The sequence below is a fragment of the Catharus ustulatus genome, chromosome 3 (assembly GCF_009819885.2).
Source record: "Catharus ustulatus isolate bCatUst1 chromosome 3, bCatUst1.pri.v2, whole genome shotgun sequence".
Taxonomy (NCBI): Eukaryota; Metazoa; Chordata; class Aves; order Passeriformes; family Turdidae; genus Catharus; species Catharus ustulatus.
In genome coordinates this window covers 84,521,071-84,665,249 of record NC_046223.1, presented here as the reverse complement: position 1 = coordinate 84,665,249, position 144,179 = coordinate 84,521,071, and the positions used below count along the sequence as shown (strand labels likewise).

Sequence of the window (144,179 nt, the reverse complement as noted above, 5' to 3'; positions counted from 1 at the left end):
GTAAAGAAATGTAATGTTTAAACCACCCAGCATGGAAAAAACCCCAAAAACCTGGCTTACCAAAACACAAATTTGTAGTTATGCATCTGGTGGTGGGGAAGGGTGGAGGCCTTTACATGCCAAAGGCTTGGAGGTCTGGCAGATGAAGACCTTCAAGCTGTTGTTTTTAACGCCCAGTTTTTGCTAAGACATGCTAAGAGCCCAGATGGTAGGAATGCATAAACATCATGCTTGGTAGAAAAAACTTAGTACTTTTTTCCCTGTATAAGAGCAAGCAAGAGAGTAGAGTGTGAAGTAACAAAAACCTAAAGTATTAGTATCTTCTTACTAAGGCTGAGCTCCTTTCAGTCCTGCTGTCTAGTGTTCCCTGATGATGACTGAAGAGTCCTGACAATTCATTCAGCTCTTGAGCTGCTACAAAAGTTCACATGTACAGTAAGTAGTATGAATTACCATTTTTTGATCAGTTTCTATGAGAAAAATTTAATTACATAGCCTATCTGGGAAAAACACTCTGAAGGAGAAAACTGTGCTGGATGTCTTGTTCTAAATCAATGCCCAGGTGCCAGGTTGCTCAGGGAAGTGATAGAGTCACCATTGAAAAGCATGTAAATGTGGCACTCGAGGACATGGATTAATGGTGGACTTGGCAGTGCTGGGTTAATGGCTGGACTCAATGATCTGAAAGGTCTTTTCCAACCTAATCAATTCTATGACTCTAAGCCCTCACATTCTGTGTTTGAAATTATCATTTGTGAAATGCAAGAGAGAACACTGTCTTTGAGCTCCAACAGCTGACCTCTGAAGTTCCTCTCAAATCTCACAGAAACATAAGGAAACACAGGATTTCTGTCCCCAGGACTGGCCCATGCCACCTGCTCCCCTGGGGCTACAGCAGCCCAGGAGCACCAGCAGCCTGCAGCCACGCCTCGCTCAAAACACACCAGTGCAAGTAAAGTTCAAGGTAACCTTATGGATCAGGGTCATATTACTTTCCAGCACCTGCCCAAGTGTATATAACCAACAATGCCTCCCTGTGTGGCAGAATTGCCCTCACCTGCTGCTGACGCACAGCTCCAGACATGCTGCTTCCCGCCACAGGGAACTCTGCCTCCATGGCCACCAAGATCCCAGCAGAGAAATTTGGGAAATGTCAGTGTGAGACACACCATTCTAAAAGCATCCTGCAACAGATCCTTAACAAAGAGAATGGAAGTGAGACCAAGTGGCACCAGCAGCATGGCAGTCCCCACTGCTCCACAAGAAGCAGAGGCTGCCCTTGTTTGGACAGGAAAAGAGTTGTCCTGAGAACACCAGAAGCCACATGCAGAAGAGCTTCTGAAGTGTTGTTGAAGACTTCAACTTTTATTAGAAACTTACCTTCTTTTTATCAAATGCCTTGGGAGGATCAGTTTGTCCTCATACAACAAAACTGGGTCCCTCTTTTTGTCCTGGGCATGGCACAAGAAGGGGTGGATTTTGACCTGAAAGAGATTCCAGCTACCAGTTTATTGAAAAAAATCCTCCTCAATCAGTCTTCAACAGCTATGCGTGAACTGGGCAGCTCATCAGCAGGAGCATCTTTAGCAGAAGTTGAGAAGATGAGGAATTTATTGTGGAAGTTCTGGGACCTGGACATAAGTGCAAAAGAATATGCCTATCTTAAAGGAATTATTCTTTTTAATTCTGGTAAGTCCTCCTAGAAATTACACAAATGATTATGTACCTAGAAAGATATTTAACATTTTTATATACTTATAGACAAATGTTTAGTTTTACTCTTTTCTATGAATATAGTTAAATGTTCTCAAAAAGCTGATTTAACCATTAACCATTTTCCTGCCTGATGTGGTTTATTTTGGTTCCTTGGATATGAGTAGCACATCACCCACTGTAAGCCAAAACCACCTCTATTAGACAAATTTTAGGTCATAAGGAATTAAGTGTGTAACTTCAAACTGACTTCCAGTTCAAAGGTAGTACAGCAGCCTCACCCTCACGTCACAGCAAGGAGAGATGGTACATGAGTATGTGATGTGAGCTTTAGAAGAATTTTAACAAAGGCTTCCTCAGTAACAAGAACACTGGAGAAGATAACCATTTGATTTTCATCAGTGAGGCAAAAGGATGCTGTGTTGAGGTTACATAGCTTTTATGTATTTATATTATTTATTTATATAATTTAGTATCTCTGCATACAAAGCCTGGGACAGCAGCCACAGAGCAAACTAAGACTACTGATTGCATCCTCTCACTTCTGATGCCAAGTTCAGGCTCCTTAGGAAGGAAGGTTGCCTTGGTCAGCACCATGGAGTGCATGAGTCATTAAAAGCTGAGCTCTCAGCACACTGAAGTAAATGGAAAGACTTATTGTCTCCAGCCTGCTCTGGCTCAGATCCCCAGCTCCTTCCACAGCAATCACTGCTGTTGGCTGCACTGTCTGCAGTGTGCTGTACTTGGGACTGCACCAAAAGGATACTTGAATGCTTCAGTTATTCCATTATACTTCTCATGGTGGATGGTTTATAGGCTGCTCAAGGGCTGTGTGACTTTACATTTGTTTCCAATGGGATTCAAATTCTGATTCTTGAGGTGTAATGTCATCCAGATGCTTGGTACTGCCTTGAGTGTCTATGCCACAGCATCAGACTAGAAGAGGTCGTTTCAGTGCAAGCTTTTTTCACAGCAAAATCAGGCTAAAAGAAACCATTGGTTATATCTAGGGGGATGATAAGAAGAGAAAGGCCTCATCTGCAGCAGCTCACACAGTTTAACTAGCTGGCATTTTTATTGTCTCTGTGGATAAAATGCAATTTTCCTTAAGGAGAAAGTAGCAGAAGTAGGGTTATGTTCTGGATTTGTGCCTTCTAAGGCCTGCTGCTTCCCCAGGGTGCTGTATGAGAGAGACAGCAGCCCTTGATGCTGTCTGCAGACACATTCCACAGTTTCAGGAATGACACTCAGGTGTCAGGTGGGATGACCCTATTCTCTGGAATATTTCTCCATGAGCTGCAGAAGGCAGCCTGGAGAACACCAGTTAAGCTTAGATTCAGTTAAGCCTCCATATGAAACAGTCATCATCTAACTCTGGGCTGAAACAGGTACTCAGGGTTTATACACAGCCCAAACCACCCTTTGCTGCGAACAAATCTGTACAGCTGTTGCTTCACAAGTACTACTTTTAATAGTTTTTCAATACTTTCCACCAACCTCAGACAATGTTTTCTACATATTTGCAACACATTTTCAAACTTTTCTGATGTTGATGTTGGGCAAAATGCTACCATTTCTGCAGGCCTCAGTTCTAAAAGAATTTCAGGAAGCCACCAGAAGTGACAATGGTAAACTAACTCTCTTTTGGATTATGGAGTACCTCATCACTGCCCTTAATGTTTTACTTCTGTTGGGACCACCAAAACTAGCTGAAGCAATGGGGAAGGGCCAGGTGCAGAGCAGCCCAGAGCTGGGTCATGAGCTGGAGTTCAACAGGACTTCCAGGCATGCAGCGGTAGCAGCCACCGCTTGGATAAGAAGCATCACAACTATGCAAAGCTTTGCTTGTACCCTGAGTGATCTCTTGTGGCACAGACATGGTGCTTACCATCATGAGAAAAATCCCTTTGGCAAGAAGGTGACAGGCAGCACGATGGAGTGTAGCATGGTTTGGGTTGGAAGGGACCCACTGCCATTAGGAGGGACACCTTCCACTAGACCAGGTCCCTCCAAGCCCCATCCAGCCTGGCCTTCTGGCCAGCTTCTGGGACTTTGGCATTCACAACATCTCTGGGCAAGCTGTTCCAACACCTCATCACTTTCACAGTAAAGGATTTCTGCCTACACATCTGACTTAAGCCTACCTACCTTCTTTCAGTTCAAGGCCATTTCAGCTTCTCCTATCACTACTGGCTCCTGTATAAAGTCCCTTCCAGCTTTCTTGTAAGGCCCCTTTAGGTACTGGAAGGCAGCTCTAAGGCCTTTCCAAGGCTTTTTCTTCTCCAGGCTGAACAGCCCAAACTCTGTCAGCCTGTATTCATAGGAGAAGTGCTCCAGCCCTCTGATCATCTTCAGGGCCCTCTTCTGGAGTCATTCCAGCAGGTCCATGTCCTTCTTGTGCTGAGGGCCCCAGAGCTGTAAATAACAGCAGAATCTGTGCAGCACCTCTGTGTGGGAGGCTCTGGCTGGGTCACTGATTGACCACATCTGGACCTTCAAGAACCTGCAAAGAAGAAACTGTGCACCAGCCCCTGAGGGGATACCAGCTCCTTGCACCAACAGAATCCAGACTCTCCAGAATGTATTGGCATTCCCACTTTTCCCAGAGGGAGCTTTGGCTGAGTGACTTTGGAGATGTCTCAGTATCTGTGGGTGAAAGGTCCAACTACAAGGCCTTCCCTGCTTGGAGCCAGGCAATAAGTCAAAGGAAGGAGCAGACAGGACTGTTCTGCCACACAGGAACAGCACAGAGTGACGTGAAGACATTTTTGTGTTTTTAACAGTTGTCTGAAGAGCAATTGGGACTGCAGAGTGAAGAGACGGGAACAGTGAAAAGCAGTGCTGTTATTATGTCAGTGCCATACAAATGCATACTTATGTACACATATATATTAAAAGACTCCAACAAGGGCTTCTGTTAAAAAAAAGATACTCTTAAGAGGTTTGCAATTCAGCTGGAAACATGTGTTTCACTGAATATTATTACAACAGATCTCAGAACTAGAAGTGTCTGATTATATGTAAATTAAAACCAGTGTTTGGTTACATAGAAAAAAATACCAAATGGGGAAATTAAGCATATTTGAAGAGATATAAACTATTGCAACTCACAAAATCCTAAAAATTTCCTTTCCATGAAAAATATAACATTTGGAATCATTGTCACAGCTTGCAGCTGCTGGTAATCCTGGAGGAGATGATGATTTTTCCAAACTCTTAATTTCTGGCTAGGCTGGTTGCAGCTTTGGCTGAGGCTTCTTCTCCTCTGGCAGTGATGTCCAGGAAGAAGAGAGTTGCTGAGGGCTCACAACAGTAATCCAGTTACAGACTGAAGGAAACCCAACCAGGTTGGTTTTGCATTGGTACAGGGTGCTAGGCAAGACTGCTGAACTTCCCACACTGAAGTGAATGATCCAGTGTGAAACATGTCTGGTGTGAGCTGTTCAGATTCTATTCCATGGAGGTATGGAGTCAGTCACTTAAAAGATGCCAAATAGTGTGTTCTACCCTCTGTCCAGACTCCAACAATTCTAGGAGAGAAAAGATATCCTTAGAGAGTGAGGACAAGGGGCAATAAGTTGCTGAGAGGTACATGACAAGGCAATCCCCCCAGAGGAAAAGGATGAACACAGGGTGTCCTTAGCACCGAGTTCTGGCAGCCACAAACACCCTCAGTGAACCAGCAGGTCACATGCTACTGCAGGTATGTGAGTATGTGATTGAGGCTCAAGACCATGACTCCACAGGGCAAAGATCTCTCCTTCTTCAGGCACTCCTCTTGCTGACGCACTCCTCTTGCTCTTTTTGTACTGTAAATGAAAATACCTAGATAGTATGGTGACCCACAGTGCCCCAGTTTAGTCTGTAAGTAGTAAGCAGAGGCAACAATGGGATGCAGATGGGGCTGGCTATACTGGAAGCGTATGTCTTCAGGCTGCGAGACTGCTCGCTGCTCCAAACTATCATCTCCATCTCCTGGAGTTACCTAGGTAGGGTAGATTAGAGCTGGAATATTTCAATCTGCCCAGACTACTATCTCAGCATCATTTGGTGGATAGACAACACTACAAAACTTCTCCCTCTGTACTGAGTCAAAATTACCTGCTGTTACCATTTCTAAACTAAATTTTAATGTAATGGGCTAGATACCAATGTGCTTACAATGCTGCCCAATGGTCATTCAAATTATTGAGCTACACATACCTTCTTTTTCCAAATAGTATGTTTACAAAGTGTTTATTTTTTTCTATAGAGAAAGTAGTGCTATAAGCCAGAAATCCAGATACATGTCAATACTAAGGGCACAGAACAGAAGTGTTTACTCAGAATTTGTTATTTTACTTTTTATTTTGACAGAATGTCATGTCCTGAAATGTCTCCCTTATGTACAATCACTGCAGCAGGAAGCTCAGAAAGCCCTGATGGAATTTATCTCAACAATGTTCCATGGAAACCTCGGCAGGTTTGCTTTGATTCTTCAGCTAATCACGTCTCTTCGAGACATCGATGCAGATGCTATTGAAGAGCTCTTCTTCAGGCCTGTGCTAGGAGAGGCCACCGTAAATGCACTACTTATAGAAACCCTATGTATCAGGCCAGTCTGGCGTTGAAAACAAATGATATCTGAGTGATAAAATATTTCATTTTGAAGAGATGAGGGAATATTATGAGCTCAATAAACACATTTCAAACAAATAATTGATGGATATTTGTAAGCCATGTATACTTCAACGATGAAGTAATTTTGTAACATTTTAGAATTAAAAGCAGAGGAAATTAAGCATTTCATGATACTGTGTGCTTTCAAAAACCCTTAGTCTAAGTATTCAAACATTGTCTAGGGGCACCAGCATAGTTTCCAGTTGTGCTAGGTTCAACTCTATTACTTCTAGTGAGCATTTTTACAGCTGTTTATACTTTATGCTTTTGGCTTTAAGGAACAGGGGCAATGGTAAATTTTATTCAGTTGAAGATAGATACATAAAAGGCTGGTCAATGGTAAAATCAGTATAAATCCTTCCTTTTCCTTGTCAGTCCCTGATCCCAATCCTTTTTCTGTTTCACCGAGAACTCTAGTCCTTGGCTGTAATTGCTGGATGGAGTTCCCCCTTACTAACTGCTTTCTTATAGGTCCCTTTCTAAGTCTTGCAGCAAGCTGTGGGCATTGAATCCCTCTCCCATTATTTACAAAGTTCTTTCCTAACTAAGGAACTAGACAACATGAGTCAAAAATTTGTTGACTGGACAAAGCTGTTGTTCAGGGTTGTTTCCAAAATGGGAATAACAAAGCTTGACAGTTACTGTGTCGTGCCATAGGCGGCAGAACTAATGTATCCCAGTTTCCTACAGATTTAAGACCTTTTCCCTTTTAGCCCTGCCTGTACCTTTCTATAATTACCCTCACTTCCTTCCAAATAGATGTCAGATATTCCTTGGACAGCAGAAATGCTAAAACAGGGTTTCCTACAGATGTGTACAATCTGTTCCTACATCTCTCACTGCAAGAGTTCCATGTCTCCACCTCCAAACGCACTATGGCATTCCCCAAAAATGTCTCTGTCTCCCACTCGTCTGGCTGGAGAAGAGGCAGCACGTGTTGGGGTGGGTGCCAAGTGATGTGTGTGCTGACTGCCCATCTGTCAGGATGAAAAAAACATAGAGCTTATACTTTAGCTGCAACAGGGGAAGCTATTTGTATCCATTTCCTGTCCCACTCCTCTCTCAATGGTTTCCATGAAACTTAAGGGAATTAATTGCTGAATTTTTTCAGTAGTGGACCCAGCTTAGATTTGCTTGGCAAGGGGGCTCAAATTCACCAAATGGGGGCTGACAGACAAGCAGACATCACAACAAAGAGTATGACAGCTTAGGGTTCCTTAGAATGTCAAGCTAAAGTCAAAGGAAAGAGAACTTGTAAATATATATATATAAAAAAATGCACATCAACAGACATGGATGTTAAAAGGACTTCTAGAAGTCAAACAACCAAGGAAAAAAGAAAAATAATAGTAAGAGTTTAGTACCTACCAGTTTTGACAAAAGAACACACATTTTTCTCCCACTTTGCTGATCGAGGAGTAAATTGCAAAAATAAAGGGGAAGAAACAAACCCAAACAAGACAAACCAGCTAAGCCCCTGGGTAGTAGTGATCACAGAAGTAACAGCCTCTACAGTAAACACAACTCACCTTCCTATGTCCCTAAGCTAACTAAACCTTTCAGAATTGCAGATTTTTGGATGGATATTTTCCATGGAAAGCCCTCAGAGTAGAAGTTTTCAGTAGCTTTTCTTTTGTTAAAATGGTTCCATAGTACTGCCACAGATCTGCTGGTGCAGGATAACAGGGTATTCCATGGTTAGTTGTTTGTGATGCTGAATGAAAACATTAGTTCCATTTGCTTTTTGTCTGTTCTTCTTCTTAAGATTTAAGCAAGGAGAGTATATATCCAAAACTGGCATGTGTACATTTGGAATCTACAATATCATTTGGTAGCAGACATACACCTCCCAAGTCTTGTAAGCTTCTACCTCTACTACAGATGCTCCACTTGCACCCACACAGTGCAGCACAGGCTGGGATGAAAGGAGCAGGGCTCAGCTGGCCTTGCACATGCAGCAATGGAAAAGGGAAGAAGGGCTATGCTTTCATCTCAGTGCTCCCACTGCTGGTTTGAAGAGCGTAGAAGGGGGAAGGAATACCCTCAGCTCAGTGGGAAGAATGAGGAATTTTAGAGAAAGGTAAAATGTACAGAAAATATGTATAATGAAAAACAGTCACGGGGGCTTAGAGAGAAGAGCAAAAAGGCCAAACCAAAAAAAGGAGAAGCAAGGGACAAAAGCAGCTTATTATTAGAGTTCATTTCTATGTAGAATCCAGCTTACCCTCATAAGTCAAAGGCCTGCTTAATGACTCACCAACAACCTGAACCCAGGACGTGGTTTATGGTTCTGTAGTCCGAATTTCAGGCTAATGACAGCACACCATCAGTTTCTGCTCACAACATTATTATCAAAATCTGGTCAAGGTCTTTGACTTTATCTACATGATATCCAACAGCTTCAACTCAGCTTTCCTTGAACTGGAGGGCATGATGCCAACAAGTTCCTGTGGCTTGGCTCCCCTGGAAGACAATGCTGTACTTGCTGGTGATTCTTTTAGACTGGTGTGAGGTTATGTAACCATGTCTGAAAAGAGTGCCTAGTGCTCCACAGAGAAAATTGTGGTCAACTTCTTGTGTTTTCAAGATTATTTCACCTTCGACCATGAGAGCAAATACTAGGCTTGAAATGGAATTCCCACAAGATCTGATACTCATGGATCTCACCTCACTGTGCTTAGAATACAAGATTCTTCAAACGATCAATAGATCTTATCTTGGTATCCTGTTCAAAGGGGCTGAGATACCACTGTCTTGCTGAGGACAGAGTAAGAACCTGTATTTACTGTACTGAAGTGTTACATGAAGTCAGAGGCTGTGCAAGTACAAGAAACTGGCAGGAACAGGAGAGGTGAGGGATTGTGAGCAGGAGTTAGAAGGAAAAACAGGAGCTCTCCCTTTAAAGTGGAAAGACACAGCACTAGACAGCTTTTAGAAGTCAATGGAAATAATGCATTGGGATGAAGAAGCAGAGATGAACAGAAGGTGAGAGGATGAAAACAGAAAATCCCCACTTCAGGGAAAAAACAAAAAGAGAGAGAAAGAGGGAGAGACAGGGAGAGAAAAGCAACGGAGACAGGTTTGTCACCACTTTCTTTAGCTCCTGGGATTGAAAACAGAAGCTGCAAAATCCACCAAGGATGTGTATCCATCCCCCTCTAGCGCCCAGGAGATGCCAGTATTGCCATCACCTGGAGCGTGAGCTTAGCTGCTGGAAGCGTGCCTAATAAAGCACCTACCGCTGCTGATGACCCAGGCAGAGCTTTCACTCAGGGACACCTCTTCTCTCCCATTCTGACTTGCTCAAAATAGTGTATGACAATATTTTAAAATTGTTAGAATAAACCTACATTTGCAAAATCAAGAACGAAAAAGTAAATTCAAATTGCCTGTGAAACCTTACTCCAGCCTCCTTTTGACTGTGATCATAAACTCTTTTAATGACCTGATTACAAACTCCTGTGGTTCCCCCTCAGGACTCCCTGCCTTACTTGGGGCAAAGAATGGCCTGTGTGTGCTGTGGGAATTTGTTACGACTGTGCAATGGAGGAGGCTCAGCAGCTTTTGTTGCGGCACTATCATTGCAGAACCTGAACTAAAATAGATCTGCAGTGCCAGAAACAATGCTCTTACAGTGAAATTGGTTGAATGACACCTTACAGAGTGTGGGCCAGCCACGTAAATTGAAGTGGCATTATTCCAGAGTGGTATTGTCCCAGAAAAGGGTTACTACTAACAGTAGCAGTAGCAGTAGTAGCAGTAAAAGGTTATAGTTTTTCACAGTGGCAAACACAAGACCTGGGAAAGGGTGATTTGCAGAAGTCAAAAGGCTCTCACAGTGCAATCCAGGTCACAACAGGCTGTGTCTCACTTGCAGAATGATGTATAGCACTGTAAGCACTGAAAAATCAGTCTGTGCACACCTGAAGTGCAGGAAGGTCTCACTGACTCTAATCTAGGTGTGTTCATTCCTCCTTTGTACAAAGAATAATAAAAATGCCTTCCTATTTTAACACATCTTTGAAGATTTTTATCAGTGTTTGTAAAGAGCTAACAAATACTGTATTTGAGAACATGAGGGAATCCCACTGAAAATTAATAAATTCAGTGTTCTATGCTAAATTCAGCAGCACACAGTAAAATAATGGAGAAACCTACACACTACAGGGAAAGGATAAATAGAGAAGATACTGAAGATCAAGCTTTAGTAAGCACCAAGTAAGGCAGTGATCCAGTAGCAAAATTAACATGACGTTTCCAGTGGTGAGATCCATCTTGCAAGAGAGTCACTTACACTCTCTCTGGAGCATGGAGAGGGGCATGCTCTGAGGGAGATGTGCCTCCCTTCTCTTAGACACCTGCCTTAGTTTTGGATGAAGCACACCATGAATTGCTTTACTTCTGCCTATTGGTGCAGCTAAGGAGCCCACCTGACCATCTGAGATTCACTGCCTAACTTTCACATGGTAAAAATGAGATTAATCCTACCTCTATGGCATATACAGGAGTGGTCTGGATCCAGTTTGCACCTGCAATATTAACTTTTAACTTTAATGTCTTCTTATTAATGTCAGAGGCATGCTTGGATTTGCAGTCTTGACCTTTAAACAGTGGTTTTGAATTATGATTTCAGCTAAGCATGTATTTCTAATAACAAGAACCTGATACAGGTTTGGAAACGAAGATAATTCTGTAATTTTATTCACCTGTCCATAAATGGCTAAGAAGCTGCACATAGGACATCACATTTACAATTTATCTATAATATCTATATTTTCAATATTTTCAATATTAATATTTCTATGGAGGTTTTTTTTTGTTTGGCTGGGTTTTTTGTTTTTCCTGTGGAATGCCTTTCTTATCTCTTTTGTAGAAACAAAGGCATTTCATGCAAAACCTAAAATTGCACTTTTGCTAGAAAGGACTTACAAGTCATAATCTCAGACATAATTTTATTTGCAGACAGGGCACTATTGCAGGGTATGGGTATGTGAAATGTGCAGTTCTTTACTTCATATTAATAGAGGCAAACAACGAAATATTTGCCCCTTTTCTATCACAGGTCTGCTGATAAAAGCAGCCTGGCTCAGGGGAAAAAATTGAGACAAGTTTCTACAATAGCTGCATAGTCTAAAAAAGCATCAATTCCTTTAATGACAAAAAGAAGGGTCTCATTGAAGCCAGTGTTATTATTTGTGCAGAAATCCTCAATATTTCCCAGTAGGCTAGGAGAGAGGAGGGTGAGTCAGTAGTTTGGTTTTGCTTGGGCTTGTTATCAGCTGTTGTCCTTAAGAGGTTGTGATTTTGAAAGTACAAGTTGTCATTCTTCCTGTGTTCTCTCTCTCTCTCTTTCTCTGCCTGGGGGGGTAGCAGAAATGTTGCAAGATGAAGCACTCCACATCTCACCTAAGATAAAAACATCATCAAAGGAAGACATGGCCACAGCTATCTGCAAGGAATCTCAGGAGCCAAGAATGCAAAGCTTCAAGTAGCGTGGGAATGGTCCCATTTCAGTCACAGCGGAAAGAGTGCAACCCACGCACACTCATAACCACAGATTTTTACTAGGAGGGAAAAATGGAAATCTAGTGTGAAAAATAAAGGTCTTGTTTGTGCAGATGACCACACAGTGAAGGATCCAATAATCTTTCCTTACCAGATTTTATTAGCAATAAAAAGTAATCTGTCATACACCAGTAATAGGCAAATATTTGCTTCCAAATATATAGTATCAGTGTGTGCCTTGTAACATAACTTGATGCAGCAGATGGCTGTGACCACTGCAGCATGAGCAGGGAGTTGCACATTTGTTGAGGGCCAATGCAGCTCCTGGGAGCAAGACAAGGAAGGGATACTCTAACCAGGAGGAACAGGGCACCATCTTCACTGCGCAGCATTGTCTAGGAACTAAACACAACTGGGAGGGCAACCAAAGATGTAAGAACAAGTTGTCATTCCTGGTGACATGGTACACACTGGAGGTGTATTAGACTAGGCTGCTACAAAACACCACATTGTCAGATAGAAGTGACCACAAAGATGTTGCACGTGGCTCCTGACCATGCTGTGGCACCCTGGACTGGTAGATGTTGCTAGTATACTTCTGGGATCTTGAGTCCCTTCAGCCCTGCTATATCACCCTGTACAGTCCCTGCATCCCTAATTGATGTAGGTTTCACACTCCAAGGCACCAAACATGTGAGCTCTGCACAGCCTTCTGAGGGTGTAGGGATAGGTGTGGACTCCCTCGCCCACACTCCAAGTTAGGCGAAAGCAAGCCAGTTCAGATCTGAAAGTCATGCATTTGCACAGATTTAACAACTTGGATACAGCCCTGGGCCTCTCCATCTACACAGATTCCAGAAGTGGGTGGCATCCAGTTGGCTTGGAAAGTGAGTGAGGCAAATGTGTGTCTGTCTGCACCTGTCCTGGTCAATACATATGAGTCAACAGCACCATTATTAGGAAAATAAGATTAGGGTAGGGACTAGGAAGGTCCTCCTACAACATCCAATCTGGTCTCACTCATCATGGATATCAATTGTGTATGTGATTGCATCCCCAAACTTATCAAGCTCCACCTGAAGATAATCTAGGATGTGTTTGCATATCCTGTTCCTAATAGGACAGCACATAATGGGACAGAGACTCCTGATCTGATGGTTAGAAACTTTCTAATTCCAGAAGTTTCAAATTTTAGTTCTAGATTACTAACATTTTATTATATGTACATTCTTTCTACTATCAGTATAAATTCAAATTGTTTTTTTCACTCGAAGTGTTGGATATCCAAGATGTTTGTAGACAGCAGTGGTGTCCCCTATCCATCTGCCTCTGGCAGCTCCACCTGTCATCCCTACTCTGATACATCTGGTCCACATCTCACTCACTTGTTTTTGACTGATGAGCTAACATTATGCTCACTTGAACTCCTTGATGAATCTCTTTGATACAGAGGTGAATCTCAGATTTGCTTCCATATGTTCTCTCCTTCACCTGGAGGTCATTTTGTTTCCTGTTCTATCACACAAGGCTTCATTGCTCTGTCTGAGACTCCACCTCTTAACTATCTCAACCATATCTCCCTCGCCTCTGTTGCAACTGCCTTTCCTAATTTTCTCTTTTGCCATTCCATCATCTGCCTGACTTTTCATATCCCTTTCCATTACTGTAATTTAATTTCTCAATTTTTTCTTCTCTATCAGTTAGTCTTTTTTTGTTTCAATTTTGCAACTGCATCTTCTTCCTCTCTTGACCTTCAGGTTAGTTTCCTAGATCCCTTAAAGAAAGGATGAAAATTCTCAGATCTCCTCCTACAAATTGCTATGCAAGCCACCCTTGTTGTTGTTTGTTTTGGGTGAGCAGTGCATTGCTTGCAAGAGTAATTTTTCCTTTGGTCTTGCCTGTAACAGTCTTTCACAAGAAGCTGAATGTGTGCAGTCGTAGGCAGTAGCTTTGACAATACATATGAAACTACCAGCAGGTCTTGTACCACCTTCTGGCACATTAGAAGGAAAACAACCTTAGGCATTCTTCTACTTCAATGTAAATCATTCCAGTATCTTCAGATCTGAGCAAAACCACTCCTGTTTTCTATCTCATCCTACCTGCTATCATCTTTTCGGCATGCTAAGGAAATTGTACTAGGAAAGCATATTTCTTTCCTTCCACTAATCTCATTTCTGGGTGATGTGAGAAGCCTATCAGAAAGACAGAGAAAGATGTTAGATAGCATAAGTGTTCACAAAGTCACCATATGCCTAGGAAATACACTTTTTTATGCTGACCTCCAAAATATTTTGACTTTCCTTGCTAACTTGCTTCTACCGTCCTGCCTGAGATCCCTCTTTCAAAGGAAACTTTCCATTCATTAATCTGAGTTAGTTTGGACCAAGGGTTTTGCAGTCTGAAATATGTTTTAGTTTACTGAGGGCTCCTCAAAAGAAAGCACTGGAAAATACAGATCTACAGTTTATTATATAGGCAGTTTAAGAAAAACAAAACCAAACTGTTTGGTGCTTTCTATAAAAATGAGACGATGCAGAACATCAATAGTTTGGCAGGTTTTTTTTTTTTGTTTTTTTGAGGAAGGGTAGGGGGGTTGAGGCACATGATTTTTCAAGTTCTTATTTTTTATTATATCCACCTCAGAAAGTAGATGGAAGATGCAAAGTCCTGCAAAGGGGGCTGAACTTTGCCCTCTTGGACACAGCTTAGGAGAAATCAAAAAGGTGGTTGTGCCCACTCTTGTAAAACAACTGTAAATTCTAAGGTGAGTCCAAGAAGACTGCTTATTTAGGTCCTTACATTCTGAAAATATGACAGTATCTCAGAAAATATTTATCCTCTTCTTGAGCAGGCTTTCACTTCTGATTGTACAACAATGAAAGGACCAAAGGTACAAAAGGAAATATTCAAGATTTGGCTCAGTTGAGTAAGCAACTCTTGACATTTCACATAAAACTGTAAAGAACAGCATAAGGAAAACAGGTTGAAAACATACAAATAATGTTTCCAAGTTTCAGGCATATGGTAACCCACATTTGAACTATGCAGACTGGAAAGACTTTTCCTTTGTGGAGATCCAAATACTGCGCATTACTTATCTGTGGTTTTAAAAACATAAGGCACAATAAGTGATCGGCTTGGTGGTTATGATTGTTCCTCCCTTTCCCACAAAGATAAGTAAGCCATCATTGTGCCAGCATTAACCTATGTCTTGTTAGGCTCTGTGCTAGTGAAAGTACAGCAGCAGCATCAGGATGTGCAAACACAGATCAGTTCATGTGCAATCCACCCCAGGGCTCACAGTGTGCTGCAGATTCCAGGGGCAAATTGCAATGTGCACACAGCTTGCACTGCATATTGCAATGCATGGAACCCACCTGTTCCCAGCAGCCTGTCTGCAGGAGAGCCCGCGCAGCCCCACTGAACACAATTCCCTCTGAGAAGCAAACACACTTGCTTAGTGACTCCTGTTTTTCATCAGTCTCTCAAAGACAAAAATTTTTGATTATTGAACAACTTACACTGCACCAGAAAAAATATTGCTTGTTTGATTTCACACAGGGTGCAAGCTCAATGTCCTAACCCACTGCAGCTCCTCTCCCATGATCTGCAGGGCAATGGTGTGTCCTTCTTGGGAGGCCAGTGATCTACACAGTTAGAAGGCAGAAGCAGGGTAGGGTGATCTACAGATTGACTCCTAGACTGATCCATTGGGACTACCAATACTGCTGTCAGATAGCATGTTGAATTAGATTCAATCCTGCTTGGCAGCTTTCTGAAATCTGTAGCTATTATTTGTGAAGGAAAGAAATTGCTGTTGAAGATGACCCACCTTTTACAATTACAGCCATGGTGGCCATGGGACTGTGATGTGCACAGGCATTGTGCACTTACATTTGAAAGGAATCTGATTTTCTGCAATCCAAGTTAATAGAATCTGTTGCTTAATTCATCTTGTGGTACCATCATTATTATTGGGTTTGGCATTTTCAACTATTGAAGATTCCTGTTTCAGATAGAGTTTCCCACAAGATTGCCTATGTCTGAACTGTGTGGATATGACACAATAACTAAAACTCAGAGGCTAAGATTAAAAATATTGAATTCCAACTCAAGCAGACATATAGACTTCACAAATAGTGAGGTTACAGCTTGTGTAGTTACTGTCAGTGCTCTCAGGCAATGCTGGGGCTGAACAGGAAGAACAAAGGACTTCCAGAGGCAATTGCCTGACACAAAAGAGACACAATGTTAGGAGTTCTCGGAATTGCTACCACACATTTTTCTGTGAATAATGGATTTCCGTCTCTTTACTGTCACTCATTTTACTGTCACTGCCACGTTAAAAACTGCATTGAGCTGAATTTCTCTGCGTTTCAGACAAACCAATAACAAATCAACAAAATATTTCTCTTGTGCTTCTCTTCCTTTCAGGTGTTAGCTTATCAAATAGGAATAGCAAACTGCAGCTATATAGTATCTTCTGGAATTGTTATTTATTTGGCAGTAGATTATTACATAAATATATGGAAAAATCTGCTTTGGGTCTTTCCAGTTAAGCCCGTGTGACAATATCTGCGGCACAGTCCCTACCAACAGCACTTGATGAATTTGAGGGAACAAGAAAAAATCTTTTAGGGGTTACTCTTGCCAGGGATTTAATTCCACATCTCTGGGAAATGCTGAGCATAGATTTCCTTATCTCCTACAGAGTCACTAGTAGTGCAATTAACTTCCCATACATCAATCATTGAGTGAGTTATCAAGCAGACAAGTCTTGCCCTGTGATTCCTGACACCTACCCTCTCACTAGTGATATCCACTGCAATTCTAAAATCAGCAGCCAGCGAGATTTAGAGACACAGAAGTTGCTAGCAGCATAAATTCCCTATCTCTTTACTTGAAGCCATTGTCTGTCAGCCTGGGTGTCTAAGCCTCTTCAGTTCAATCCTTTTGTACCTATGCTATGTAAAACGTCCCTATTTATAGCCAGAACTAGACAAAAGCATAGCCCTTACAACCAAGGGTCTCAAAAGAATAATAAATTTTCTTGCCTTCCACCAATGCTTACTGAATTAGACTGGCCTAGGGGCTACTTCCAGCAGTCAGATTTAGCCTGACCAGAAGCAGAGGAAAGAAGCAGATACACAACAATGCTGATGTTTAATTTTTAAGGAACTACCAGTGGGGTGAGTATGCCTTGTTGTTTTGTTTTTTTTTTCTTATTTCACAAAAGGATTGCACAAAAACGAAATCTGAAGCAGTTTTGATGAAAGCAGTGAGCTCTGTTGGTAAGTCATTCAACAATTAGCTAAACAAAGCTCTTGACAGTTCACAGTAGGAAATCTGATTCAAAAAGGGTGGAGAGAACAATCTGATAGATATGTATTTCAACATACGAATTTCATCAAGCAAATCTTTACTGCTCCCTGCCATCTAATGGTATACATGAAAAATTACAAACCAGTAAGACAATTCTCAATTTATGCTATTTTTAATAGACTTTGATATATTTATTTAAATACAGAGAAAGATGAAAGTTAGGGATTTTTCACCACAGAATTTTCAGGTACTCTGTGATGATGGAAATCTTTAGTCAAAAGCAAATATAAAAAGATACATTCTATATTGAAATTAAAAAATATATTTTTTTGCCGGGATGAAGAAAATTGATTGGGTAAAGGAAAAGAGAAGTAATAATAAATACTACAACCAGTTACTTTATTTAAAGACAGCTCCAAGTGGGTGACTGCAGTCGTGCAGACAGCAGTGCCACATTGAAAGCAGCACTAGAAACGATGTGAACCAATTCCTGAAACCTAGTCTAGAAAAAAATACCTAGAACATTCTGTAAGTGCATAGATAGTCAAACTAAAAGGAAGAGGTATGTAGAAGGAAAAAATCCCTTGCAGTTTGGAATAAATTTAGGCAATCTGACAGCATATTATGGGATTTGGCTATTAGAAAATTAGTAGCACAGGTATCCTTAAAGTATGATCTAATTTTGGGTAGCTTTGGTTATTCTTACTCTGAATACAGTTCTCTGCAATCTTGTCATGCTTGACAGCAGTCAAACATGGGTTTGGATACTGCACTGACTTATGCAATACTGCTTCTCTGGCTAGTGATCCTAGTTCGACAAATGGCCAGGTGATGCACAGAAATGGATGTCTCCACATGTAAAACTGTGGCATATTTTACAAACATATGGCCACAGTAGGACTTGTTCACTGGCTGGTAGAGTACATCGGTATGTTTAGTTTTAGTAATTATATTTACATTCTGGGGAGAGATTTATTACCTTTGTAACTGGTCACAGCTCCCACTCTGATCAGCAGCTAAAGGCCAGTCTGTGGCAAGGCGAACATTACCTCAAACACTTATTTAAACCTCTTGAACGTGTTGCTTGGTACATGGTTATCTCAGAGCAGCACCTTCCAACAGCAGACAGAACACTGTAGAAACCCATTGGGAACTCATGGGATCCAAATGTGACTTCTTTAAATCACACCACCATTACTTAAAGCCATCTCTGAATATTTGTTTTTTCAACACTGCTTATAATGTCAGATATATACATACAACCATACATATATATATTCATATATGTTTATATTAATATATACATACACATACATATATCTATATATACATACATACAAATACATTCAATATACCTGAAGAGTCCATCACTCCATTTGTTGTTTTTGGCATAATTTCTTGACCAGTCAAATAGCAATTCTCACTTATTACAGAACAACAACAGGCATTTTAGAACTGCAAGGTATCAATAAGATTATTTCGGTATAACTTCACCTAGTAGTTTTGTTATCAAGACAGTATTTTTTATCTGAGCTACAGTACATCTTCTATACAGAAATCTAGTTATATGAAGAGTGGAAGTGATGAGAATCCAGCATATTGTCAGGCAAATTGTTCCTACATTTAACTATCCCCAGGATAAAAACGTGATCCCCATTCCTTTTGGATTTCATTATGACTTTTTTTGGCATTAGAATTATGAGCTGTCAACTATTAGAAATCATTTCCCTGTACAGGTATTTCTAGATTAAATCAGTATAAAATAGAGTTAAATATGCTGTGTGATTTCAAAGCAATTAAAACTGATTGAATTAAACAGAGGAGTGGGATTCTCATCCTGTAATTATGAAACATTGAAATGTCATATAAAGAAATCTGTCTCTATGGACAGACACCTCAGTTTCTACCCTTGATTCACTTAATGTTATGAATTACTCATGTAATTTAAAATAGGACTATCTTCAACTTAAGTATGTAGTGTTTAAAAATCTAAAAAGCACTTGGTGTTGAAATCCACAGTTACTATTCTAGACTGAGTGGGAAGCACTGTCTTACCACAGAGGTGGGTTATATGGCAGAAGTAACTGGATGATTTCTGACCTTACATGAAAATGAGTGCAAAACTACACCATTGAAGCTTCTTAGCTTTTTTTTTCCTGCTCTCTTCCAGACTACAACTTGTCTGGTTCCAGATAGATTGCCCTGACCTGCTTTTTATCAAAGTGAAAAATAATAATTTCTCTGATAAAATGTAAAAGGATTTCTGGTATTTACGCTACCTAAGATGAAACCATTTATTTCTAAGTCCTGTTAATCCAAACCATTACTGCTCTGATCTTGTTCAGTTTGTCTTGCTCATTCTTAGAGGTAAGACAACCCTTTCTGTTCCCACATTTGATCTGTACAGGACTGATAATAAAACCAGTCAGGTCAAATGCTACAACTTCTTCTTTCCATGTATTCAAGAAAGAAACGACTGCCACTAAATAGCAAAACCCCCCATTTGTCTGAGAGAGGAAGGATGGAAGAAAACAGCTCCACAGTATCATTACAGGAAAAAGAAGGACAAAGCAGACAATAATTAGGGTAGAAGGAAGACAGAAGACAGCAAACAAAGCATGAAAACAGCTGTAGTGCCAAGACTGAGGATTAGCGTGACAAGAGTGCTTACTAGCAGCTCCTACAAGAGGGGGTGAAACAGCTAATCAACAGTTGGGGTGGAAACATGCAACAAAATTCCTTCCATGAACCACAGAGCAGGTAGGAAAACTTCCAGCAATACTATAACATGTCAGACAGAAGTAAGAAGAAAACAACTATGCTCGAAGAAATGCAACAGAAATTGCCTGGATGCTTCATCATCTACAGAAATGTAATATAAATAAAGTAACATCTACCAGGAAAATGTGACAAGTTTAAGGTTCAGCTGCAAACTATGCAAAAATTTTGAGAGATTTTGAAATAGAATAGTAGACTTGGAGCCATATGTCTATGTCTAAATCCAATACTGGAGTTTGCTCACAATTAGATCCATGTCAATCAGAGGCAACAATGTGGACTTCAAAGGAGTTACATCTGATTGATGCTGGCATAAATATGGGCATAATCTGGTCTGTGTCAGTAGTCTGCAATCATCATCAGATCCTCATTAATTGCTTTGTATGATTATTCATGAATAATAGTAATCCCTGCCAGAGTTTTTAAATGGTCGTCAACAATACTAAGGATGTGCAAAATGACTAATACACACAGATGGGGAATGCAGCTGATCCCAGCTCTTACTGTCTGATGTACAGACTTAATAGAAGTGGCCCTAAGTGACTGAACAACTTCCAAAAGAGAAAAATGCCTACAAAATGTAATTGAAGTTGCTGGAATATCATAACATATACCAGCAACAACATGGATATAATTATTACCCCATCAGAGCTGGAAAGACATAAAGGCTGGGACTAAACTCCACTAAAATATTGTTCAGCCAATGTACATTTGGCTAAACCTCTTTGATCGTCCCTTTTTTTTTTTTTTTTTTTAATACCAGTGCAAGTATCCAAGGCCATGTGGACAAACCATCTTTTGTTCTCAAAGACAACAATAATTTAGGTGTTAGCATATCTCCAGACACTTTTTTCTCTTTTGCTTAGGTCTGACTATCAGGTGAACATCTTACTGAAGATATTTCTTCTTTCCACCCTTCCATCATAAATGCTACAAATTCCTCTGTAAGATACTGGCCACATGACCATTCTTTTTAAGTTCCAGGCAGCACCAGGTGTAGGAGACAAGAGTCACTGAACTAAGGAAGGAGTATCCTTTATCCGCCTATGCTGAAAACAAGTGTTTCCCAAAAGGTCATCACCAGAGTTTATAAGTAACATAGCATGGCATATGCTGACTGTACATAACAGGAATACATCTTACGGTTTGTAGTATGAGTTTAGCAATTCACAGATCCAACAACTGACATAATAGTAATAGATGACAGACTCACATGTAAAGTAATTCCATTCTATACTATTGGTCTCCATTTTTAAGTTCTGCAGATTTTACCACAATGATGTGAAATATAGCTAAATTCCTCGGACTCAGATACATTGCTTTCTAAGGAAACAATTATTTGAATAGTAAACTTAGATATTTGTAATATCTTCCACTATTAGCAATAAACATTACTTGATTATGCATCACTTGATGGTTATGATGTTTTCCAGGTAATAAACTTTTTCAAATACCCATGTGTTGCCTTCAGTTGAAGTTGGAAGCAATCTCAACATTGGAAATTTATACTTCTTGCTCATTACAAAGATTTTTCTTTTCTATCATTTGTTAAAATTCTAACCTCCTTTAGAAACTTAAATAGTGCCTTGTTTCCCTGTGATATACTGGGATATGTTCAAACTTGTTTGATCCCATGATCAATCACTCAAAATTTGAGGACTTTTTTCAGCAGTCTCTAAGGATAAAGGGTATGTTAAAGAGCAAGTCTCCCTAGTTAGCAGGAGGATTAAACCTTTTATTTCACACAAATCTTAATGATTAAGAAATTCTAAATCAACATGAAAAGAATTTTTTTATGAAATACATAATGAAACAATATTCTTGAATGAAATTGAACTGTAGTCATTACAGAGACATTCAGTAATGGTTTGGAACTCAGATAGAAAATCTAATCATAACAGTTTTACATATTTTATGTTAGACATGAAATCTCATATTCCTGTATTTAAACTAGGTCCTTTATTTCAATAAAATAATACAACAAAGGTATGAGCAAGGTGTTTGGAAGAAAAGACCTTGGAAAAAAATAATTTTAAATAAGACAGACTGAGAGCCAGGAATGAGCAGTTGAGAGAGGTTTTGAGAGACAGAGTGGAACAGGTAACATCTGCAGGTCTATGCCCTTCTGGGACAGCTGCTGGGGCAGAACTTGAGGATTTCAGGTATTTGTGAAGAGAGTCTAGAAAAAAGAGAGTTTAAAAGGGCACGTAGCGACAGGACAAGGGGGAATAGATTCAAGCTGGAGAGTACAGGTTTAGATTGCTTATTAGATAAAGAATTCTTTTCTGCAAGAACGGTGAGGCACTGGAACAGGTGGCCCAGATAAGCTGTGGATGCCCCATCCCTGGAAGAGTTCAGTGCCAGGCTGGACGGGGTTCTGAGCAACCCTGCCGAGTGAAAGGCATCTCTGCCGCTAGCAAGGCTGTAGGAACTAATTCATCTCTAAAGTCCCTGGGGGTGGTGACACAACCCCTGCAAGGGAAGAAAAGAGTAGAGTTAAAGGGGAGAGGTGAAGCCTTTGGTTTCAGCTGCTACCCTGACAGCACTGAGCCAGCAGCGAGACCCCCGTGGCTGTGCCTAGGACTGCGGCCATGGCTGTGAGCATGGCTTGTGGCCATGCCTGTGGCTATCCTTATGATTGTACCCTGGCTGTCCCTGCGGCGGCGAGTGCACATGGCGCATCGCCCTCACGGAGCCCCCACGGAGCCCTCACGGAGCCCATACAACTGTCGCGTGCCTCGCGCACGCGCAGCAAGACCCCCTCCCTCCCACTCCTCCACCCACCGCGGAGCCGCCTCTGATTGGCCCGTGCCACGGCAGCGCTGGCCAATGGGAGGCCGGCTCGGGACCCCGCCTCTTTAGAACCTGCTGGCGGCGGAGGGCCCGGCATCGCGGCGATGGCGGCGGGGCGGGCGCTGCGTGCGGCGCTCCCCGCCGGGCTCTGGGGCCGCCTGGCCCCGCTGCCGGGCGCTCCGCGCCGGGCCGCCGCACACTTCGCTTTCCAGCCGGACCCGGCGCCCACCGAGTACGGTGAGAGCTCGGCTGGGCCCGGGTCCACCCCGCGGGCCGGCCTCAACCTCGCTCTGCCGCCGGTTCCGCCCTGTCCCCCCGCCTGCTTGGGGGTGGCCGCCGACAACCCTGTCCGGGATGGGAGGGAGGCAGGCAGAACCCGCCGGGGGCCCGGTGGGGCGCTGCGAGTCGGGCCCCGGGCGGTGGAGCCATCCGCACGGCCGCGTGACCCCGCTGTGTCCTCGGCACTTCCAGCCGCAGGGTTTCCGCAGGAATGCTGGGCTGTGGGTGGGAAGGCCCCTGTGGGCCGCTGGCAGGGCCGGGAGTGCCGCAGGCCCTCCCAGCGGTGGGATGGTGAAGGGTTTTGGGCTGTCGGAGCCAGAGCTGCGGTAGATGGGCCCATGCTGTGCTCAGACCTCCAAGGCCATTCTCGGCCTCTGTCCTGTAGCAAAAGCTTCTAGCAGTAACTTACTGACATGACATCTACCCTGGTGTTTGTATTGCACGCTTAGGTCATGAGTGTGAGAATAAACCTATGATGAATAAAGACTGCTGTCTGCTGAAAGGTTCGAGGTCATCCTCGTGGTCACATGGTTGAGAGTAAACACAGATAACTTGGAAATGAACAGTGCATGGTTTGACTTTCATTTCTGACATGCATCCCTGCAAAGCCTGCCAGCTGTGGAACAGCTGTTTCTATCACATGAACCTCACTGTCTTTTAGGAAACTTGTTATTGGTTGGATACTTTGGTGCTGCGTCTTGATCATGACCAACAGAAACAGTTTTCTCTACGTTTCTGTTAGTGATAAAGGTATACAGGTGTCCAAGGTCCCACATGGTGAAGCTTGTGTATGGCAGGTCCCTGCTTGAGATCTTGTGAAGAAGCTCTGGAGTGACATGCCAGTTATTTCCATTAATTAGTAGGAAACTAATTCCCTGTGAGTTAAAATACACTTTGAAATTCTGTGGAAAGTAATGGAAGTGAAATGAAATTAATGGCAATACTGATCCCGTTATTGATCTAAAAGGCACAATTATTTCCCCTTTTCCTCTGTGGGGCTGATACAAAGGCCTGTGCTATAAGCAAGAGAAGCAGGTTAGAAGTGTTTTGGTGACAGTAGCTGAAGTAATAGCCATTTATTTGTATCAAATAGTGGAAGGATGATACCTTGTAGAAAAGATAACCTAAGTACTAATATGAATGACTAGGGAAAGAAACAGCTGCTGTTCCCCAGCTTCTCTTGAATTTGTAAATTTTGTTCTTTAGGGCTTTTGTATAACTTGTGCAGTTGCCATAATTTTTTTTCCCCCATTTTCCTCTCCTTAAAGGGCAATGTAAAGTATACCAAGTGAAGTTACCAAGCAAAGGAATGTGTAGGAATGCAACTGCTCAGGGGTGGCATGTCACTAGTCTTTAACAAGAAACACTAAGATTAATTAATGATTTAGAAGAAAGGAAAGTTGAACATTTGTTGACAGGTACTGTAACTACTGGAAAAAGAATGTACTTCTCCTTTCTGAATTCTAACACCTGTTACGTTTGTGTGGGATCTTCTTCTAATAATTTATTTAATTTTACACACTGTGTGTATTGGTAGGTTGCATTCTCCTGGTTGGTGGCTTCTAGTCATGACTTAAGAGATTTTGCCAGTTAAAAAGCTACCAAATGTCAGCCAAACAATTTCTTACTTGGTTTCTTTTAAGAATTATTTTATTTGCATGGAGAATCTGAATTGGTCACAGTAGTGAGGGCTAGGCAATTATTTTGGTCCATCTTTGCTTTCAGGCCTCCTTGTGTTTCCCTGCAGTGCTGGAATGAAGAAGGGCACTCTGGTAGCCTTGGTTTAAATTAAACTGCTTGCTTTACTTCAATACCAAATTTCTTTCTTTGAAGTATGGGTTTGAGGCTTCAGACACTTACTAACTGCAGTGCAGAGAGCAGGCCAGAAAATTTCAGATACTAATAGATGTCTTTAAATGGGAAAGGTTAGTGCTTAAGAAAATGTGATTAAAGAATGATAAAGTAAGCTTCAGTGAATTTTAGCCAGGGGATCCCAGTCCTCAAAACCATAACATGTTGATTTGTTCCTTTGAAAAGGAAGGCATTTTTCCCAGTGTTTAAACATTGCAAAGCTGCATTAGCTCTAGGCAAGAGCACAGTTTTTTGAAAAAACCTGGAAGTAGAATTATAATCCTTGTGGAGGCCACATATGCAATGCTCCATCCCATCTATCCCATAATTTTATTCAGCAAATGTATCTGGGGTATTCCTAATAGGAGTCTTATTTTTGATGGTTAAGTTTTTAGATATGTTTGCACCAGTGTTTTCTAATGTACTTTGTGTTTTGAAACAAATTAAATGGCAGAATGATCACTTTCACACAGGTCAAACTCAGAAGATGAATCTCTTCCAATCCATAACAAGTGCCTTGGACAATGCTTTAGCCAAAGACCCAACTGCAGGTACCTTATACTTGTTACTGCGTTTTGCTTTATATAAATTATGTTTTGGATGCCTATCTGTGTACAATATTTAGTGTATTTCTCACGGCCTTTAAACTTTTCTAGTAAGTTATTCCTACGCTTTGATCTCAAATCTGAAAAATGTGTTACATTAACAGATTACTAGTGGAATATATGGTCTAAGATGCAGTTGTATCTTCTGTGTTATCTCTGTGTATGTCACTTGAACGTGAGGACAGAAGATACATTATTTAAAGTGATTAAAGTATTACTGATGAAAACTGTCCTCAAGGGCAGCTTGAGTTCCACTAGTAGGAGTTTCAAAAATGTAAACATTACTTTTACATTTCTTAAACTTTCTGTTCCCAAAAACTGGTATTTTTTTAGAGACCATATATTCTTCACTCTGTACATTCTGCTTTCTTCCCTGCCTTCCAAAATTAATTTGTAGCTTTTCTGATTTCTGTTCATTGCTGTGCATAGACAGTGTAAGATTTGCTAGCCTTTTGTGGTCTGGATAACCCATTACTTGGAGATGCTACTTCATTATGTCAGGATTTAAAAGGCTTATCCTAAAGTATTGCACAAAACTATTGGCTCCACTTTCAATTCTTATACATAACAGGAGATCTTTTGCTTCTGTTGTCCTAACAAAGGCATGCATGATGATGACCAGATATCTGAAAGATATGCTTCATGCCATGAACACAGATGCAAAGGCTGCATTAAGTTGTGTAATTCTGGGCTTTCTTTTTAGTATGTTAGTAGCCTTTTTGGACACTGCTTGAGTCACTGCTCACCCTAAAGTCTGACTAGTTGTCTAATCTGTTGGGACAAATTCCACGTTGTCGGTGCAGTAATATGCCTGTAGACATTCCCTTTCAATCTCAACTCTTTTATATGCACCTCGATTAGATTAAACTTAGACAACTGAAGTAAATTAGGACCAAAAACAGATTTTATGACCATTTCTGTAGAATACAAAAGCAAGTAGAATGTTAGTCCAGCAGGAACCTAGACTCATGTGTAGACTCATATATGATCCTGAGCCTTTAGAGAACCAGTTGCTCTAAGTTTCAGTCTTGCTTCTCAGCTTTGCAGGGCTTAGTCTTTGTGAGTTCTCAGAATCCCTGCACTTACTGAATTAATTAGGATTTTTTGCAATAGAAAACATGTCCTTCATATGTTTTTAGTTGTATGGGAATTGAGCAATTGTTGTTTAAGTGTGGAAATCCTCATACTTGTGTAGATGAGAATTAGAATCTCTCCAGGAAAATACATTTCAGTGGCTGAAATGAATGAGTAAATCTATTCAAATTTGTGGATACCAGATTAAACAGGAATATTTTTTGTAGATGCCAGCTGGCTCAAAAGTAAGGAGCCATATGGTAACAGAAAGTACTTACAAAGATTTTAAGTACATAAAATCCCACCCAAATTATTGTTAAAAATTAGAGAAGTGATCTTAGGGACTTAGTTCTATCATAGATTCCATGAGTGCATTCATTTTGCATCTTTATAGAAGTTATTTTTCTTTAAGTGGTACCATCGATGTGATTAGCACAAGTATGGTAATCCCTTTTAGTGATTCCAATCAGAAATTTATTTTATTTAATTAAGAAAAGTATTTGAAAGGCAAGAAGGTTAACTTACTATTTTGTGTCCTTTAGAATACAGAGAATATTGAAGAATTGAGGAATAATCAGAACTGACCCTGGTTCATGCAAGCAGCTATTGGTGACATTGCTGCACATCTTACATGCTTAAAAAATTGAAATGGGCAATACTTGTTTCTGTGAAACAGGTAACAAAACTGTTTCAAGAAAAACTAGACATAACTATTCCCTAAATTCAAAGAAAAAAACCCAAACAGATCAGTTGATATGAAGGAACGTTTTAAAGGGAAATACTTTTAGTGATAAAACTTTATTGACTACAAGGATAGTAGTGTTAAATACTGAGAACTGTCCTAGTTATTAAATAGTCACCTCTTCTGTAGAGAAGTTCCTTTGAAGTCGCTCTTCAGGGGTCTGGCAGGTGTGCTTGGAGAAGGCTTGACATTTCATGTTGGATTGATATTTTCAAAAGAAATTTCAATTTGATGGTTTTCAAAACACTATATTTATTGAAATCTGTGGCTGAAGAATACAAATGGTTACCAGTTGATGCAGAAGGCTTAATTTCAATAACCCTTTAGAGGCTGAATGTAATTACTTTTTGGAATTTTACTAATTTAGTTTTAGACACTGTTATTATAGAATATTTTAAAAATAGCTAATGAAAACCTAACAGAATCAGTTTCATGAATTCTGTTTTGAGACAGCTGTGTTGGTGTTCTGATTCCTCATTAACTTTGGTTCTTCATTTATTATAGTCAGGTTGTGCATGAGAAATGCTTAGATTTAAATAAATCTTGAAATGAAATGAAATGTTAGGAGTTACTATTGTTTGTGTCTCTTATAAAAGTTTTTGAAACATGATAGTTTAAAAGTAAGATACATTGTAGTAATGTTAGCCTCCCCTACTGTTCTTATTTTCAGTTGTATTTGGTGAAGACGTGGCCTTTGGTGGAGTCTTCAGATGTACAGTTGGCTTGCGAGACAAGTATGGTAAGTTAATTTATAAATCTAACAGCAGTTTCGTATTAACAGCTCTGCTCTTTTTTTACCCATTTTACTGTGAGAAGTACTGTTACTGGAATGCTAAAAACCATAAAATCAATGCTTCATGTATGACTGGCTAATTAGTGTATAGCATTTTCAGGTCTTGGAAGTTGGTTGTGGAGACAGTAACATGATACAGCTTTTAATTTGGCAATTACTACTCCCCTGCTGCAATCACTACTCCCCCACTGGGCTATTACAGACAAGAAGAGGTTATAACATATTAAGTTTCTGCATCTTACTTTCTTCAAGGCACAGAGATGATTTGGACCTTTTGCAACAAGTGATTAAATTTATTTAATGATAATAAAAATATGTTACAGCTCTCTTGGAGAACAAAGATCCACCTTTCTTTGAGTAAAGCAAAAACGGGAGAGGACAAACACTAAGTTTCAGAAACACAAGCATATTTTGTTGTCTTGCTTCTCTGCTTCAATTATTGTGTGGATGTTCTCTTCCCCTCTGATTTACACATTAATGTTCAGATAATTTAGATAGAATTTCTGTGGTCATGATCATTAGTGCTGCTTGTTGAGACTGAGTTACAGTTCTGTAACTGGTGTGATATGTTGACTGTGTATACTAGACTCCATATGAAAACCAGGCCTCTGAGACAGCAACCAGTTGCTGGAAACATAGGCAACAGAAGATGTTGTTTGGGAAGTAAGTAACTGGAGCAGATGGTTGCATAAGCAATCTTCTGGGGTTCTAGTGAATATCTCCAGTTTAAAAGACAGAGGGACAAACTTTATATGGTTAGGGTGATGCTTTGAGGGTCATTGGATTTTTTTTTTTAAATATAAGGCAGTCATATAATACTGGAATGAAGGAAAGAGATTATTTAATCTTTGTAATAGCGTTTTATTGGTAGTGTATTCCAACATGCCAGTTTCCAAGATTCTGAGACAGCCCTGATTGCCCTGAACAGAGCACAGGGGGTCTGATGAGGGAGTGCAAAGTACTTGTTACACTGTGCCAATTAGGACAATAACCAGCAGTCACAGTACATGAGCAGCCTAGCTAGAGTCAGGTTTATTTCATGGGTACAATAACAAAGATTTTAAATGAGATTTTTCAGGAAGCTATGATGGGACTTTGAGAATGTTTGGAAAGAATTCCATTAAAGCTTGAGAGGGAACGAGAATTGGGGAAGTACTTATATGAACATTGAACAAGGGCTAATGAAACTATTATTGCCATTTGCTCAGAAAGCGTACTGACCTCTTCAGGGTGAATAAGACGATAGATTTTCTGAGGAAAAACTAAGAAGTGCTCTTGTTTCAGGTCATCATAAAGTAAAATGGGTAAGTATGTAAAGTGCTGGTGGGATCAGGTTAACAAGGTAGGAAGCGGTCTCTTCACATTCATTCAGACCATTGCAAAGATCATACTTGCTAGAGAAAAAGTGTGTCAGCTAGAAGAGAAGGAAAAAATTGGAGGGCTTTTTGCTGTTTTCCTACATTAATAAAAAGTTTGTTTTACAGACTCTAGTGTTTAGGTCTAGGTGAAAAATGAACTGAAAATGTTGATAGTGATTGAGAGAGAAGGAGATGGAGAAGGCCTGACTTGATGTGGTGGTTTGACCCTGGCTGGAGGCTAGTACCCTTTAAAGCTGCTCTATCGCTCCCCTCAAGTGGACACGGGAGAGAAAATGTAACTAGAGGCTCATGAGTTGATATAGGGATATAGAGAGATCACAAACTGATTTCTGCCATGGGCAGAACAGACTTGACTTGCAGAAATCGGTTGAATTTATTACTAATCAAAATCTGAGTAGGATAATGAGAAGTAAAAAACATCTTAAGAACATAATGTTCCTTCTACCCTTCCCTCCGTTCTGGGCTTAACTTCACTTTGATTCTCTGCCTCCTCCTCCCTCCCCAGTGGCACAGGGAGACAGAGGATTGGAGTTATGGCCAGTTTATCACTCTTTGTCTCTGCCATTGCTTCTTCCTCATGGAGAGGAGTGCTTTCCCTGCTGTAACGTGGAGTCCCTTCCATGAGAGACAGTTCTCCAGAAACTTCTCCAGTATGACTCCTTCACCTGGGCTACAGTTCTTCATGAATTGCTTCAGTGTGCACGCTTTCGATGAGGTGCAGTTTTTCAGGAACAGGCTGCTCCAACATGGCTCCCACATGGGGTCACAAACTCTTCCAGCAAAGCTACTCCAGTATGAGCTCCTCTCTCCACAGGGCCACAGGTCCTGCTGTGAGCCTGATCCAGTTGGGCTTCCCATGGGATTGCCACCTTTTATTTTTTTGGACATCCACCTGCTCTGGTGTGCTTCTTTGAGGGGGTGCAAGGTGGATCTCTGCTCCCCCATGGACCTCCATGGGCTGCAGGGGCACAGCCACCTCGCCATGGGCTGCAACAATCTGTGCCATAACTTTTTTTTTGTTTCCTTCTTAAATATATTATCACAGAGGTGTTACTGACCTAGCTAGTGGGCTCATCCTTGGCCAGAGGTGGGTCTGTCCTGAAGCTGACTGACATTGAATCTATTGGACATAGGGGAGGTTCCTGGCACTTTCTCACAGAAACTGCCTCTGTAGCTCCTTCTCCTTCTATCAAAACCTGGCCATGCAAACCCAATATACAGGAGAAATAAAAATTCTTTATGATGCTGCTGAGGTGCCCATAAGTAAATGAAAGACAATATCTGAAATACAAGTTTGAACAGAAAGAGAGTCTGAAGATAGGTCCTGAATTTAGGACTCATTTACAGAATGGAAATTCAGTTTTGTAAGGCAGATAAGAGGACATGTGTAACTCAGCTTCTTTCTTCACAGATAGTGAAATTCAGTAGAAAGCAGGCAGTGGCTGAAGAGGAAATGGCCAAGATGACCTGGAGGATGTACTGAAAATACAGTTACAATGCTGAGGAAAGACTGAAAGTGCAAAAATTGAAAGAATACAGTGTTTAAGGGGTGTGTCTGCCTATTAGTGCAGTCTCAGAGATTAAATAAATTCTAAATGGAATGGTTGTTTTATGAAAAGGCTAGGCTCTGTGGAAAATAAGGAGGAATTCCAGATGGAAGTGACAACCAACCAACCTGATTAATCTTGTAAGGAGGATTACATACACTCACTGACACTTTCCCTATCCTCTTCCTGAATTTACCGTCAAATTATAATAGGTGATGCAAGTAATATAATATGAGGTTGTTTGTATATGTTGATATAAAATAGGAAGGAACGAATGTTTTTATTTCTCCTGTCCTGGAAGAGAGGTTGGTTTTTGCTTTATTTGTTTAGTTTATTTTTCCTTGTAGATCATTAAAATCACTAGGTGGCAGTCTTTGTCTGTAAGTTGTTATTTTGATACAAATTGATAGTTAATTTTAAAGCGCTTTTATAAGGGTCAAGGTCTAAATATAATTTAATATTATAGTAGGAAGAATTTAATATATTAATACTCAGTACTAGTATTATAGAGATGTTGGTTGTTGTCCAGAATGTTACTGAAGGCTCTCTGGAGAGACAGAAAAAAAATTGCTTTTAGAATAAATTGGTCATTAAATATAAAAGCTGCCTTTTTTTTTTTTTTTTTAACCCAGTGCAGTGTTATGTTGTATAAACACAGCCAGAGATCTGTACTAGTATGTGAAGAAAAACTCATTGACTTTTTAAGAAAATAAATACAACCTTTCAATCAGATGAATTTTAAACATGCTACCAGGAATTTTATTAAAAAATACTTAATTAAGGAATTGTATGTAAATAAGGCAGTGTGTGGAAGGTTAATTTCCATTATAGTATGACTAAAGATAGTGTGTTTGTTCCAATACATCTTATATCAAGGTCTGAAATACATTATTCTGGTTTTCTGGCATTGAATTTAATTTTTAAAAATCTGTTGCTGTATAATTTTGAAAATGAGTCGACTTTCTGAAATATTTATGCAGACTGCTTCTTCCAGATAATGGAAATAATTTGAGCAGTTTTTTTTCTTTTTTCCCTCTCTCTGGTCTGGTACACTGGAAGGCATTATCTCCTTCCCCATCACCCTCTGTCAGGTTTTTTATTGTCACCGTTTTGCAGAAGTTACATCCTGTTACCTCTAGAGTATCTTTATCGAAATAAGGACTGTTCCACAGTCCTTCTCTCTGGAGGTTTTTCCTGTCCTTAGAACAGTGTGATGTAAACTGCCTACTGTATTTTTATAGACTAGGTAATGTGTGCAAACATTTTTTAATTTTAATTTATTTTGAAGGGAAGTACATTATTATTCCAATCCTTCAGAGAAAATGCTGTCTATTTGTCTTTGAGTCTGCAACTGGATTAGAAACAATGATGTTGGAGTGGAAATACATGTCCTGTTGCTCTGCCTGGAGTGTGAAATAAAGTTGCAACATGTAAAGATCAGTATCATCCACATGACAGAAATATAGAGGAGATCAGAGGTAGGAATTAAATGATAGGGGGTTAAGAAATGAGAGGAAAAAACAGAGGTAAAAACGATGTAAAAATGGAGAAAGTGGACAGAAGTGAAAACTGAGAAAGAAGAATAGCAGAAATAGTGATTGACAAGGAATGTCACTCAGGGTAATGCTAGGGCAGGTGGTTTTTGTGTAACTAAAAAGAAAAAAACCCAAGATGTTACTGTCCTACTGTGGCCAAGAAATGAAAATTACATAAACAAGGAGATGAAGTGTGTGTGTGTATACGTATATATACTTTCCTTGAATGTTCGTTCTGTCATCCTCCAAACACCTACAGCTTGTAGGGCCTCCTTATCTGTGTCTCTGTGGTGATTTGGCCTCTGTGGTGAATTGTCTTTCATACCATTCTGGCCTGCACTTGAAGGGATAATCTATTGTGCACTTTCTGCCATGTCAAAAGATGGTCCTTATCGGGGGTAAGGATCAGGAGTTTTCTGACTATTTCAGATATTTTGGTATTTTGAGGATATGGAATAGGATGAGTCCTTGCTCAGAACTCTGAGTCTAACAGAATGAAGGTGAGCTTGGCAGGTCTTTCCCCATAGCAGTGCTTGGGTACAGGCTGACTTTTTTTTTGGTTTTTATGCTCACTTTTACAAATGGAGTTTGCAAACTTTTTGAGGTTCAGCTCAATTCCCTATTGCGCAACAGCTTGAAGTTCCTTGTCGTGGAATGTCCTTCTGTTTTTTATCAAGGGAGTCTAGGTGACTGTGTAAGTTAGATTCCCAGTATTTACAGACCTGAATAGATTGTTTTTTTTACATTTTTGAGCTATTGAAAATTATTTTTGACTGAAAGAGTAGTGTAAATGAATCTTTTACTTTTCAGTAGGAAATTCCTGAATAATGCCATTTTAATTCCCTTGCAACTATTTGCAAATGCAGGTAGAATTGAATAGTTTGAATGGGAGTTTTTATTTAAAGATTCTCTCAGTTCCAGGAGGATGTTGCTGTGGTATCTCCTACCAGAAGCAAATGCTTGCCCAGGGTGTAAGAGATTTGGCCTGATGCTGTCTCTGGGGAGTTCTGAACTTACTCCACAGAGAGTTGACTGAGATACCAAAGCTGATCTTTGTGGAGATACAGCAGAAATACTTTTTTCACCAGTTGTTATTTTGAAATGTTTAGGAACTAATCTGTCTTTTGCTCATGTGATTCATTTGTCACTGTTTGGGATCCTCTGTGTGATCGCAGACTGAACAAGAGGAAGATAGGTTTCTGGATCAATGTCCCATCACTGTTTGGAGGGTTTTTGACTCATGGCTTTTTTTTTTTTCCATCTGTTCTGTTCTGTCTCTGTTATTGCTGTTCTCCTTTTTTTGTTTGTCAGTGCACACAGAGATGTACTGCCCACAGCGGTTTATGGTACCCTCAAACACCGTCAATTAGAATGAAGTGCTGTTCCCAAGGTTTCTGTGTAACATTGCTGAAATGTTCTTGAGTGACATTTGCTGCCTTTTTTAGTAATGCAGTGTTGTCTGTCAGTTTGTGGCCTTAGTCCCCAAGTTTTTTTTCTAATCTACTGCTGTGCAGCAACTAATTGCTTTTTTTGCTGAGTGGGTGCTCGATAAAATGAAACTCAGTAAGAACAACTGTGTGTCACTCCTATACATATGTAGGGTAAAACAAAATCAATCTCAGATAATTTCCTTTTAGGTAATTCTGAGTTGCATACGTGGCTAGCTATATTAATGCAGATAGTACTAAATGTGTAATGAGCACCTTCATTTCTTTTTCTCACTCATTTTACGGTTTTGTCATGTAGAGTGGAAGGGGTATGCACAAGTAACTTGAAATTTAATTCTCTTTTTTCCCCTAGTATTTTCAAGATAATAGGATTGTTTTATATATAATCCTTCCAGTGCTTTATTATTATTATTTTGATGCAGCTAGAAGTGTAAATATAGTTGCTAGGATTATTTTCTTCCAAACCATATTTTTAAAAAAAGCGTGAAATAGATAGGGAACAGAGTGTAAACAGTAATTTCTGTCTATTCAGTCAGTTCAGAATATTTTCTTACAAATTGATAAATCACAGGGAAAAAAGGAACATCAGGAGAAGAGGTAACACTTGTAATGAATCCTGTGAGAATAGAGCAAGTTGAATCAGAAATTTCCCCTGTGGCAAATTTCAAACACATCAAAAAGCAAGTGACTGAACTACATATGAAACCACAGTTGTAGCTGTGAAAGAAAATAGTATCCTTATGTTCCTTATATCAGGATGACCTAGCCACATTAGCAATCAGCTGGATGCTTTAAAAATGATTTTATTTATCACTTCCATATTTCTTTTCCTTTCCTTTCTGCCTGCCTTACAAAAATTTCTCTCTGAAGCACAGGGTATGTTTTGAGACAGATCAGCTGGCAAAGGCTGTTTTTAGCCTTCAGTGGTGAAGTTTCTCTGGCTTTCCTACACACATGGTCCCAGTGCAGGATTATTGTTATGGTTTGAAGCTTTTCTTTATTGTTCAGTTTCTGTGTACTCTGTTTGCTGCTGCTGGAGGATATAGGGCATCCAAAACTGGATACTTTACTCTTGTGTTTTACTGAGTAAAACCTGGTTGCTTACAGCTCTCTCCTGTTACATCCCATGATAATGCTGCCTTGTTTTGCAGCAATACTGTTTATTTGCAACACCTGATCCACTGTAATCCCTGGTTGCTATTCTGTAGACCTTATACCTAACATGTAAAAACCTGTGTGAGTTTTCAGGGAAAACTTCGTTCTCAGTAAATGAATCGTTTATTTATAGTCCAGTAAACTAATTCAGGAGTCTTTGTTTATTTTGCCAGGAGATGGCTATACCTAGCCATGTCCAAGGGACACCAGCTTTTCTAAAAAAAAACTTACCTTCATTCTTTGAAGGTAAGTATTTACTTGAGCACAATATTATTTAGTGAGCTTTAGCTGGAGAAAACTCCTGAAGGCAGATTCTGTGTCTTAAGTGAAAAGCCTGTGGAGGAAAACATGGATGAGGAGATAAGAGTTGTCCCTATGTTATGGTATTTGGTGAAAGTTGTTGGCTGAAGTTTGGATGTTAAGCAAAAACTGCTTAATGTCCTGATGGCTTTTAGTAGCATGGAATGATGGAAGAACCTTTTGAAGCTGAGCTAATAGAAGTAGAGATAATATAGGGTTGTTATTAGAAAAATTCTGATCGTTTACCTCCAAAATACATAAAATATTTTAAAATGTTTATATTTTAAATATTTTTGTTAATAATTTCAGGGCTTTTTTTTGTTGTGTCAGCTACACTTAATGTTACTGGTAAGGGTGCAGAAATCTGTCAATTGAGATTCAGGGTTTTTTTGGTTGTTCTTCTGATCCCAAATGTTACACTGTAAAGGTAAGAAGAATGTGTTGTAATGCTATATATATTTAGACAGTGTGTTTTACCTCCCAAAAGCTATTAGTAGTTGGGTCTTAATTCAACAGGTGGGAAGATGTGCTAAGGTTTTTATGTGGAATTTTTAATCAATAGTCATGGTATGTTTTACATTCTTTTAGAACATAACCGTATGCTATTATGAGGAGGAGGAAAATCTCAGTTGAAAGTAGCATAGGTGTTAGGGCTTTACTGTATAAGCAGATAGAAAAGTGTTGATGCCTTGAAAGCAGACTTCAAGCTTGCTGGAGAAACATAGTGCTTCTTTGGCATAGGTCCTGGTCCTTCCTGAATCATTGCAGAATTTTTGATGTCATCAACATAAGCTAAGGGTAGAAAATTTATTTAGAATTGAAAATGACTACTTATGCGTAGATTGACTAAAACCTAAATAACCTGGCTTTTCGTTGTTGTAATTTCTTTGTGCATAGATTTAAGTGGAGAATTCTGCAGCTTGTTTGCCTGGTTCTTCCAGAACAGTTTGGCAAGACCTAGATTTGTTCTGATTTATATAAATGTCTTTGAACTGTAACATCTGGAGAACGTGTTCCAGACTCGTTGCACAATAGTACATTTTGTTCATTTTCATCTTAAATAGCCAATTCTTTTTTGAAGATTTACAGTTAGAAAAAGAAGAAAAGTTATTTGAAAACTTGGTAAAATGTAGTATGCCCTTTTTGTACCTTTTGTATATGTGGGATAATGATATAAATCAGTCTCTGTCAGGCCTAAATAGCTTTTATTTTAGTTTTGTTTTCTTTTTAATTGTTCTGATAATGTGCCTGGTGTGAAAACTGTATTTTATTTATAAGGGGCTCACTAATATTTATTATGTTTCCTTTCCCATATTGTAAACCTGTTTGAGGAAAAGATAAGGAATATATTTTTTAGCATAGAACTTGATACTCAGTGCAGACCTCAAGAAAACTGTTCTCACATTTTAAAGTTATTTCAAGATACATTGCTGGGCAAAAAAGTATGTGCTGCTGAACTTCATAAAAAATGGAATTTTCCACTTAAATACTTGCAGTGAAACATGTAGAAACAATATTTTGATAATATCATGTCAAGGAGGATGAAACTTTATTACATAAAGATCCAAGATGGAATTGATGAACATTACTACTCTTTGCAGTCTGTATTAATACCAGGTCTGCAAGTACATTTTGTGTACCGTCTTTTAGACATCTCTCTTTATGCCTTTGCAATTCCTTAGGCACAATTAGGTGATTTTCAATTTCTTTGGTTAGTCCTGTGATTCCCTCTGTTTCATTTATCCCACTCATCAGCTGGGATTAATTCAATATATCTGTTGTTTTTTCTACTCTGAGTTTGATGGTAAGAGGGTAGTAATTTCAATGGTGGTAAGAAGGTGGTAATTTCAATTTAAGAAGGTGCTGCCGACTTTATTACAGGGAATAAAACTCTTAGAGTTTTCTTGAAAGTAATTTACTAGAAGCCCAAGGGGGGGAAAAATCAAGACTAATATCCAAGTGTGGGAATTGTCTAAGCAGATTTGCAGCAGAAGCGCTTTGAGGTGCAGGTTAATCTTACTTTGACTTGATTCAGAGTCATCTTCCAGTGAGCAGGTTGACATAACATGGTAGTAGTCTATTATAAAAGATCTCTTTTCTTTTTAATTTGAAGAAACATTAAATCCTCAAAACCTGGTATGGGGTTTTCACACTTAGATGGAAGCACAAAGTATAGACTAATTTATTAATTTTTCTCATTCACATGCTTTGCATTATAAAGGGACAGGCATGGTTACCAGGGAGATTTGTAAGATGGTTTTCATTACTGCAGGTTACTGGTCATTGAGCTCTTTGCTCCTGAGTACTTCTACAGCAGCATGAAATCCTTGCTCTTGTGTTGGGAATACTTGCTTCACAATTCCAGGTAGATCCAGCATGCTTTCACGTTTACTTTAAATACGTCTACACTACTGATACTGAGGAATGTGAGGGTTACTTGTCATCCAGATGGTCTGCATAGCTTATTACAGGAGAACTTTCCTTAACAGGTTGCAATACTTAGCTTTGACAACTGTTCTGTGTTTCCTGTTGGATCTCTGTCATGTCATGTTGCAGACAATGTCAAAATGCATGGAACTGACCTAAGCCTTGTAATTTAGGATGGTGTGTTGTCCTCTGCTTGTACCCACATATAAGTATTTGGTAGATGTCAATTTTAGGGCATATTTTTCAAGTAAGGACTCTGTCATCTGGCATAGCTTCTCATGTCAAACTGTATGTCAGTTATGCTTTTCTGCAAGTGTGCTTCTCACATAGCAAAAGTTTTTTGTAGTTGACAAAGGAATGTTATTAATCATAGCTGGAGGAATATTTGAATGCTTTGTCCAATTAGGCATTGCTCTTTTTTTATTTAGGCTGCAACTGGGTGTATGAGCCAGATGATGAGGAGGATTTCAGTGTGGAGTGGGCAGCCTGCATGAATGTTTGAACTAGCAGTTCCAGGTCAAAGTGTTCTCAACAAGTCATTCTCTAACTCAAGATGATGCATTTTCCTTCCAAGAGCTCATTAGATCAAAACTACTCTTTCACCTCCTCTTCCTCCAAGAGTCCCTTACAAAAGTAAAAAGAAATTCTGATGAAGAAATCTACCACTGAGATGTGAACTGCTTTTTAAATGTTTTCCTAGGAGTGTGGATCTGAATCAGTACTATTTTATTGATGTCATTAAATGCTTCCATCAGCAGGACAGGTAAAAAGGACAGGCAAAAAAAGTTTTGGCAGTCAGCATCTAGACCTACTTGGGGCTGTTAATAAATCATAGAGGGTTGTAAGGAGAAGACCTTGAAAGTAATCTCTTTCAGATGACCTTGAAAGTCATCTGTTTGAAACCTAAAAACACAGTTTAGGTTGCCTGTGGTCTTGTCCAGGTGAGTTTGAACATGTCCAAGGCAGGAGCTTCTACAACCTCTTGGGACAGCTTATTCCAGCATGTGACTACTGTCATAGTGAGGATTTTTTCTTTAATATAATTAGTTTACTTTTTTGCATCATTCTTTCGGTTGACACTGAGTACCTGAGAAGAATCTGCTCTTCCCCTGTTTGTACCACTGCTTGGCTGCTCTTCCATTGTGGGAAGATAAAATTACTTGCAAGGTTACCAGCATTCAAAGCTAAAGACAAAGCATTAACCTGCCCCAACTCCTCCCACTTCTTCCCTGAGAAAGGGAGAGAATTACATAATATATTTTAATATTTTTGGTTTATTCTTTAGTTTTTGGTGGCTACTAGTTTGTCACAAGTGACAGAAAGTTTGAACTGGGGGAGGGCTGAAAATGAAACCTTCAGTCTTTGCTTTAGGAAGGCAGAGGTGTTTATGGAGTTTTTCTGGGTCTTCTCTAATCCAAAAGTCTGTAAGCCTGACGAGGACATTCTTAGTGTTATATTGATACTGTGAACTTTTACAGTTTACCAGGTTTTACTAGAAAGTTTTCCTTCCAAACCTGATATTTGGTAACTGTGCAGATTGTAAGAATTTCTAGCTAATGGAGGAGATTACTCCCTATCCATGGTAAACTTTTCTTTGTACTTCAGCAGTTCTTCTGACTCTGATATTATTTGTGGTCTTTGAGAGTGAGGGTTAAATGAAAATGCACGAAACACGCTTTTCTCCTGAGGGAATCTTGGGGGAGAGGAGGTGAAAGTGTGTTTGTGATCTAATAAGCTCTTAGAAGAAAAATGCATTGTCTTGGGTCAAAGAATGACTTGTTGAGAACACTTTGAGCTAGAACTACTAGTTCAAACATTTGTGTTTCTTCAAATGTATGATTTAGTAACTGGGGGAGACTTGAAAAGAAAATATACCCTTCAGCTGTTCCTAATTTCCAAATAACTTGAAGTGCTTTTCTAAAGTGTTGGCTATGTCAGTGACATGCATTGATAAACTTGTGAAGAATTCCTATTCTTATGAGTTGCCAGGCAGAACAGGTGTCCTTTACTTTGGGCAACACAGTAGTAACAAGTGGTTCAGAAGGATGCATTTTTTGGTGGGATTTTCTTTTTTCCTCCCAAATGAAGCATAATTAAGACATAATTAAGAACAAGTCAAACCAAGCAGGAAAGACTTATCTGTCATTTTATCTTTATGTCTTCTGTCTAAAAGCTTCTGTCTAAAACTAGAAGTCAGCTCCTTAGCTGCAGAATAGAATATGATAGTGGATTTTGCAGCAGCAGAATAGGAGGAAGCTAATTTAGTTTAGTACATGCAAATCTCATTTCTGACCCTGTCGTCAGTTGCTCCCAGATTTTGGCAGTATGTTTTCTTTGCTAACTTTTGTGTCTTACCGCCATAATGTGACTTTTTGGGATATCTATGGATATTGTAATGGGAATGCCATGTACTTGGTTGTTAAATAATAAAAATTTGAATGACTTTTTAATTCAAGGTACCTAAATGTTGAAATTGTATTGAAGGCGTAGGCAGTGTATACACAATGTGTGTGGATACATGTAATTCTCCTATTAACAGACCCAACTTGCTGCACTTCGCTTGAGATTTTACACTCTCTTGACTGGGGACTCAGGCCTGGGATTGGCTGAGTTATGCCAGAGGCATGGCTGGGTCCTTGAAGCCTGTTAGGAATGTTTGGCCACACACAAATCTTCTTGGCTTTTGTAGGGCGCAGTGTTGGGGAAGAACAGGAGAGAAGTATAGATAAATTCTGTAAGTTGTTATTCTGTGCACAGTAGGTAGAACTCATCTTCAGAAGTTGAGAGCTACTTGCTTATGAAATCCTTTTCATTTCGTATAATCACTTTTCATCAGTTAGGTGAAATAATATGTTTTAACATGGATAACTCTGGACAAAGAAGCTTTTTAAGCACACAACATGTTAGTGTGCAAGGTATCAAGACTGGAAGTTAAACCATCTCTGTGTCAGTGAACTGGAAGCCCTGCTTTGGACAAGTAGGTTTGAAATTTCTATATTCAGCTGTAAAGTTAAAGTATATTTACTGGTATTCCCTTTAGAGCAATAGGGCATGTTTTTTTTGAAGCTGGAGAACTGTGACTAGGTTAACAGTAGAAAAAATGATTAAACAAAATTATTAAAACTGTTAAGTTAGTAGAACTAGTTTTTGTTAACCCAGAAGTTCTTAAGATAGCTGAGTAGAAATTTACTAAACAGCATTTACTTGTTGTTTGGCCTGCCCTCTTGTATAGTATCAGATAAATGGAAGACTAGCAGTGTCGCCAGTTGTAAAATGGGGCTTGAAAGGGATGGTGGGACCAAGAAAGCTTAAATGTTGAATAGATTGTGTTAATTATGTTAAGAAATAAAATTAGTTGATGTAGAAGTACATCTATGAAAAATCCTAGATATTTTAATGTTAAAAAAGATCTTTAAAGGCAGGACTGATTGGAAATCAGTAATTCCTGTTTGAATTTTCTACACAAAATCTCTGGTGAGCAGCAAAGAAGCTCATCTGCTAGGGCTTCCTTTTCTTTCCAGTCTTTTCTGCATGTGCAGCCTGACTGTTTTGGTTGAACTAATATTTTTAACTTCTTAGACTTTTCTATTTGATTTCAAATAGATGTTTTAAATGGAAGTCAGTGAGATCATTTGGACAAATAAAATGCCCTCCACATATATTGTTAATATTACTCAGTACTGACATCTTTTTAGACCCATATGCATTTTTTAAACACCAATCATGTAGAAGTATCTTGAAAAAAAAGCACAGTTCTCCTTTGGCTAAATCACCAGCAGTACTCCTTAAACCACCCAAATGGTCCAGTGTGGACTTGTGCAGAGAGATGTGAAATTACTCAGAGTTGGAGCATTGAGTGGTGTGTTAACATTATAGGAGATTTAATATTGTTTGAATATCTCATTTTTGGAGTTAAATTAAGACAGGAACATGACTTGTTGCAGTTACTGAAATCTGAAATACTTTTTTCCTGATGGCTTGGAACAAATAAAGATGAAGCAGCCAAAACATCAATGCACAATAATCGACTACAAATGTCTGTAAACATGTTCTGTTAGGTTGCTATGAAACTCTTTATTTCTGGCAAACGAGAAGATGACTGTGAGACTGCCTTAAAGCTGTTGTCTCTTACACAAAGGGTCAGTGGTAATTTGTATATTTGTGGGGCACTCTTTGTTCTGAAAAATCACAAAGATTGCTCCTTTTTTATTTAAGTAAAATTGAACAGAGTATTGCTTTTTTCCTTAGTGTTTGTTCTTCATAATTTAAGGGAAGAATTCTAGAGTGGTTTTTTCACTTCCTTAACATGCATCTAGTCTTACTTCTGAGTTATTGGGATGGAGAGATGAGAAGAATCATCCTTTTTTTTCACAGAAGCTTCCCTGTTTGCTGCATTGCTTCCCTCAGTAGCTGGCAGAGGGCACTGACCTGTTCTGATGGCTGAAAGCAGGGATGTTTATAAAGGCAGGCAGGTTAATTGAAATGCACACCAGCGTGATGTCTTCCTGCAGAGGCTGACGCACCTGGCTTCAGAAAATGCAGAGGTGTTACTTTCACCTGGACTGACCAGTTAGTTTGTTTTGGGCTGCGTGGCTGACGCAAATCATAGGGGAGCACATTTTAGGAAGTGGTTCTTTGTTGGTAAGGAAATGAAATACAGAAACATAAAGTATCTCTGGGTTATTTGTCTGCGTCAGTCAGATTTCAGCTGGAATCTATCTCAGCTGGTTTGCAGAGGGTGATGTGAATGGCTGTTTATCAAAATGGACTTCCTTTTCACAGTTTGAAAAAAAAAGCGAAAAATAACAAAATGTGAAATAAAATAGATAAAAATACATAGGATTAATTCATTTACAGTAGTTTCACGAATACAAGCCGCACGGAGTATAAGCCGCACTTCCGGTGCCTCGACAATGTTGCTGTCTTTGTCAATAGATAAGCCGCACCCCGAATATTAGCCGCACTTTCGTTCGTAGCGAGAATCCGTGTGCAGCTTTCACAAATTGGCCAATTAGTAACAGGATCGCGGCATAGCGGGGTTTACTGGTTCGGGGCGGGGCCAGGCAGGCTCGGCCCGCTCATGGTTGCCGACGGGGCCGGCCGGATGGTGCTGCAGCCGCCGCTGCGCTCACTGGCCCCCCTCTCCCGTCAGCACCGCCCCACTGCTGCGTTTAGTCGCCCTGCCGGCGGGCCAGCCGCCGCCGCCGCTGCCAGGCACGCCGGCCGCCCCGTGCCATGTTTACTCGCCCGGCCGGCAGGGCTGCCGCCGCTGCCAGGCTCTGCCAGCGGGGTGGCCGCCGCCAAGCTCGCCGGCCGCCCCCTCCCGTCTGCACCGCCGCCGCGTTTCCTCGCCCTGGCCGGCACTGCAGGCCCCCGCACCGCCGGGCTCCCCCACGCTGCTGGCCCCGATTCTGCTGGGCTTCCCCCGCTGCCAGGCAGCCCCACCTGCCGGCCTTCCTGCTTCTGCCACGCTCCCCTGCACTGCTCGCCCCAGTTCTCCCAGGCTCCCCCGCCCTGCTGGCCCGGGCTCTGCCACCCCCCCTGCCCCGCCCTGCTGGCTCAGGCTCAGCCGCCTGCCCCCCACACTGCTGGCCCCGCCTCTGCTAGGCTTTCCCACCTCTGCCGGGGCCGGCCGGGCTCCAGCTTGGCTTGGGGCTGCCGCGGGCTCTCACTTCCGTGTTGGCAGCTTTTAGAATATTGTTCATGTATTAACCGCCCCGGAATATTGGTCGCACTTCCGGGTTTCCACCAAACTTTTGGTCAAATTGGTGCGGCTTGTATTCGTGAAATTACTGTAAATGCTAAATATTTAAATATTTTGTGTTAGTTTTAGTAATGATTTTCGTACCATATCAATAAAAATAAAGGTTAAAGCAACACCATACAATTTTTAATGTTTGAGGAAATGAATAAATTTGTTTTATCCTAACAATGTATATGTCTTGTTGCCATAACGGGCTAGATTTTATAAAGAAAACCCTACCCTTTAAAACTCTACCCAAAGTTGTTTTTTGATCTAATATTTAGTAAAGTACTTTAGGATTTGCTTTTAGGAGATCAGTATTATTGTCTTAATGCTACAATCAAAACCATTCCTGAGTAACAAATTTCATTCATTAAATTTCCTGGCTCACTCTTTTCTGTTTTAAGTCATGGTGCTTCAGAATTGTATCTTTAGTCCTGAAACTCCAAATTAGGTGCTTCACACTCCTCACATTACAGCTCTCTCATTACATTTCACTTTTGCCTTAGTAATTTTTGCTTCATTTGTTTCATCATACTTCAGTGATAGCAGCGTGATGCCTCTCATTTAGTATCTCAGTAGTATTTCAGCAGTTTTATTAGGATATATTTTATATTTTGAATTATAGAGTTACATACTAGTGTGGTGGAGCTAACATGCTTTTAAATTAATTCACCACCCTAAATTGATATTAAATAATTAATTTTTAAGTTTGTATCAATTATTAGTCAAAATCTCATTTTACAGGATTGTTCAGATAAATTTCAATTTTTGAGTGAGAGTTATTTATTTATGGAACCTGTGTTTTAGGCTATTTCAGTATACTTTGAAAAATCTGTTAATAAAGAATAAGGTTAGGTAAGCTATAAGTCTTAGATGAAAATATCCCGTAATCAAGTGAAGTGAAAAATAGTGATCTGCCAATGGACTTATTAGGAGTAGGAAAATAGAAAGTAGGGAACAAAATTACCAACATTGCCATATTTCTTCATAATGTTAATACATTTTGTGCTTCTAAAAATAAGATTTGTTTTAAATTAAGATTAATTGTGTCAGTGATAAAGAAGGGAGTCGAGATGGCTCATTCATAGTATGCTAGATAAAGAAAAGGGAGGGAAGGAAGTGTTTGCCAAGTGTTTATGGTGTTACAGTTGTGATGGTAGGGCCTGGGACAACTACACATTTACACAGAAAGTTTATTTTCCTTTTTTGTGGCCATGATGTCAGTCAGTGGTGAGAGTGCACCAGAGTGTGCAATATAGGAACTGATGTTACAGTTCCTTTAGAAATAAGAACAGTTTACACAGTAAAGAGTCCCTCTAGGGGAAAAATAATCTTGGATTCTCTGTGTTTACACTGACTTGTATGAGAAATCATGATGTGTCCAGCAATTGTGACAGCTTTTTGGAGACTTGGTGTTGGCTTGTGTTGCCTCACTGACGCCACCAACATTGTAATATCATTTGATGGCATTTATTTTTTTTACTTGCTTTAAATGAATGGAGGTGGGTGGAAAAAAAGGAAAGCAGAGGGAGAGCCAAAAATGTATTTACTTATATATATATACACACACATACATACATGCATATGGACAAGAGGTGACAGTGATGTGCTGGGTGATGTGTGAAAATGAAAGAAGTCCCTTAAAGATTTGTAAAACATGCCTCCCTTTAGTGTATTGCAAATACAGCCTTGGACTATGGTTTTTCCCTAATCATCCCTTTCTGAAAAGTTTTTGTTAGCTTTCGTTTTTATAGTTGATCTTACAGGTATTGAAATGACAAGTCCTCCTAGTAACAGTTTTCCCACTTATTTTAGCCTGGTTTTTTGGTTAGTTGTTTCATGGTTATTTTGTTACTGTTTAATTTATTTCATAGTCACTGGTGTGCACTGTGCACATTTTTTCCATCCAATTTGAAGTCTTGGCATTTTCATGCATGATGGATTCCTATAGAAACTACTGTCTACCCAGTGTTGTAATGGGAAGATTTAATAGCAGACTGAGATTTTTCTGCTGTACTCCTTTGGCAGAAAAGTACTGCTGGCAAATATTGTAAATATGTCTTATAGAGGATATTGTAGTGGTGTTTCATCTCCCTCCTACTCCTTCTTGTTTTTAATTTCATGAACTGAACAATTTTGTCTGCAACCATCTATTAGATTGATGAGTATTTGGGATCTGAAATTACTGTGGCACAGAAGTATGTCAGGACTAAAATAACCTTTTGCACTCCCATAGAGAAGAAATGAAATCAAATGTTTTGGGTTTGTAGCAGGAGCTGCTTGAAGCTCCTTGGAGACAAAGCAGATTATGTAAGTGTGGCCTTACCTTGGGAGAGAAATGTGGTAAGAATGGGCACTGCTGATGGGGGGATGTGGACAAGAGGCTGTGTGCTTTTGAACAGGTGCTCCTGGACATCTGCCTTTGAGTAGGGACAGTTACTTGTCAGTGCGTGGAAAAATGGAAGAAACAGCACTTACCTTTATTGTAAACTTTTAAAAATGCTTGTATGTATTGTTTACTCCCATATAAGCATGAGGGGTATACATATTTAAGTGTGAATAAGAACAAATTTTCCTTCAGATGTTAAGAATGTTGGAAGTTACAGAAACTGGTCTTTCATTTAGTTTCTCCTTTTCTTTCTCTGACTTGTTACAAGTTTGAGTATCTGTACCTGTAATGGATGGTTATTGTTTCTACACTTATAAAGCCCATCTAAGCAGCCATATGCTTAATTGCATGTGACTTTTTTATAAGTAAAATATTTTTGGGACAATATTTTCGACTTAGAGCTGGTGTGTTAAAGGAATTTTGTGGTTTTTTATTTTTAATACAGGTAAAGACAGAGTTTTCAACACCCCTTTATGTGAACAAGGAATTGTTGGCTTTGGTATTGGAATTGCTGTTACAGGTGCTACAGCCATTGCAGAAATTCAATTTGCAGATTACATTTTTCCAGCATTTGATCAGGTTAGTACTAATAAATTTGAGAGTGGTTAAAATAAATCTTAAAATTGTTTAAATTACTCTTCTGTTAGCACTAGTACTTGGTTTGTAATTTTTGCAAATATAACCACAGCTGTATTACTAATATTTATGCATGCTTTAGGTAAACAGGCGTAAACTGCAAACAGTGCTAATATTGTACTGTAAACAGTAAACTGTACCATGGCCAATTTGTTGGCTATTAAATAATGGAAATTAAAGATCTGGTTTGAGGCAAATGTCTGTTTGTTTTAATTTTTGGTTTTGTGGCTGTGTTGGCTTCAGCAGCTATAAATTCAACAGCCTGTGTCCTCTGAACACAGTCTCTCATTGCTGCGTACAGCTGCAGCTGGCCGTGTGTCCACAGGACAAGTACAGATCCAGACTGGGCTGACTGGCAATATAGAATGAGGAAATAACTGGGTTATAAAGCTACCCCTGAGGCTTAGGCATCTAACTTGAACACAGTAAATTATTGGTTTATTTGCCTTAGAAAATGTTTGTCTTTGAGCTGACATACACTATTCCTTTGCTTCTAATTTCATCCTCTGAATCCCATGCATGCAACAGATGATGGAGTTACTTTTCATGTATTGAAGTATCTTGATGCATAACTAGAGGTATTGGACTGAATGTTACTTTTATATACATATAAATCTTCCCAGATTGTTAATGAAGCAGCAAAATATCGTTACCGCTCTGGAGATCTGTTCAATTGTGGAAACCTCACCATTAGAGCACCCTGGGGCTGTGTGGGTCATGGTGCACTATATCACTCTCAAAGTCCAGAAGCCTTTTTTGCTCACTGCCCAGGAATAAAGGTATAGCAACTCTTTTTTACAAAGTTTAATTTTTTTTGTTTGTTTTATAATGAACTTTACTAGCAATGAGTCTGGGTGCAGACAGGGGAAGAAGAGTAGATGTCAATGCATAACAAAATATCTGAATATGCTAATTAAAAACTATTAGAAAACTTAAACTCTTTTAAGTGTTGGAGAATTTATAACCATTATTGAAACAATCTTTAGTAGATATAACATTTTGTGTTTGTTCTTTGCACTACAAACGTACATTTGACATAGTTTTGTGTGCTGTGTATTACAGAACCTAAAAACTAACACTTAATAAGTTGTACTTTCTATTTTTTTGAATTTCTGCATCTATCTTAAATGTATTATTGAATTAATTTTTATGAAAGACAATGGTGGGCAGTGGGAACAAACTGAAACACCTGAGGATCTGTCTGAGCAAGCACAGATTACACAGAGAGTTTGTGGAGTGTCCATTCTTAGAGACTCAGAATTTGTCTGCACATGGTTCCAGGCAACTGGATGTGGATGACTCTACTTGGTCGAGGGTGTTGGACCAGATGACCTTCTGGAGGTCCCTGTCAAACTCAACTGCTTGGTGATTTTCTGAGTGAGAACTTTAGACCAGCTTTCTGCCTGAGACTCTGGCATCCCTTGAAGTGAAGATGCCTAGTGCTTTGGTGGATAACTTTACAAGAGAAGAGGGAGTGGCAACACCTAGTCATCTCGAATTAAGAGAGCATTGTTTTCTCGTGAATAAAGTTTTGCCTGTGAACTTGTACATCTGTTAAGTATGTACTTAACATCTAGCTAACTGGATGCTAGCTGGCATCCAGTCCATTGAGCAATGACTCATGGTGGATTAATGTAGAAGATCTAAGCAGAACCAGTATTTGTATTCTAAAGACACATGTTCATTGTTTATCTGCTGTTTAAACTGCTGTCTCTGTTTGTTTGATTTTGGTGTCCTAAAGCTTGAGATATTACTCATCTATGGGGAGGCCATAGCCATTTCTCCTACTTGTTCTTCTCTTAAATAAAAAAACTTGTATTATTCACACTTTATTTCATTATATTGGAGGAATGGGATACTTTTTTGTCTTTGGGTGTTCTTCATGGCATTTGAGGTCCTCTTCTGAATTTGAAAGTAGTTCCTGATTGTAGACAAAAGCAATCTACAAAGTCTTTTGCCAGGTTATTGAATCAAATGTTTTCTAGAGCTTGTTTAAAAACTAAAGGAGTTAATTATTATATGAAAGCAAAACACAGTTTAGAGGATTAAAATACTGAGTCCAGGTCTAGCTAATTTCTGCTGATCTTGTAGGTCAATTTCAAACTTTTGTATACTAAACCCAGGGATGAAATTCAGTGGTCCACTCTGGTGATTAAAACTCTAATTCACACCAACTGCGTAAGCTGATGGCTAGACTTACCAATATGTTAGTAAGTGAGAATTTTATTTTGTCACTCCAGATAATATAATTTCTTTGTTCCCACCTCTGAGTTTTGTGTTGGTTTTTCACTTTCTTTCACTTTTCCTTGGGTAAAATGCTAAAATGGGTTGCTACCACTAAGATCTGTCATCTCAGTTAAAGGTAAAGGCGCATTACTTCTATGGAACTGATGGAACAATCTACTGTGTTTTGTGCACAGAGAAGTGTTTTGGACTCTATCTTTTGAATACTATTGCTTTGTGAAAAAAGTGTTCTTCCTTTTTTTTTTTTTTGCAAAGCTGTTTTGTGATCCAGTTCATAATGTTTCGGGATTGTGGGTATTTTTGAATAACCCTGGCCCTTAAAATAGCAGTCAAGAACTTAAAATAAACTGGGGGTTCAGATACATTGTAAAGTGTCTCATATCTAAGCATATTTTCTCCATGTAATAGGAGGAAAGACAAAGTCTTACAAGCTAAGAAGGGTAGGGTTTGATCTTTGGAAAGAGTGACTTTCAAAACGACCCTCTTATTAGACTTTGTGAAAGGTTTCTGGCTTTTTATTTTGTGTTTTTCTTAAGGGGCAGGTGCAGTTTGGATTGCCCAAGCCCAAGGGAATTTGTACAGCTTTGGTTATTCAGGGGAAGGGTTATGATCATTGGTACTTAGACAAAGCTTGTTGAGGTTTGAGGACACTACTGGATGATTTTATCTTTTGTCCAATGTTGTGAGAGTGTACATGGAAGACATTAATATTGATTCTCTGCATTCCATTGTAAGAATATTTACTCATAGTCAGAAGCTTTCTTTTTCATTTCCAGCCTAAATTTGTTTTTGACTAACTTGTATATTTAACTTATCTGTCCTTCACCATCCCGTTTATATTCTAAAACACTTGTACTCTCTTTAGTCTTTGTTTTGTTAGACTAAATAAATCAAAGTATCTAAGAAGTGTTAACAATATCTGGAGTTCTTTTAACATCTGTTTCGTTCTTTTTCTTTTCAAAGGCTTGAAAGAATCATTAAGTATTCCAGTTGAGTGTCTAGCAATGATTCTTGCAATAGCAATAACAATTTCTTGGCTATGTTGTTGCTTTTTTTTAGCAATTTACTGCATAGTATGCTAGTCATCTTTTGAGCAGATAAAAAATTCAGATCTGAATTTCTACTGCTGAGTTCTAAATCTGTAATAAAAATGTAGTCCTTAAACATGGGACTTTCAGTATGTATTTTTCAGTTTATTTTTGTCAGTCATGTCAATGATAACTGGGTCTTCCTACTATCATGCTCTCTAGTGTAGTGACTTCCAGCTTTGGAATAGTTTTTATCACCATGTTCTGATGTAACATTGTAAATGAATAAGGTAAATAAAGTCTGTCCTAAAAATGATTCATTCTGCTCTGATGAGTCTTTACCCAAGTAACTGGAGATCACTCAGCTGCATTTTTTTGTTATACATCAACATTGATTTCAGTAAGTGTGTGTGTGTGTGTGTATATAAATATATAATATAAATCTGGCTGAAATTCTCCTATACCTTTTACCTCAAATGTTATTGTTAAGATGCTATAAGATCCTAGTTCTGTCTTATCTGAGCACAGTACCTTGGTATTTAAATCACTGTATGGAGGGGAACTATTAAAACCTCATCAACAAACAAAATTCAGAATTTGGAGTATGTTTTAATAATGTAGCACTGATGTTAATTTGCTTTGTAAGAAAAGCTCAATCTGTATGTAGATTTATTTAAAGCAAATAATTGCTTAGCTTTAAGTATTATTGATGAAGTTTCTAACAGAATTGCAATTTTAAATAAACTACTTAAAATATTTTTACAGGTAGTTATTCCAAGGAGTCCTCTGCAAGCCAAAGGATTGCTGCTGTCATGCATAGAGGACAAAAATCCATGCATATTCTTTGAACCTAAAATACTTTACAGAGCTGCAGGTAAAGATTTTTATGTTGTATTTTCCAATAAAGCAACAATATTTGGGTTTTTTTGCACGTATATGTTGATTGTCACAGCTAAAACAATATTTAAGTAGAAGTCTTGACTTGTTTGGTCTCTAGGTATCTTGTGGGCTGGATTTTTAGAGAAATTGTGAAAACTGAATAAGTTCTTGAAGTTCTGACTGCAAAGATAAATGAACATTTGCTTTCTGATTTATGCTTAATTAACTTTGGAAGTGGAATGCTTTACAGCCCAAGGTTAAAAAAAGAAATAGAAGTAAGAGGTATTATTCTTTATTAAATTCTGATATAAATTTGGCAGAATTTGAACTGCTTTTTTGTGGTAACTCTAAATACTAAAATAAGTTTCCAGATCAGTTTTTATTTTTCCAAAGGAGCTGAGCCCCACCATCATAGTTTTTCCACAATTTCTTTGAAATGCTTAATTTCTAAAAATCTTTAAAATTATAACCTTATTTGAAAGGAAATGTGATTGCCATTACTTTGTTTTTAGTCATAGTGAACTTTCTGGATCAGAATAGTTTTAACAATTTTCAGTTTTAAGAACACTCAGTTATGTGTAAAGTACTGGAACAGTGGAAATAGACAATGATGGCGTTTGATTTGGTTCTAAAAATTAGCTTGTTGCTTCTTTGGACTATACAAACTTGACAGAACGGAAAATGGATGAAAAATTTTGCATGTGGAGATAGGCAGAGAAATTGGATGAGCAGATGATAAAATAGAACTGAAGCCATGACTTATCTGTAGCATTTCCCTGTCCTGTGGCTTTATATGTGAACTGTGCTTGATCCATCAATCCAGTTTATAAGTTGACTCTGTGTGGACTGAATTTGAGTGACAGACAAAATGTTTCATTTTTGCTTTGTACAGCACTTTTCTCTCAGTGCATCCGTTTTGTCAACTGGTTATTATTTATCCTCTTCCTAGAGAGACAGTAATAAGGGGAAAATATATAAAGCAGACATCAAAACTACAAAAAAGTAGTAATATAACTCAGGATCAAATAGGATATTTACTGGCAAAACTGTTTATTTGCTTTTATATTTTCAAAAGGGTCCAGAAGTCCCATTAGCAATGTAAATTTAAAAGTGCAGCTATTTTTAGTGTGGTGGGGTGTGATGTATCCATTGGGTATTGCATTCCTTAAGTTTAGTGTGTTTTGAGAACTTACTAAAATTCAATGGAAAGGTCTCTGTCCATTCATTTAAAGGAAGTAATTTGAAAAATGAACTTGAGTCTGAGTCCTGTTAAAGAAAAAAATGCAGTGTTTTTAAAACAGGCCTTTATTTCTCCTGCTTTCCCCCAGTATTTACAAGTCATAAGTACAGACTGTAGAGTTAATAAAATGCTTGTTTGCCTGCTGGTGTGAAAGGCTGCACATCAATATCACACAGCTTTTGAGAATATAGGAAGGTTTTTGTGTTTGAGGAAATGACTTGTAAAGCAACTGCTGGCTCATTTATTGAACATAAATCAAGCTTGTGATGGAAATCCTGAGTAAGGATGTGCTGAAATAGTGTTTAATGTGATGTATGTGCTGGTCAGTAACCAGCTACAATGTTGCTGTTGGTCATTTCAAAGTCAGTGATTTCCTACTGTATTCTGATGGCTAATTTTCAGAGACTTTACCAATATTTTTTGTCTTAAAATTTCTAAGAATATCAGTTTAATGGTGTAAGCTCTCAGCATATGGCAGAAATGATTGTAATAGGTAACTTCTTTCATCTACATGGGTATTTTATTGTTTCTACAATGTAAAGCAGGAATATTTTACTATATGGAATGGTTTTTATGTTCTTTTATTTTCAGTGCAAACCTTTGTCTGTGTTATCATTAGTGTGTCATTTTTGCTATTAAGCTGTCCTTTGTGGGTTGTGCTTCTTCCAGCTTGTACCGGAAGATGACTGCTATCTGGGAGTTTCTCCTATAACACTGATCTCTCTCAGAGTTCATTCTTATTCTCCTGGCCATAGTCTGGGTTTCTGGTGATTCCACCATAGAAACCACGTGGCCTGGTGAATTCAGAAATGAGCCAGGGCTGTCATGATTGATAAGATTAAGATGCAACAGCAATGAGACACAAGCGGGTAAACAAGAATAAGATAACTGATGGAAAGAAGGGTTTTAAAAATGTGTCTGTTCTGTGTTTAGTAGAGAAAATTTTTACAATACCCTATGTGAATGTGTTGATTCCAGTAGGAGAAAGAAAATAGTACAGATTCAGAAATTGACTTAGACAGTAAACTTGAATTATGTCTGTATTTATTGTGTCTTTCTATTAGTTTTTCAAAACAGTACGGAGTCTTCTCTGGGAACATTCTGGCTTTCAAAACAAAAGCACAAAATGGCATCTTGTCCTCTATTACTTAATTTATAACTATTTTTTCCTTTTTAGCATGGTGTAAAACTTCCCCTAAGATTTGGGATCTCGCTGTTCTGGACAAAAATAATTTTCTGTATTTCGATGATGATGGCTAAGTAGTTAAATAATGAAATTATATTGTCCCACCACAGCTTTTTCTTGGCTTTAGCTTCATGTGACTAGATGTATTTCAGAGTTCAGAGATCTTTGTGACTGATGTTACAGTGGGACTTAGTTGAAAAGTTAAGGTGTTAAGGATGTTAATGAAAAGGAAGATTTTCTATCTGTAAAATTAATGTAGGCTTTTGAGTCTCATCATTTTCCTCTAATGGACTTTTTCTTTCTTCCTGTGAGGCCTCTGAATATTTTTCTGTGATATTTTGTTCAGAGTTGTTGAAATTACAACTAAAAATAAACTGTAGGTGGGATGGTCTTTAAAACACAGGATATCTGTCCTTATTCAGGTAGCCTGAAGCTAATAATACTTTGTTTAAAACAAACAAGCAAAAAAAAAAAGAAAAATCCAACTAAAATAATGACAAAACTTCCATTCCATCCACCAAAAATTTATAACCCTTCTCTGAGCGTTCCTGACAAGGTTTGTCTTAGTTAAATTTGTCTTCAGGTATGTGTCTCCGTATTTTGTTCATAGCTTCTTCTTTTTCTTTATCAGTCCCATCAGATAATTTTACTGAAAGAAACACTCCCATATTCCCGATACCCTTATCAATAAGTGGGACTGACCAAGTTTTGTTCTTGCAACTGCCACCCTCAGCCTTTGTGGTAAGATTTGTATCCCTGTGAGTTCTTCCTTCCGGCTTCTTCCTCTTCCTGTTATTCCCTTTTGTGTTGTAAAGATCCTTGTCTAGCCACCCTTCAAGGAGCAGGTGCTGTCTTCTTTCGCATAACCATACAAGTCTTTATCAGAAGTATTGTGTATGTAAATTTTCCTTCAATTATATTAGGAAGGAGCAAAGAAATGTAAGCCCTTCCGAGTAAAAATCTAGAGTTAAATATGCAAGTACACATGCATAGGGAGAATTCTGTTGCTATTTAACTTACGAGATCATAATGTTACTGAAAGTGCTGTAGTGACATCCCCCTAAATGTCAGAGATACTAAGAAAATATCTGAATTAAAAAGGAAGAGGAGGCTTTGGTTTATAAAAAGTGTTAACAGCCTGTGCGGTGTCAAGAGAACATAATGGTTATGAATCAAAGGAGAAGATGAGTCACCTTGACATTATCAGGTTTAGACATCTTGTGGAGAACCTACTCTGATGTTTTTTGACCTTTTCAGTTTCATTTAATTGTACTATATATGACATTGGTGGTGTAGAAATAAATATGACTTGCATCAGTGGTTGTTATAGAGACAAGGCAGGTAAGATGAGAAAACATGTATTTTCTTTCTGCTGTTCAGACTGTTCCTTTAGAAAATGCAACAGATGTTGTAACCTCTTAAAATTAACTTATCATGGTCCTTTTTCACTGCTAATTACAACTTTTTGTTAATTTTGTCAATTGCTGTATGTGAAACATTTGATTTAAATATTTCTTTAGTAATAGATGAATAGGTTGCTTTGTATGTAAACATTGTTATCCTGAAGTAGATAATTATTATGAAAGAATATTAATAGAATAATTTCATATACTATTTTTCATTTATATTAGTTGGGAGAGGAATTTTTGCAAAGGCAATCAAGAAAAATCCTTCCAAATTAGACTTTCCCATAAATTTTTGACAAGCTGAATTTTCCATTTAAAGTTGTCAGGTATTATAGATGAGCTCATTTAATGGTCATTTTGTTGCAGAATGGTTTAACTATAGTAAGAAATTAGTTAATTTGTGTAATTGTATGTTAGATTTCATTTCCCTAAGTGGATAAAACCACTGCACAGAGAAAAAGTTTTTATTTCTGTATCATGTACTCCTTCCAGTTCTTCCTCTGGCTCATCCCACTCCTTCAAAACCACTTAATTCATGTCAGTGTCCTCGGTTTCCTCTTGAAGGTCCTGTGGTATCTTTTTGAGTTTCTTGTTCTCTAGGTTTCATGACCATATCATGACAAAGACAGTCATGCAATGCCAATTAGTACAGTTGTGGGTTTCATTATCTTTTAGGATCTGTTTCTGTTGCCTGGGGTTGTACAACATGCAAAATCCATAGAAACCTGGTCTGTCACTAATGTGCGGTGATCAAGGGCTGGATGTGCCTTTCTTCCCTACCCTATATTTTTCTAGCCACTTGTTATTCAAAGAAATTATTGCAGGGTGCAGAGCGCTTAGACAAGGTGATCTCCTGAGGTCACTTCCTAACTCAGCCATTCTGTGAGTCTGTCACATACATGGTATTTATATATCATTATCAATAAGAAAGAAGAAAATTCTCTGCTATGGCTGAAAATGATTTGCTAATTCATTTTTTGAAGTTACATTTGGAACTTGTAAGCCAGGAGAAAACCTAGGTCATTTCACTTGAGTTGGATCTACCATAACAGTGAAGGAAAAAATACAAACCTCTTCACTACTGCTATCACTTAGGGAAATTCTTTATTGTAACTTAAAGAAGAAATTTTTTCACCAGGAACTCAGTAAATATTTTATGAGCTATGAAATAAGTGAACAAAAAAGGCAGAGTTTTTTCTTTATAAATTGTTTATGTGTAGAAAGATTTATTTTTTTTCTACTTATCTCTAGAATATGTTTCAAGAAGTGTTATTTGACTTGCAGGTGCATAACCACATTTTTAGATCAAAAACAGTATTTCTTTTAAAATATGATATATGGATGTCTTTTATCATAGTTTTAGCCATTAAAGCAATCAATGTATAGTGCGTTGGAGCACTGATTCAAAACTAGCGCAACCTAACATTTCTCCATCTGAAAACGAGTAAATGAGTTTTGAATGGAACTACCTTAAATGTTTTAGGAGAAGACAAGATGCCTAATTCATGCCTTCTCTCTTGAATTGTAGTGTATTTTTGATGAACAGATAACAGTTTTTAAAGGAAAAATATTTAGATGTTTAAAACTGCTATAATCAAAAGTTCTTGCTGACACTTTCTATGTAGGTTCTGAATACTTTTTACTTCAATTTAAATATAAAACTGCAGAGCATCATACTTGGAGCATCAGGAGGATGCTGGCACAGCTGATTCTTGTCTGAGTATGAATTTCAAGATTTCTGATGGTTACTAGAATAATCAAGAATTCTTATCGATTAGAGGTTACTTGAGATTTTTTGTCAACTGTAGCAGTGTCCATTTCCAAATCTGATGCTGATATTTTGACTTTTTTTTGATGTACACCAGAACTTATTACTGTCTTTTGCATGTGTATATATGCATCATCTTGTTGTGGTGTATAACATAAATTACACTCTATACTGAGCATGTTTGTTACAGTTTAATTAAAAAGAATTGGAATTGCAGCTAAACCTTTGAAATGAATGCTAATACTCAGTTTTTTTGGCCTAATGCTAATGGAATCATAAAATTTTTAGGGTTGGCAGGGACCTCTGGACATCATCCAGTCCGACCCCTCTGCCAAGGCAGGGTCACCTAGAGCTGGTGACACAGGAACACATCCAGGTGGGTTTTGAATATCTCCAGGGAGGGAGACCCCACAACCTCCCAGGGCAGCCTGTTCAGAGCTCTGCCACCCTCAACATAAAGAAATTCTTCCTCCTGTTGAGATAAAACTTCTTCTGTTTTAGTTTATGGTCATTGCTCCTCATCCTATCAGTGGGTACCAGTAACACATCAGTGTAATTTTGGTCTATTATTTTAGATGGCTGTAACATTGAAGAAAAAGTTTAGTGTATGTTTTTATGGGATAATATTAACTAATAAAGTAATCTAATGCTTATTTTCCCCTATTTTCTCTTTTTTCAGTTGAGCAAGTTCCTGTGGAGCCCTACAACATTCCACTGTCTCAAGCTGAGGTGCTGCAGACGGGCAGTGATGTGACAATGGTTGCTTGGGGCACTCAGGTCAGTAACTGTCTTGCAAGCTATTTGTTACCCATCAAAGCCTGGCCAAGGGGGTAGGTGATGTTTACATTCAAACTCAAGGGCCAGACATTAAAATGTGTGTGTTTGCCAGTGTTTGTATTTCTGTGAAACCTGCTTTTTATTGTGTAAGGTTTTACTCATTTTTGATTGAAGAGTACTCTGGAAGTGTAGAAGAGGTACCTGTGCATCAGATTAATGATTTTTCTGTGCTTATGAAAATGATAGATTTAAGAATGGGGCAGTGAGAAGTAACGCTGAGGAAGGCAGTGGGAAAGAAAAGTGCAAAACAGTATGCTGAAAAGAATTTAATACAAGTAAGGATTGGTACAGTTTTGATTCTAACAGTTGCATTTCAAAACTGTTCAGGAACATCACTGGCAACCCTCCTCCCTCCTCCCCCCAAATTAAGATCTGCAAATACTGAAAAAACTATTAAGAAAATACATTTTCATAGTCCAGAATTATAGAAAATAAATTTGAGTCTAGTTTGGACTAACCAGAAGTTACTATTTTCTTGGCCTAGTTGTATCTGTGAAACTTTTAGAGGAGAGGGTCTGACAACTTTTGTGACAAAGAGCATTGAACTGATCTCTGGGTTTGTGCCATTTTGTTGTTGTTGTTGTTATTAGGCTTGTCTTATTTTGTTTGAAATTTTTAATGTTCAGTGCTTGTCTGTGGTAGTTTCCTTGTCTTCAGACTAGTATATCTCCTTTGTATCTACAGTTATTCCTACTAGTTTCTGATATTTGGCACTGCTATTAAATTATGGACTTAAATATCTTTACTTACACTTTTTTTTTTCTCCAGCAGATATTGATAAAGTAATTGACTTGATAAAATAATGGCTTAAAAGCTGGCTATGGAGATTTAATAATATCCTGAATTTACTCAGTAGGCAGTAAAGGACTTGGAGTGTCATGCTTCAAAAAAGCTATGTGTTCTGGGACTTAGGAAAAAGTTAAGACAGACTTTCCTTTTGGTGTGACTGAAAGTAGGACAGATGTGCAGATTAATCCAGGTTTAGGAACTGACCAAACCATTGGTGTGGCTGTGTCATACAGCATGGGGGTGGTTGTTTCACACATATGCAGTAAATCCAGTGTGTTGGACTGTCACTGGAGGTGACAGGATTCTGCAGATCAAATAAATACATTCAGTGAGTTTGTGCTGAGGATATATTCAGGTGAAGCACATAAACTTGGAATTTGATTGCTAATTGTGCTACCAATCCAGAATTTATTGTCAGTAGGCAGAGGGGTTGCACAGCCTCACTGGTAACTTCTCTTATGGTTTTGAACGAGGTAGTTGCTTGTCAGGTGCTGCTCTGGTGGGGTTCCCTGATGCTGATTGCCCTGGGTAGTGCTCCTGAAGGGCAGCAAAGACTTTTAGTTCCTCTCCACTTGTGCTCACTCTTTTAGTGTCAATAACTACTCTGTTTATTGTCATTAACTAATCCATATCCTCTGTGACCCAGGTAAGTGTTTTTACTTTTACAGAGAAACAGCAAAAACATCCATCCTGTGTGCCATGTTGAAAATTTTGAAACATTCTTACTACAATCACAGATGTATTACAAGTTTAAACAGAAACACTGCAGGATGTATTTCCTTTCTGTTATTGCAATGCTGCTATTGATGTCCCTTTTAAAATAGTCCTTTTGCATTTACCTGCTCATATACCATGACGTAGTTCATGTTTAAAACCGTAATCATCTTGTTTCAGTGTAGAATTTATGCCTGTGTAGGATTTATTAATGCCCTCTGACCTTTGGGCAGCCGACACTGCCTAACACCATGTCCATTTTGCTAAATTGTGTTGCCTTCAAGATGAAGATCACCTCATCCAAATTGATTATTGGGGATGGTCCTTGATGGAGGTCGTCTGCCACAGTCCAGACCTGTACTGTGAACAGTAAAGAGAGCACCAGAGTTTATTGGCAACATCATATTGAGAAATTTTTTTTACCCACATATCTTGTGAGCAAATGCTTCTTGCTGAGATATTTGTGCAGGATAATCTGAGTTGTAACAGTTATATTCCATGTTGAAGTATTTGCTTGCTAATATTTGTTTTAGGGAAGCCAGTGATTGAAATACGTTTTGCTGAAATGTGTTTTATAACACATGTCAAGATACAGTTTTGAATGTATATAGTATTACTTTCTTTTCTGTTCTTAGCATAATCCACCTTACGGAAAGGATGGTAATAGATGTGGATTGTTTTGTATCTACTGTGATGCACTACTACTAAATAGATTCCTTGGCTGGTGGATAGGGAATATGCATTTCAGTTCTGTGATAGCCTTCTGCCGAGGGGAATGCGTTTTTTTTCTTTTTTTTAGTAAAACATTAATTGTAGTAGTCAGGTGATGCAACATATTTAATGTTGGTGTTAAACTATGTGTTGGAAGAGCAAAAAATGGTTATAATATCGTGCTACTGCTATATGCTTTGATTGTGGGGATCAGGACTGGATATTTACAGGTAGTGGTAATTACTTTCTCTCCTAACTGTTCATAAGATAATGCTTTGGAGATGATCACTTGGCTGTGTTTCAGTAAGTTACAGTAAGAGTAGTTATTGGGACTACTAGAACTGTTTCTTGGCTTTTTGGCTAAGATCAGGTGTAGTGCAGTGTAGTATTTCTGAATGTATTTAATGTTTCTTGCAGGATTGCATGGGACTGCTACATTAAAATACACTACTCTGATGTATTTGGGTATTAGGTTAGTTACAGTCCTAGCAAAAAACTTACAAAAGTCATTCAAACTGATTTTAAAAAAATTCATCTAAAGACACTTCTGTAGAAAGCAAATTTTGTTCTCCGTGATTCTTCAGTGAATTTAGCTTTTGGAGTGGTGTTAAAGTACTGGGAATAATTAGGTACTAAATAAGAAGAAAGCACTGAGTACTAAATGGTTATTATTGAACAGAAGGGCCTCTGCTCAACATGCAGGTGATATGTTGAATAACTGCTTGTATTCCATATGTGTAATTTACAACAATTCACATAATTTAGATTATTTGGTGATGATATATTGCTTTTTCAGGTACATGTGATCAAAGAGGTGGCAACAATGGCTCAAGAAAAACTTGGTGTGTCCTGTGAAGTTATTGATCTAAGGACCATCTTACCATGGGATACTGACACTGTTTGCAAGGTAAAGAAATTTTGCATATTAATTAAAAAACAACCTAGTTTTTTTTTAAAAAAACTACATTTTTTGCTTTGTTTTGTATATATTGTTCTGCATTTTTGTTCTGCATTATAAATGCAGAGTACATGCACATTACATGGACCAGACATTTGCTTTAGCATTGAAAAATAATTGTTTCAGGGCTCAAAATAATGGCAGAATACATGTTCTTTATTTTCAAGCAGAGGGTACGATTTAATCAGAATTCTACCTCAAAATTGCTTTTTCATTATTTCTGAGTCTTTGTCTTTCTGACATCTCTGCTGTCATTGCAAAATCTTAATCTTTTTTTTTTCCTTGCTGTTTTGCATTAAGATCTTCATCTAGTTGTAGATCTGCAGTAATGTGCCTTAGTGTTGTTCATCTGTATTTTTAGAAATAAGTGTTTTGATTTAAGATGTACAAGTTCTTGGGTTGGGGAGAAAAAGCAGCATTTACTCTTCTCAGGCTACCTAGTTTGAAATTCTTGGGTGCTGGAAAGTTGTTTTCTTCTTTGTGGAAGTCTTTGATGTTGCTAACAGAATACTTACTGCTTCTGCTAGAGTTGAGAGTTTCCTTAAGATGGCAAAGTCACAGTCCTACAGGACCATGGCTAACAACTCCTTGGGTACTAATTGAAGCTGCGTTCACTTGCTCATTTTATGCTGCTGAATAAATCACTCAGAAGACTGAGAGATGTCTGCAGCTTTCTTAACTCAGGCATAGTAACTGTAGTTTACTGAGTTAACCACAGGGATGGGAACAGCCATGGGCTTGGAAAAAGGTGTGTGATTCCATCAAATACTTTCTCTGCCTGCAGTTTCTAAGTTAAGGCAATATGGTGTTGTATCTACAGCTAACTTGGATTGTGCAGATGTTTAAATAGGGCAGATCAGGCACATACCTATATATTTGGAATATTTTAATTGTGTAGACAAGTGTTGTCATTCTGTGTTTGCTCAGTCAAGGGCCTTGCTTCTGGTCAGGTAGCATATAGACACATGAAGTATCATAAAGGGAACAATGAGCCACTGGTCTGCTACTCTATGGCAAAACTAGTATTTCTCCTCAGCCTTATTTATGTGGGGGACTGTCAGTGGGATAGGATGGAATAGATTATGGGAGGAAGGATCCGTGTTGTGCAGCTGCTATTTGGCAGTGTTCTACTGTCTGTTTGTGGATGTGTTACAAATTGTGTACTTATATGTGTAGCTATGAGTTGTCTCATATAAATTTGATCTTCTTGGTTGAAGTGTTTTCATTTTTTCTTTGAAGTGTATTTCTTGTTACTTGGATGTACTTTCTAGCTGTAAAAAAATGAAATGTGTTGAGTTACTGTCATCAATATGAAGTGAAATGTTGACCATAATAAATCCCCTACAATCTCTTCTGGACAAGTAAAATTATTCCTTTTTTCCTTTATTTTTAAGCTTTTTTTTTTTCCTTCTTTGGCGGTTTGAGCTGTCATTCTTTGAAAACAAGGTATCTCTTTGAAAGAACAGTTAAGTCTGTTTTGTTGGGTTGGACCACCACTGAAATGCTATCAGGAAAAAATGTAACTGTGCACAGGAAGTACAGAGCTTTAATTGTACAATATTTTGCAAATATGTTCTTTAAATTTGAATACTTCATGAAGATTTTCAGCTCATGTTCTGTCCTGAACATCTTTTAAGGTTTCTGTGGCATAAATAAAAAAAACACAGAAGGTTTTGGGTCCAAAAGGACTTTAAAGATCATATGGTTTTAACTCTCCTGCCATAGACAGGGACATCTTCCATTAGATCAAGTTGCTCAGAGTCCCATCCAGGCTGGCCTTGAGCAATTCCGGGGCTGGGGCATCCACAGCTTCTCTGGGCAACTTGTTCAGTACCTCACTGCCCATGCAGTGAAGATTTTTTTTCTAATATCTAATCTAAACCTAATCTCAGTTTGAAGTTCTTCCCCCTTGTTCTGTCACTACATGCTCTTGTAGAAGTCTCTCTCCGTCTTTACTGTAGGCTCCCTTGAGGTGCAGGAAGGCTGCAATTAGGTCATCCCAAAAACTCTTTTCCAGGCTGAACAATCCCAGTTCCTAATGTTTCCTTGTTGGAGAGGTTCTCCACCTCTCTGAAAGATGGAGCAGATGGACCTGTTGTTTTAAATCTATTATTAAGTTTACTATTAAGAATGAAGAGAATAATTTCAAAAAAAGTATAGTGCCTGTTGGCTAGGCAGTTCAGCTGTTTAGTATAATAAATACCAAACAGTAAATGTTTTTAGTTAGTATTGCTGTTATGTTAGTTTGGCTGTATGCTGGCTGGTCTGATGGGAGAAACGTTAAATTCTCTTCTTCTTTAGATCTTGTCTGTTTTGCTCAGCTGAAAGTAATTAGTGGTTTGCATTTGTGCATTAGTTGGTTAGATTATGTAACACTGAAACATCTAAAATTTAATTTTCATCCTGGACAGCTTTTAAGGTAATTGCTAGTGTAAACAGAAGGTTGGAACTACAGTTCTAGCTGCTTGCTGTAGTCTCATACCAAGAGGAACTGCTTGTGGCAGCTGTTGCAGTTGACAGTGGCTTACAGCTTACAGCATCAGTTTGGGTGATAGGACTTGTTATTCCCTTCCTGAGATGCCAGTGTCAAGGTCTAAGAGAGCAGTAGAAAAATTTGCCATTCCAGAGAAAGTCTCCTCAGCTGTCCATTGGTCTGCGTATGTTCTCTGTATGGGCTCTTGAATGATAATGGATTTACTTTTCCTGCGGTCCAACCAATAAGCAAATTATCAGCTGTTACAGGCAGCCCTTTGCCTCTGACTATTACTTGTGTCAGCACTCATAAACATCAGGCCAGCTTTTTGTTTTTCTTTGTCTCACATGTATGTTTGAAGCACTTCCATTGTCTCTTTGTCCTGTTGGATGCAGATGATGGTGCACATAGTACACTGTATGTAACCATATTGCTCTTCTGCCGGTGCTGGAATGCATGGTCCACAGCTGATGGGAGTCTGTATGGTGTTGGAGACCAGGGCTTTGAGTTTTGCTGTAAAAACACATTCCTCAATTTTGCTACTGGGAGTGGTGTCCTTTGTGATCAGTTTAAAGCTGTTATTTTAGTCTTAGCTGGAAATATATGCAACTTTAGTTTGACAACTGTGGTGTAGTTGTGAAGAGGGGTGGGCTGAAATTGTTAGAGCTTTGGAGATGAGCAGTAATATGTCAATTTTCACTGCAAATCTAACTCCTTGGTCTGCTTTCTGCAGCTTTTTCTATACTGAAAATTATGTAATCAAAATGCATATTTTGTAGAACTGTGAGAAGTTGTACTTCACAACTACCACCAGAGGCCTCTTCTAGTCAAGTTAAGTGTCTTCTTTGACTTTGCATTGCTCCTATGAATATATAGCTCTGAGGGAAACATAAATAAACAAAAAGAATAAATACGGTGGGCATAAATGAAAATTGCTGCCTAATTTTACTGATATTTTCTTTACATTTTTATGATTTTGAGATTCTACTCAGTTTTGAAATAGGTTATCATTTGTCATCTGCATGAAGAGATGAGGTTGCATCTGCCTGGAGCAGACTACCATGGACTTTGAATGTATCTCAGAACTAATTGAAACTTTTTTTGGTAAAATCCCTGGAATGGGTCAACGTGCAAACAGGGGCTAGATTTTTCTTTTGTCAATCTTCAGTTGTCTCAGAAGGAGAAATGAAGGTTGACCCAGTTACAGGAGCTCATATTCTAGAGAAAGGATGTTTCCTGATGGTCGTTCATCATGACTACATCAGCAGTCTGTTTTTTTAATGAGATAAATTGGCCTCTGGAAATGTCATGGTTTAAAAGTTTGATCATTTAAAAAAAGGTTAGGGAAACCCTAGTTTTCCTAGAGTTAAGTTAGGTGAGGCAAATGGAACTCTAATTTTGTAGCTGAGAGATGACACTTGTTGCTGATGTAAAGGAAATAAGTAGTTGACCTGTTTAAAAAAAACATATCTGGCATTTTTACTAGGATAAAAGCAAAAAATCGTGTGTTTTATGTACATTTCTGTACATTAAAATGCGCACTGATCTATAATCTTTCGAAGGTCTTTTGCAAGAAAAGTGGAGTAGACTGTACAGGTTGTACATGCACAGATTCCCAGTATATTGCTTCTGAATGAGACATGAAGCAAAAGCAAGCAAGCTTTTTCCCTGCAGGCTTGAAAGTAAACCGAACATTAATTCCCAATATGTAGCTGTATAAATTAACTTTAAAAGTTTTGTTGATATGTGTCAGAAAAGTGACACAAGCTTGTTTAAAGAGTATGTTACCTTAGCTGCTTCCTTAGGAAGTGTAACAGGAAAGGCTCTCCTTAAATTACTGAGCATCTTGTCTATGTATACATTTTCAAAGCACAATGTCACTGTGGTCAGTGAGGAATTTGTTAGGTCTCTTGTTTACTTTGACAATCTTCACTGATATCTGACAAAAACTCTTGTTTTATTCGCTAGGACTGGAGTATAAGTGGTACAGCAGTTATAATTAAAAGAGAGATGAGCTAGCTGTCCATAGAGGTTTATTTGGTTTTTTCTGGGTTTTTTGGCTTTTTTTTGGTGTTTTTTTTTTTTTTTTTTGAGAGAGAAAGCTTTCCTTGTGCTTATTCTAACATCAGCATCCTACATCTGTGTGTTTTATTCTTTTATGAGTGGACCGGGCATCAGGAGTGATTTTTTTTTCCCCTTATAACTTTACCTGTAAACACAAACGCATCAAATTAATGTGTTTCTCAACATACCCTGATGATAAAGAAGCTTCTGCCTTGAGTACTCTGCTGACTCCCCAGCTGTTGCATGTGCATGCACGCACCTGAATTCAGTGCAGTCACAGAAAAGATGTCAGTTCCTAATCCAGACAGATAACACTTTTCCACTAGTTGATTGGTTAGCTCTATTATTATTGAAAGACTAAACTGCCATGAAGGACGCTGCTCAGAAAACTGAAATGTGACTTATATATGAAATATCTATAAACTTGGTTATTTATAACCTGCAAAACTGTTTAAAAGCACTTTTTCTCCCTTTCAGAAACGAAATTTTCGAACAAAAATTTTATTTCCTTCACTATACTTATCAGATTTGCTTGGACCCTTTGGATAGATTAGGCTTAAGTGTGGACTTTCCATGTGTGAACTGCTGGGTGGTGTGGTATTGATTAAAAAACCAATGGCACACTTCCCAGTGCTTCACATGCAGGGTAAAATTCTGTAGCTGTAGTAGTTTTTATATTGAAAAATACATGTTACTGGAAGTAGGAAATCTAGGTCAGGATTAAGTACTCTTAAAGGATTGTGCAGGTTACTATAGTTTTTTTTCACCCTGAATTGAGCCATGAATGTAAATTTAAATGTTGAACTGATTAGTATCCATCTGTCATTTTAACGGCAAAAGTGAAAATTTGCAAGTGCGCATTTTTATACTTCTGAATTATGTAGTAGTCAAGTATTTGCCATGCACAATGATGCCTGATTAGTCATCTTAACTGTCTCTGAATGGTTGCTACCTTGGTATAAAGAAATGTTGAGAATAGTAATTCAGAAGTTGCTTCTTTAGGACACTATGCTACAATCAGGTGAAGAGGTGTAGTTCTGGGCATTTGGTGTTGCTTTGCTCCTCCTTAGGAAGGATTCTGCAGACCCCCTCATGGAGGTCAGCATAAATGCTTGTCAGGGTGCAAACACATCTGCTGGTCATTGGAAAGAGCAAATCTGAGCAAAAGAAAAATCAAGTTCCGCAGAGGGAACTGGAGGGGTAATACAGATTGGGCAAACTCTGTCCCTCTTTTCCATTGAGACTCTTGATGGGAGCCTTTGTTTCCAGCCTGTATTAAAGCATTATCCTTAATGCACAAGTGGCATTTTTGTCAGATCTCATCAGTGAATAATTTTCAGTATTACATCTTTCATGTTTTATACTTAATAGGCAGCATGTCCTAGCAGACCTATGGGTCTACCAGCTTGTTCCATTCCTTTAAGTTTACTTCATCTGTTTGGACTGTGAATAAAAGGAAAATCAAGATCAGCAAGCCTGATGTGGGGTTTTTTATGCATTAACCAGACTCACCAGGCATTGAACTGTACAATTGTAGCACAGGTATCCTGGGATCAGATTTATGTTTCTTGGCTATCTGTTCTTGATCTTTTGCCATTTTACATGTTGCTCCTTGGATTTCTTATTGAATGGATCTTGTACCTATAAAATGTGATTAAAGTTGTACTGCTTGCTTGATGACAGTTAATTTTGTCACTGTTTCCATAAGAAGCTTGTGTCTTTTGGTTGTGTAGTTTCTGGTTGCTAGTGGTGTGGACTGTTGCTTGGCTTCCAGAAGCAGAACGCTGGAGCCATACTTGGAGGCAGACATTTTAAAGTTATGAGAATATATACATAACCATTCTAGAAACTAATTATTCATACTTTTGCTCTTCTGTGTTATGTTCAAAGAAAGCTTTGAATGGAAGCCTTGTTTTTTGCTCCTATGCATCTTGTTTTTGTCAGGGAAGTACCTCAGTGCCAAGTTGTTTGTGTATATACAGTTCTGTTTTCTCATTTCTCCCTCCCAGTACAAAAGTTCTTAGTCTTTTTGCCTGTGTATTGGCAAATGATACTTGAGAAAGAATCTGATTAGAGAAAGCCATAGGTAGAGAAATGACATTTATTTGTAGTTTTTGTTAATGTGTAGTGCTGATGATACTGTCCATCAATTCTTCATCAAAACTTGTCCGTTTTGCTCACATTATGTATTACAATGTTCAGATTTAAAGGCACTTATGCAAATAAATAGGTAGTGGTACATAGTCTATAGTTGGAAACTATTTTATGGCTCCAGTATGTGCATTTATTTTTCTCCTTGCAAGTGGTGCTGATAGAATTCTAATGGAAGTTGGGATGAAGTTCTATGATGGCAATCATATATGAATCATTCTTCCATAGACATAATTATTGCTTCCCTACAGTATTGCCTTTCTTTAAATGTCTGTAGCTATTTATCCTGCCATTATCACTTAGTTGAGCCAGCTACTCTTTTAAACTACTTTTTTTTTTCAGGATTCACATGCTGTAGATGCTTACTATTTGTGCTTTATTAACCTTTACCCCATGAGAATGTAGTTTTAAGTATTTCTACAATAATTTTGTGCTTCTAAAGATAATGTTGAAATTCATTATGCCAATATTTAATCTGCTTTTTACTGAATTATTGTCTAACAATATGCATTTATTAATAGCACAATGCATTGTATTTAGCCTCTTGTAAGTATTTTTATGTTCACAGTGAAGGCAATCTGAAATGCTTGTAATAAAAGCATAGACTGCAGAGATTTCCAAAGGTAAATATTGTTGGAATTTGTTTTCATAGTAAGGCTTTGTTTTTCTTTAAGATATATATACTCAGATATTTTCCAAAGGTCTTAGAGTTATACTTGGGATTACGCTTAGTTTTCATTATGCTGCTACCTTCTCTGATACTACTAATGTGGAACTGGTCAAACCATTCCCATCCCTCTCATCTTTGGTTTGTGTTCAAGAGTCTGTACTTAGTGATTGCTTTCATTTTTTGTCTCCCACACAACAGTATTCAGCACAATCAATGGGTTTCTTCTAAATAAACAATCTATTCCAGAATAACTTTTTCTGTCAAGCTCTAATGGAGTACTCCTAAAATCCCCAAGTCTCTTGAAATTCTTTTAGCCTGTTTGACTCTGCTCCCTGCAATCTGGTGGGCTGAACTAATGCATGAAATCCTGAATATCTGATTACCTTATTGACTCATCATGATAGAAAACAGTTATCTTCTTGTTATACATATGATATCTTACTGTTACAGAATTTTTGGTAGGTCTGAAACACATTAAGACCTTTACCGTATTGAAAAGTTTGAAATTCTGGGTATATGTTAATGAGTCCTCTACTAGTATTTTTTATTATATGGAGGTTGAACTAATCTGAAAACCTTGCAATATTCTTGCTTTTTCTATATATGTAATTTGCACTGTTCTGAAATCTATGATATTTCACTTAATAATATGATAGAATAGGACAGGATTTGCTTGGGCTTGGTGTAAATTTTACTTTTGCATGTGGATATAGAAAACCAAAAAATTGCTGTTTTGTAATGTCACAAAAAATGTCCTTGAATGAGATGCATGTATTTAATTACTGATTTTATAGTGGTTTAACATGGAAAAAAAAAAGGTCTGCATTTTTTCTCCCCAGAAACAAATTAGACTAATTTTGTTTTCTTAGCTTCTTGTTTGCAAATATGCTTTTGATATGTAAAGCTGTTACTGCAGAAATTGTTTCATTTGATGTGCAGTTTTGAGAATCCTAAACTTTATATGTTTCCAAGTTCCTGAGGACTTTAACATAAAACAAAATTGTAAAGCAAAATAATTATTTATACTTTTCTGTGGTACTACATTTCCGCAGTGTGCATTAGCAACTTTATCCCCTTATCTGTGATTTCTGTTCAATTATTATACAGAACTAACCCCACAGACCCAAGAAGCTGCCTGTTGTGCAGCCTTTCAGATAACACATCTGAGGAAAAGCAGGAGATTCAATTGGCAGTGCTAGAGTATTGTCATATGCTTGATTCATGTCCTATTCTTCCGCCCATGACTTGACCAAGAACTGCCCATCTGTGTAGTTCTGGAAGTGATGTGATTTTATTTACTGCATAATGAATCTCACTACTGTGCTAAATCTGTTGGGAAATTGGGTATTCTCTACTTTTTGTGAATATTAGGGCAGAATAAATTTCCTGTACTATCCTGACACTGTTCTTCCCTACTTTTCTACTTGTGTTATTATTCTACTAATGCTTTTGCCAGTAATCAACCTTGCAGCTTGTGAGCTGGTATTATGTAGTTATTTTGGTAATTTATTTAATTTAAAATAGGAAAGATTTTATACATAAAATCATAAAAAGTCTTAAGGGGGAGCTACTTCAAACTGATTTTTTTCATCTCATTGATGAGAGAATATGAAGAATAACACATAAGAAAAGCAGTCAAATTAAATTAATAAAGTGCTGGAAGGTCTTAATATGAAGTACAATCTAGAAAAATCTTCAGTATTTTTTCAAGTAGTGTGGTGTGAAAGGAATTGTTCATTGTTCTTCTTACTGAAGAAGCTGTCAACATAATGAATGTATACCATGATATAAGTTTAGGATTATGCATTAATTCATTATTTCCATTAGATTCACATGTGAGGTATTTATTTTCCTGCCTAAGCGATATTCTGTTTAAACTGTAGTCACATTACTTGGATCAGCAGTGAAGTGTGCTGTAAGTTGGAACCGTGCTTTGGTTTGTGTCTTGTAGCTTAAGACTTGCAAATGTTTATAGAGAATGCTAATCAAACTTTCCAGATGAGAAAAAGAGGAAGTGGTAATTCAATACCACTTGGTTATTACTGCATAATGCTTGTGCTATAAATGTGCATTCTGATTTCTGCATCCAGCTAAAAACCCCATATTGCCAGTTTTAATAAGTTCCTAGATCGGCACATGACAAAACTGTAAAATCACTCTTTTGGCATGTGGTCAAACATTACCAATAAGTAATCACTAATCTATACTATATTATCACATCTGGCACTTGTGGTACATTTACTGACATGCTACCTAGACTTTGAAATTTATGACAGTGCTGTGTGTGAAAACTTACAGATTTCTTAATGAAGGACTTAAATGGCTTTGCTGCAAAAGGGGAATCAGATTTCAGTTTAAACAGCAAGTGGTATCTATTTTTCATTTGTCATTAAACTGGTATATTACCTCATTATTAAAGGGAAAAGTTGATGTACTTTTTCAAGGTTTTAAAAGATTTCTCTTAAAAATTTCAGTTTTTGAATTAAATTTAGAAGATGTGTGTTTTCTATCTGCTTCTTCTTACAGAGAAAATGGGGTTGAGGAGAGAAAAAAATAAATTTTGGTTTTAAGCTTGGCAGTGGGACCTAGTTTTTCATGTGTTAGTATGGAACTATTTGCAATGTGATGGGAACAATTGTTGCACTTTAACAAGCCCATGGAAACAATTAATTTCTGTTTACCAGCTATGGTGTTTTGCTGACATTAGAGAATTGTCTTGATACTGTCATTGTTTTGGCTAAGAGCTCAGTGATGTTTTAAATAATAGATTGACTAGAGGAAGATGTGATTTTTAGGTCTTAACACACTGTCAGCAGTTTGTGTTAATATTATTTTATTTTCCAGTGAAAGAAAGATTCCAGAGTAATCTGTCTACATAGTCAGTCACTTGGTAATTGTCCTTTCTACTGGACAATCACAATGTATTTGAAATAGATAATGCATATTAACATACCCATGCACATATGTGGGTATGTATGTGTCTAGATTTAAAATATCACCTTGATTATCTATGCATTTAAGTATCATCAGGATTGATGTATCTATGTTGAAGCTAAACCTGAAAGATTGTGGCTGTTATATCTATTGTGTAGGTGCAACCTGAAATGTTGCAAAATTTAGATATTTTCTAGGGCAATTACTTAGGGAAATTGAAAAGCTTATATATGCATCCTTTCTTGTTTCAGAAATGACTTAGTAACACACTGAAATTGGCTTAATAGAAAAGATAAATTTGACTGTATAACATATTTTTTTCTCTGTGACTTCAGTAGTTCTCAAATATTTAGTAAAATTGTAACTTGTTCTGCTCAAGTTATCACTGTTAATTTTCTCGCCTGTGCCACACTAGAATAAAATACCTTTCCCCCCGCCCCCCAATATTGGGAAAAGGTCAAAATAAGGGCATGTACAAGACTCAAATTCCCCCTCTCTCCTGTATTAGTTTAGTATTGATTTCATTATCACCTAAAGTAATTTCAGAACTGACATGACTGAGCAACTGATGATTCAGCAAAGTACAGAGGAAAATGCTGATGTGATGAAGTTTTGAGCTTTTACCATCTGTGTTCAGAAGAAATAAAATATTTTTTGGTAATACAGAAATGCTGATCTTTAAATAAGAAACTCTGAGCAATTTAAAATTACATAATTTAGAGGCTCAATGGCTTTCATAAGTAAACATCATTAGAAATGTGGAAGTATAAAGGAAGAAATTGTGATTTGCATTAGTCAAGTGCCTTTCAGATGCTTTAAGATACTTGTGACATTACTCAATTTCTTTATGCTCTGATCTTGCCTTTTATAAATTCTGTATTAATCTTTCATTTTTCCAGTGTTGCCTGAGATAAATACATTAATTATTTAGGACTTCTAGTAACTTCTAAAATTTTAGATTTTTTGTCTAATTTTTTTCAAGGCACTACAATACAGACCCTTAGGCTCCTTTACCAATTTTCTGAATTTAGCGTGTTAACTGTTGAACTTTTGCTTTACCAATTTCCATTTGAGGAAAACAAGAAACAACAATGACTAAGAGTCTTTCTTGAAAATTATTACATTGCACTCAAAAAAATTTTATCTGAGAAATCTAGAAACTGTGATAAATTGTTTTCTGACAAGCGTTTTGCAAACAGAGCTCTAAAGACTATCAGAGAACAGAACATAATTTGTTATGGAGCAGTAAGTTGCTGAGCTTCTGTGAGAAGTGGTGAGCAGCAAGTGCCTTTCTGTAAGGAAACGTGGCTCAGAGTCAAAAAAACAGAGGCAACTTATAAACAACCACATATTGTTTGCTACCTACAGTGCTGGATAATTGGTCTTCCCTCTGACCCTTCCTCTAGCAAACCAAGGTTTTTAGAGATCCTTAGAGGAACTACAGCTGTGCTAATTACTGCTTTCAAAAAATGAATTGACATTCTGGTCGAATACAGTTTTGCTCTGTTGACAAGCTTGGTTATGCTCCTTTCGTTGTCGTGCTCTGGGATGTACAAAGCTCCTTGGCATTTCCATGAATCTGTGTGCAATGCCTTCTTTCACTGGTCCCTGCATATGTAGAGGATGTAAATGAGGAGATCTCTACAGTCATTTCAGTGATTACAGTGATGCAGCATTAATTCTGGACTGGGAATGGGTGTTACTCAATAGTATTGCGTTTGGAAATTAAAGCTTCAAGACAGGAAGGTCTCATTTGTGCCTTGTATGGTTCTTACAGCAACTGCATGGTTTTTCTGTCTGTATCCCTTCTACCATCAAACATAAAAACCGCCTAACTTAGTGATCTGGGAGAAAAATATTCATGTGACACATAGTTTAAGATGATGGCATTTCAAACTGTTTAGAGGAAAGATTGTCTCAGATAGTCAAAGAGTATGAAATAAGCAGATAGGAGGGAACAAAGACTGTTATTCAGCAATATTCAGAACTCTGCAGTGAATGAATTACAGGCTTTGGTTATTTATTCTGTCATGTACAAAGATGACTGCTGTCTTTTAGTTGATAAGCATGTAAAGGGTTCAGCATCTTTTAAGCTGCTGATCTAAGTGAAAAATGCAAATGCATGTGTATCATGTTGAGCCGAAGAAGCCAAATAGTTAATTCTTTGAGGAATATACACCAAATAGATAAGGAATATTTGCGAACTCTTATTGCTTATAATTTTCTCATGCTGCTGACTCATTGTAATGCTATGGTGATCAGTGATCAATGAAAGAAATTTATATCAGGCTGTTTTTCCCAGATTACTTTCACAGATTTTTCAGCTCACTCGCAGAGGTTGTTTAAAAATAAAATGTATTTCTTGGTCTATAGATAGAATTTCTTTTGTATACATTTTAAAGTTACTGTAATTAGTGATTCGTGGGCTAACGTGTTGAAAGGTTCAATGTAGTGATTAAATGAAGCTCTACTGTGTGTCAGGAAATATCTGTCTGAAATATGAGGCTTGATTCAGTGTCACTAAAGAGACTTCCATTGAGATCAGTGACAAATGCATATATTTTGTGACAGTTTCTGTTCATGCTAATGCTTCACTGTCCTGTGCCAACCCATCAAATATAATTGGCTTACTGTCCAAAGACAGACCATTAAACTTCATGGAAATGAATAATTGGGGAATGACTTTGGTTGAGTACAAGTAGCACTAAGTGGCATATGATTCACCTTAGTAATGTTTTTGAACATTAGAAGTAGTTCTTATTTTAGTGTAATCTAATATTTTTATTAGTTTTAGCTTGGTTATGGAAGACATATGGAATATGCTGGAAGCTTATAATAGTGACATTTGCCAGAAAATGGAATCATAGTTTCTAAAATTCAAGTCTGTCTATTAAAGGAAAGATTGCTGAATATTAACCTTTGTTTATATGATAAAATATCAGACTTTTTGTTACATAAAATTGGTCCAGAAAGCAGGAATAATAAAACCTGCAAATTTATATAGACTTTAATCATCATGTGATCTTATTCAATTGATATTGAGAAATAATATTTTACCTTTATTGCAAGCATTGCAGCTGTAGTCCCTCTTCTCAGGAAAATGAAGTTAAAACTTATATCCAAATTACTGGCTTGAGTGACAGACATTGAAAATGTCATATTAATTGCTATAAAAGCAATAGAGTTATTACTTAAGTAAAAAACAGCTCTTGTTTCATGGTATTTTCATGGAAATTTAAATTAAGAAATTATAAGCAAATTATTGAGTGATAGCTCTGTTGATTTAGAAATCCTGATTGTACAGTAGGACTCTTCCATGGAACGGAAACCTGAAAAAAACCCCCAGAGAACTCCAGATATGTGTTCCATGGATTTTGCATTTGGCATTACCATCTTTTCCATTCCCATGCAGTGCTGTGAAGGCACAGAAATCATTTTATTTCCTTACTTTGGATAACAACATTATGATTAAAGAATGAAAAACAGTTACTGCATGAGGAGTGAAGCCTGTGAATTTATGTCCCATATTTCTTGCCTTCCACCGTTCTATGTCCTCAATTTACCTACATTAAGATGCTCATCTCTTTTTTTAAAATGGATGGCTAGACAAAAAGCAGTAGAGGCAGTTTATTGGTGCTTCCTGGCTGCTGCTCAAAGAACTGTGGGAGAGATGGTGTTAAGTGCAGCTTGTCTTTCATGAGGTTATAAAGTTATAGGAGTACTAATCTTCCCCATGGAGACTGATTTTTACCAAGCTTTCAGGAACTTAATATTTTTAAAACTTGCATTTGGCTGCAAAATGTCTACTAGGACACTGACAAATGGACAGAAAAATGAGATCAAGTTGTGGGACCCTCATTTTCTTGGCTGACATGCTTGAAAATTAATATATATCTTGAAAATGACTATTCCTTCTTCTGTAAGTTGAAGTAGATCAGATAGGGAGGGAGTATAACTGAGAAAAAATGGAGATTGTAGAAGAAATGACATGATTGCTGAGATGGTTTGAATGAAGAGAGCACAAAAGATACAAGAGAGAATAGGACAAATATGATGCTGAAAGAATGAAAGGAGAAGGTGAATTCGTTGTTACTTTAGAAAAACAAATGGGAAGTAATACAGAAAAAATATATTAAGAAGAATATAAACAAGGGATACAGTAATTTCTAAAGCATAGGTTTGCAATGTACTTGGCACAAAATTCTGTAACAATCTGTTATTCAAATAGTTGCCACATCTAACACTTCACCAATTAATGCTTGGTATTCAAAGGGGCTGAGATGGCTCAGCTCTCATTTTCAGACAACTACTTGTTCATTCTGCTCTACTTCATATTTTTATTTCATTATTTAGTGATTATTTTGCTCAGATCTTTCCCTGTTATTGCCTTGTACTTTTCCATATAGTCCATGTTACTTATTCAGATACTAAGTCCAATAAAACCTAAGTGAGTTCAGCATCTGCAATGAAATGAATTCAACTGTGATGAACTTTATGAATTTGTGTTATCAGAATTGAAAGTAATTTAGGAAATGGGAATGAAGCAGATGCTGGATGCATAGATGCTGCAGCTCCTGCTTCTTTGGGAGGTTTGTTCCCACCGCTGTCCTCATCATGGTACAATTCCCAGTATGAAGCAGAGTGAAAAACAGATGAGGGGTATGCCACAGATGGTATTGCTTCTCAGTTCCTTCCTCCATCCTTTCCAGAATCCAGATATTTTCTTTCCAGAACTTGGCATTTTTCTTGCCATAGGCTTTGCTTTTTTCTTGCTGTTCTCCATCGACATTGCTGCGTTTTCATTTTTCTGGAATTCATGTTTTTCTTCTGTCTGTTCTGCCTTCAAGTTCTTATATTCTCTTGATCTACAAATTTAAGAAACATCACTTTTATTTTAATCTTTTTCTTTGGATCAAAGCAGTTTTTTTGCTGGGACACTAATTATTGTTTGTGCTACATGGTTATTTGAATTGTGTTAAAAGCTGCTGAGCAATTCAGTGAGGGGAAAATGAAAGTATTATTGTATTCAGCAATAGAATTTCAGTCCGCTTTACTTATTTTATTGGTGACCTGATATTGTTTTTCTCTTTTCCTTTAAGAACAATTGTTGGCTTTTTTCAAGTTCTCCAAACCTATAGTTAGCTTCAGTAAAATTATTCTGAGGAGACCTGTTATTTAGGTTGCATCTCGCAGGATGGTGTTTTGCTTCTAGATGAATACTGCCAAGATTTTTTCCAGATAGTGTTTTTGTGTGTGTACTGGGTTGTGAGTATGGCAGTGAATTAGCTGGCCTGTTCTTAGATCCTCCAGAATGGCTGGGGAAGTTCTCTATCTGGTGTTCTTCAAAGAAAGTATAGTACAATATTTGGATTAAGAGAGAATTTATGTGTCCTATAAATCACTGGATTGTCCATGGGAGGCCTTTAAGAATTGCCCAGGATCCCATCTGTTTTTCAAGAATAAAAGAATAGCTGAGGCACTGTTCATCATCTTGTTTTATAACTTGGTTTCACTGTCTGACTTTTTAATGTGACTCTACTTGAGAATCAGAGCACCTAGAAGAGCAAGGGTACTGAACAGAGAGAATGGTGGTGGTTATAAGGAACAGAGATTAGTAAAGCTAGCTAGATGCTCTTAGTATTTCTGGGGTTTAACTACCTTCATAGTCCCGGGGTAATCCCTTTGAGATTTTGGACTTTGATCTTATGGAATGTGGGTGTTTTCCCTGCCTTTTTGGCTGTTGAAGACTGCAGTCATTCTTTAAAGGTTATGTTGGAGGAACCTCAAAAACCACTGAGACTTAAAAGCTAGGATGCTATTTTTAAAAAACAAGTATTATAGTGAAAATAATATATACTATTACAACCTGATTATTCCAGGAATTTGAAGAACAGATGAAATTTTCAAAACCTGAGGATATTAATAAACAATATGTATGTAATTTCTGAAAGGCAAGAGGAGAGGTAGTTAATCTCAAATTTTAATTTATTAATAGCTTTACAACATTTAAAACCTAAAATAAGTGCTGGATTTGAACATGAATACAGGAAAACTGAAGAAGGGAGCTAATTTATGAAGGCGCTGATTCATATGTTTAACAATTAATTAAAACTCAGAAAAGGACTTTTCTCCATGGAATGTCAGCTGAATGTGGTAATGCCACGGAGACTTGAAGGGTGTCTTATAATGTGTCCATGAAGATTTTTTGGGAGGACAGGGATCTCTTTAGTGTAAAGATCTCATTGGTGCAGTATCATTCATCTCTATTTCCTGAGACTTACTAATTTTGCTCCCATAAACAGGGAGCTAACAGATATAAAGGGTGAAGGCAGATAGGTCTGTCCATAGTGCTTTAGTCACACTTGTGAAAGTTGGAAGCTGCTGCAAAAGTTCCCATTTTCGGAAACCTTTGCTATTAAATTTTTTGTTTTAGGCTATACACAAAGAAGGATTATTTGAATATATGTATTTAATTGTGGTCAAGTAGGCAAATATAGTTAAAAATATTGAGGAATCATGATTACCAGTCCAGCTGATTTATGAATATTTTCCATAAATTTAGTTACCATTATACTTTAAATGTCTATTTAAGGAATCTGCTCATAGTTACTGCTAGAACACAATGACTAGGAGACCTAGAGGCATTCAGTTAAAAGAAGGTTTTTTAAATATTCATGCTACTTATTTCAGTAGGGTTAGCGGATTGTTTGTGGAGTCCTCAGAAGTAAACATACTCTTGCACCAACTGAAACTGCACCCTAGGCCTCGCCTGCTCCCCAAATACCTTGCAGAGCTGGCCTTGGATGCTGTTTCATGTAGAACAGTAGAGATATAGAGGCTCTTATCTCAGGGTTGGTATTCTGCTTTATTCTTAGGCTTCCATGTGGTCAGAGCGAGAGATGGGGATAAAGAGAGAGAGCCCACACGTGGGCTCAGGGTTTTCTATGGGTCAGGAAAGGGGAGGGGTCAGCCTTGGCTTCAGGCCAATCCCATCGCAGGGGTCAGTCCATTGGTCTTGTAGGGGTTACAGGGTTAAAGGGACATACCATTCTTAAAGCAGTAGGGTATTGGGTTACAACATCTCACCCTTTTTTTGTTTAAAAGAAGAGAGAAAGGTATTAGGTTGTTAAAAGGAAAACAAACATTTTAAAACATGTTAAAAGTCTCTGAGTCTGCCGGGAGGTCATCTTCTGTGTCAGTTCTCTCTCCTCTCCGGTGGCGTCTTCTTTTTGAAGCAACTGTGACTTGCTTCTCTTCCTCCTCAGCTGGAGCTGGTTGTTTGGGGACATAAGGCTTCACCCATTTCTGGGGAATCCACCGAGGGCCTGAGGGAGTGGATACGCACGCATAACCACGTCCCCAGGTAACAAGCTCATAGGGACCTTTGGTTTCCCAGGTTTCTGGATCCCTAATCAAAACTGGTGGATGCTCAGACAGCTTGAACTGTTTGCCACTGTTAAAATGACGAACCACAGGAGGATTCATGTTTTCAAATGAACAGTTCAAGAAATTGATAGTGAACAGGGCTTTGCACAGCTTCTGCTGTGGAGACATCCACACAGTTGAACTGCTCTGTCTAGCCAGAACATGCTTGAGCGTCTGATGTGCACGCTCAATCACAGCTTGGCCTGTGGGGGAGTGGGGGATGCCTGTCTTATGTTCCACTCCCCACTGCTGGACAAATTCCAGGAACTCCTTGGACGCATACGCTGGGCCATTATCTGTTTTGATTTCCTTAGGGATCCCCAATACTGAAAAAGCTTGCACTAGGTGTTGTTTGGCATGCACAGCTCTTTCTCCTGCATGGGCAGAGGCATAAACTGCACCTGAATATGTGTCAATGCTTACATGGACATATTTGAGGCGACCAAAACTGGGAATGTGTGTGATGTCTGTCTGCCACACCTCACAGCTGCCAAGGCCTCGGGGGTTAACCCCTGCACCCAGCGATGGCATGGCCTGGAGCTGGCAGCTGGGACAGGTGGCCACAATGGCTCGAGCCTGACTCCGTGTTAGCTTGAACTGACGGATCAGACCTGGCACATTCTGATGGTATTGCTGGTGGCTCAGCTTTGCCTGTTGGAAGATGTCTGGGAGGCGTGCTTGTTCTGCTGGGGTGGCAAGGGAGTCTGCCTGACGATTCCCTTCTGCGATCTCACCTGGCAAATCGGTGTGTGACCTCACATGCATCACATAGAACGGATGTTCTCTATGAGAAATCAGATAGATTAGTTTTGACAGCAACCTGAAAAGCTGCTCATTGTCAACCTCTTTGAGCACTGCCTGCTCTGCCCTGGACACTACTCCCGCTACATAAGCCGAGTCTGTTACCAAGTTGATTGGCTCTGAGAACTTTTCAAAAGCTCTTACCACTGCAGCCAGTTCAGCTACCTGAGGCGAACCCTCCACAAACTCAACATCAGCTTCCCAATGCTGAGTCTGAGGATTTCTCCAAGTCATCACCGACTTGTGGGAAGCCCCAGAAGCGTCTGTGAACACTGTGAGAGCCTTGAGTGGTCTCCGACTCCTCTTCTCACGAGGAATGAGGTGAAATTCCTCATTGAACAGCTTGTGAGACGGGGCATGGACTGATATTTGTCCACTGTAGCTGTCCAGAGACAACTGGAGACTGGCATTGCTCTGGAGCAAGTGCTCGAACATCTCCTTTGTCAGCCTCTCAGGAGAGCTCCTTCCCTCCTCAGAGAGTTTGACTGGAAGGTGAATACATGTGAAGTCACAACCTGCCAGCTCATACAGTCTCATCCTTGCCTTACGAATCAGCTGAGCTATGAGTTCTTGTGGCTTTGTGATGGTTTTGGATCTTTGGTGGGAGAGGAAGACCCACTCTATGATTAAGAGCGAATCTCTCTGCCCCTCGATCCATTGGAATATCAAACCGTGTAAGTGTGGTAGTTTTCCCAGAATTATGAATTTGAAAGGCAGTTCAGGCTTGTAGCGATGAGCCTGCCTCTCTGCCAGAGCTTTCTGTACCTTTTCGATTGCAGCTTTTGCCTCTGGGGTCAGTTCCCTGGGAGAAATCAGCTCTCTCTCCCCCTTCAATAAATTGAAAAGGGGCTCTAGGTCCTCATTAGTGAGGCCTAGCCAGGGCCTAACTCAATTCAAAGACCCACACAAGGAATGGAGATCTGCTAAGGTCTTTGGATTACAATTAATGTCCAATTTCTGAGGAACAATGGTCCTTGCAGTGATTTCCAGGCCCAGGTACTTCCAAGGTGGCATCCTTTGGACTTTATCCTCCTGCAATTGAAATCCAGCAGAGGTTAAAACCTTAACCACTAGGTCAAGCGTGTGTTGGAGTATAGAGTCATCGGGGGCACACACAAGCAAGTCATCTACATAATGTAGGATGATAGCTTCCTTTCTCTGAGCACGCACTGGAGACAGCAATGAGGCCACATACCACTGGCATATAAAAGGACTACACTTCATCCCTTGAGGGAGCACTTTCCAGTGGTAGCGCTTCATTGGGGCTTCTCTGTTGATAGTGGGAACAGAGAAGGCAAAACGTGGAGCATCTGCTGGGTGTAAAGGGATTTGAAAGAAACAGTCTTTAATATCTAAAACTGCCAATTTCCAATTTTGAGGGAGCATCGTTGGAGAGGGCATCCCTGGTTGAAGTGATCCCATGTCTGCTATAATTTTGTTTATTTCCCGGAGATCATGTAACAATCTCCATTTGTCTTTCCCTGGTTTCTTAATTACAAATACCGGGGAATTCCAAGGACTTGTAGTTTCTTCTATGTGTCCTTTTGCCAATTGTTCTGCTACAAGCTCCTCCAGCGCCTTGAGTTTTTCTTTACTCATCGACCACTGAGCTGTCCAGATTGGAGAATCATCTAACCATGTCAATTTGTGGGCAGGGCGCTCCTCAGTGGCCGCCTTTAAAAATCCTGAGGACTTTTGGGAGTTACCATTTTCATTCCCCACTGAGACATGGTATCTCTTCCCCACAGGGGGCACTTATAGTCTGTAACAAACGGACGGACACTAGCTATTTTTCCATCCGGCCCCTCAATTTGCACGATGCTTTTTGATATTTTTGCCAATTTGATTCCCCCTATACCTTGGATTTTGCCTGCCACGGGTTGCAATTCCCATTGTGACGGCCACATCCTTTCGGGTATGATCGTCACATCTGCCCCTGTGTCCAGTACCCCCTCCACGTGGAGATGGTCTGAACCATGGGTCAGATTGCATGCCACAGAGGGTTTTTCCTCACCCACCACCTCTGCCCAATAGACTTCAGGTGATTTTCCTTCTGCTGTGATTTCCTTTGGAACAGGGATGGCCTGGGCGAGGATTTGCCCCTCATTCAGGTAATAAGGTGGTTGTGAGCAGCGTGCTAAGAGAACGAAACCTGAGACATTTTCCTTCTTGGATAATGGAAGTAATTCCATCTCCAAGGGTGTGTGTGCTGTGTCCCCCATAACTAAATACTCACAGCGCAGTTCCAAATGCAACAGCGTCAGGTCCAGTGAAGTGCTAGACAGATCCACTGTAATTGCTGTCCACTCTGTTGACATAAAACAAACACCTTTAGTGGTCTTAAGATTGAGACGACCAAAAGGCGTCTAACCCTTGCCAATTGAATATTTAACATTAATGCTATCATTAATCCCCACACCATTTGTCCCGTCCTCCCCCTTAGTTTTAAAGAGAGAGGTTTTTTTTTGGTGTGGAACCCGCAGTATTTATATCTTTGCGCGTTATGGTATTTATGGCGGGCACGCGCTGTACACCTAGTTTTTTTTGTTTGTTGGTTTTCTTCTGTTTCTGGCTGTGTGGGCAGTCCTTTGCATAGTGTCCTGTTTTCTTGCACTGGAAGCAGGTGATGTGCTGCAGCTGCTGTGGTGGTACCGGTTGCTTCCTTGGTCCTGGTGTCATCGCTGCTGCAGATCGTGAGTGTGCTGGTCCTGGATTCCTCTCTGGTGTACTGAACAGTTCTGCTTTTCTGGTGCAGGCTTCTATCATCTGTGCTAAGCTAGGTGGTGGGTCGAGGGGAAGACTAAGTATGACTCTGCGACATGATTCATTAGCGTTTTTCTGAGCCATCTCCTTCAATAGCTCTGCCTGCACCTTTGGGTCCGAGACTTGTCTCTCCACCTGTGCACGGAGGCGATCCAGAAACTGCAAGAAACTTTCTGAAGGAAACTGTTTAATATTAACATAACTACCTGTAACTTCAGTAGTAGGTAATTGATGGAAAGCTTTTTCTGCTGCTAGAGAGATCTTATCCAAAACAAATTTAGTTAATAAGCGTGCCTGTTTATCAGGGCTTTGGTACTCTCCTTCTCCTGTTAGGTGTTCCTGTGTAATATCATTATCATCCTCATCTTTTGCACTTTCTGGGCTTTGTTGTAGTTCCTGCAAAAGCATTCTTAAAGATCTTTTCCAAATACTTTCCCATAAATCAAATTCCGAAGCTGAAAGTAAACATCTGAATAAATCCTTAATATCATTAGGTACCATCTCATTAGAACTAAATGTTGCTCTTAAAAATCCTTTAAACATTTCACTGTGTCTGCCAAATTCTCTTTGAATCTTACAAATTTCCTTTTTATCTTGGTATGGTAGTGGCTGATATGTTCTCCTGCCATTTCTCTTACCCATATAAATGACAGGAGCCACAGACGGTATCTGAGTTTTCAGATCGAGGGTTTTAGGGAAGGGCTGTATTCTGGGCTGTGTTATCTGTTGATAATGTGCCTCCACCGGGACAGTGTCCTGAGCGATGGGCGGTGCCGAGGCCTTTATCTCAGAAGGAGGTTGTGTAAAACTTGTAGAACTAGTTTTTCCACACCCACCCCCATCCCCATCTGTGCTAGCCTGATAGCTTGGGGGAGGGGATGGCAAAGCTCCGGTAGAGGGAGAACAGTCCTGAATACCCAGAGGCGAGGATGAGTTTGGAGAGAGGTCTGAGGGTGTTATCAAGGGAGGAGTATTATGGGAAGAAGAAGAGTTTAATGCCATGTGGCTGGAGCCATGTTGGGGTCTGCTTTCAGCCTCAGTAGTAAAAGACACGTGGCTGTCAGCATGAGTTAGAGAGACAGAGGAGTCAGATTTCTGAGGTGAAGAGGGAACACATGCAGAGGGACAGATACAAGAACTGGTTGACTCTGAAGCAGTTTGCTGTGGCTGCCTGTTATTTCCTGTTTGAAGTAACAGTTTTCTAATTTGCAAAAATATTGGGATGAACATTAAGGCTTTTTTATCTCCATGTTCGACTTTTAAAGTTAATAAATCTCCAATTTCATTCCAAAAGAAAACCGAATTCATATCTGCCAAATTAAGATCAGATCTCTCTACAGACAGCCACCTAGCAAACCTATGTAGTTCTTTTTTAGTAATAATCACATTTGCAATTTTTAAAAGTTCTCTAATTTGTGAAGCCACGCTCTGTTGCAAAGTAGATTGCTGTGTACCCATATTTTTCACAGCAATTTACTCTAATATCTCACTACAAAGCACAGTTAAAACACAGTAGAGAAGGTTACTAGCTGCCGGCCAGGCTGGCACCTCCCCCCACAGAGAATCACAGGCTGCAGCAAAAGCGCGCCTCTCTTTGAAATCAGCTGTCTGGCGTGATACTGTACACACGGCAGAAACTGTTTCAAGGCGGCCTTGCTACCCCCACCAGTGTCTCCGGCTGCATACAGCTCCAAAACCCCCAGGGAGGACGCTGTGCAGCCCAGCCCCCCGCACCTCGATTTTACAGAGAAAGCACCTCAAAATCCCCCTCCCCACGGAGGAAAATTTATACTTACCACTCTGTGCGAAGTATCGAGGAGCTGAAGAACTGTACTTTGTAACTGTTCCTGAAACCGACCTCCCTTGGGCTGGAAGGTTTACCGGTTTCGTCCCCTTAAGCTAGACCTGCTAGAAAGCAAGTTTCGCCCGCAGGGTAGCTGACTTCCCGTCGGCTTCCTAACCCTTCTAAGGGTCACAGCCTCTCACGTGGGTTTTAATTTAAAAAGCACCACGTTACGGGGCGTCAACTGAAACTGCACCCTAGGCCTCGCCTGCTCCCCAAATACCTTGCAGAGCTGGCCTTGGATGCTGTTTCATGTAGAACAGTAGAGATATAGAGGCTCTTATCTCAGGGTTGGTATTCTGCTTTATTCTTAGGCTTCCATGTGGTCAGAGCGAGAGATGGGGATAAAGAGAGAGAGCCCACACGTGGGCTCAGGGTTTTCTATGGGTCAGGAAAGGGGAGGGGTCAGCCTTGGCTTCAGGCCAATCCCATCGCAGGGGTCAGTCCATTGGTCTTGTAGGGGTTACAGGGTTAAAGGGACATACCATTCTTAAAGCAGTAGGGTATTGGGTTACAACAACCAACTGCTTATTAAAATTATTAATCGTCAATATTAAGGAGAGCTTCCAGTGCCAGTAAGTACAGTAATTTCATGAATACAAGCTGCACTGACTATAAGCCTCATCGCCGGGTGTTGGCAGACATTTTGTTCTTTGTCCATACACAAGCTGCACCCAATTATAAGCCACTCTGTCGTTCGCAGGGAGGACCAGCATGCAACAAAGTTGCCAAATAGTAACAGAATTGTGGCATGGCGGGGTTTACTGGCTCGGCTTAGGCTGTGAGGGCTCGGGGCTGCCAATGGGGCCAGGTGGCCCAACTCAGCGCTACTGCTCGGTGGGGCTGCTCAGGGCTGGCCACCACTGCCCTGGGCTCACTCGCCGTGACCTGGCGCTGCGCCGCAGTGGCAGGGGGGCACGAAGCCCGCCAGCACCTGCGGCGGTGGTGGGAGGTGGGGATGGAGCTCTCCTGCGGCGGCAGCAGGTGGGGACGGGAGCCCCCCGCCTCTCCCCGGGCCGCGGGGCCAGCAGGAGGGAGCTTCCCCGCCTCCCCCCCACCCCGTGCTGCCTGCACGGAACCCGGCTCTACCTGCCGCGCAACACAGTAACCAATTTGTAACAATCGCGTAAATGCCGGGTTTTACTGGCAGGTGCTTGACTTGGCAGTTTGCCCTGACTCGGTTTGCACTTCTGGAGTTGAAAATGTCAGAAAATTATTCACATATTGGCCGCTCCTGAGTGTAAGCCGCATATCTGGTGTGGGAGCAAAATTTTGGGCAAAACAGTGTGGCTTGTAATCGTGAAATTACTGTTAATGAGATGTGACTAGGTGGAGGAAAGGAATGCAATAAAATCAGTGCAGTGTATAGCTGAAGTTATAAGAATGAACCAGAGGGGTTTTATTTTTAATTTTACTTTTGAATTCTGAATCTGTTTTCATCCCTAACCAGTTCAGTGTAGTATGTAGCAATTTGTCTTAAGGATATCAAAAAGCCATGCTATGCAATTCCAGAAGTACTTTTTCTTTGCCATATCTTAATGAAGTTGATTAATGTGTTACTGAATACTTTTAAGTTAAGCAGGAGCATCCATCTGCACAAAACATCAATTTTCTTCATTCTCCCCACAATCCATGACCATTATTATCACCTTTTGTTTTCTCAGCAATTATCTGTCTCAGAGTATGTAGAATGATGTTATGAAAGTATTACAAGAGGGTTCGTAGCAATGTTGTATTACAAGAGTAAATTTACTGAAAGCATTGGAGAGTTAGTCATTACTTAATAGGATATTAGTCCTTTTAGTCTACTTTAACCCTCTTCTATTAAAAATTATATCAAGCAGCCCAAACTGTATTGAGGTGCACCCTGCTGTGTGTCATCCCTAATTTCTCTTTTCATGGTCTCAGATATTTAAATTACAAGCTCTTTGGAGAGGAATTCTCTATTGCTTTACACTCTGTGAGTCTTTGGTTCTTGGCTTTGCAGGAAGCTTATAAATTTCTGTGTTGATCATCTCAGTCATATGCTAGCAATGTTGTGTAGGCTGTAAAGGCCATAACTGTTTTATTATTGTCTCTTAGTTGCTTCTTAGGCTGTTCTACCTAGCCCTGTAGCGACTCCATTTGGTTTTGACTGCAATTTTTAAAATTTTCCATGTTACTTTGCATTATTCCCATGCTTGTTTTCATTTTTCTTTATCTCTGCACCACCGTCCTTATGCTACAGCATTGTTCTTGGTGCTATGCAGGAAGAGTCCGCATTAGTATTTCAGAACTATTTTTGGCATTTATAGTGTAAAATGATACATACTGGAATATTAAAATCCCGGTATGCCGAGTCAGTAAATTTTATGGTTGTGTTAACATTTCTCTGCAAGATGTTTCATATGTGCATCCCTGCTGTGGTCACATTAGTTCTTTATGAACTGTTTCTGCCATACATACAACTGGGGAAAAGATCCATCCTAATGTGGATTTCAGTGTGCAACATCAGCATAACAACAGAAACTCTGCTTCTGGGCACCACTGCAAAGAGCTTGGCTCAGTCTTGTTTGCACTTTCCTTTTGGGTATGTAGATGCATTGATGAGGTCCCCTCATCCAGTCTTTGTGGCCCTCAACTGGACTTTCCAGTATGTCCATGTCTCTCTTACTGAGGAGCACAGAACCGGATGCAGTGTTCCAGGTGTTACCTCACCAATGCTGAGCAGAGGGGCAGCATCATCTCCCTTGTCTGGCTGCCAGCACTCCTCCCGATGCAGTCCAGGATACCATTTGCCTTCTTTGCTGCAGGGGCATGTTTCTGGCTCATGGGTGATGTGGTGTCCCTCAGGACATCCATTTCCCTTTCTTGCTAGGCTGCTTTCCAGCTGTGCAGCCCCCAGTGTGCACAGGTGCTTGGAGTTGTTCCTCCCCAAGGGCAGGACTTGGCGCTTCCCTTTTTTGAACTACATGAGGCTCCTGTCAGCCTGTCCAGGTCTCTCCTGATGGCAGCACAGCTCCTTCAGCCCATCACCTGCTCCTCCCAGTTTGATGTCATCTGCAGCTCTACTAAGGGTATACAGTCTATCCCATTATTCAGATGCAGCTGCAGATTTGCCCAAGAAGAAAACAGTAATAACATTTTCTAAATAATGGTGTGGAATGCAGATCTGAAAATGTGTATGGAGATTGCTGGACTGCTCCCAGTGGGTCATCTTATGACAGTACTCAGACTGCTCACAGGTGCATGTCTTCTGCTTCAGTGAGCACTTGGTTGCCTTTTTGTGATCAAATTTAAGGAAATGTTATGTATTTCATGGAAGAATTATCAGTAAATGCTTTTAAGCTGTTTTTGATAATGTTCTTCACCCAAACTGAAAGTTTCACATGATTTCTGAATGTATTAATGAGATTAGGAAAAGTAAGCAAGGCCTTGCTAAGACTAAATCTGTGATGAATATCTGGATCTGTGTACAAGGGATGAGGATGCCTTGACTGCAAGAAAGCTTTTAATACTCTCAGAATACCCCAATGAACAGCTCTGGTTCAGCTGACAGCAGGATAGGTAAAGTACTGTTTGTGTACTTGCATACTCATGGTTAGTGGCTAGAGTACAGTATTCTACCTGGAAGCCAGGGACAAGCAAGGACTGCAGGGATCTGTACTAGGGTCTGTCCTCACTCCTTTCCTTCATCCATGGTACTGTTAGCATCATCTCCTGCTTCTGCCTTTGCACTGTCAAAAATATAGCCCAGCTTCTCTCTGTGCTCCAGACTGTTTGCTTGTTGTTTCCCCTTCCTTTGAGCTCTCACTAGGATTTTCTTCCAGCTAATATTAAGAAATTGGTAAAAGAGGTAGCCATGTAGAAGCACAGTTGGACTGATTGTTTAGAAGAGAAGAGATTTAAAGGGGCTATGTAAAATGAGCTTAAGTTTTTTGGGGGTTTTTTTGAGCATTTGCTCCTTATTAGAAGTCAATATTCAAATGCATAGTATTCATTTTCAAAGAACTGGGTAGACAACATGGCAGCTGTCTTCAACATGTTTCACTTGAGTACATACTTTGATAGTTTATTTGATGAATCATTAAACATTTGGTTTCAGGTAAACATCTTATTGGACAGCAAATACATTTGTAATACTTCTCTTAATTTTCCTACATTTTTTCCATTGCAATAATACTTAGTTGTAATGGATCATACTTTTAGATCTTTGTTGATTTTCTCTAATACCTGATCTTCTATTGTGATTTGAAATCAATTGGAAAGGAGTTTAGAATAAAAAATTCTGGGGTTTTGTGTGGTATTTTTTTTGTTAGGTTGTTTTTTTTGGAAGAGGGTGTTGCGGGTTTTATTTGTTTTCATCTTTTACTCCAGAGAAAGCAGGTGAAGGTATAGGGACAGTGTCAGGTAGGGGAGTTGTGTAGCAGGATAACCTCTGTTACCACTCTTGATACGCAAAGGTCACACATTATGTTCAACACTTGTCTTCTTCTGTGTTTTGCTTCTCCTTGATAGAAACCAGAATCAAAATTTCTTCATCTCTGTGCTCTTTGCAGTCTGGGAACTGTAAATTAGGTGTCACAGATCCTTTTGCCTTGAGGAAACTCACTCTGCGCTTCCAAAGCTGGCAGTAAGTCTGAGCCTGTCCCAACAACTTTGGCTGTGCCATCTCAGTCAATGAATTCCAGACTTGTGGGTCAGAAAGCACAGACTTTGATTGCATCATCTGAAGAAGCAGACAGGAGTGGATTAGAAACCTCAGTTTTGGTTAAGTAGTAACCAGATGACTAAGATTTGTGCTCTGCTAATATGGGTCACTTCAAATTGGCAAATGTTTAGCTGTTTGTCTCAAGCTAGAAAGGTGATGTTTTCCATTCTCTGCTGTTAATCTGCATACTCATCTATTACAGAATTGCCTATGTTTTTTTCATTTTATTGTTTGAGAAGTTTTGGTTAAAGATTTTTTGTCCAATGGCCTTCCTAAGGGATGTAATAAAAATGACTTCTTTTTCTTCCCAGCTTCTTTTGACTTCTTTTCTTTCTATCTTTGATCTTCATAGATTATTGTTAGTGTTTGACTAGGATTCTTTGCTATACAATTGCAATACTATGATAATGTTTGTTATACTTAACAGAATCTTAACAGAAGGAGAGTAAGGCTGACTGCCTTCTTACTAGTAGTTGAGAAGTTTTATTCACGCTTTGAGCTGTTGGGCTGATGAAATAATGGGTTTTCATATCATTTTTAAATCTTGTAATTATTTTGGTTTTATTGAAAAATGACTCAATGAGTTTCAGTCAACTTTTGGAAGTGTAGCATAGACATTGTGATAGAGTACATCTCTCATTTTCCTTCTCTGGAAATCTAGTTCTGTTGAAATCACAGCAAATCATGTTTTTTATTTTCTTGTTTCATTTTTAGTTCAATGTTAAGAATTATTTTTGTTGGTTGGAGCTTTAAAGGAGGTATACTTTTTTTAGCTTTTCCTCCTTCTAGGAGAAGGCACTCTTGGACAGCTGATGGCTATAATTTGCAAACTAGAACATGATTTTTAGAAATCTGCGGGGGTTTTTTGTGTCCAGGCTACTAGGACACAAACTATTCCCCTTCCCTTCTATTCCTTCTCTTAGGAGCCTAGTGAAAAAAAAAAGGTGCTTGAGGATTTGTTTGGTTTTCCAGAGATCCCAAAAGTCCATTGGGATTCATTCTCTGGGATGGGTGGAAATTGGGGATGGAATAACTGCATTTGCTAAACCTGTCAGTGTACCACATACACAAACAATTCATTGCAGTTGGGATGTGTCATCCTGTGAATCTACATGTGCTAAGTGAATGTAATCCTCAGTGATTTATCTGGCAGATTGTTGCGTATTTCTCTGTGGGAAGTGCTGAATAGGAATCTGGGATCTTATTTCTATCTCTGTGAATGTGGTGTTCAGTACCAAGAATGCTGCTATGCAATTTGTTATTGAAACATTAAAGGGAAGGTAGAACTAATGGGCTGGGGAAAGTAGTCTCCCTCAGGTTTTATGTTTTCCAAGCACAAATTCATTAAAGCTGGTCTAAAAAGGAAAATGTTTTTCAAGACTTTTATTGAAACTTTACCAAGTAATTTTTTATAACTTCCATATTCTGATTTGTTTTCAGTAAAAGCACGTATCAATTAATGTTCATATTTATACAGTTTGATAATTGCTTCATACATGCTCAATACAAAATGGGATACAATAAAAATATAATTTCAGTACTTCTGGCAGCTTTAAAAAAATTGTGGAAAGCTAGTTTTTCAGTCATGCAGGAAATTTTTATAGTCTCTAAAGAACATAATCAAAAATATGCAAAAATTTGTAGGGTAAAGTGAATACTAAAAAAAATTCCTTTTCTGTAGGAGATGGAAAACCTTTTTTTTCCTGAGAACAGAGTTTTCTTCTTAATGAAAATAACCAACTTGGAATTGTGGCAAAATAACAGCTATTTATAAGAAAAGTTTGATAATTTCTGTTAAGGCAGTATCTGTGTTAGTGCAGCAACTGTTTACACTGGGAGTTGTGGTGTTGCTATATGTGGAGAGCAGTAGTGTTAAATGTGGTTTAGCATCAGACTCATTTTGGTTGGCTGCTTTCTCCTAAGTAAGGGCAAAATATGTTACTGGTAGTGTCAGCATTTGGATTTCAAAGTGTTTGGAAGTGCCAGACTTGTGTTGTTTTCTTCTATCATCGATGCCTGTAGGAGAGGAGAAAAGATCCAACACAATGAATTGAGAGTTGAACAGAAAAGTGTTTATAAAAAGTCTTGGCTAGAGAGTGTGGTCAGGGAGGTTGAAAACAATTTGCTCAACTGCTTCACTGTAAAAACATTGGGCTGCATCTCAGAAAACCTTCAGAGTGCACCCTGAAAGCATTTATTTTGCAAAGGCATTAGGTTTTTATATTTCCTTATCAGAGAGATTCTGCTGTTAGCTTTTTGCTCTGATGCACTGTCAGTCGTCATTCTTGTGAATGACACCAATGTAAAACAGTCATGACAATGAAATTGAGGTGGAAAAGTATGGTCAGTATTGGCTTCTGGATTTGTTTTGGGGCTAATTTAATAGTTTAAACCCCTAGAGTCTCTTCTCTAATGACTGGATATAGCAGAGGTGACATTGGTGTGCTATAACCTGGGTCTCTGCTGCCTTCCAGAAGGAGAGAGCACTGTTGAAGCTTTTTGTGTGCAAATCTTGATGTGCCTTTCATCTCTAAATCTCTAAAGTGGTGTTTGCTGCTCTATTCTAGCTCTACAGGATAAATCAGTTTACCCCTTCATCTGACTTTCTCAGCAGCTCCCTCGGTGTTGAGGAGATGTCAGAGATGGGCTGGGAAAAAGAGGTTCTGGTCAGGATAGGACCTCTCCATTTTGTAAGCCCAGGATTGTATCTGAACTTGGCTGAGACAGCACAGAGTGACCATGATAGAGAGAAGCCATTATCTCTAAGTGCCTGGATGTTGCCTCTGACTCTTCTTTATGGTCTGATACTAAAGATAAAAAAGAGATAATTCAATTTTCATTTAATTTGAGATATGATCATACAGAATCTCTTGGTGCCCTCTGAAGTTTATGTGGACTTTAAGGATTAGCAAACATCAACTTCTAGTTGTAAAGAAGGAACATTTTAATCTGTGCTACCCTCTTAAAACATACCACATATTTTGAAGATACATTTTCAAAAGTACTTTTCATGAGCTGCGGAATGTGCATGGATTACAAAATTTTAACTTTTTACTTAGGTAAGAAAAAGTGTTGAGGCTGTGGTTTTGCAAGACAGAATGGAGTTGTTGAGGAAATGGGGGAGAATCAATCCCTTACATAAATGCAAGTGTTTGGTTGCTGGGGGACAAAATACATTTTTCTTTGAAAGACCATCCTTTTCTCAATCTAATCCAGACTAATAAAACCACTCCACCTGTTCACCTTCAGAAAAGGTGGTAAAATAGTAGGATTCTATTCTGGCCAGTTTGCTACGCTTTGCAGATTTAGCCACTGTTTTCTCCAGTTTTATGCAGTGGTGTTTCTTATGAAGTTTGAAGGTTGAGGACCCCATTACCTGATGTTATTGAGCCGCATTTATTTGTATTCCAAATGCTCTTCTGAATACTGGGCTTTGGTTATCCTGGAGGTTGAAAGACCACCTTGTCTAAATTAACAGGGACAAATATTTTGCCACAGATTTAAAAAGCGAAATTAATGTCTTATAGGAGAGCAATGATACCTGCAAATTATCGTTAACCATGTCTACTGTGCCCTGTACATAGTAGAGCAGCTAGTTTTGAAATTTGCACTTTTAACTGAATAACTATTTTGCTTCCAGGAAATAAGGTTAAATTTTCATTTTAAGACATAGAAATCAAATGTTAGCTATTCTAGGACGCTATGAATTCTCCAGGCTTTGTTCTAAGCTATGTGGACTGAAATATTTTTTCATTATAAGAGATACTTAAAAATTGTGTCTAGAAGAATCCCATCTGTTCTTATTGTCTGCTGTTATTACTATATTGTGCTGTCATATGTAAGATAGAGAAAACAGTATAATAATTAAAATTAAGAGAGCGCACAAAGACTGCAATATACTTGCAATATGTTTGCTACCTGGAAGTATCTCTTGGCCAGGAATTCATTAGTCTGATATCTTATAGATCAGTTTTTCCACAAAAATCTTTATTTAATTGGGGAAAATGATCTGTAAGCTCAGAAGACAAGAAAGAAGCAGCTATTCTAAAATAATTAGAAATACATGATCAACAGTTCAGCATTGTTTGAGAACATTTAATAGGTGCTCAAAAAATTAAATTATCATAGTTTGAAAAGTAAGATGACAGTAGTGAGCAGACTATGTGGTGTAGAAAGGCAGTGTTAGTGAATGGAGTCAGTAGTCTCAAGGTTCTGCAGTTGGATTTTGAACCTATTTTTTTAATATTCCTATCAAATATATGGAAAACATTATAACCATTACTGGTAAAAAGAGATTAGAAACAGCTAAGAAACAGATAAAATAGACAGTAACTGATAAACCGAGGGTAACCTCATTAATTGAGCTAAGCTCAGGCACATAAGATGTTTTTCAGCATATCCAAATATAATTTTGTGTCTTGAAATAATAGGGGCATGCTGTGTTTTCATCTTTATTCCAGGAAGCCATTGTCCTTTAACCTTCTTTCCCACAAGCAGGGAGTTGCAGTTATCAGTAAAAGTGGGACTTACCCTGTTATGCTTTGGCCAACAGGCCTCATACATTCAAGAGCTGCAGTACTGCAGCTGCATTATATCTGCATTTGATGGTGTTCTGAAAAAATCTGGAATGCTGGTTCCAGATGGGTGTGCTTCAAGAAGGACATATAAAACTGGAGATGATTCAGGGCAGGGTTGTAAGAATGATGAAGGAATTTGAAATGTGCTGTTTGCTGAAAGATTTAGAGCTCAGTCTGCTTAATTTAGCAAAATTGTGGTTAAGAGACCATTTGATCACAGTCTTAATGTATTCATTTGGGAGCAGAAATGTGATAATAGATAGTGCCTCCTCCTAGCAAACAGAAATAAAACACAAAACAGCAGCTTTGAAGTGAGGTCAGCCAAATTAGTTTGGAAATAAGGTGCAAAATTGTAACCAGGAAAGAGTTAAAAAGTATGGCACATTTAAAACACTAGAAATACTTCAGATTGCATGTGTTCCTGAAAAACTCATTGTAGTCTTGGCTGGGTACTAAAAGCAACAAACCTCTGCATAATTTTGTACCAGGAGGGATACATGTAGTGTGTTGTAGTAGGGCTGAGCTATTTCTATGCTGTGCTTGGTGATCACAGCTGCTTGTTCACTCTTACCAAGCTCCCACACACAGACTTCCTTGAAGACCATTAGAATCCTATGTAAAAACAAAGATTTTTGCCTCCCCCCACCTTTATTTACATAGATTAAATTTGAGAACTGATGAAATAAAAGTTATTATTTAGTACAGAAGACCGTATGGATTAAAAAACTGGAGATATGAAAATAATTTGAGACTGAGACATAGTGAAGGAACACATTAAAGGTCTTTCTTATTCTTCCCTAAACATTAAATTATCTCTTTAGAGATAATTTACTGGACTGACAGATTATTGGTCAAACTCCTTGTGAATTTTCCTATATGCTAACAGTGTTTGATTACACTCTATTCTCTTCTGAGAAACAAAATCTGTAACTTTAATGATAGCTCGTAAAGTATCAAAATGTGAACCTCTCAGAAGAAGTATGAGTAAAAGGATCTTTCTTTAAAATAAAGAGGATTAAAAAAAATGCACGAACTATCAAACTGAACTTTAACATTGATTAGTTTTACTATCAGTTTTACTATAACAACTTGTACTATGGCAACTGATTCTATCAGTTTTAATCATATCAACTTCGACTGAAACGTACATTTTGTTCATGGGACTGTTGTTCTGTTGTACTGACAGATTTATAGTGCAGTTAATACCTCTGTTCCTTTAGATATGAGTTTCCAGTGCTGGAAAAATACCCAAGGAAATCAACCTATGTAACTGGATTACTTTCCAACTGCTGAAGTTACTTTTCTGCCTTGTTTAGCTCTGAATGTTTCAAACTACTTCATAGTACAGTATATGGAACATGTTCGTAACCTGCGAGTTGCCAGTACATCTGTGCATGAGCTGCTTAGAGCCACTGATTGGGTCATTGCTAGAAAAGCAAAAGAATTAGTAAAATACTTGAATCAGAGAGAAAGCTGCATAAATAGGACATTGCCTTTATGTATCCTATTATGTAGATAACATGGAACTGTCTGACTGGAGAGTGTGCTGGTGTAGATATTAAATTAAAGATCAGCGTATTCAGAAAGTCTGATCTGATAGCACTGTCTTGGGCACTTACACTTGATGAGTAATATTAGACCAGCAGTACACTGTGTACTTATCTTAAATGTTGGACTGTAACTGTTCTCAAAAGATTAACATACACAATAATCTATTAAAAGTAATGATTTTTTTTCTGATGTACGTATCTAGAAGATTATGAAAATTTTTAATGAGCATTTTGATTTTAATAATTTTAAAATGCATATCATGTAAACAGAGACTTTGCTGTCATATTTCTTACTAAAGGTCTGATACTGTTTAATTAAGGTAATTTAACGTAGTTGCAATAAACATCAATGTATTTCTGTGTGGTGAAGCTTTATATTTCCCATAAGATTAAAAGTATTTTTCTCTCATTGTTATATTTCACAATGAACACAGTTTTGATTTTTTGATCAAAGATGCTTGTGTCATCTGTATATATTATGCTATTTATTTAGTTATGAAGTAGGTTACATAAAATCTGCACAAACATTGAAATCTAAAATTAGAAAATGGTACTTCTAATTGCTATGTAAAATTTAAATACACAGCACTAATCCACACTTTTTTTGCCAAAATTTTTATTTAGCAATTTTACTATCTGAACAGCAATATTCATGACTTTATATAGGGTTTGTTTGCACAAAGATAGCAATGAAGGATTTCTTTGTGTATGTGTATTTTTGTGTTTTGAGGACTCAGATTTTTACTGGCTACTTGCTAAACTCCTTATTCTATTTCAGAAATGTTACTGTTTGCATTGATAGGGTAAATTCATGTGAAACAGGTTCAAATTTATTCTTGAAACTTGCTTAAAATTGAGTGGAAAATGTGAATACTTTTATAGTGAGTATAAAACCATCCTATTAATGACTCAATTTAGTATTTTAGGATAATTTATTGTTCACTGGAAATGCAAGAGGGGAAAAGTAACTGTGTTCTAACAGTGCTAACAAAGTCACATATTTCATATATTCCACAAGTAATACAAGTAAGAAATCACAAATGCTGTAATTTGATTACATTTGGGCGTTTGTTTTTCCTTTTTAGTCGGTGGCAAAGACTGGGAGATTGCTGATTAGCCATGAGGCTCCCTTGACAGGAGGATTTGCGTCTGAAATCAGTTCCACAGTTCAGGTACGTAGGTTATTTGTTTTTAAGTGTTCTGCATGGATGAATATGTTTCCCTGTAGAAGAAATACTTTACATTAAAAGTTGAGGTTTTATATTTTTTGTAAGTTACTCTCTTTTGCAGTTTTGTGGATGCTTGCCTTGCTTTATCTGAATATCTGAGAAATCACGTATCTACTAGTCACTGTGCATAGTGTCTTCTAGGCTAGAAATTTAACTTCCACTGCAAAGCAGGGAGAATGTCCACTGTGAGATGCAGGAAAAAAATGTTCATGTGTAGTCTGGTTTTAATGTTCTTTTTTATTTTTCTCATATGTTTACCCCATGAGCTTCTTGAAAATACATTCTGGAAATGTTTAAATCAGACACAGAAAGTCCAGTGCAGTATACCATAGTGTGACACACGGTGTTTAGAGACCTCATTAGAAAAGTGGGCAGAAGTTGTTCACGTGTGATTGTGGTGATGCTCATGCACGTGTCGAGCTTGTACACACAGAACAGCTTGGAAAGGCTAAGATGTGCATCAGTATCAGTTACATCTGGAGCATTACGTTCTGGAAGTTCTTTTGAGCTTTCTGATGTGTTTTATACCTGTACCTCCTTGAAAATTTTCCCCTTAACTTAATTTCTTTCCCATGCACATCAGTGGTACTGGTTTGTAGAAACATCTACACACTTAACTGTGTGTCCATCACTAACTGAATACTATGTTTATCTTTGTGGTACAGTTTCTTTTAAAGAGTGGTTGTACTAATTTTGATGCAATTATATTAAGGTAAATTCCTTTTTTCTACCAAAATGTTTCCTCCATTAAGAACCAAATATTTGGTTTCATGAAGACCTCAGAGCAGCCCTCTGGTATCTGAAGGGAGCTTACAAGGAAGCTGAAAAAGGGCACTTCATCAGGAACTGTAGTCATGAGAAACAAAGTCATGGATTCAAACTGAATGAAGGCAAAACTCATGTTAAATATACGAAAGAAATTCTTTACTGTGGAGATGGTAAGGCACTGGAACAAGTTTCCCAGAGAAACTGTGGATGCCCTATCCCTGGAGGTGTTCAAGACCAGGATGAATAGAGGGGCTCTGAGCAACCTGGTGTAGTTAAAGATGTCCCTGCCCATGGCTGGGAGTTGGAACTAGATAAAGGTCCCTTCCAACCCAAACCATTCTATGATTCCATGATTTTTCATCCTAAATAATCAGCTTTTGATAGGAGATATTTTGATAGTAGATAGTCTCTGATTAAACTAGGAGTAATAAAGTCATAGGGTACTGCCAGCTGTGAGTGTAGGAAATTAATTTTCCTTATAAATTCTCACAGAAGAGTGAAATAGACTCAACCAAAAGAGCCTGTCTTCTAGCATCTTTTTATTATTATCAACACTTGAGAAGAAAATTATTCTAAGATGAGCAGCAAAATCAAAATCCACTGTATAACAAAGGAAAGCATGTGTGCTCAATATAAAAATGAGCTGAAAAGAAAAAATCAGTAAATATCATTGGAAAAACATAGGATGCCCAATATATATTGCTAAAATTACAATATGAGTTTTTAGTCCTCAGACCTCCACTGAGAAAACTACTTACCTGATTGATCCTTGAGGTGTTGTTTTTCATATCAGAGATATATCTGATCAATATCACTTGTTTAGATAACAAAGTTGAAAATGCTTTAGTAAAGGGCTACTTATCTCTGTCAATATTGAAAGAAAATACTTGTTTTATTATGGTTGCTCATAATTTTATATTCATCTTTCTTAGGAAACTAGGCTTTGTATCTTAAGAAATATTGGTCTATTACATATGCTCCCTCAGAATAAATCTGAATACAACTCTTTGGCATTGCATTTATCCATGACAAGTTTCTTTCATATAAATTGCCTAACTTGATTCTGTTATAACCATATTGTCGTTACTCTGTATATCCATTCTTGAAGATTCTATCATCCATACTAAAATTTTGATATGAGCACTTTAAAGATTATACTGCAAAAGAGATTAAAAAGCTACAACTTTTTAAAGATCACTGTTGCTTTAGGTTCTGTTGCTTTTCTTATTCACTTAAAAATCTTGATCTCTTAACGATCAAGTTAAGTCCGTATGTCTAATATCACTGTGCTGTAAAAATGAGAACAAAAAGTGAAATTCTCTTTTGCTGGATACAATGTATATTGAGAATGCCAAAAGTCGGGGATTGCAGTTGGCTTTAGTTTCTTCTTACACATGGAAGTAATAAGACTTCAATAAAATATGTCCAGTTGGATTAGATGGTTAGTTTCCATACTGTTATTCCATCCTTGCTGTGAGGTCTCATCATAGAAATAAGGTGCACAGAAGTATATAGGCTAGTTTAAAAGTCAGTGGTCACATACACTTGGTGTGATATACAATTCAAGGAAAAGAGTACAAATAGAAATGATGGCTTTCAGTCACGAACTCTAGGAAAAAATACATTGAATACTTTCCTTTTTGCATATGAGAGATTTAAAGCAGCGTTTGGAGAGCATGTTAAATCAGATTTGTTGTGTGTTGAGTGCAGAATATTTTAAAGGGGCACATTATTCAAGTACGTGGTCATTTACTCTGCTCAATCATAAAACTAAAAACAAGACTAGTGTACTTAAAATTCTACATTACATGACTTTGCCCTTTCCTCCAGCATTTCATATGTGCTCTCAATGGGTATTATGAAGTGAGCAACAGATACCAGGACAAATTCAATACAGCTACGGTTAAAAGTCCAAATAGTTTATATTGTGTGTAAAAACTTGCAAAACTGTCATGTTCAGCAGAGAAAGCGTTAAACTTGCATAAAGCACAGTTTGAGAAGCCTTGGGAGGAAAGCCCACTGAGATGTCGCTTCCAAAATAATGAAGAATTGTGTGTGGAAATCATCAGTACATTAATCATTTGTAATACATGGAAACATAAATCCAGTAACTGTGTCCTGTTTAAAAACAAAAATTTAAAAAAATTAAAAAAAACCCAAACCCCCAAAAAACAGAAAACCAGGCAGGATGGAGATGGCTCACACAAAAAGTAAGGAACTCTTTGCATTACTTCACAGGGTTGCTGCCTGCCAGCACTAGGGACTTGTTATGGGATGCAAGAGGAAGTATTTTTGAATCATTTAAGTCTTGTGGACTGTTTAGAGGTGGAGCCACAATTGAAGAGATGTGGGTGCCAAGGTGGTTTGGAGTGACACAGATATGGGAAAACAGAGAGACAAAGGATGGAAAGAAAACTTGTATTATGGCTTCGATAATATGGTGGTTGCTATTTTCTGAACAGGCTGAAATAAATGTAGGGAAGTAGCATATACCCTGCAATACCTGTAGCAAGTAGCATATATCTGGCATTGATCCTGCAAATACAGGAAATGTGCATCTCAGGAAGATCTTGGTGTTTTTCTACCCATTCTCTGCAAGTAATGGCTGAAATTTTTAGAAATAGAAAATTAATGATTTTTAATGTTTTCATTTGAAGACTTAAAATTTTCATGTAGGAATTTTGATTTTTGTGTACATCGATGGCATTATAGCAGGATACACCATGAAAAAATATTGTGTTACTAAAATAAAAGAAATGTGTACGAGTAAAGAAATTTGTTAGCTCACCTGGTAAAAGTCATTACTGTCTATAAAATAACAAGTCAACACATTGTTTTTTGTAGACAGTTGGACAGATTCATCGTTCTTGCAGGTACAGAGCAATTCTGATTTAATTGTGGTTCTTGTCACTGTAGCACAGTTTCTTTTATTACTGCCTGGTAAGTACCTTGTCCTTGGGCATCTGTCTGCACAGGGGATATTGGGTCAGCTACCAAAGAAATGTACAGGTGAACACAGCTCAGTCCTCAGGAGCCCTTCCAGAGGACTCAGTGTATTTCTCAGAATTGCACAGAAGTATCAGTCTTCCAGAAGACTGGGTATCAATCAGAGGATAGGACTCAGAAAACTCAGTGAAATAACCTGTTTCTGACAGTTGAGTTACATGATCTTATTTTTTTCAAATCTTGCATTCTGTATCTACAAATTGGATATAAGTGTTTGACTGTTGGATCAGTGGTGCTTTTGATTTCTTCCCTTCTGCAGCAAAATAAGGCCTAATCTCCAGTAAGTGCTGTAATTTCCTGCTTGTGTGGCATTAGGGGAAACTATTAGATGAGCTGAGATGAGGAAAAGGAAAAGTGGGTATATAGTGAAATACCTTTTAAAGACATAAGAGTTCCAGAGCAGTTTTATCCTAAAGCAGATTACCATGGGAAAAAATGTGCCCAAAAAAGAAAATGTGCCCAACAAGAAAAAGAAATGTAATGATTTCAGCGGTATGAGAACTTTAAATAAAATGACCTGGTATTGAACAGGAACTGTGTTGAGTAACTATTATTTTACAGAGTCCTAATGAAAAATCTCACCTTTCCAAGAAAATGCTTTCAGAATGTTTGTCCCAAATACTTCCTCATACCATTGCATTATCTGTCTTTGGAATTTGGGATGTTGAGATATTCCAAACAGTTCAATTATTTCAGTTTTCCCATGAGTAGAAATTAAGGTGTGAATTCCCAAGGAAGCTGTAACAGTCCTCTGTGGCTCTCTGTGGTGCTTTGAGGAAGAGAATGCAGTGCAGTACTTAAAAGTATCCATGGGACCAGGTTTGATTTTCAGATTATGCATCTGTTTTCGTACTTAATGGAGAAGGAACTAATGAATAAGTTTTTCTGTGGGATTGATTTTGAAGTTATGGTGAATAGCATCAGATTTTGTGCTGGTACCACTTAAAATCTTATTTCAATGAGCAGACTGTAAACTGGTATTAAATTCTGATTTTATTGAAAGCAATGATACTGGTATAATTGTTATTCATTTATAGGTAAATATTTTCATTCTCACAAGGTGCGTTCGAGCAAATTACCTTTTGAACTGACCTTTGAGACATAATGAAATGTGTATGTGTTAAGAGGAACTTGAGATACAAATTTTTAGAACTATGTAATTATGAAAATGAAGGAAATTTTAATTGTTCCCTATTCAGCTGGAGAAATAATAAAAAGACTCAAATATATTTCCCCAAGTTGATTAGAAAAATAATTGAGGCCAACCAGGACAGCTTTTTGTAGGACCCAGACCTTTTTCACTGTGTACCATTTCATAGAATGAATAAAGGAAGGGGCTCTTGACTAAATGTAACATGGATATCCAAGGAAAAGGCTCACTGAAACATGCAGATGTGGTTGTTGAGCTGATGTAAGAAAATTATTGCATCTGAATTGATGTTTTTAAACTTTCTTTGACACTATTACAATTGGCAGTAAAATTGGAAGAGATGAAATATTGACACAATGTGGTCCTTCATTTGTTATCCTGCTTAACTTTCACTATCACTCTTTTGGCACATCTAGCAGCAATGACAAACTACAATATAAAAGTCTCATTTTATAGATCACACCATCAGTTTCTGTCAGTAGGAGTGTGATCTAGAAAATACTGGTATAGACTATAAAGAAAAGCTAGAGTAAATACTGGCAAATAAATTCAAGGTGGTTATAAATTGTTTAGCAGTACAAAAAAGAACATAGACTTGAAGGAAAAGAAAATCAAAGTATACAAAAATAAGCCATAATAGTGAAAATCAATAAGATTGTTTCTTAAATGAGGGATTGCGAGCAGTAAGGGAAATACCAGCATAAAGTTGCCATTCAGTGACTGGAGTCAACAGTTCAGCAAACTCTCAATTTATGATGCAAGATGAACTAAAAGCAATTTTTACTATGCAAGTCTGAAGTCTTGTATAGCATTGAATGTCAGCGTATTTTGTAACACAATGTAGAAAATAAAGGTGAATAGACAAAATGTTACAAAGCAAGGTTTCTCAAAGGAAGTTAAGCTTTGTTATTCTTCTGTAAATGAACAAGGTTTATGGACTGCAAAAAATGTTTGAAAAAGTAAGATTCAACAGTGATTCTGAAAAGTTCAGTAAAATTGATATTAAAAAAATCCTCTTTTCTGAAAAAATTCTCTTTTATAAATTTGATGTATTAATTTAATGTGAATAATTTATATTAATTATCAAGCTAAGAGTTATTCATTATCTTAAAAGAGCTTCCTGAAGAGCTGGGATATAGCAGTGAACATTCAATTGTTTTTGTTTGTTTTATTTTGTAAATGTGAAAGAGCAAATTCTGTGCCTTGTACTCGACTGTGTGCCCTGTCCTAGAGCATTACCCCTCACTGCTATAGTGCCTGCACAGTCCTGGGCTTGTGAGTCCAACTGTTGGGATTTGGTGGTTGTGTTTGTCTGGCAGAGATGGCATTTTTCTGAACCTGTATCACATTTAAAAGAGCCAAAATCTAACAAGCAGCGCCTGTTCACAGGGTGGTGCCTGGGACTTTCTTCACACTAAATCTTTGAGGCCAAAATTATTTTGGATGTTGCGCAAAAGTCTTATTATAGTTTGGCTCACTACATGGAAGCATCTTAATTTTCATTTGTCTCGTGTTCTGATGTCTATACCCATACAGATGTCTTGGTTAATAGCTAAGAAATGCAGTACAGGATGTGAGAAATGCATCACATGATAAAATGGACTTTTAAGACATTTTGTTTGATATTATCATGTCATAAAGTCCAATTTACCTGTAAGACTTTATGCATACTTATTTAATTTTAGTGAACATAAAGAAGAACAAATTATTCTACAATAAAAACAAAAAATTATTGTAATAATGGCATATGTTATCAGTTCAGCTACAAGGGAGTGTTGTGTTCTCTCTAGGCTGGAATAAATTCAATACTGAACAGAGAAAAGTGATTTAATGAATTCAATATTGCCAAATATTGAACAGGACACAGTATTCTGTACTGTGCAAACCTCCCAAGTCCTTAAAAGTCCTTAAAAAAAGCAAACACCCCCAAGTCCTAAAAAAACCATTCAACATTGGAAAATGAAATGCTCAAAAATGTTGGTGGATTTTCATAAAATTTGCCCCAGAATACACTCTAAAGGTGTAAACATTGAGTGTTTACATGTCCAGTTAGTCCAGTCTCTAGACGTAACAGGTATCAAAATGTTTTATTCATCTGCAGCTCGGCTTGAAGTCTCTTCAGCTTCTGTGAAGCACTTCATGAAGAGATGCACACAAGAGTGGCCATATGGGCTAAGAGTAGTCCCAGCCATGAGATTGCTTTTGTGCACTTGCTCCTCTTGGCATTGGGTACAGCATCATGCTCTGTGTGAGAGAGGACATGAAACCAATGCCTTGCCTTCAGGTGCCTTGCTTTCAGTCAGCCCCTTGTGGCACATCCTTCTGAGAGCAAATGATTAAACCATGTTTGAATCCCACTGACACTGATTTGGACATGGATTTCTACACTGTGAGTGTGCCCCGTCTGCTTGGCTTTGGGTCTGTTTTTGGGTCTAAAAAATATGGGTTGGAATAGACTGAGCCAAAAATGAGACAGGAGCTTGGCAGTTTCCATAGGCAGTGAAAGGAGAGAACAGTAAGCGCTGCCTCACTAAAAGTCCTCTGTAAGTGAGAGAACAAATCTAGCAGTAAGGTTTTGGGGGACTGTTCCCAGTGTATGCGGATAAATGCCTGCTCTTTTGGAGTGTGCTGCACATGGCAGCTTTGCTGCTACAGAGCCAGAGTTCACAGATGGAAAGGAGGGGTTGGAGATGTGTGCCCATGAGCACCTCACCATGGGTGGAACAGGGAAAGCTCAAGCCAGTGATCGGCTTGTGACTGCCTGCTTCTCCAGGCTGACATTTATAGTAGGCAAAGCCCTGCAAGATAGGCACTTTCACAAAAGCATTCAAGTGAGAAAAATGCATTTTAAAAACTTAGGGTTAACTTGAATGCCTTCTGTGAAGTTACTTATTTTCAAGTAATGTATTGAGCAAAGGCTTTTGTCACTGAAACAAAATAACCCTTTCCTGTCCTACTTTCGACTGCATTGTGTGTTAGGCAGAGGATGGCACTTCTTCTAGCTGCAACAAAACCTGTTTGTCTTCTCCTGTCAGAACTGGTTTTCCTCGCATTGGTGGGGTACAGAAATGTGAAACCAAGTACTTTTTTTTAAAATGCAAATTCCTGAAGAGGCACAAATTTATCCCTGGGCAATATGAAGTGGCAAAGTGGCAGAATATGCTGAAAGTCATTGTGCTTCAGTGAAATCGAAAGTTTTAACTACTGAACAAGTTCAGTGTTTGATTCACCTTAATCACTCGAGTGTAGAGTAGAAAGCGTGCTCTTAGTGTATCCAATGAGGGCATTTTTTCCATGTTCTGATATTTAATTTGGCATGCAAATGTTCATATGCCTGAGGCTGAGCTCCAGCATCATTGACCTGCTGATACACCCGTGTTCATTCATGGTGATTTATAACTTTGAACAGTGTGTTTAGTCTTCCATATGCTAATTCTGGAAATAACCAAAAACATGGTCACTGAGGCAGAATTAAAATTTCTCTTTTCTATGCACTTCCCTCCATTTGCATTTTCATCTTTCTAACTATCAGGAATTCTTCTAATGGAAGGAACTTTTTTGTGTTTTTACTTAGTCTAAGGTAGAGTTTACATTTACAGTTTTAGTGCAAACTGTTTTGATTAGAATCATGTTGTGATTCTTATATTTACATTTCTGATAGCTCATGGAGCTTATAGAAATGAAATGGTTTTAATCCACATTGTGAGGAGGGCAAAAAATCTTCTCTGAACGGAACATCCTATGTTTTCTGCTCTGTGATCCAGTGATATTTTTCCTTTTTTTTTTTCCTTCTCTAATACCATATTGTAGTTCAGTAGTGTCAGCATTTCTAACTGATATGTAAATACAACTAATGATGATTTAGGACAACATCAAAATATGAACTTCCCTCTAGCAATTTTTGGTTCCTGTTAAGCCCATTACTCAGCACGCCTTTATATTACACCCTGTCAAATCACCAACTTGTTTCCTATTGAAAATTGATATAAATAAAGTTCTTTGAAATTCTGACTCTAGTCTGATAACAGACAATCTGTGACCAGACTCTAGAATATGGCAACTCTGCAAAGCAACTACTAATTCAAGGATATTCAACTTCTCTTCTGCCTGAAAACTGAACAATACAGTGTGTAACCTGTTTATTTTGTTTGGCATTGTCTTTAGTAATTCCCAGTAAATTAATTACGAGTTGCTTTAGAACTACAAGTAGGTGCTTTGAACAGCAGTTTACTATAGGGAGCCCAGGAGTCCCCTATAAAAATATAATTTCCAGTACTTTGGAGCTATAAAGAACTTCTTGGGTGGTTAAAGTCACTCAACCTTTGGCATCATTCCTCCAAATGCCTCGGTGGAATGCTGGAATCCTTTACTAGCCACAGGTATAGCAACTTAAAATGTACTAAGGCACCCTGGCAAGCCAGGGTATAGAAAAATGTGGAGTTTTTTAATTGCATGTATGTCAGGTTCACTTCTTTGGACCATACCATCAATACCTTGTCTTATTTACTGAAAAAAATATTTTAGTGGGTTGGTTTGGGGTTGTAAAGTGCTGATTTATGCAAGTATATTCTGTTTTTTTCCTGCCTTTCATATTTTGATATGGCTTTTAGAAATCGTCTGGCTAGACTGTTAGTTTAAAGCAACAGACATAGTTCAGAGTAGCATGATTAGAGAAGAGTGGCCTGTGGCGTATAAAAAAAAGTCTATGCAGAATAAGGGAAAATTATAAAGCAAAACAGAAAAATCTATCCTTCTATGTTAATGGCACAGTGAGGTTTTAAAAGTAAAAATAAATATGTAAGGAACTTTGCCTTTTTAATTTTCTTGAAGGTTTATTTTAATAAATACATAAAAGGCCTGTAAAACAGTGTGTATTTATTGATGTTTTATGTATACTCACAAGATCAGATTATTTCAGTTCTGTGGTGAATGTATTTGTCAGAGGGGATGTAAAAAGAACCTCTTGAGCTCTTCTGAGCTTCCGTGCTCTTCCAGAGGACCGTGAATTTTATACTGTTGCTGTTGGCAAATTAAGATTTTTAATCTAGAAGAGAAAATAGAAGGTGCAGTTTTACTACCTCAAAAAACTAGTCTAGGAGCTTCTGCTGCTTCCTTGAGAAGGGAACTGCCTGATGTCCCTGGGGCAGACGCAGCTTCTCAGTATCCAGATGTCAAACCTGGCTTACAGCGCTGGGTCTACAACAGTAGTATAAGTTATGGCAGTGCTGAGTTTCCATGTTATAGGTAGGCACAGGGGAAGAAATTTTCAAATAGACTTATTTGTCCAGTAGTCCTTTTGAATGCAAATGGACACATATTCCTTGCAATCATGTAGGGCTCTAGCAGTTACAGTGATGCAATCAAAAAGCTGCAGAAGTGATTAAACCCAGTTAAAAATGCCTGAATAGCAGATCTAAGCCTGGAACTAGTTTCCAAGGGAAAAAAGTTGTAGTCAGTTACATGAGAAAAATAACCACACTGAGAGAGCCTTGTGTGTCCCTCTTTTCCTATGCTCTTACCTGGGATAAGATCTGTGCTAGAGAAAGCTCTATTCTGGAATGTAACACCAGCAAAAGAGAATGAGCTAAGGTACTCCTAGTTTGTGTATATAATTCGTATATATACAGTATTTCAGCAGTGCCTGTGATACTTTTTATAGTTGTGCCATTTGCTTCCACAGTGGGATTTTGACAGGCAGCTTTATTGAAAGAGCTGTAGCAGTACTGGCATCTGTCTGCATCCTGTTGGAAATGTTTGTTACTCTGACCACACTTAACAGTGATTATAGTGAGCAGGAGACAAAGTTCTAGGCACGTACAACACAAATCCTTCTAATGACACTTATCTCACAAGGAGAGAAGGCTGGTGAGGATTTAATGCTTGTTGTGACTGATGAAGGAAGGAAGGGCTGCTTCCTCTGTACCAGACACTGAAGTGATAATTTTATAAAATAACATTCAAAACTCAAAAAGCTTCTCTACAGAGAACCAAATCCATCTTTTATTAATCTACATACAGAAGTTTTTGAAGTTTCTGGAAAAACTGATCTATGTAGCTGTGGCTGGAATTGTTCCTTAGATACATTTGCTTGGAAATATTTTGTTCCCTGTCATCACTGAAGAAGTGCCTTTTGTCCATCTTCCAGCAAGTGGCATGCTCATCACCCAGCTGTGTTTTGCTGAAGCACTAAGCATGCACAAATGACTAACTAACTTAGATGTCTAAGGAGTGCAAATGTCTTGAATACATATTTGAAGCGGGCACAGAAATGTTTCACTTTTTCCCTATATCTAGTGAAAACATGCCATTTCTCCTGTACATTTTAAAGAAACTGCTGCCCTACATTTGAAATAATGCAGATTATGAAGGGATATAGATAAAAGGCGTTAGAAAAATACCTAAATTTTTGCACAGGGGGTGCAAGCTGCACAGATTTCAGTCATTATCTGGATAGCATATCCTCTCAATCCCCATGTGTCTCTGGCATTATCAACTTGGCTCTGAGGTGCCCACAGTGAAAATGCAGGCCGTGGTGATGAAATTTGTCGAATTAAGATTTCATTCTGAATACCTCTTTTTTAGTATTCCACTTCTCTTACATGTCAGTGCAAGGAGAGGATAGTTTGCCCCAAGAGTCACCTAATTTTTGCTTTAAGTGATTGCACATATGTATGGTTGGAAAGCTCTAATTCTTTAAAGAAATGACTGTAGTGCTTTGCTTTTTTGTACCTTCTTTTGTTCAGCCAGCAAGGTTAGTTCTGCTGTGCATTGATGCGTAACCTTGCAACATGTAAATAGCGAAAAGTGCCAAGAAAGAATATGCCAAGAGTGTATTCTTATACTACAGTATTAAGAATAATATTGATAGATGTATAGAAAAAAGTATGTCACTGTGTCTTCTAAAGAATAAATGTTTCTTGGTTTTGCTCTAATTTTGTTGATTTCATCAACGTTATATCAGAATCCTATATGGCTTTGTATTTATATTGCGTATCAGTACTTATTGTATATTGGGAGACCTAAATGACACTGTATAGCAGCCAACTATAGAAGTAAATTTGTAACTTGGACACACTTATTTAAAACCCTATTAGTCAAAATGAAGTGCATTTTTTGAGAGAACTCAATGTTCCTCAACACAGTGCTTCAGTTCAAAATTGCACCCGTACCACATGAAATGGTAAAAACAGCTGTAAGAAAAGAATCTTCATTACCCAATGTGTCTTGCCTTGCTGGAAGTTTTGAAGGGCAATGCAATGCATTTATGGGCATCACGCAACCATCTGAAAAATATGCCACAATTATGATGGGTTTGTCACGGAGAATCAGAAAAGGAAATTTTATTATTTTAATGACTGTTTTTAAAAGCCATTTGTGAGACTTCGCAGTATTCTGTTTTTCAGTCCTTCTTATATAAGTTGTCTTTTTAAAGGTGTCTTTTTTTTTCCTTTATAAGATACCTGTAGTTAGACTAAGAAGTCTGTATTTGGTTACCTAAATATATGACCTGACTTAAAAAATACTCAAAAAAACCCCAAATCCACATCTGTCTTGAAGTTTACTGAAACATTCCCGCTTGCTTCTTTTTCTTAGAATTTCTCATTCAAGAAAAACTAAGTGATTGAAAAAAAGTTAATCTAATCTACTCTAAAGTAATCTAATCTCCTGCTTTTTCCTTTTAAAGTTTCCTTTTAAAGTAGATCATCTGAGGAAGAAATAAGAGAAAAATGTCATAATCACAGTGATACTTCTTCAAAGAAAGTAATAAACAAAAAAGGAAAGGCCAGTATCTAAGTTTTATGTTCAAAGATAATTGAACCACTGAGACCAACGAGTCATTAGTTATCTTTGACATAGCTAGCATTTCAAAATTTCTTTGTAAAGAAGCTTTTCTACCTTTTGCGAGAGATCTGATTTTTACACAACAGTTTTGCATTCATAATTGCGTGACTGAAAAGATGTTGGGTTTTCTGTCCATATCTGCCCATTTATTTACTGGTTTCAGAATTTTTTAAAGTTTAGAGTGCTTTAGAAATTAGAAAATATGAAGTTGCGTTGTTTAAAAGGTTCTCTTAAAATTACTTGTAGATTTGGGAGTATCTTATTTTCTGAGATAGCAACAGTTTCATGTTTAACAGTGATGTGTTTCAGGATTTGGAAATTTAAATTATTAAATTTGTCTCCCCATGAACAGAGGTTGACACGTCTATTATGCCAATAGATACAGAAATCTATTATGATAATATAATCAGAATTTATTTTTAAATAAGCCTAAAATTAATATTTGGAATACAAATTATTTTTCCTGTCCTTTCCCCTGATTTATTTCCTTACTTGTGGGCTGAACTTGCCCCTGAGCAAGCATAATTTATAGGTGGGATGGCTTGCAAAAAAGGGTGGCTGAGAATTATTGCAAACTATGTTTCAGAAATTTTTCCATACTGAATTCAGACTTTTTATGTCAGAGATGTCAACCTTTAAAACACTTAACTTTTAGAAAGTTATGTGATTTCTGTGATGATGTGAGTATATAATTTGAGCCTCCTGTGGTTAATGGCTTTCCCAGGAATTGATTCAGTTAAAAGATGCATGTGTAATAATCTCTACCATGCATATAACATTTGTTGGATGGAGGGATATCCACTGCGGTAAAATAATAGGGTTATTTTCTGTTACACTGATCATATATTTTGTATTTAATGTGTGCAGTCTAATAGAAAGCAAGCAGAAATAACTGAATAATAATTGGTGGCATGGTGAGGCTATTATTCATTATTGCTTCCTGTGAACATCACACCTAAATACACTCTAGATTACATACTAAAATTAGCTGCTATGAATTTCAAAGAGAATCCCACATATCAGTTTTAAATGCAGAATTATTGTGATACATACTAGAGTTGTGTTATGAGAACAGTCTTGGAGCCAAGTGACTTCATATTGCAGAAGTGAATTTCAGGTCTGAGTTGTGGTAGTGCACAATGCTACTTGAATTAAAGATGAAAGAAAAATCTGCTACTGAAACTTGCATTCCAGTGTTAGTAACTTAAACTATGACCAGAATAAAATGTATTTCTAACCATGCAAACGTGCATAGCCAAAGAAAATATCTTCCCTAATCTGACTGCAGCTGGTAGTTCGATAAAATTGCTGAATATCTAAAATTAAGCAGTTTTACAGTGTTAAATAAAATAGAATTTTAGTTTGTTATTGAAGATCTATAGGCTACTGATTTTTATAATTATGTGGGCAGATTTTCTTTAATCAACCCTGGAAAATATTTATATGATAGGTATATTTTACATTATTAAATCCAGGTCCTCCTCACTGCTTTTTAAAATACTTTCTGGGTAAAAAATAAAAGCTGGTTGTTTACAGATGTTCCAATGCTTTAGTGCTTTACTGTGGGATGTAGTTCTGCCTAAGTTAGTCCTGCTCTGAGTCATGAGCTGCGAGTGCTGCTAAAAATATGATGAAGATCACTTATACCTCTGGAATTAAATCAGATTTACTTGAACTTTTACTTTAAATTTGAACAGATTTACTTTTGCACAGAACTTGAAAAATATTGCACAGAACTTGTAAAGCCCTGTGCAATATTTAAAGTTAATTGCAAGTGTGAGATTGTGGTCCTTTATTTGTGTGATAACAGGTATCGTGGCAGCTGCAGTCTGCAGCCCAGCGTTTCCTGCCTGGTGAGTTACCTGGCACTTTGAGTATGAGAGGTATGAGGGCCAATTATCAGGGCAGATTATCAACCCTTGAATAATACATATCTTAATACAGTCCTGCTTTGCAATAGTTCAGGTTAGTGGCACTGAGAGGCATAAAAATAGAGCCAGTGATTGCAGTGTTTCAAAACAAGGCTGAAATAAGTTATGAGATATATGTAAGGACCAATATATAGGTTACAGTGATTTACGATTATAGGCCGCACAATTTTGACTAAAGTTTTACTCCGTACCTGGAAGTGCGGCTTGTGTTCCGGAGCGGCTGATATATGAAAAAAAGTTCAGAAATTTGCCAACCGGAAATGTGAGCACGCAGCAGCCCCGAGCCGAGCCTGTGCAGCCCCGAGCAGGGCCAGGGCCGCCCCCGGCGGCCGCGGGGGAGGGGGGAGCTGTGCCAGGCCAGGGCAGCTCCGCGGCGGGGGGACCGGGCCGCCCCAAACCAGTAAACCCCGCGTTCCTGCAATTCTGTTACTAATTGGCAACTTTGTGAAAGTTGCACATGGATCCTCGCTGCGAATGAAAGTGCGGCTTACAATCCGGTGCAGCTTATATATGGAGGAAAAACGAAACGTTGCTGACACCCCAGAAGTGCGGCTTATAATCGGTGCGGCTTGTAATCGTGAAATTACTGTACTTCTATTCTTGACTGACTGTGACAACATTAATATCACAACCAGGATTCCAGTGAAAGTAAACACTTAAAATGCTGATTGAAACCATCAGGAAGAAAGAGCTATAAAAGTGTGGGATAACATTTGGAAAAGTTGTGCTTCATGATTTGCTGCATATACAGATCTGGCAAGCCATTCGATTGTGACTGAGTTAAACATGTGTACATTTCCTTTACTTTCCTCTTTGTCACAAGCAGAAGGAGGAAAGTCTCTTCAATTCAGCTATAGGGAATGATATGAATAATTTTCTCCCTGAGAGGAAGAATACAGCCTGAGTAGTATCAAAATACCCCAAAGCTGCCTTCTGTCATTACTAAAGTCCCCTCTGATACTGGCTAGAATGGAGTCTCACTGGATATCACCAATGTGTTAACTTGAATAGAGCAAACAGCACCATTTTCAACAAAACCTGAAGGTGGTATCTTCTCTCTCTCCCCCTTGATATCTGTTGACAGCTGGAAGGAATCCCCTTGTTTCTCTTAGAGAATTGTCATTTACACCCACTTCAGTTGCTGGAGCCTTAACAATTTGCTTGAAAATAGCTGCACTGTGCAACAACTTTATTCCTTGTAACTGACAGTTTCTGCAAAGGCATAGAGACAAACTTCTGATTGTGTTCCAGGCAACTTCACTGTTTAGGAGTCCTTCATGTTCATCATTCCTTTCTTCAGTGAGTTGTAAAATGCGCTAATCTGTGTTTGCTTTTAATTTTGTCATAATTTACTAGCAGTAGCGATATTAAAACATGAAGTAGTTGAGGAAGATGGCTGAGATAAGAGTTTCAAATTACTATTAAGTTTGTCTTGGCAGCTGAAGTGATTAAAAGTAATCATATTGTAACATGCCTTTGTATTTCCCCTGAGGAAAGTGGCAGTGCTTGGGTTTCCTTATACTTTAGGGTATGCGAATCAGAAGGAAAAGGAATGGAGAAGTTTGGCTGCAGATTTTACTGGCAATTTTCAAGTTTGAAAATAGTGAAATAAATATTGTTTTGATGCTTCCAAAATGGAAGAATAACACTTATATTTTTTAAATGATAAATTTTTTCTCTTTTTTTGGGAGGAAGGTTTTGTTCTTAAGTTCCTGACTGGTGTAAGTTACGTGAATGATGCTGAACCGCTGGTATGCATCAATCATGAAAAATCAAACCAGTCATCACATTAAGCTTCCTATATGAGTGATTTTGCTTTTCTGTCCATTTTGACGAAACATTTTTTTTAGACAACAATAAATAATAGGAAAAACTAATTTTTGGGGAGATATGTGACAGCGTGCCACTTTTATACTCTTACTGTCATGCTTGCAAAACCCACAGGTTTACAATAGCCATTCTGCTAAAGAATCACATCTGTTTTTTGTCCTAAAGATGAATATTAATTGAATTATTGATCCATTGTTTCTTTGGGGCTGAAAAGGATGTGTTTGTGCTACTGTTATTCTGGACTGTTTCTTCTGCTTTCTCGTACTTGGTGATGTGAACTGCAGCTCTCTAGAAGATCATTAAGATTGTTAACAGATCTTGAGGATAATTTCACAACCGTGGCCACTCTTCCTTCCATTTTTGTGTGCCTTGGCAACAGCATGGGAGAGAAATAACGGCTTTTGATTAACAGAGAAATGCATAATCTTGTGCTCTATGTTTATGGATTTTAAATAAACATGTGTTGAAACTCAAGAGTGTTACATCAACAGAAGTCATGATATCTCTGTCATGATTTGCTGGGGACTGTGCCTGCCGTAGCAGAGAGTGTTAATTAGTGAAAGCAGAGCAATGAGTGCTTAGAATTTTCTCAGTTCTCACAGTAAATCCATATCTCTTATTTTAGAAAGTTTTCGAATTGTAAAAGCTTTTTGCAAAAGGTTGTCCAATGTCTAATAACCCTACAGTCCTGATGTCAGTGCCTACGCAAGCAGGCTTTCTAGTTTACTTTGCACTTCCCCATATACAATGCAAACAGATAGCTAATGACTGGGTAAATACAATGGGAATGTACTTTGTGCACTGTGTGTTCTGAGCTTGAGTGTTTTGGTCTTTATTTTGTTTGCCTATTTTTATATTCTTTCACAAGCACATTTTGTAATGATGGAATATTACAGAGTATCTAGTACAGTACAGAGGAATAACACAAGGCATGTATTGTGCTCACTGTCTTTAAATCTGAAATCTTTGCTGATGCCAATTATTTTTGGCTTTTATTCTTTTGAATTAATATAGTATGAACAGGGGTTATGCGTTATGATTCATTAGCACAAGAGTGTTCATTTAAAGCCAAAAAAAAAAAAAGCCCAGACAAAGATGTATCTTTCAGACTTTGGCCTATCTGTTTTCCTTTCCTAACTTTTAAATTTATTTTTTAAATGGAAATCCATGAAAATATGTGAAAGAAAAGACAGTGAGAGCTGAGGAGGAAGTCATTAGCTGAGAACTATGCCTAGTTGTAGTATTAACCCATGAAGATTACATTTGTATCATGTATGAATTAATATGATTTTCAAAACCACAAAACAAAGACATTGAAAGCAAAGTCCTTAAAACCAGTCTTGGACTTGCTAATACAACCCAGAATGCCTGGAAGGTAATTACCTGCCTGTGTAGGTAATGTATTATCTGGCTGGAAGTGCCTGATGCTACCTGTCATGCAACTCATTGCCTGACAGGGTTTCCAACACCTTTTTTTTTGCTTTCCAGCCAGCTGCTCCCAGCTTGCAGTGGTGCTCAGGGTGCTTGGGTACTGGGTGCAGGACTTGTTCTCCATGAGGTGCTTGCTATTCCATTTTTCTGTGTGATGAGGTGCCTCTGAATAGCTGTTCCATGTCCCAGCTTATCAGTCCTTTCCCTGCATGTTTGTCCCCTCTGTACTTTTGTTACATGTGCTCTGCCCTGTCCTGAAGATTGGTAATAAAGCTGTTGGTGAATATGGATCCCTGAGGAATCAGTCTACTAATCACCTGCCAATTGGATTTTGTTCTGCTGATCCCCACCCTTTGAAACCTGACTGACCTAGACAGTTTTCCACCAATGCTAATTTTTGCAACTTGTGTTTCACCAACTTGACTAAAGGAAGGCTATTGATAGCCTTGCTGAAATCCTGGTAGAACATTATCTCCCTTTGTCCATTATCTCTGACATCTCATATTAGAAGGCAGCGAGGTTGATCAGGCAAGATTTGCCCTTGTTTAATTAATGTTTACCATTCCCAAACAACTTCTGCTCTTTGAAACATGTCATTGATGCCATGTGGTGGTCTTGGACATGGAATTGAGAATGATTTACTCTGTCTTTCTAGAAACTTGGTGTTAGGCAGACTGGCTTACAGCTGTAGATTCACATTTCTATAGCTCCTCCTCGCCCGGCCTAAAAATGTGAATTAATTATGTTGCTCTGCAGATCAAGTCCCTCATCTGTCTGATTCTTACAGTCGTACAGGATTTGAGGAAGAAATCAGCTTATGTAAATTTTTCTGGGGTACCAGGGAGTCCCTCTAAGCAGAAACCCCAACCCTGTGTCAAACACCTGATTCAGTTGGAAGGTCATGCTGGGTTTTGTTTATACAGTACCCAATGGCCTGAACAGAATGGATTGGCAGAAGTGCATGGGCTAGTCTATTCTTACATAACTAATTTTTCTAATTAATCTAGAATATTATGGTGGAAATAAAAGAAAAACTAATGATAGCATTTCTGAAAAAACCAATAGCAACTCAATGCCTGGCAGTTATTGTGTCAATGTGAAAAGCTGCAATGACCATATGAGACTGGAATGCTTTTGCTACGTATTGTGTTAACATCTTTCACTACCTAAATTACATCTCATCTGGTCTGTCAGGCCCAGTCATCATCAAACAGGTCAGTTTGGGTTTTCTCTGAGCATTCTGTTGACATACTTTAAGGTTCAAATCGTGACACTTTGAGATATTTGGAAAAGATAAGTTGAATTAACATTTTATTATTTTTGAAGGAAGGAAGGTATTTATTTTGGGAGTCTGGTAGACTTTATATCCTACAGAGATTCATGGTTTTCAGCATGAGATTTCTCTGAAGGTTTTTTTTTCCCCACACTGCATTCCTTTGCAACAGCTGGAATTGGGCTCAAAAAGTAGACCAATGGAACAGTGCTCAGAAGGAAATCTGGACAATTTTCTCTCCTAGATTCCTGGTTTGTATATTGCTGGCTGATTTAGATAACAGGGGACTTCAGTTTGGAAAGTCTGGGAACCCATGATGTGTTTGTGTGGGAAAAATAGCAAGAAAAGCAGCAGAGCATTGGAGCATGGGTGTCCATCTCTTATCTAGGATTGCTTGAACATATTTCTCCTGATCCTTGATGCTAGATAAACTTTTACTGCTGTTGACAAATGGCTTTTACTCTATCTCTTACTTCTTGGTGTAACATAGTTTCTATAAAGTTTTAATGTATGAATCCATTTTGTCTTTGAAATTACTGGAAACTAACTGTGTGAAACAGAGTGGTTCTACATGGGGCAGTGGACTTTATGTTCTGGAGCACATTTCAGATCTCCACACTATCAAGTTATATGACCTTGTTGCATAATTAAAGATTTTTTTTCTTACTCTCTGTTTTTAGTGTACCTTTATTATTTTCATTTTTGCCTTTTCTCACATTCAGCACTGTTTAGCTATTTTAGCAGCTCTTTCAAATGTTCCTGGAAGGAAAGCAATCATATGGTCTCATTTACAAGAAAATATTTTAAAATTATCTAAGGAAAACTTGTAATGGTAAACTGATTTGTTTTTAAGTCAAACCATAAAAGTAGTTAGATAAGCCTTTTGAGGTTGCAAATAAACCTGTTGCTATTGTAAGATGCACTGCAGAGTAAGCAAGGGCACTCTGTAAGGGATTTTGCAGAATGCAGCACAAAGTCTTTGCAGAAGTTGCAGAGGTGCAGTGACTTAGAATGCAGGGGACATCCCCTGAACCTTGGCAGTATTGGCAAGTAGCTAATTGATCTTGCTGAGACTTCTGCACTAGGTGGGTGCTCATCAACAAATACTGTGTAGTTGTATTGAATTACTGCTTGACTGAACTCCACTGCTCTACCTCCACTTGGCATCAGTGCAATCAGTAAAAACCTCAGCAACTGAAAGTAAGTTCTTTAAACTTTGAGTTGTTGTATAAAGCTTGCTAGCTTCACTTACAGTTGATAGCAACATATGATCTTTGTAACTCAGAGATGTGTTGATTGGTATCTGTTTATTTTGCATTACTTAAAAATTGTTTGATAACAGTCAAAGAAAATGTTGAATTTATTACATTTTTGACTATTTTATATTCTTATGCTGCATATATCTATGCTTGACTGGGAATGTTCTCCAAAGGGAAATGTGCTGCTTCTTTAATTGAATATTAGCCAATAGTTTACACTGTATTGTGCATAGATAATTTTTTAATGCAAACTACTTTGTCAGACAGTTTTATCTATTTTTTTAATAGCAGGTGAAACAGGATTTTACACAGAAGGGCTGACCCTTCCCTAAAACTGACTGACATAGGCAGAGGGTTATTAATTTCTGCTGTATCTTTCATTTGGTGCCAGGTTAAGATGCCTGACTTAAACTGAAGTTAGGGAGAAGTTCCACTCTTAGAGGGAGTAATAACAGACAGCTGAACTAAACTGAACAAACTGCATAATTTACAATAGATGATTTATGAATTCCATGTCTGGAAAGAATTACATGCTGAAAATCACTAATTTTGAGTAAGTAGTGCTAATGTTGTCTCTTCAGACAATTTATAAACATTCATAAGACAGCACATTGTTTTCAGGAGTACTTGTTCAGTTTTAGGAGTTTAAAGGAGACATGTTAATAATTTATCTGTGATTAGCACTTGAAAACACTAAGGTTTGTCTGTTCATAATCAAACGATTTATCTCCAGATAAAAGATACTTTACCAAGAAAAGGAGGACTATTTTGCTTTTTCAAAGAACAGTTGTTTATTTACAATAATTCAGTATTTCTAATAAGATAAAGAATGCATTTAGGACTGAGATTAATGTTCTTATCTCTGAAGACATGGTGTGGAGATTAGCTTTAAAATGGAGAGGCGATTAAGAATTTTGCACTTAGGACAATATCTAATAAATAAATACACAGCCCTCTGAGCTGGAGGGCGGGGAGGGGGACCTGAATGAAGATCCTATAATCCAAGGGAAATAGTCAGTGACTTCCTACACCACATAGATACATACAAATTTATGGGTCTGGATGGGATCCACCCATGGCTATTGAGGGAGCTGATGAAAGTGATCACCTTGTTGCTCTCTGGAACTACCTGTAAGGAGGTTGTAGCCTGAGGGTTGGTCTCTTCTCCCATGTGACAAGAGGTAGGACAAGAGGAAATGGCCTCAATCTGCACCAGGGAAGGTTTAGGTTGAATATTAGGAGACATTTTTTTCACAGAAGGATTGTCAAGCATTGGGAACAGGCTGCCCAGGAAAGTGGTGAAATCACCATCCCTGGAGGTATTTAAAAATGTGGCAAATGGGGACATGGTTTAGAGGGGGACCTGGCAATGCTACATTAGTGGTTGGACTCAATGGTCTTAGAGGTTTCTTCCAACCTTATAAATTCTGTGATTCTGTGGGCCTATTAATAAAATGTCAGTGAAGCAGAAGGACTGGCTTCCCTTGAAATACCCTTGAATATCTCTAGATTGCTATAAAATAAGGAGTCACACTTAATCTCAGTGAGGGAAAATCTGTGAATAAGTATTTATGGTACTATAACCCAATCAAAATTACTATTTAAGCTACCATAGCATCTTTGATAAAGGTCCTGCATGATCCAGCAAGATATAGTTTCCCAAGTATCCAGAAGCCTTAGTTTTTTATGGCTAAAGCTTACTGGATTGTAGGAGCGTCTTTTAATGGTGAAAAGGAAGAAATAAAAGAAGAAACAATATACCTCTTTTTGAAGAAAAGTGCAAAAACAGCCTCTTACCCTATAATAGCATATATTCATAGGAAGTTTATAAGTGATGTCAAACTAAATTTTCAAGTCCCAACCTTAAATTTTTCTTAAAAAATGGCTAGTGTACCCTTTTAAACATTACTACAAATATGAAGAGTAAGCAGTAGTGTTATCCACAATGCAGCTGGGGATTTGAAGTTTTTTAAAATGACTTGAGTAATAATTTTCTCAGATATTAAAATACAAGAAACTGAAATCGGTCTGTCAAAAATCTGACTTGTTTAGTGTAGTGCAATAGAAAAGATTAGACTTAAACAAGTGAAAGGTAGCAGAAATTCCTTCAAAATTTTAAGTATTAGTAAGAAATATGACTAATGACATGAGCTTTAGCAGTGTGGTGTGTGTGCTCAATGCCCAAGATTTCAAATATCCTGAAACAGTGAAATTTGGATTTTTATGCAAAGCAATTCTCTAATTTTAATTCTCTCATTAATAGTACTGGGAAGTTTTGGAATTCAGAATAGACTCCAAAAGGAGGACAGAGTTCAAGGGATTTCAGGAGTGTTTGCAAAGTTCAAAATTCATAAAAAGGAGGAGATACTCAATCAAGATGGTAGTCTTTAAAATGACAGATGACATTAATTCTAGAGGACAAGCATATGAAGCACAACAAAATAAGTAAGTGTCATTGAAGCTCTGATATAAAACTGGCATTACTCTTGACTTACTATCTTTAGTAATTGTGCAGTCTGAGAGGATTGCATACTTTAAAATATTCAAAATTGTATTTTAAAATGCTAGAGGATTATATCAGGGAAATATATTCTGTTGTTGAAAGATATTCTTCCATGTCACTCAGGTTTTTCCACAAATATTTTGTTCAAGCGATTTGTTACATATGGTTGTAATTATGTTGACACTTTTCTGAACTTTCAGTGTTTTTTTCTTCATTGAGATCACAGTTTCTAGAGAATGAGAATAAGATTAAGAATAAAACACACTTAATTGAAACGTTAAAGGCTGTTCTTAGGTTTTTTGCTCAGGTTCATAAGATCCACATTGCTATGTGGGTGCCAGATTTTACTAGTGAGCAATTTTACTATTCAGAAGACTTAAAAAAGACCTCCTACATATGAATTTTTGAAAAATCTGATGTTTGCAATAATTTGCTCTGAAATGCTGTTGGTGTTTTGATTTTATCATGTGCTGTAACCTCTAACTACTCAGTTGGTTGGAAAAGCTGATTCAGGCTTAGCACAGCAAAGTGTTTGATCCGATTGGAACCGCTGGTGGTTTTGTTTCTGAAGCTGGGAAATGGTGAGTGACCCGTTACTCATTTTTCTCCTGCAAGTCTTCACCCTTGAGTATTAAGAAGAGAAAATCTTTCTCATCTCAGAAATGCTTAGCATTTATAGCAAGAGAGTTCAAAATTAGGGTTTTTAGCTGCAGAATGTGGCTATTTATGTTTTATACTGAGGGAGGCCAGAGTCAATCCCAGATAGATGCACTTATTTCATCTAGGCTCTGAGCAATGCCATAAAGTGGTGAAGGCCTGGAGCCAGAGAAAACATTTGATCTTTGATATAAGACAAATATATCAGGTATGTCAAATATATCAGATAAGCAGATAACCATGCTGATAGGCAAGTGTGTTGTAATGTTACAAGCTGTTGAGCATTTCCCCTCCACAGAGTTTTTTATACTTTCGTTTTAACCCTGTGGCTTTTTTGGCACATGGTAGATTTTAGTGGTGGTTCTTTGCAGTTCTTTGACTGAATAGTTTTTAGGTATTCCTCAGTGGCTCTCTTGATTTAAACATGCTCTATGGTGTCATCTACCAGCATGATTTATTGCACTGTATGAAAAATAAAGGTTCACCTCACTATGTAGGTGACCATCAGGATGACCAGGGCTCCTGGTAATTGTGTACTCTATGTGCAATTTTATATGTTCTTTATGGCTCAGATACATTAAATTTAGTGATGGTAACTCTATAAAGGCAATTTAATTTTTGATTTAATTGTTGCTTGACTGGACATTTGCCTGGGCCGGAATGAGTGAAGGGACTGGGAAGTTCTGGTGCCATAAGCTCCCTCTGCAGTCCCAAAGCAGAAGTCTCGGTTGCACGGAGTGCCCGGGGTCTGCTGTGCCCCCTGGGGGGCCTCTCCTCCTCAGACTCTGAGGAAGTTTTGGGCAACTGGCTTAAACCAGATACTGGCTCTAAAATAACCGGTTGAGGATAGAAATTACCCACTCTCTTGGAGTGATTTCAGACATTTTGTTGACAAAACAATTTAAAATGTTTTACTGTCCAAATGCATCTTGAAGTTCTTTCAGGTAATACTCAGCTGTGGTTGCTGCCTTTTTCCTCTGGGTATTACAGTAAGATTTATTCAGTGGCTTCTGAGTAACAAAACCTGCTTTTAGGTGTCTTAAACCTTCCAAATGTGGGTATTCAGTGTTTGCTTTGTGACTTGGGAGACTGACTTGTACTGCCGAAGGTTGGAGGGTGATCTTTATGCCATCCCTGCCTGCTCAGCAGAGGGGAGGACTCTGTCCCCCCTGGAGATGCCCCTTAACTGTGGGGGCTCCACCCTAAGGAGCTTTGCCAGCCACTGCAGTGGTGCACTTACGTCTTGAAATGTGTCCTAAGAGAAGTGGAAGTTTTGGATCTGGAAGTTGCCTGGAGAATTTGCAGGTGTTTGGCACTTCAGTTCAGGAATAAAAGTGGAAGAGGGCCCACAGAATTGATTTTATTGAGTGGAACAGATGGCTTTTCTCAGGGCCCACTTCCAGAGCAGTGATTAAAGCAGAGCTGGTCAGTGTCTTCAAATGAACTCAATTACGATAAGTGCAAAGCAAAATCAGTTGTTCTAGCTCTTACAGTTTATGACCAGATACTGCAGAAATGTGAATATTCAATGGCATGGGTGCCTGTCTTCCTATATAGCCAAAATACCCAGGGAGCTGAACTGGAGTCCTTGCCTGAGGGCACAAAAACTAAGCAGAGGAATTGTTTTAAAAATGAAATTTTTCCTGCTTTTAGTCTGCAGTTTAGTGGGCTGTAAAATGTTCGAGCAGTAAAATAAGTAAGAGTTTAGTGCCTTAGCATCTTTTGTGCTGTTTCTTTCACAAAAAATTCAAACCTAACCCTTTGTAATATTTATTACTGTCAACTCTGACTGAAATCTGAGTTTTAAGTAAACATGGGAAAGCATTTCACAACTCACAGGGCTGGAACCGTTAATGTCTATGCAACTTTGTTGTTTTTTTTTTTGACAATTCTGAGCCAGTCATTTTGTTTACATTGTAGAAAGAATTCAGAATGGTGATTAGTGGAAGTAATAATGAAAGAATTTAGTGTGCTTATCTATATAAATATTAGTAACAATTACGAAATATATTCCAAAGAAAATGTATGGGTTTGTTTTTACTTCAGTAATACAGTATATTTCTTTGCATACTTTGATACTACAAAATAAGAGATTTCCTCTAATTATCTTTCTGCATACCCCAAGTATTTGCAAATTAATTTGCAAATTATCACAAATTTAAATAAGTATTTTTTTAAATGTAATTTTCTATAAACACAGCATAAGATGGTTGCAATCTGAGTTATTTGCTTCCATGTACTCCGGTTTGTTGTAACACTGCAGCTTTAAAATCTGAAAGCCATTCTCATGCCTGTTTCATAGCATGACATTTAACAGTGACTTACAGAGCATGCATTCAGAACTTAAAGACGGAACTGTTATTTTAAATATGTCCTTTCGGTACTAAATTGATATGTTTATAATTTATTAATTAAAAAAAGATATTAAATTTAATTGTAAAGATCAGAAGAATGTTGACCATATTAGTAATTGCCTTTCAGAAAAAAACCCGTAACTTTTGATTTTAAAAAAACACTGATTGATACACTGTAAATTTTAAAAATTAGTTTTCCATACCTTAAAAATATTATAATAGTTATTTTATGATATATGGAACTCTGTCCAGTTAATTTTTTACACTTTAACTCTTTTATATAATGTATGACTGAAGGAAGAATTATTCTTTCTAAAACTGTTCCTAGGTTTTATAACCAAAGCCATGTTTAAGTAATACAGTAGAAACTTAAAGGGGCTACATTTGTCATTTTAATAATGTAATTAATTCATTGCAATATACATTAGAGTATAATATAATTATAAAATGCACAAACTTTAAAATGCAGTCATCTTAATTTAAAACAATTTACTGTATGCAAATAGTCTGTTAGCTGAAGTTGAAACACAAGTTTGATCTCAGTGTACAAAATCTTTGGACCAGTATAAACATATGTGTAAATGAATTGTTTTAACATTCAATTTTTATGAGACAATTTCTCTGAATCATGAAACCTCAGACCTAAGATGTTCCATCAGGGAGGCAGAAATACTGGTAACAGTGATATTTAAAAAGCATACTAGAAATAGTTGATGAGGCCAAAGACAACTCACGTGGTGTTCCTGCAAAAACTTGAAAGGGGAAAAAAAAGGCAGAAAACCCCACTCCTTAAATCCTGCATTATAATGTGAAAGCTCCATGCTTTTGTTGGACAGCTGAGATGGATGTATTTTAGGATTGGCTGCTTCTCTAAATACAGTCAAACTTATACTGTTCAGTGTTGCCACAGAAAAAAAAGTTATCAGCAGGCCCAAGTTTCAGTAATTAAATCCTGGAAGGCCCCTTGGGTGGCTAGCATTGACTGGTGTTATTCCAGAGAAACAAGCATTGCAATTCATTTATGAAATATTCAAGGAGAAATATGATGTATCTGTCCCTTTGCCTAACATAGTTTCAATATTTTTCTTCAAGATGAGCTGTAAAAGATGTTCAGACTCTTACATTTGAAAACATCTGTAAGTCATGGTTAGATTCAAGACATTAATGGTAGGAGAAAAAGACGAATGAAAGTTGCTGAGGACCTAGAAGAGGAATAACCAGTTCCACTGGGGCTGCTAATATTTAGTCCCTGCCAATCTATTATTTCAATCAAGCACTGAAGCTAATTACATGCAACACTTCTATTCTTTAGCAAAAAAAACCCAAAACACTAAAGTGACTCTATTTTAAGACTGACCATGATCTTCTTCGCAAAATACTGTTCTGTCAGAAAATACCAATGTCAAATCTTTCTGCCAGTTTTAGCTGCAGGTTTTTAAGGCAATCCTAATTCTGTCTTTCCAGGTTGAATTTCTGACAAACTTAGTGTTCTTGGTTGAAAGTTTGAGCTTCTTCCCTGGACTGTTTTCTGTTTTGTGTTTATGTCCATTGGATAAAATGCTTATGTGAGGAGCAGGGAGGATGAGGAGCTGCCATCCCTGAGATGAGCACCTGGCCATGGGCAGAAGTGCCCTACTTGAGCTCCCTTTGCTGTTCAGTAGCACTGTGACTTTCGAGGTGCCACAAAGAGAATGCTCCGCTTTCCAATTTTACCCCTTTCTGTGGTTATTTATTATTAATGGGAGTACTTAAAAAATTAGACTGTTGTTGGTTTGTTTATTTTTTATTTGCTTGTTGCAGAATAGCTTCAGATACCTTACTTGGGGATTAGGTTCCAAACATCAGATCCTTGCTGGCCTGGCCACCACCTTATATTAAGAATGCTGTTTGACTGAGAGTAAGAAATACTGAGTGTAAAAACCCAGCATTGAATATCGTGTATCGTAGGTGTGACAATACACATTTTGTGTATTGTAGGTGTTAAGTTCAAGTCTGCATGTGCATATGTCTGAGTCAGTCGCAATATGTATTGATATTGATGGAATTAATGTGATTATAAGCTAATAAATATATTGGCTTACGCTCTATTCAGTCCTAAAGAGCAGAAGTGAAAGAAGACAAAATGTCTCTGAAATACCATGTATTGTAAGACCATGTATTGCTATGTGTTGAGTTAGAAAATTGTTCACATTTATTCAGAATGCCTCAGGTAAGCAGTTTATCTTGAGAATGTATTGAAAATGTTTCAGATCTGTAAGGAACTTGGTAAGTAATACAGAGAAAGTAAGTCACTGTTATTCAAAAATCAAATTACATCATCAACATTGCATTACCAAGACAATTTTAGCAACTTTTCTTAGAGAGGAATCCTACTTGGTTAAACTAAAATTGAGAAATCTACTTTCCTCTGAGGCATAATCCTCTAATTATTGTGTATTTAATCATTGTCTATATTCAGAATACTAAGAAAAAGATTTCATTTGTAAGTAAGTTTGATGGGATTATGTGAATAAATGCAGATTTTACCATCTTTGCACAAGGCATGAAGAAATATTTACTGTTCTTTAAGGACAGAAATTCTTATTCAACTTTGAGTAGGAAGATCTGAAATTACCCAATTTTCATATGGAGTTTTGAGCTACTGGAGGGAAACATGCAGTTCTGAATACTATATATAACATTATGTGTGGATTTAGAAGTTTCAAGAAGCCAGTGGGTCTACCCAAATTACAGGAGCAACTTCAGAAGTCACCTAATGAATGAATGGCAGTTTGTTTTCCTTTTATATGTTTGATTACCTACAGTTTCATTCACCTGTAAAACTGGATGTTATACCTACTTGAATTCCAGGTAGTTGAGAAACTTGAAAGATCTCAAGACCTTTCACTATCTGTGTACTGACAATATATGTTGTCCTGTATTTTAGATCCATAAAGATTTTACTACCTCTGGCAGTGGATCAGGACTTAAAAGAGAGGGAAATATGGATCGATTTTTCAAGTATCGTTGTCTCTTTCACTGCTATTGATGGACACTCTTACTGGTTACTACAGATTTTTTAGTGGTCTACCTTCTGCAGTAATTCCATTAAATTGTGAACATTTGACTCATCTCTGCTGGGATTGATCTAGAAGTTGCATCTCTAATCTATGCACTACATGCCTCCCTTATATTCAATAAGGATTAATATCTTCAAAGGATGATACATTTCATTTTAGAGTAAATATCCCTATGGAGAGATTTGAAACTTTTTAGCAGTGCCTGAGAACTAGAAATTCTTTTGATTGTCTTCTAAAATTGTCTCCCTTTCAAGGACATAAATAGCTTTGCTTGTCTTTTAATGGTAACAAGCTAATGAATTACCCACAACTGTCTGTCTTTCCCTAAGTGGTTCTTTGTATGAGGGGAAATCAGAAAGAAAGAAGTCTTGAAAACAACTGTAGTAATTTAGAAAACTTTTATCAAATAATTAAGAAAACTTTCAAAAGGTGTTTGGATAAAGAAAACCATTTTACTCAATAAGAAAACTGCAAAGCAGCAACTTAAATTTCAGCGCACTGTGGTCACTGTGCTACAGCAAATCTCAGCCCTTGATCTGTTTGGTCCCTGGGTCTTCTAGGCTGAAGCTGTTTATTAACCACTACAAGCTAAACTTTTCTTTCTCTATATAATTTGTGGTCATCACTAAAATAAGTAGAAATGCCTTGAAAAATTATATACTGTTCAGAGAAAGATGCTTAAACCTCTGTTTTTGTGGAACATTCAAAGTAATACTGATTTTGCAGTGGATAGGAAACTATGAAGCCAACAAACCCCATAATTTCTGGAGTATCCGTGAATTCATAGCAGAAGCAAACTAGGAAAATAACGTTATGTGTGTACTTTATTTCATGATTTTTAAAAAGGTCAGCTATGAAAGAAGGCATTTGAAAACGTTTCTTGTCATAATCAAGAAAAAGTATAATGTCAAATACACTGGATCTTTAGCAATCTAAACCCCTATCAGCAGTGTTTGCATGTTTCATTCTTAGAGTTGTTGGCAGGATTGGTTGACTGTATTCCTACCATCTGACAAGTGAAAAATCTCACCAAATACAATGATAAATGCTCCATAATAACCTCTATACTGGCTGGATTTTTCTGAATACTGTTTTTCACTCTTGACAGCTAATAATTCCCTTCTAAAAGCGTGAAGTACTAATTTTCTTCTGTTGTTGTGTTCTGATAAAAATGTTGTCAGTCTGATGTTTCCAAAATTAATTTGTCAGTGAATTTGCTGGGCTTTATGCAGTTAGTGTAGATTGTGCCAGAGTAACCTGACAGATTAGATCCTGACCTTACGAAAATCTTGTCAGTACAAGAACTGCAAGGTATATCATATGGGGATTGTAGTATGGCGGGCTCTCAAAAATATTAACAAGTTGTAAAGAGTAGCATTTTTGAACACTTGGTTAGATCTTAACACTCTTGTAGTTTCTTAGTTACAAACCCCAGAATTTTTAAGTCACAAAGTCAGTCTATTATTGATATAGTAAAAATTAGAATCCTATAATGAACCTGGCTGGTATTGAGGGTCACAGAAACAGAGTTTCTATATGACTAGGAACTACTAACTATTTTTTAGCATAAGTTTAGAGGTGATTAGTTGGGTGAAAGAGGAAGAGCTGGTGTATCAGTTACCTTCAGCTCAGTTGTGTATCCTGCAGTTGCATAAAAAGACAAGTGTGTTTGGAGAGGCCTTATGGTAGAAATAACAAAGACTTACTTTGTTGTAGAAGACGGTGGTATGGTGAACTGTTTTTTTTTTTAAATAAAGTATTGAAACCAGATGATGTGAGTGAGGAGTTGTTAGGGTCATCAGAATCTGTGGAGAGCCTGCTCTATGAAAATAGCTTAACTGTGCCTGCCTTCTTGCCTCTATCAAAAGGAAGACTAAAGTAATGTAAAGCCTGTTTATAAATTTACTGAAAAAATAAACAAAGGTGACCAGCAGAAAAGTGTTTGCTAAAGTAATACTGGGGGGAAATGATATATGAATGAATCTGAAATGAATAGCTTGAAATTAGAAAAAGAGTTTCAAGATGACCTGTCATACAGAAGGAGTGTGGATTAAAAAAGCCAATAACCACATTACAGTATTATCACCACAACAGAGCACAATGCAGTCAAATATGATCAATTTGTGATAGAAACTGTGGCCTTCTGTGATGGCAGAGACAGGACTTCAGTTCTGAGACCTTGCCAAGTTTTGTATCCTTACACTTTGTCAGAAGTTTGGGGTAAAAACCCCATCTTCAGCTGTGCATGGCCTGGTGGTCTCATTTGTTGAGAGGAAATCAGACATATGGGCTGCTGGGCACAGAAATTTCCATGACTGGGTAACTGTTGTTTAAAAATGTGCTTTGGTTTTGTGGTTGCCCAGTGAGGAGAGCTCATCAGTGTAAGTGCACCTAATCCCCGACTTCTGATATCAGTAGCGGCTTTAGGTGACGGGAAACCTGACTCAAACAGGGGTGAGTTTGGTCACTAGCAAAGGAAATAAAAGCTCAGACTTTCACAGGATTCTGCATTTGGGGTTCTCCCTTTATGCTTCTTGTTGTATGTCATGTATCACAATCTCTGTGATTACAGAAGGCTAGAGTTTATGCTCCTGTAAAATTACTGGATACTGGATGAAACCAGAAGCCCAATGTACTTCAACAGTTGTGTTGAAAATTGAAAATATAATCTGACATAGGGAGTACCAATTCTCAAACAATCCTGCATTAGTATAATATTGGTATTTTTTTGAGTTTTTTTTCAGGGCAGATGTAAAGTAGGGTTGCTGTTTAATACTTAACTTAATAAAATCAGACCATGTAAATAGTAAATTAATGTCCATTTGTACTATAGTTCTGTTTTATATTTATGATATTCTGATTTTATGTATTTTGCTATCGAATACCATTTGTTAGAGACATCTAGTGCAGTAGATGGATGATGGACTCAATCCTCATGATGGATTGAGTTCTACAAAAATGTTAGTTAGTGAATAAACTGAGAATTTCTCTCATTGTTTACATGAGAGAATTTTTTTTTTTACTGTTTAGCAGACACAAAGGGGGAAAAGAAAATCTCAGTTTGAACTGTATTGCAATTTTCCTTTTGCAGTATTAGCAATAGCTTATTTTTTACATTTTGTTCATGGCAATTTTATGTTGAGTTCTAACTGAAACAGAAAAGTAGAAAATTAGAAGAGGTGCTTTACAGTAGCTAAGGCAGCTGTGTAGGTATTTTACTTTGTTTCTTCATTAAGAAGCCTCACTGTACAATTGATAGCATTGGTGGAAGTTATAGATTAGGTTATATAAAAGATTTATAGTTTTGACTTAAAAGCAATAGGTTCATTAGTGGAGTGGAAATTAAAATTGTGTAAATTATTTGGTATAAAAGTAAAGTTCACATAACCATTTTAAGTATGAAATTTATTTAAATAATCAGTTCTAAAACATAGACCAAGTTAAATCCTTGGGCTTAATCCAATGAAAACTTCTGTGAGACCCTTAAAATATATAGTTGACAACTACTGTTATGTTTCTCTCTTGTGTAAAAATAATTAGTTCTGTTATCCGTGTTTCTGTGTGTGTAATACTGCTGAATATGTCACAAGTCCCACACATTTATTTTTATACATGCATTTCATCAGCTCTTCAAAATCAGGGCAATAATTTTGAACTGTTTGTTCTGGCATAAAGGAAACTCAAATTTCATAGCCTCTGAAATATGTTATTCTTTGTCTTCATTTTTGGACCAGTTTTTAAATTAAGAGATTTCATGCTAACTGTTTATGGTCTTATTAAACATTTTAAAATAAAATGTTTCATTTGCAGCCCATTTCTTGGTCTTTTGTAACAGAGTTGCATCGACTATTTATAACTGCAAAAATTAATGAAGTATTAATTTCTTATTTTCTTAGGGGTCTTGTTTTTGCTTGTTTTGTTGGCAATTTTTTGTTACACTGGAATATCAATGTAACCTGTTTGAATAGTAATTTAGGAAATGAAGTCAAACCTAAAAAAAAATTTTCATCTCTCTAGGAAAGAAGAAAAACTAATTACTGTAAGAAATTTGGTAAAATAATTATTTGGTAAAATACTATTTCATGTGTTTTAGGTTAGCCCATACCCAAAAGCTCAGTCTTCAATATAATTAATTCAGTGTTTCTGAGTACTTTTTTGTATAAACCTTTCTATTAAAACCTCATTACATTTTTCTTAAGCTTTTTGCACTTTTTCTGTGGAATAAAAATTACATCTCTATTCTTAACAGTCAGATTGAACTGTTAATTTTGCCTTTAAATGAGAGAGTATTTATTATTCACTTGAATCTTTTCACTAGAAGTTTCTACCTGAGGGCTTGAACCATCAAGCAGCATCTGATAAATTAAATTTATATGTAAAATGAGGGCTTGGTTAAAATAACAAACTGTGAAATTCCTTATATCTTTGTATCAAGTGATTTAATAATTGCCTCTACTCTGAGCCTGTTTTGCAAAGGTGATCATATGAAAAAATTCTGGAAAGATATTAGGTAAGTCCTCACCTTTTCATGGGAGGACGTGATGGTTCCTTTGTACTTGTGTCTCCCTGGCTGCCTGGCCAAGCTGTGGATTTGCCCTGAGGAAGGATTTGGTGAGTCACAGTGACAGCATCATTCTCACTAGCTGTCCCAAAATGCAAATGCTTCAATATAAAAAGGGAAATGTGCTGGTTTAAATTGTTTAGTAACAGCAGCTGAAATTGCATTTCCTTTGAAGTTCATTAGTGTGTGTTGAGTGAAGTACTTCTATGAGAATTTCACTGTGCCAGATACGCAGACTGACAAGGCTGTCTTTGCAAGAATCTCTCAGCTGCCTCAACAGCTGTAAAAATAAAAATTCCACTCACTGACTATGAAAACTCTTAGCAGCAAATCCTTCCAGTCACTTTTGGCATACTGAGCTTAACCAGAAGATGTTTTTACAAAATACTTAAATAAGTAATTAGAATGGTAGGTGATAAATGATGATTGAAAAGTATAAAGTTGATTATATTGGTAGTATATTTCTAACTTTGTTATTAAAAGGTAGGAAGTAATTAGAAGTAGGTTAATCTTTACCGAAAAGCTTAACAAATGTTTGTTGTGCAGAACAACTGCTCATTCATGCAGAAAAATGACCTGTGATCTGCAAACATCTTCACGTAAGAATAATTTTATGCAGGCACTTTAGCTCTGTTGATTTCCCTGGGATTATTCAGCCATGTTATTGTACGTGTTGCAGTTTGCAGGATCGTTTACTGAACAGATCAGTCAGTATTGCCAAGTAGCCAAATAAAGCAATGTTCAGATACTCATGGGCCTGGCAAATCTTTCTAGCTCTGGGGCTTTGGGCATGCTTTTAGAAAATATGTGGGTCCCGGTGCAAATATTTGTAATTGCCACATAAGAAAATGCACAAGAAACTTGGAATATCCTATAGAATAACATAATTTGTAGTGACTTTGGTGTAAGGTGGATTGCTGCTATACAGAGGAAGAACTTCTATTTGAATAATTTTGTCATATTCTGCATATCTAACATAATTGCCTAGGAAAAAATAGTATTTCTAGTATTTGTAGCAAAAAGGTGGGAAGTGATCATCTAGTGGATTGCAATTAATTATCAAAAACCTGACTTGCCAAAAGACATTCTTAGGGTTCACTTAAAGCAGCATATTCCATAACCTGGAAGTTATTCCACATCCTCTTGAGTGTACCTGTCTTGTGCCATTTATTTTGTGGAGAAGAATTGTGCTGGCTGCTGCACCTCATGCCCCAAACAATGCAAATTATACATTTACTAGGAAGAACTGAATTCCTGTCTGAATTGAATATATTTCATTTCTAGTCCTAGATTCTACAGAGTCAATTTAAATGGTATAATATTTTCATACAAAGTCTTTGCTTTTTTGCATAAAACATAGGATAGGTTGTGAAGCAATAAAAATAACTTTAAAAAAATTTTCCTCCTTGTTGAAAATATAATTATTTGTTCTGTTATAATAAGAAAGTTCTGGGTTTTTTGGTTTCAAGTTAATGCTCTTGCTGTAAATGTTTGTTGGAGTGGTTCTGTTGTTAACTTGATAAGGAAAATTTTACAGACCATACCAATTGTGTATTGGGTTATTAAAGATTATTCTATTCATTTTTGAAACTGGCTGAAATAAAATTCAAAGGCAGTCTTCAAGCCTGTGTATGAATTGTTCATTTTATGTTACAATACTTTATCTTTTATAGAATAAATTTGAATTATTCTATAAATACTGTTTTATGTGATTTATTACTGTAAAGACAATATTTAGAGTTAATTGCTTTTTAATGGTAACAAGGCAATTAATTACACAGAACAGACTTTTTCTCCCCTAAATTTTTCTTTCTTTTATAATTACTGAAGTATTGTGTAAGTAAAAATATGATCTCTTTTGGCAATCACAAAATAAATAATTTTAGCAACTATTTTTCTGTATTTGACAAGATATTAATTACATAAATTAAAAGAATTGGTAACAAATAAAATGGATCATTATTAATCTAAGTTATAAATCTATAGTCTTAAAGTGATTTGAAAAAGAGAAAAATTTTTGATAGAAGTTAAAAGTTTACAACATACATCTGCAGAGCTCTCAGGAAAAATTTTGTCACTGTTCTAACTATCAGGCAAAGATTTATAAAGATATTTTAAGACAAAAATGGCTAAGCTATTGGAAAAAAAAGTTCTTCTAAAGAAAGAATGTATAGATCTTTCTCTCTGCACATATCTCAACTTGAAAATATCTTGTAAGTGCATTGCATAGTACTTATGTAACTCGGAGAAGTGACTGTTCATAGGAATGTGACACATATATGTTGTCAAAGCAAATTATGTTTAAAATGTGTAGCATTTGGTGCCTGCAGCTGTAATGGAAAATACTGTACTACAACTGAGATACATGAAAACTAGAGATGCTTGACTTTTATAGAAAGTAGATTTTTAAAATAAGACATTTTAAAGCAGAAACCAAAGAGAAAAACATGTGATCTTTATTTAGTGACAGCTTTATTGCATGAAATACACATTTTACAAAATGGGGCTTGATTGACAATGTCTTTGGAAAGCTTCTTTTGAAAATCTAAGGTATGAGTTAAAAGATAGATTTTATTGTATTTGAGGTTTCATGTTCATTATTAACCTATAGTAGGTTTCATCTTATTTTTACAATAGTAATTTACAGTTGAAAATCCATATGTGGAACTAATAGATAGCATAGATATAACAGTCACCAACAAAGTGATCTGAAATCAATTTTCTTAACTGTTTAAGCCCCACGCTTTCATTTTTGGCAACAGCATAAATAAATCTGAATAAAAATCCAGAAGAGAAAGTGAAACTCTGATGCAATAAGCTTTTCCTCTGAAAAGTTCTTCAATTAAATATGTGGTTTTTAAAATTTTATAATCCGTAGATGAGATGGCAAAATTCAGAATTCTAATTGACAGAACTGACCACAATTTAATTAAAGCTTTGCAACCTGTCACATGAATTCCTGAGTCTAAATATTTTCATTATTGTCAGCCAAAAAATGAGTACTCTTGCGTGAAGAATGTTCCTACGGTTTGCCTTGTGTAATGGACTTTATGTTTAACCTTCTTTTTGATATAGTAGCTATAATATGAAAATAAATATCAAGAGTTCTATCCAACTCTTCATTAACCTTTAATATAAACTTCTTGTTTATCACCCTTCAGGAAGTAAATTCCGGTATGGAAAAAAGAGTTGTAAAATCAGTGGTCTCATGTAGTAGCCATCTGACATTCTAGTAGCTGTTAATTTTTTGGGGTACTTGTAGTGTTGCAAAATAAGAATCGTAAGGGAGAGACCCCAAGGACATAAAATGTTGCAGAAATAATTTATTTTTAAGGGAAAGCTTTTTCACTTAGGAACTATTCTACACACAAGTAGAAATGAAAAATAAAAAAAAATCCATGCCAGCTAGAGAGGAAAAATGAAGTAGATCAAAAAATATGGAAAAAAAGAAATTGAGACTGATAGGGGAAAAGACTGAGTTTGAATCCGTCTGATATTCCAGCTGTGCATTAAATAGTCTCATTCACCAGTACTTACTTACTAAAGTGTTTGCATGTGAAGGTCTGTTTACTATGACTGTGGAATTGTAGAGATTCCCTTTAGAGGAAGGACAGGCTGGAGCAAAGTAAAAATCCTTTAACTATCTTCTTTTTACCAGATGCTTGAAAGCACTTCCTCCAAACGGCGGATGAGATTGCTGTATTTTTCCATACATTGCAAATGGATGAGTAATGATTTCTTTCAGTAAAGCCCAATAATGGAGACTTGTTTTTTATTTTTTTATTTTATTGATTTTGTCCAACTGCATGTCTCTGTAAATGACTGCAGAGTTTTTAACTCAGAACCCCTTGTTTAGCAATGAGTACCTGAATTTCTGATAAAAGTGTACTTTTAAATAAAGCTAAAATAAACTTGGATAAAGTTTTCTATATTAGCATATTAGGGTATTGTAATCTGGGGAAATAGATTGATAGTATGTACAACATACTGGAGGATCAATTTCACATACAATTATGCAACATCCAGCAAGTCCTTGGTTTTAGCGCCTGTTGTAAAAATCAAGGCATGTGATTGTTTTAAAGTATTGTGTGTGTTGTGGTTGACTGGTTGCTGTGAATTTCAAGAACAGATTTTTACTGAGACCTGTACTCTTAAATTGTTTTGAAGACTTAGTAAGTGTGTATTAGCCATCAAATATTGAAATAGAATTATGTGACCAATTATATGCTTTTATAGTCTAATATAATAATGTATTTTCCACAAAACTTTGAGTGAAAATCAAGCAAATGAAGGAAAATTGGCAAAGGTCATATTGAATAACTTGGGCCAGAATTTTGCCTCTGCAGTTAGGAAACAGAGCAAGATTTGATGTTGTGTTGGATTTTTTACATTAAGAAAAATTTAGATATATTGAAGTAATAACTATAGCTGTTGCTCTTGTAAACACTTATTTTTCCTAACAAAATAATAATTTTTACTTTAATTTAATTTTGGTCATTATGGATATCCTGCTAATAGAATATGACTTTTTCATACAGGTTTTCAAAAGTAAACATTTTACACTGAATCAGAAATCCCAGTCCTACTACTTTACTTCCAAAACCATTTAACTTTAAATTTTTTTCTAACATCTTTCCTAGAAAGTGATCAGTTTGTTTAACAGTCTGTCTTCTAGATAGTAGTCTGTGTTGGGTACTTGAAAACAGCACACTGCAGTACTGGGAGCTGTGGGTCTAGAATATACTTGCATATTTTGGTGTAATGCAACTGACAGATGGATTGGACAGTCAGTTTTGGGATGGTCCAAAAACCATTGCCTTGTCTTATTGGTCAGTTACAACATGGGAATCAAGGTCTTTTTAGTATCAAAATTACCTTTGCCAACAGGTCAGAGTAGAACATCGTGATCTACCTTGTGGGCAGATAAAGGATTTATTACACTCTACTTCCCAGGATTTTGTACTAATGTGTATTTTTTGCTTTACAAAGAAAAGAGTGCCTGGAAATGGAGCTCAGAAGTTTTTATATTGTTTTCATATATATTTTATCTCAGACCTACTCAGACTATGAAGTTTTCTGGGTGAATTAATGCACTATTAAACATCATTGATACTGCGTGCAATCATGCAACTTCTTGGACTTTTTACTTTGGTTCGTTGTCCAGAAAAACCCACTTCACAATGCTGGGGTGAAAGGTTGTGATCTCAGTGTGTTTCCAGTACCTTCTATACTGCCAAATATTGCCATGTATACAAAGCACAGTAATTAAAGTCAGGCTGCCGTGGACTGCAAGGCAGTGTGCATTCAAATCAGTTCATCAACCTGAGAAAATACTTAGTACTTGTTTGTAGAAAAGCAAAGCTTTTTAACTGTTTTCTTTGTGGGTCTGGCAGAAAAGGACCGGTAGATAATACTTCATCTTCCACTTTGCTGAGCCAAGCACAAGGGAAGTTGGCCAGGATTTCTCAGTTGCTGCACTCCTTAAAGGAAAGACCAGGAGGAGACATGTTTTATCACTTCATTTGTCTGCCTTGTAAAACAAATACCTGTACTAAAGATATGGGGAGAAAGGGAGCTGATAATTAGCATCAAGATCAGTTTGATCTGGCTAAGTTATTTCTACATCTATTTCTCGCAGATTTTTGTGATCCATTTTTGTGTACCATTCTGGTACTTGAGAGTAAGAAGATGGAAACTCCACTATTTATTTGGTTTTTAGGGATGATAATGTTACATGTTTGCAGGTTACTTTCAAATGAATGTGGTATTGGTAATGCTTTGTGCTGTTCTAGGTCAAGTAATAAAACTCTTACAGTCATTATCAAATCTTATCTCCAAGTAGAACACAAATTGTAGGGGGTTGAGTAGAGCATGGATTTGACTCAAAGGTTGCAGATATGCAAATCCACTTCATTTTAATAACTACTTAATGCTTAGACAGAGCTTTAATAATCTAAGAGTTCAGAGAAGTTTGAATATGATGCTGCTTTATCCAACAGGTAGTATGCACTCTTAGATGATACAATTTTTCTGTATGTTTAAAAGTGGCACAGGAAAGAGACTCTTACTCCTTTGTTCCTAAAATATTTGTTCCTTGGCAGTAGTTGTCTGGATGTATAGCAGATGTACTAAATATAACCTGCCTATGATTTAATGCAGCACACATGTAGAGAATGAAAATAACATTAATACAAGTTGTTTTTCTAATAAGGACCTTTGTGCAAGAGGAAACACTGTTCTGGTTATGACTACTTGTTCAGTGATATAAATAGAGCTTTTGAGTTTCCAGGACTGTCAGTCTGGCAAAGTTCATTTGACCTCCATTTGTGATGCAAGACTCCTGAAAATAATGTCCTCACTAACATTTTTTCTGTATTTCTGTTAACAGGAAGAATGCTTTTTGAATTTAGAAGCTCCTATTACAAGAGTATGTGGCTATGACACTCCCTTCCCTCACATCTTTGAGCCTTTCTACATCCCAGACAAATGGAAATGCTATGATGCTCTTAGAAGAATGATTAACTACTGAGCAGTAGTACAGGTGAGCAATAAACATCTTGTTATTTAGGTTACTTGCAAGGGTTCTAACAGGATAACTGCAGAGTTTGGGGCTATTACTACTAATTTATTCGGTTTATTTACTACTAGTTTATTTAGTTATTTATAATAGCAATTGCCTCTTATGGCTTTGGACCTTCAGTCTTAAAGGTATCTGAATATTTTTGAGTACTGCCATTGAAATCAGTGTTTAAAATCTGAATCAGTGCTTAATCAATCTGAAAATCTTGAATCCTGAGGAATGAAAAGAATAAAAAGTGAAGGGTGAAAGGAATACTTATGCAGAGAATATATTTTCATCTCTATTAGAATACTCAAGAGTTACTTCAAAGGCAAACCACAGTGTTAAATTTTATAACTTTTTACTCCTCAGGGTGGCCTGTAATCCTGCAAGGTACAAATAACACCCAATTTCCCCTGAATATTGGCTCTGTATTGTAAATGCACACAAACCACTGGAAATACATAAAGCATCTGTAGTGTCTTACAGTTCTGTTGAAGTACTAATATTTATTCAATATTTACTATAAAAATTTTTTTTTCTTTGTAGTTTTCAATGTAATTTGATCATACTTGAAGATTTCTGTTTGCAGAGCACAAAGACTTTGAAGTAATAAGTATATCTGTGTCTGTTACTCACAGTCTGTAACATCTTTTCTTTCATTATAATACTGTACTAAGTAACATTTGACTGTGGGGTGTTTGACCACGATTTAGAATTGTGCTGTGGGAGAACTTGTGGTGTTTAACGACCAGAGTTTAACAGTTTAGAAAATGTGTTAACACAATGTGTTCTGTGCTTCCTTTAATTGAACAAAGTAACCTCGTTTTTGAGATACAGTCTTTGATGGATCTTGTGCATGGAAAATGGAAAGAAGAAAACTACAGAATCTGTAATGGGCAGGCAGGGGATTTTTAGCTGTTGACACCAAAAATAGGAGGGCCAAGAGGGGCTTTATATTAGGGACGCCATCTTCTGTCTGTTTTACCTTTAAATTTAACTGTGAATTAAATTTAGAACCGTGGATAAAAGGTTACCAGTACCACAATGATAATTTCCTTTATATGCATAGTTACTTTCAGAAGACCTTCTGGCATTCCAGTCTGTTTGTTTCCCTCAATAGCTGATAGGGGAGTGCCTGTATGAGAAACGGGGGATTGCTACCAGTGATGCAATGTCTCCAAAAATAATGTAGTTCTACTTTCCTCAAAAATTGCTTGTTATTGACATGCCAGAGCATTTCATAGAATCACAAAGTTTGCTGAATTGGAAGGGAGCCATCAGGATCATTGGGTCCAGGTCCTAGCCCTGTGGAAGACATCCCAAGAATCCTATCACGTGCCTGAGAGTTTTGTCCAAATGCTTCTTGAACTCTGTCAGGTTTGGTGCTGTGACCAATTCTCTAAGATGCCTGTTCCAATGCCCAACCACTCGCTTTTTCCTGATATCTAACCTAAACCTTCCCTGACTCAGCTTCATGCTGTTTCCTCGAGTCTTGCCTTATCATGAGAGCGAAGAGATCACTGCCTGCCCCTCCTGTTCCCCTCACAAGGAAGCTGTAACTGCACTGAGCTCTCCCCTCAGTCTCCTCCAGGCTGAACAGACCCAGTGCCCTCAGCTGCTCCTCACACGGCTTCCCCTCAAGGCCCTTCCCCATCTTTGTGCCCTCCTTTGGACACTCTCTAATAGTTCAATGTCTGTCTCACATTGTGGTGCCCAGAGCTGCCCCCAGCACTGGAGGTGAGGCTGCCCCAGCTCAGAGCAGAGCAGGACAATCCCTCCCTTGCCTGGCTGGTGATGCAGTTCTTAATGCACCTCATTTCCTCGGAATTAAAACTAAAGCTGTTTTCTTACCTGTCATCTTTTTTGTAGAGTATTTAATCAATGCTCTCTTTTTTATAACAGCTGTTCTTGTCTTTGATCTGGGTTGAAGTAAATTCATTAAAGACTTACTTCCTTTTTTTTGTTTGGCACCTCTGTAACAAAGTCAAGGAATTCTCTTACCTAAAGAGAATGGCTTGGTTGTATCTGTTCCTTGAGGCGAGTAACTGGGTCATGATAGGTAGCCTCTGATTTGTTACTCTTTGGAGGAAACCAAAGGACCAAATATTGTTACCTCTGTAACAAAAGGGAGACAAACTGAGGACATTTGGTGGTTCAGAGACTGAGTTAGCCCCCTGCTCCTCTATGGGATGGTAAAGTGAGGGAGATACGAGCTGAAAAAATGGGTTCTGCCATTGCATCGAATTAGCGCACAATCCAGTTTCAACACTGGAAGTCTCCACTAAACCTGATCTAAACCATGGAAAAGTCATCTGCATTTATAATTATGTTTATTTTGTGAGCTGGACTGCACACACAAATATCAGCAGAGGTTATTGGTCAGCTGAAAATGTGGATTTAGCATATCAAGGAGCAGGTTTATTAGAGGTTGTCTGAAAAACAGTGCCAAGACACAGAAAACTCTGCTTTCTGATTTGTCTGGCAAAGCATTCAGGCATTGGGGCCCATAGCACCGTATCTTTTGGTTGGTGTGACTAGATATTAGTGTTTCAGAATTAACTGCTCAAAGTTTCTCTATGTTTTTCTATGAAAAACATGAATGTACCTTGTTGTAAGGCACATTTCAGGGGAGTATTCCCTTATTTTTCTGTCTGCTACCCATTGGTCTTACATACTTGACACAGCAATTGCAAAAAGGTGGCCCACTTATGTTTCTGAGAAATAGAAGGATTGCTTTACATTTGCTTCTTTTTGTACTCATGGTAACATTTTGTTACTTGCCATTGGATGGAATGATGACATTGTGTGTTCCAAACCATCTCATGTGTAGTTCCAAGAAATGGTTTTGCAGGTTGTGTGGATTTGAGCAGTCAATCCTTCTGTGTTAGAAGATGTTAGAGGAGTTGGACGCCTTCATGTCCTAATGTTGGAGAGACAGGGGAGCTAGGAGTTCCCTGTGGTGAAGAGGGGTGTAGGGTTGGCTTTTGGGCTACAGAAATGGTGGAGTGCCCAGCTGGCAACTCAGCCCCACATAGCCTCTCTCATTTTCCCCCAGTGGGATTGAGGAGAGAGAACTGGAAGAGTAAAATAAGCTCTGTGCTGTGGTTAATAATTTCTGAAGTTAGCATTATTATCTTTACGTACATTTAGTTTTGTTCAGCCTATGTTGACAGCATCTCATACACAGGTAGTTGCTTATCTTGAGTTTGTCAGTACAGATGGATTTCCTTCACAAAGACAGTGTTTGTTAATGTGTCCTGTATACCTCACCAATGAGACAGGCAAAAACAAAGTCTTTATCTTTCAGCAGCTTCTCAGTTATTAAAATTTGTAGCTATGTTAGCTATGAGAGAAATAGCTTCCAGGTAGGCAGCTGTGTTCCAGATAACTCTCTGTAGTTGGAAAACAGATAAAGATAAAAAAAGCAGTGAGATTAGGATGGATATACATTTCCTGGGTAAATGGAACCATGTCTGGCTGTTTGTTTGAAGAGGGAACAAAACCCTTAAAAGAAGAAACAGAAGATAACCATGAAACTGAAGAAAATAATGACAAATTTTATTATATACTCTTGTTCACAAATATGTTGAGGGCTGACTGTAGCATAGAAATGGCAGGTATTTAAGGGCTTTTCTGTTATATTTTGCAGATTTTACTACCACATTTGCAAATTTTGTTTTCTTGTCAAATTCTGAATTTTAAAGCTATTCCTTGCTAGGTTACAGTCTGTCCATGAGAGTGTGTGGGTTCATGGAGAGTCGTGATATTACAAATTTAGTTTCTAAAATGCAAAGTTTTCACACTGAACTTCATTGCAGAACTATTTTATGAGAAGTTTAATCTTGATGCTTAAAGGTTAGGTGATGTTAGGGAATCTTAGGGGGTTGGTTTTAATTTATTTTTCTTTCTAAGCATGCATTTGAAATTGGTTGTTCTGGGACTTGGTAGGACTTACTCCTGGCTGTTTGGCAGGGCTTCATACAGGCTAGCTTGAGCATGGGACAACTGTACTTCCTCTCCCTGTTTGATAAATAAGATATCAGAGACTGTGCAAGGTCTTTTTAACCTGAGACTAACAACCAGTTTTTTTTCAAAACATAAATCACAAATGTAGCAGGCTAGACTGCCTGCTTAAATACTAACTGTAACCCACTAGAATAAACAACCTCCAGAAGCTTGAGTAGGACACAACATTCCTGTTTATAATATTTTCCTGCTGGGTGACAAAAACAATGCAAGTGGCCCGTGAATCAAGTCTTGCTTTAGAGCAAGTGAGTAGTCCACATGTAAGACACCGCTCTACCAGAGCTATGAGTTAGATTGTTCGTATGGCTGCTGCAAGTCTGTACTTGCATTCAGACATTGCTGAGAATTCATGCAAGGTCAATAATGAAATTATGTTCAAATAAATCCCTGTAAACAGGAAAGGTGTTGACTATCGTTTCTTTACCAGACCCCTCTTCTCTGTAATAGTAAAATGATAGTATATCTAGTAGGAAAAATATAAAACCTTTGCTTAATATTCTAGAGTAGGAGGGAAGGTAGTTCATGATAAATATTTTTGCGTAAATGGCAATAATTAGTGGTATCATTTGCAGCATTTCTAATTTCTGTGTGTCTACCCTGGCAGCTTTAAAGATGTAAAATAGTATTTAATACAGAATCAGTAAGTAATTGGTAGTAATTTGTTTTAGTTCATGCACCTTGAAGTTAAGGCATTGTGAATTTAAGAAATAAGAATACCCTGGAGTGTGCTGTCTGTTTAATGTGCAAATATTAGTTTCAGTCTTCAGATTTGTAATTTATTTTGTCATCTTTTTCTGCAGAGAGGAGAAGAACAACAGGGAAATACAGAAGCTGCCTTCAAAACCCTTGACATTTTAATCAGATCTTTTGGGTTTGGAATTTACATAGCAGACTTTTCTTTTAACTCAGCTGTCCTGAATGTTCATCTTGGCTATTCTTCAGCAAGTTCAAATTTTCCTTAATTATGAAATCAGTGATGGGCAGGTGATTGTTACAGTAAGTAGTTTCAGATGTATTTAAAAATATTCCAGATGTTGAATGAAAATTGCACATTGCCCTGCTTCACTAAGTTACATCTAGACTTCACTGTGTAAATATTAGAAGCAGAATTTTATTCAATAAAACATATTATGCTCATGTTGTCTCTTAGTTTTGCTGTTGTTTTGGAAGAACCCAAAGGGAAGTCCCTTTTTTCTAGGGAAGGGAGGAGAGCTTTTTTTGCTTTGTTGCTGTGAATGAGAGGCTTAATTGGTCATCTCTGCTGCAATATCCTTCCTTCTAGAATTGGAATGTATCTTCTACTAAGCAGTTGTGCAAAAAGCAATTCCTCTTCTTTTTGCCTTCTTTGCTCTCTGCACAAATCAGTCTCGTGGTGCAGTGCTTCTTACCAAATGGGGGAAGGAGTGGGAGCTTTGAGGAGATGGGTGCCAGTAGCCAGATAATCACATTTCTGTGGTTATTCAGGGGGGTCTTTCTGAGAGAAAGAATACCTTTGTACACAAAGGTGCTCAGGACAATTCTCAAGGTGACAGCTGAAACACACCAGGGAGGATAACTTCACAGTCAATATCGGTGGATCTGTGGAAAGTGCTAAATTGTTATCTTTTCAGGTCCTACCATTTTGTGTAAGATTCTGTGTTCACAGTTTGTGCATTCCCTAAAGAATCCCACAACTGAAAATGAAGTTAATTCTTAATGTATCCAATCAAAATGAGATTGTTGTCAAATCTTGTAAGTTTCCTGTAAATGCCATGTATAGAACTTGTTTATTGTCTGAAATAAGATTGATGATTACATACTTTATTTTTCTTTGCCCTGGATTGAAGCTATTTTAATAATATGAAGAAAAATGGTTTTAAAAATTATTTCTGTCTTTGCAGATCATCAATAGATATTTTAGTAACTGTCTCCTAAAAATGTACTGTTACTGTATTTCAAAGCATATAAAATAGATGGAATTATAGTACTGCCTTAGTAAAAGGTACTTTGGTAATTAATAGCCTTAATAAAATCTACTTTGTATTTATGGTTTTCACAGAAAAAAATTATTTCTAATTTAGTGCGAAGCTCAAGTTCGCGTTGCCTGTATTGAAATACAGAATAATATATTTCTTAATAAACTTGTAGAAAATATTTGCTGTGAATGTGGACTGCTACAATCCGGTTGAGGGGCAGGTTTGTGTTTTCAGTGACTGGTGTTGTGTCAGTTTTAATAGTATAAAAAATTGTTCCTTTCTCCTCTGTTTGGGGTAATAGACTATTTTTCCCTGGCAAAGATGGATTAATTTTCCAAAATAGGTGCTACTCCCAAAAGCCTGTCTAGATGGCAGTATTCACTCACATAACCTGTGTTCAAGGATGGAGGCTGTTTAAGTGTGTGTTACAGTGCTAAACTGGATGGGAAGGTGTAAGCTGGTACATAAAAATAACTGTTTCTTATTAAGTTTCTTAATATTAAAATCCAAAGACAAGTTGTATTTTCTGGTGTTAACCACTTGGGTCTCTTAATTGAATATTCTCAGATTTAACCTGGGCAATGATTGTTTCACTCTAAGTAACTCCTAAAGGAAAAATGATAGTCCAGAAAACTAGTTATCTATCTAGTCATGCTCATTTAACACTAATTGCTGGAAATACGTACAGTACGAAGTTTATTGCTGAGTCTTGAGATCTTCACTGGAAGGATTGCCAAGTATTGGAACAGCCCCAGGGAAACAGGGGAGTGATCATCCCTGGAGGTTTTTAAAAGATGTGTAGCTTTGACATTAGGAGTATGGTTGAGTGGTGGACTTGGTTGTGCCAGGTTAATGGTTGGTCTGGGATGATCTTAGAGGTCTTTTCCAGCCTGAATTATTCTATGATTCTGTGATAGACCTACACAGTCTTCATGGGACCCCACATTTATTAACTGCAGATGAAAGCTTGTATCCTCTTCTGTCATCTAGCTCAATTAAGACTTAGTGCCATAACAACCTCACCATAATAAACAGTACACTGATTATATAAAAATAGGATTTAAATCATCAGAGGTATTCTTCCTCGTGGAAGTGCATGTGTTTATAAGAGGATTAGCCAGTAGTACATTCTCACTGCAGTAGCCAGGAGCCTTGACATAATGACCTCCTGCTCCTACGGTCTGATAATCAATTCTGAGCCCATTAATCTTTCCAGACAGCTTTCTTGCTCCCATAGCTAAAGCCCGGTGTTCTCGGTGTACTGCAGAAGCTCTGTTCTAGCCACATAACTTCAGAGGCAGCAACTGAAAGGAATCCATTCAGCAAGCTGGCAGAGATTGTTATCACAGCAGCTCATGGGGTTCAGTGAGCATTATATGTTCATAACAAAATAAGCTGACACAGTCTGTAAGCTCTGCCAGATTTCAGCAGACCCAAAATAAGGATGCAATTCTTTTGTAGCTCTTTTTCAGCTTAGCTGCTCTGCAAGATACACGTTGATTAGTTATGGGAGAGCTACAGCTGACTTCAGTATAAACAGGAGTTTTAGAACTTGGTTCAGGTGCTTATGCTTTGGCATGGAATACCATTTCGGACACCCTGGGGTATCCTTCATGGTCTCCATGTCTCCAGGTGCTGCTTCCATAAGTCCTATGTGGTATCTGCCAACACATACCCAAGATGTGTATCTTGGGTGCCTCAGAGCATCTCAAATAGCATAGATGCTTGCATTCAGGCATCTAAATGGAACCCTTTGTTTTCTGGAGCTTTGGATAGCTGGTGCCTGACTATTTTTCTGTGAGCTTGCATAAAATGCCAGCACTGAGATTGGTGCATTCCTTGATTTTCCAAATAAATTGCTCAGTATGTACATAAGGTGGGATACATGACATTGTGCGTGAAAGAAAGTATTGTCTCCTAGGTGATGTTGCACTGGGCTGTTAGTTCCTCAAGGAGGGTAATTTAGAGCAAAACCCCAGCCTTGGAACTGTTACCTGGCTGGAGTTGGTTGCTTTCAGTCATGAAGTTTCTGATGATTATGTGAAGGTAACATGTGGGCAGGACCTGGTTTGATTTCAGCAAAGCCCTGCCCAGCAAGGGTGAGTTAATGGAAGATGAGTCCCCTTGCATTTTGTAGGCTGGCTCTGTGTAGGATTCAGTTCAGGATTAAGCCACTTAAATGTGTCCAGATCTAGGTGCATATGGCTGAGCAGAGCACTTGAGCTGGTACTAAGTTCCTTTATGGTAATCTTGACTCATTCTGCAGGCTGAACCGACTCCACTGACTGGTTGTCTCTGCACGGTGCCACATTAGGTGCTGAAGGTGTCCTGCCTGGCCCTCAGCTGCTTGTCTGGAAAGGTTCAGTCCATGGTCACTCCCATCAGTCCTTGGTCACACCTGCT

General features: G+C 37.9%; 2 protein-coding genes across 2 annotated transcripts; both read left to right on the top strand.

Annotated features, from left to right (window-relative positions):
* The first annotated feature begins 1,082 nt into the window (after window positions 1-1,082).
* On the top strand, window positions 1,083-6,323 carry LOC116993478 (nuclear receptor subfamily 0 group B member 2-like). Its single transcript, XM_033054094.1, has 2 exons — window positions 1,083-1,689; window positions 6,070-6,323. The coding sequence occupies exons 1-2, from the start codon at window positions 1,083-1,085 to the stop codon at window positions 6,321-6,323; spliced, it is 861 nt and encodes a 286-aa protein (XP_032909985.1).
* Window positions 6,324-22,926: 16,603 nt separating this feature from the next.
* Window positions 22,927-141,854, top strand: BCKDHB (branched chain keto acid dehydrogenase E1 subunit beta). The gene is made up of 11 exons (XM_033056321.2): window positions 22,927-23,010; window positions 25,377-25,454; window positions 27,995-28,063; window positions 46,489-46,622; window positions 47,303-47,458; window positions 50,717-50,825; window positions 57,110-57,207; window positions 60,278-60,388; window positions 95,466-95,552; window positions 135,622-135,774; window positions 140,622-141,854. The coding sequence occupies exons 2-10, from the start codon at window positions 25,391-25,393 to the stop codon at window positions 135,760-135,762; spliced, it is 969 nt and encodes a 322-aa protein (XP_032912212.1). The 5' UTR covers window positions 22,927-23,010; window positions 25,377-25,390; the 3' UTR covers window positions 135,763-135,774; window positions 140,622-141,854.
* The last annotated feature ends 2,325 nt before the right edge of the window (window positions 141,855-144,179 follow it).

Excerpts from the sequence above, each read along its gene's own strand:
- LOC116993478 (XM_033054094.1), top strand. The coding sequence starts at position 1,083 with ATGCTGCTTCCCGCCACAGGGAACTCTGCCTCCATGGCCACCAAGATC. Across the intron at positions 1,690-6,069 it reads AATTATTCTTTTTAATTCTG|AATGTCATGTCCTGAAATGT; the intron begins GTAAGTCCTCCT and ends TTATTTTGACAG.
- BCKDHB (XM_033056321.2), top strand. The coding sequence starts at position 25,391 with ATGAATCTCTTCCAATCCATAACAAGTGCCTTGGACAATGCTTTAGCC. Across the intron at positions 47,459-50,716 it reads CTCACTGCCCAGGAATAAAG|GTAGTTATTCCAAGGAGTCC; the intron begins GTATAGCAACTC and ends ATATTTTTACAG. Across the intron at positions 50,826-57,109 it reads AATACTTTACAGAGCTGCAG|TTGAGCAAGTTCCTGTGGAG; the intron begins GTAAAGATTTTT and ends CTCTTTTTTCAG.